Source organism: Gobio gobio (genome assembly GCF_949357685.1).
Source record: "Gobio gobio genome assembly, chromosome: 22".
NCBI classification, from domain to species: Eukaryota; Metazoa; Chordata; class Actinopteri; order Cypriniformes; family Gobionidae; genus Gobio; species Gobio gobio.
In genome coordinates, this window is record NC_137118.1 from 16,587,650 (window position 1) to 16,709,545 (window position 121,896).

Here is a 121,896-nt window from a genome sequence, read left to right on the forward strand (position 1 = left end):
GTGGGGGGCTAAAATAGACCCTGGACCAGAGATGGAGGAGATGATGGCTGAACACACCACCCTGAAGGGAGTGAAGATCCAGGGGCTCATGGACCTCTTCCTCGACCAGAACGTTCGCTGGCAGCTCCTCACCATCCTCGTCACGTTCATCACTCTGCAGCTCTGCGGCATCAATGCTGTGAGTCAAAAAAGACACGTAGCCGCCCGCACCTGCTCAATCCAAAAATGATTTTGTCAAAACGCACAGCCATATGCCACAGTCTGCTCAGGAAATTGACTTCACACAGCACAGAAAACACATTACGAGAATTTTCCACCACACTTGTTTTCATCATTCAGTTTCAAAGATGAGTAATAGAACTTAAAGATAATAATGTTCATATGGCCTGTAATTTATGTTTTTGCAGGTCTATCTCTATTCGTTTGATGTGTTTCAAGCTGCCGGTATTGCCAAGGAAAGCCTGCGCTATGCCGCCCTTGGGACAGGCCTTTGTGAAGTCTCCACCTCCATTGGCTGTGTGAGCCGCTCTTTACCACCTCAACCCAGAGCCCAAATATTTCATCTTAGCTCAAAATATGAAGTGACCTGGTTTAAAGGAACCTTCTGTTTGTTTTGTGTGTTGTTTACGGTGTTATTTTTATCCAGGTGCTGATCATTGAGAGTACAGGGAAGAGAGTGCTTCTCTTTAGGGGTTACCTGTGCATGGCGGCCTCGCTTGCCCTGCTCACAATCACACTTTACCTCCAGGTTTAGTCTCATTGTTGTTGTTTTTTGCAATGATATACATTGTGTGGTTAATTATTGAATGAGAATGCAAGTTATAGTTTGTGTGCATGGCTAATGCAGTTATTAAAGGATTAGTTCACTTTAAAATGAAAATTACCCCATGATTTACTCACCCTCAAGCCATCCTAGTTGTATATGACTTTCTTCTTTCTGATGAACACAATCAGAGTTATATTAATAAATATCCTGACGCTTCCAAGCTTTATAATGGCAGTGACAGTGCTCCACACGGCTCATGGGGGTAAATAAAGGCCTTCTGAAGCGAAACGATGCATTTAAGAAAAATATCCATATTTAAAACTTTATAGTAAAATATCTAGCATCTGCCAGACTGCATTCCGTATACAAAAGTGACAAAGTTATGAAAGTACATATAGCTGATGTACTTTTTTTCAATGTCTTAAGTCACAGGCTGAAATTTAAGGCTGTTATTCACAGATAACCACCAAATTCCGGGTTGCTCTTTTAATGTAATGAAAGTGACCGGACTGGAGCTGTCAATCTTAAAAATGACTAAAACATATTAAAGTACAGTAGTTCAGATATAACTCATGTGCTTTATTCCATGTCTTCTGTGTGAGGAACAGACACAATTGAACTCATTATTCACAGAAAACCATGTACATATATCCACATATTTTGTGTTTTTTTACGGGTTTTGAATGACAGTTTGAAGTGGTTTATTTCTTTATAGAAAAATCAGGAAAAAGAACAGATGAGGTACACATCAAAGAAAAACCAATGAATGAGCATTAAATGAACTGATTATTTATGACTAACAAGCTACCGTTTACATGAAATGAAACTATTCATGAGATTGGATATGTCTCGCTCTGTTATAGGACTTTGTATCCTGGATGCCATATTGCAGCATGATTCTTATTTTCACCTACATTTTCTTCTTCTCTAGCGGGCCAGGTACATCCACACATTTTTCTGACGTTCTGAGCGCATCTCAGACTTGTGAATGTGGCTCTATTGTCTCAAAAATATTGTGAATTCTCTCTTCCACAGCCGGGGTGACAGCACCACTTCCTGGTGAGATTTTCACACAGTCTTATAAACCTCCAGCATTCAAGGTGGCTTGCATCCTCAACTGGGTTGGACTCTTCCTAGTGGGCATGTTGTTTCCTCTTATAGTGGTGAGCTGGTCCGTCTCTAGAATTTTAATAGTTTTATGACCTATTTTTTGCTGAGAAGTTACTCATGCAGAAATTGTGCGTCATTTTAAACATGTAATCTCACATGAGATGAAGACTCTACTCATATTAGTAGTCTTATAAAAACGGTTTTATTTTACATGGAGAGGGTCTCCTTATGGAGGCTGCATGCCATTTTTAGATCACATGACCAGTTACCAATACTCCTAATTTAATTTGGTTATTCCTCCGGTCATCCACTTTCACTTAAGGAATAAATTAATTAGGGCTACGGGTGCACTAAAGATGCAGTGTTTAAATTTTTGCAGCAACTAGCTGTGAGGTTGTGTATTGCAGCCGCCCAAAGCTCACCCCTCCCTTTCGAAGCACATAGAGAAGCTACGGTGGCCGACACAGGACAAAAATATAATCGTCGGAGAGAGCACAGAGTTACTAGCGCTCTGTAGAGAAGTTTGTCCGTTTAGGGCTACTGTAGAAACATGACACAGCTAAATGGCGATTTCAATGTAAGGGGATACGCAATGTATTTAGATAGAAATGGCTCATTCTAATGCTGCGTTCACACCAAACGCGAATAGAGCGTCAAAATCAGGTCTAGTTGGACGCTTGAACATTTTGAATCCATTCGCGTGTCCAACGCGAATAAATCGAGCGTTTGAAGCGAAATAGACGCGCGTTTAAAGGGGTGGTAAAACACATTCGTTTGAAGGCTTGATTGTGTTTGTGGGGTGTACTGTAACGTGTTCATGCTTCGTTATTTTTCATATATTTGACCTTTATTCTACACTGCTCTGTCCCTCCTTGTAAAAACGGTCTGATGGTTTCCGGGTTGTATGAAGCCAGTCCCTCAAAAATACGCGATGGGCTCAGATTGGTTAGCTGGCCCAGTGTGTTGTGATTCGCTAACCGCCTAGTGCACGTTTGTCGGAAACGCCACGCCCCTTACCTGGAGGCTGTGCTTTGGTCAGTATTAAAAACAATGGCGTCAATAAAACCATATGAGCCCGAATCAGACCCAGAACATTTTAGTGAAGATGATCGAGCAGAACCTGTTCAGTCCTCAAGAGTAAAGACTGCAGATCTATAGTGATCGCTACTGAATGGCACTTTTGTATTTTTAGAACAATTATAGCCAAATATCTGTCTCAAGAACTATTAACCCAAAACGAACACTAAACACTGGCTTTACTAGTAAGTTAGCCAAATCACACACAGAACCATGTTTAGCATGCCTGTAGATAAATAATACATAAAAGCTCTAATCAAAGAATCATTTACACTAATGCCAAGTTCGCTGTTGAGATATAAACGTTAGTGTTTGTGACGGTAGGCGTTCGTCGGATAACGTTAAGTATGAATGAGCATTTAACAGACTGGTTTGCAGAACAGCGTTGTCATCTATTTACTTCCTTGCTACAACGTACAATTAACCTATTACAGGAAAACACATCGATGAAAAATAAATCAGACTTACAGGTTGTGGCCCGTAAACAGCTTCTGTTTTTAAATCCAGCTTTCAGGACAAGCCGTTGTGTGAATCCTGTGTTGAACTCGCGAAGATTGTGGAAGTTTTCCTCCGTGATATTCTCGGAGGAGGGGTTTATGTAAATATTGAGGCTGGTGATGTCACCAACCCTGGAGGAATGTCTGTAGTCGCCTACTGGCCGTTTGCTGTAGTCCTTAGAAACTGATTTCTTCAAAAGCAAATATCTCCCTTTGCTTTAAACTTTGAACGTTGTAACTTTGCAGATGTTGTTTATGCTCAAGCAGCAACATTACACGCTAGCTAAAGTTAGAATAGTGAAATCGTGGTTTACCACCCCTTTAAGGCGCTCCAGGAGAAATCATAAAACACCACTCTGCCTCTTTTCAGTTTCATTAAAAAAATATATTAAACATTAATAGCCACACAAATGTGGTCCAGGCAACGCACTACCCTACATTTTCTTCACTGCATGTATATTTAAATATCCTAAAAAATTAAGTTATGAAACTTCTCTTTGCCCTCATTAAAAACGATTTGGCAGACAACAAATTATAGATTCATGACACCAAAGATCGCCGGTTAGATCTAGACAAGACGAATTCTATCTCATGTTTAACCACTACAGAGGCATCCGAACCGGCAGCAAACGTCAGAAGGACTGGCCGAGGAAAGGCTGCTCTCGCCGGGGTTAATGAGCGCTGAGCGCCCGGTGATCGCCTGGATCTCACAACTCCAAAATCGCAAGATTCATTTTTTAAATAGGTGCTCTCTTTATAAATAAACCACAGATTTGAGTTTTAAACAACTACATTCTCACCTGAAAAAGTCTTGGAACAAAAATTTTTGTGACACAACAATAAAATTATGCAGGGTTTCTCATCAAGTCACTTTACCACATGACCGCAGCAATCAGGCTCCTGATTGGTTAACACGGTGCAAATTGATGCCAAAGTTCAGATTAAAAAAAAAAGCACCACTTGCGTGTAGCGCGCAAGACACTCCATTCGCGCGAACTGGATGCGCGAAGCAGGCGGAATCGCGCCACGCAAAACGCAGGACCTCCAGACTCGCGTCAACGCGTCTTTACGTTGACTTAAAATTGAAATCACTCGCTCCAGATGCTCTATTCACGTTAGGTGTGAACGCAGCATTAGGTAATAAAAACATAACGGTTCATTATGTAAGGTCTTTATATTCCACTGAAAACATAGTTATGTATATTATATTGCATTTCTGGCAATAGATCCTCATAAATACTACACACTGCACCTTTAATGTGAACAGTGCATTACAACAATGGAATCTGTAACTGAAAACTGTATGCTTTTACATACATCTACACCACTAGGTGTCGGTATAAGTGTAAGATGACATGATAGGGTGCACATTTGAAAACATGCCTATTTGCACCGTTAGCTTTTTTTTTTTTTTACTAATGTATTTCTCCAATTGCAGGAGCATCTGGATTATTTCTGCTTCCTCGTGTTTTTTGTGTTCTGCTTCTTCTCTGGGGTTTTTGTGTGGTTCCACGTGCCTGAGACGAAGAATAAAACTGTTCTGGAGATCGCAGAGGACTTTAAGAGAATGCACCTGAAACGCAGAAACTCACTCCAGTCTAAACTGAGCTCAATACACATCAATGACATCCAGACCAAGCTTTAGTCATGTAGTTAAATCAGAAGCTGACCAATAAAAAGTAATTTTACACCCAATATTCGTTTTGTGTTTTGATGGCTGATGACCTGTTTGGCTCTTCTGTTGGTGACATCAAGTGTGTTAAACTGTAAGCCACATCCCATTTGTAAACTCAAAATCAAATTTTAATTAGCGGTGAACTGAATGCTGAATCAATATATTTGTACTTTGTCACACAGAGGGACACCAATTCAGGTTTGGCCCGAAACCGTTGTTATGGTGCAATGAGTTTATTGACGTTGTTCCTTGGATGGTTTAGTAGAGTGATTAGTAAGGCTTGAATATCTGTTGAGTCCTCAGAGGTGTGTTGACCTCTTACTGCACCATAAAACTATCAAATTAAATACTCCACCAAAATGGCTATAATGTGACATCTCACATAAATAATCCATACTATGAGGCTTACCCAAATAGTCAGAAAATTGTTTTAATGTGTGTACAAAGTGGCTGTTTTATCCTTAAATAATATACAATTTATTTGAATGACATATTCTCTGAAAACATCACATTATTTACGTAAAGAACATTACAAATGTATTAAATTTGAAAGTGGATTAAAGGTCTAGTCACTCATAAAAAACAGAAGAAGTCATGCTTCTGTGATACACAAAATATATTTTAAAGTTATGGCTACAATCGTCTTCCATTATGGATATTAATCACTAAAAAAACATTTGAATCAACAGTTTTTTTGTTAATTGAAATAAAGCTAGAATAAACTGCATATATTAGAAAAATAAAAAAAACTTAGAAATTACAAATGTTGTCTAGTCAACTAACCAAAATAAACAAGTTATAGTAGGCTACAAGTACTAACAAACAAACTGAAATAAAAATAAAGCAAAATATTTTTTTAACTGATATTGACCATAAATAATTATGAAAATATAAAAATAAAAGCTAATTCAAAATATTCTGAGAATGGATTTTTCTCTATTATAAGACTTTATCCTGAATGTCACATTGCAGCATCCTATAGCCATAAGGAACATGGTTTGGACAAAAACCACAGGCATTTCTCAAAATTAATTTTATGTTCTACATAAGAAAAAAACGAATTGTTATTATTAATATAAATTATATGTTTGCTACATTTAAAGCACGTAAATAGTGTGTCGTTTAAGTGTAAGTAGTGAGTAGCCTATAGTTATTAAAGCCGTGTGTCAACTTGCCCCGGTGTCAGAGACTCATGAATGAAGGGAGGAACACTGCGCTAAATGAAATATTGATGCGCGGTTAATTGTAAATGCTCATGAATGTAGTCAGCTCGGTGGCGCAGTATCGATTGTCAAGTGTTTGGGCGCTGAACTGGACCTTTGCGATCTGAGGCGAGCGCGTGTGCCTGTCTGATAACACAATCTACGTGCTCGAGCTGCGCGCTAGCCTGTCGACAGTGACCGATTTCAAACTTCATAATGTTCGCGTGCACACCACATACGCCCAAATTACGTACATGAGGTTCCTGTTTACAAGCCAAACCCAAGGTAAATTCACACTGGTGATGTCAACATCATGGTACAATTTAAAGCGCAAAAAGGATATCGTGACAGTCCAGACTGCTGATAGTAGAGTGATTCGGGGAGCGCGAGCGAACAGACTCTCGCGATGGAGATGCGCAGCGCCAAAAAAGAAATACATCACAGGTAAGAACAGGTACTTTTACACAGTCATAACCAGGTGCTTAAACGATCTGAAGAAACACGGGTATCTTAGTAGGCTGTTATTTATTCATATTTTCATCTTGTTTGTCTGTTTGTATTTAAATTATGTCGTTATACCACTTCAATGCCCGTTGCAGTAGCCTAATTCTTTGCAGTTGTCTTTTTTCAATAGTTGTCTTATATCAGACTCAGTCATGGCCTCATGGGATATTTTTGGAAGAAAAGTGCATTTTATGTCATTTGATTTTACAATAAGGTGGCACTGACTGGCTTTGAGTTTCTTGCCTCTCATGGACATAGGTTTACTTAAAGCATCATATAACGTTACTCACACATAAACCTGGGCCAATGCTCCAGATAATATCTAAACAAAATGTAACCTTTTCCAAAAATAATAACACAGTCATATCACATAGGTAGGCTACATCTGAAGAAAATATAAAACAATTTCTCAATTGTTTTTGTTTTTTTGGTTACATTTCATTTTAAGGTGCCTATGTTACAATGTGTATATTCATACTTATGGGTTTGGTTTAGGTTTAGTTGCTTGTAATTATGCATAATTTACTGTTATTACTATAGTAAGTACTGGTAATGTATTACAAGGGCACTAAAATAAAGCTGTATTTATTTATACATGAAATCATTTATTCATTAATTGATGTATTCATTCATTCATTCAGTTAGTTGGTCCTGTTTACTCTTATCTATTCAAAGATAAAATACTGATTGTTTCTTTTCTCTGGTTAGTCACAGATGACAAGTCACTCTATTTTTAGATGTGTGTTTTAATCAAGACTTTGGACATACTTCAAGGGATAGTCCACCCAAAAATTAAAATTCTTTACTCCTGATGTCATTCCAAACCTGACTTTATTTCTTCTTCTGCTGAGCACAAAAGAGTGATGACAGAATTATCATTTTTGGGTGAACAATTTTCATGCGTGTCATCAAAGTTGTCTTTTAAACTAGGCCAAGAAACATTTCAAACATTATCACAACCTGTTTTACATCTTCAATTGAACCTGCAGTGTGAGTCAATGAGACATAATTACACAAACTTTTTTTCTTTTGTCAAATCAATTTAGATTCACTAATATTGTTCATAACACAATATATTGAGTTTCTGTTGATTGATGAACCAATCTCTTTCTTTGTAACTCAAATTTTTAGTTTCAGTGAACTCAAAATTAAAGCAAACATGATTATTTTTATTAGATTTTTTCACAGTTTATTGTGCTAGAAATTGTCCTGTGTATAGTGTTACTTACTAAAACTTTTTGATGATGTCAATTTGGATTTGTTCGTTTAAATACAAAATACCTCATTCAACCAATACATTCATCAAGGAAACTACAGATTTCTTTTTCAGCAAAGTTTAGATAATTGCATTAGTAGGATATGATGGTTATGATATATACACTGCCATTCAAACATTTTTGATCTGTAAGATTTTTTATGTTTTTATGCTCATCAAGGCATAGTTCAAAAGAGCAGCATTGATTTTAAATAATCTTTTGTAACATTATACATGTCTTTACTATATTTTTTGATTAATTTAATGCATCCTTGCTCAATAAATGTATTCATTTCTTTAAGTTCTTTCCCCCAAATTTAAAAAAAAAATTGACCCTAACTGACCCAAAACTTTTGAACGGTAGTACAATGTTGCAAAAGCTTTCTATTTCAGATAAATACTGTTATTTTGAACTTTCTATTAATCAAAGCATCCTAAAAAAAACATTTTACACAACTGTTTTCAACATTTATAATAATCATAAATGTTTCTTGAGCAGCAAATCATATTATAATGATTTCTGAAGTATCATGTGACACTGAAGACTGGAGTAATGATGCTGAAAATTCAGCTTTGCATCACAGAAATAAATTACATTTTCAAATATATTCAAATAGAAAACAGTTATTTTACATTCTAATATTATTTTACAATATTACTGTTTTTTGTATTTTTAATAAAATAAATGCAGCCTTGGTGATCATAAGACACTTCTCCTAAAAACATAAAAAATCTTACTGATCAAAAACTTTTGAAGGGCTATGTGTGTGTATATATATATATATATATATATATATATATATATATATATATATATATAAGCTATACTGTGCAGTGTGTAATTATTTAATTCCTGTATATTTACCTGTTAGGCCTGTTAGCATTGAAATGTTAAATATGTTGAAAAGTTTTTTTGAATTATAGCTTTGAATTTACCGTAACGTTGAAAAATCCATGTAATAGAGACTTCAGTATCAGTATTGGTATCAGTGATGATAGTGCCCTTCATTTATAGTATTTAGCCATTAAACAAATATTTAAAATATACCATCTTTATGTTGTTTCTACATGTTTTGGGATGATCTACATTCAGTGTGAAAGTATTACAATATAAAAATACATTAAAAACTTTAATGGTAGGTGTGATTACTCGTTATTAATTACAGAAAAATGTGTGATTCATTAGTTTAATAAATTGACAGCACTGTATATATGTGTGTATATATATATATATATATATAGGCGAGTATATGAAACTGTTTCATAAAACAAAAATCACCAGTTGAAAATTTGTTGAGAAAGAAATCTGTTGCAATATATATTATGCTACTTTTAAAGGACACCATATTTAAAGTAAACAATACTATATTTGTTTCTGAAAGCACAATCATCTTACAAAGCTAATATGTATATATATATATGTATATATATATATATATATATATATATATATATATATATATATATATATATATATATATATATATATACATATATATATATATATATATATATACATATATATATATATATATATATATATATATATACATATATATATATATATATATATATATATATATATATATATATATATATACATATATATATATATATATATATATATATATATATATATATATATATATATATATATATATATATATATATATATACACATATATACATATATATATATATATATATATATATATATATATATATATATATATATATATATATATATATATATATATATATATATATATATATATATATATATATATATATATATATACATATATATATATATATATATATATATATACATATATACACATATTAGCTTTGTAAGATGATTGTGCTTGAAAATGCTGGGAAATCACAGACCCTTAACATTTCAGCAGTATGGTTCAATTTGAAAATCTCTGCTAGCTGAACTTTTTTGGGGGGAATTCAATTATTTTTCATATTCAATATTAGTTGACTGTTGAGCTTGAAACATTTAAAATATCAATAGATTTAATCAAGTTGCATTGTCTTACTTTTTAGATTGCTTAGTCAATACTTTCCATCGTAAATATAAAAACGTGACTGGTTTACATTGAAAAATTGCCAAGAAGAAAGAGTGCCAGTTGGCTGTTCCTTCACGCTACGTCTTTACGTCTTTTGAACCGCAGTTACCTCACACCAGCTGGACTGATGTCATATGCCAGGGTCCTGATAAGAACAGGCCTAAACTGTGCTGACTTGATATAGGACAGTGTGATAAGCACTGCATGTTTGAATACAAACACTATGTAAATGAGCACTTTTTTGGCGGTATAATGTGTTCTTGTTGCTCAGCTGATAGAGCATGGCGTAGTCAAGCTATCATTATTTTGCGCTTTATACAATACAGATTGTTTAAAAACAGTTCACAGTAATAAATGATCAATGATGCAAACTTCCTCAAATATGAGAGAAATTCATATTCAGCTCTAAAAAAAAAGACAATGGTGCCATTATTGAGCTCAAGTCAGTTCAGTGTTGATTCAGTTCAGTACAATAACTGTGCAATGTTCATCAGTTATGCAATTCAGTCATAAGCAGCTCTACATAAGACAGTAATGTTGATTCAATTCACTTCAATAATTCAGCATTTATGTTACAATCGTCACTGTAAACTACACTGAGGTTGTGGCTTTGATTATAACTTAAAGGAGTCCTATTGTTGTTGTTTTTTACATTTTCATCTTTCTTTAGTGTGTGTAATATTGCTGTTTGTGCATTACACAAAGTGATTCCAAAGGGCTGCATACTGTTTAAATGTTTAAACTCCCTGAAATGCTTGCTTGAGTTTTCTTCCGGTAAACGAACATGTCACAATATAAATCATTCCAGCCCGTTATATGCAAAAAAAAGAAAAGAAAAGAAAAAAGAGACGAGGCCTGGTTGAGTTGCGATAGTGTGTTGAAACTCAGGGTTATGATAAGGGGCGTGACATTTCTGAAAACACGCTCGAAGCGTTTGACCAATCACAACACGCTGTTCCAGCCGACCAATCAGAGCACAGTGAGCTTTTCAGAAGGAGGGGCTTCGTAGAGACAGGAACTAAACAGAGCGTTACTGACAGACTGAGCAGAGAGGTGCTGCAACAATATCAAATACGTGAATAATTATGTTTTTTGAACAATCAAGCATGAAAACCTGTTCTAGTAGACTCTTAAAAAGGCATAATAGGACCCTTTTAATGCAGTGTAAGTGTTCTGTGGATAAAAGTATGTGGCTAATCGATAACTGTAAGAAAGGTATGACCTTCGAATCAAATAAATAACCTCCTGTCTTTCCCTTCAGGGTGTTTGTGAACCGCAGTTTGACACTTGAAAACATCAAGTGCTATGGCTTTGACATGGATTACACTCTGGCAGGTGAGTGCATTTATAGTGCCTTTGGGACAAGATGTCAGACTATGTGTAAAGTGCATCTTTCACATCAGCTCTCTTGTTTTCAACAGTGTATAAGTCTCCAGAGTATGAGAGTCTGGGCTTTGAGCTGCTCAGAGACAGGCTGGTGTCAATCGGATACCCACACGAGCTGCTGGGCTATTCATACGACTCTACCTTCCCCACACGGTAAGTGTTGCACCATTACTGGGTCTGGATTAGGCTATATTGGGCGAGTGAGCTCATGGGAAAGGCTTTTGAGGGTTTCTGTGTGTGGTGATGCAAGCAGAACATTGACTGTGTTTACATGCACATCATTACTTAATATCCGTATTGTGGTTAAGGCCACTAGAGTTACAGAACGCTATTATTATTGATTTCAATTGGAATTGTACGTCACAAGGGGGAAAATAAAAATGTATCCAACTTAAACAGTAACAGCAGTATAGAAGAGCACAGTGAATTTCAAATTATATAGGTCAGGGGAATCTTCACTGGAAAAAAGGATTTTCTTCAGTATTTTTGCCTTATTCTTTCAGTAAAAATAAGCATCCTTAAATTAACAATTACTTGAGAAGCAAAACGAAGTCAGATAACAAGTGTTGGTTTCTGAGAAATATATCAAAAATAAGTGACTAAAATTCTACCCATCTACGCTGTAAAAAACACAACTTTAAAAAAGTTGAAATGACTGATTTTGTTGTGTTGGTTCAGCAAAAAGCCACACTGTAAAAATCTCGTACAACAAAAAAAATCTTAGTACTAATTTCCCCTAGCTTTTTCTTGTTGACTCCATTTTGTACAAACTGAAAATAAGTTGTTTGTGACACAAAACATTTTTTTAGTTGAGTCAACTTGACATTATTTGTTTTCTGGAGAGGTGCAACTATTCTGTAACAAATCTTTTGTAGTTGAGCCAATTCAACATGTTATGTCTATTGGAAACAGAAGTTCTTATTAAGAATTAACAGGTTCAGATGTAAAAAAAATTATTGAAAATGTTGCGTTTCCTTCAGTTGGGCAGTTTGACTCTTGGCGTTTTATGTGAATTTGTGGTTTTTGTAACAGTGTTTAACAAAACACATAATTTGTCGCAAAGAAAGCCGTAACCAATGATCAGGTGATCTAGATAACAGCATTATAAAGGGGAGTAGTTTACTACTTCATTCCTCATCTAGAGTGATTATTTATCTATATTATATTTACCAACAAAAGTTTTATGCAGCAGATCAGTCATTCAAAATTTTGATTTTTAAATACATTGTGGGAACTTCTTTAGACACACACACAGACATCAAGAATCAGCATATGAATCTCAACAATGGTGGCATGTTTCATGCCACAATTCATGCTGGGAACCATTATTTTAATACTATGTTGGCTCCCAGCATGCATTGCGGCATGAAGCATGTCACCATTGTTGAGATGTGTGGCTTTCTACTTTTTCTAAGTACTTTTTCCCCTGTAATGTATTTTAAATTCAGAATGTCTAATCTGCTGCAACAAAGTTTTGCTGGTGAAATATATAATATTGTAAAATATTGGTCAGAAATAAGATTATTGATTTATTAGAGTTTATGAGGCTGAAAATTGGATCATCTTGGTTTCTTTCTTAGCTACAAATTATGTGTTTTGCTAAATACTGTTACAAAGGCCACAAACTCACACAAAGAGGCTAACTGCGCAACCAAAGGAAACACTCATCAAAAAAGGGTGATGTCCAAATGATTTTCAATTTTTTAAAAATCAACATCTAAACCTGTTAATTCTTAAGAACTTCTGTTTCCAATGGACAACATTTCTTTGAGTTGGCTCAACTACAAAAGATTTGTTACAGAATAGTTGCATAGCTCCAGAAAACAAATAATGTTGACTCAACTAAACATTTTTTATGTCACAGACAACTTATTTTCAGTTCATGTAACTGTTATTTACAAAATTTGAGTCAACAACAACAACAAAAAAGCTAGGGGAAATTGGTACTATGATTTTTTTTTGTACAACCTTACATTTTCTTATAGTGTACGTGTTTAAGTTTAATTTTCTTACCCCTTGACTTAATTTTGGAGAAGAATTCATAAGAATTCATAAAACAAGACTTAATATCTTAATGTGTTAATGTGTCTTGATTTAAGAATGTTTAGATGTTTGTAAAGGAATACAAGACAAAAAATACTGCGTAAGAAAATCAGATTTGCAGTTTACAATTATAGTATTTAATTTATGTTCATTTGTCGATGCAAAAGGCCATTCATAACTTCATTATGCCTATTCAAAAATAGGCATTATGAATATATGCAGGTAGTTTGAGGGGAGGTATTGATAAGAGGAATTTGTGAACTAAATTTGTTTCAGAAGTGGAGAAAGTTTTAACATTTAGATGTTTAATATGAAATAATGTGCAGTGGGGAATTGTGCAAATTAAGACAAGAGACGTGTGAAAGGAACTCTTAATGCTTCAGCATACCAAGACATTTTGGACAATTTCATGCTCCCAATTTTTGTGGGAACAGTTTGGGGATGGCCCCTTCCTGTTCCAACATGACTGTACAACAGTGCACATCAAGGTCCATTAAGACATGGATGAGCGAGTTTGGTGTGGAGGAACTTGACTGCCCAGAGCCCTGACCTCGACCCGATAGAACACCTTTGGGATGAATTAAAGTGGAGACTGCAAGCCAGGCCTTCTCGTCCAACATCAGTGTGCCTGACCTCACAAATGCGCTTCAGGAGAATGGTGAAAAATTCCCATAAACACACTCCTAAACCTTGTGGAAAGCCTTCCCAGAAGAGTTGAAGCTGTTATAGTAGCAAAGGATGGGCCAACTCCATATTAAACACTATGGATTAGGAATGGGATGTCATTAAAGTTCATGTGCATGTAAAGGCAGGCGTCCCAAAACTTTTTGCAATATAGTGTATATATAGCCTGGTTCCGCCCTCCTACGTACTTCCGCTCAATTTTCATTTTCCTTCAGTACTCCGTCTGGGATTGTGGTATATTCTCTGGTTTTCTCCTGTCAAATTTTAATCGGTCCAATCAGCAAACAGAGGGAGTGGCTGAGAACGATGGCGTTGATGTTGTGCGCTAGTTTGAGATGACATACGTCACGACCAAACGTTAGCGATTGGTTATGGCAGATCCAGAGTGGCTCTGGGCAGATCCAATAGTCAACAGAGTACCCGCCTTCATGGAAGTAAACGCTTGTCAATGGAGAGTGGCCAGACTCTCTGTACAAATGAAATGTGCGAGAGTCTGGTAGGACCAGGTTAGTGTATATACACAATACCATGCTGATTTGATGCTCAGGAAACATATTATTTTCAATGTTGGAAACAGTTGTGCTGCACAATATTTTTGTAGAAAGTGTGATCCATTTTTCTAGAACAGAAAGTTCAAAAGAACAGCATTTATTTGAAATATAAGTCTTTTGTAACATTATAGATGTCTTTACTTAAAAAAACTGACCCCAAACTTTTAACCGTAGTGTATAAGTACAGTTTGAAGTCCACTTAATTTTTACTATAAATGTTTGTAGTCACTATTATAACTATTATAAACCATTCAACCATACTAATAGAAATGTCCTGCGTTACACCAGTCTCAAGGGTCTCATAAATGCAGAAGGTTGCTTGAGGTCATTTTTAAAACATGCTGAACACCAAACGCAGACAGCAATGATACTGCTGGGGGAAAATATAAATATGAATGAACTCTTGCTTTAAATCCTAAGAGGGCCATATTTTGCTATAAATTATTCACTTGTCTGAATGCTCCCAGACTCTTGTTCATTCAAATGTTCTCTCTCTTTCTCCTTTCCTCTCCAGAGGCCTGGTGTACGATACTACGTACGGTAACCTGTTGAAAATCGACTCCAATGGAAACATCCTGGTGTGCACTCACGGCTTTGAGTACCTGAGAGGGTGAGTGAGATGATTCATTGTGGCGCGAGTCAATGGTGTATTGAGTGAGAGTTTGCTCGCAAATGCCCCCTCAACCTTTCTCTGACAACAGAAGATTCCAACAAAGTAGAATGCTGCGTGGGACAAAACAGTCAAGGGAGGCAGGTTGAAAGCCAATAAACTGAATGTAAAGGAACTACAGGGTTGAGAGCTGTTAAAAACAGATAAAGAAATACAAGGATCTGTGTAGAGAGACTAGCACAGCAGAGCAAGACAATTTTGTGCTTAACATCGAAAATAAAATACACATTAGCAGTGAAGGAGGTTCACAAAAAACAAATTACAAATGTATATAGTTAGCCTTAAAGGGTACATAACACACAGTTTCTGCCAGTCTCATGTTAATCTTGAGTACCTATAGAGTAGTATTGCATCCTTCATATCTCTGAAGAGTCTTGAGTTTTATCATATTCATAAAAGACACACACACACACAAAATACATCATGGCATTATCCCTGGATAACTGTTGATTCACTATACGTCCGTGTTGTTTACATTATTTGCACTTACGCGCCGATTGCCAACAAAACACAGACATGTGATGCAGTTTCACTCACCACCTGCGGATTCCACTCATGACCGGGAACAAACAAACACACTTGCAGAACTCCTTTGCTGCTCCGGAAAAACAAACTGCATCCACTGTTTTCTTAACGCTGGGTTATTTGAGAAGCTGGAAGGTTTTCTTCCCCTCGCAACCAAAAACTGTAAACACTTCTTTAGTGACATTGTTGATTTTTTGGTCTAAAAACAAAATGTCAGCGCTGCCGACGGCTTCTGTAACCCGAACGAAGCTCGTAGATGGACGTGCTCTTGCTCTTGCTCTGGTCGATGTGTGAACACACTCATCGGAGAGAAGTGCCCATACAAGGAATTCCACCCTTTATGCCATCATACAGAGCCATACTTGAAAAAAACTTTCCGAAACTTATTTGAATCCTTAAGAAGTGTATAAGGACCCCCCCCTTAACTTAACATCTTAATCATTCTGATTCATGAACAAATCTTTTTTTCTTGAATCATAGCAATACAATCTAACAGATGTGTTAACCAACAATTGACAAAGAAGTTATTTTGGATGTTGACTCATCTGCAAACAAAGAAGGAAACATGCATAACCTGATTTCACCAAGTACAACATGTTCCTGGATCAACATTTTTGGAACACGGTTTGGGCCTGTTCCACCTTAGTATCCAAAAATTAAAATCATACAACAGTCTCATTATTTTTTATTTTTTTTACATTAAACTCTGTTACCAAAGTTTTGAAAAAATTACCAAAGAAAAAATTATCAAACAATTTAACTATACATATATAATAAATACAAACCAATATTTGATTCCAAATTATCAAATTAGTGACAGCTTAATTTAGGCTAAATCGTTAAATATATATAATCATTATATAATTAATGTAGTTTATATCTGGCCATTCAAATGTTTGGGGTCAGATTAGTGCTTTTAATCAGCAAGTATGCATTAAATTGATCAAAAGTGACTGGAAAGACATTTATAATGTTACAAAGATTTTGATTCCAAATAAATGCTGTTCTTTTGAACTTTCTAATGTCGTTTTCAACATTGATAATAATAATCAGAATGTTTCAAAAGAATGAGAATGAGCATCGAATCATCATATTAGAAGGATTTCTGAAGGATCATGTGACACTGAAGACTGGAGTAGTGATGCTGAAAATTCAGCTTTGACATCACAGGAATAAATTACATTTTAAAATATATTCCAACAGTTAATTTATTTTGCAATAATGTAGTGTATATATAATAAAATATTAATATTAGGGTAAACGTACCTATTAAGCTCAAGTACCCATTAAGCACACTACGATCTTTGAGCTCATATTAAAAAAAAAAAAAGTTATTTATCATCCTACTTGATGTCTTAACCAATTGATTTTTTACTATATATACCTCCTGTAATTTCAAGCTAATCAGTCTATTGCACACTGAGATATGAGTATTCATGTGTTCACACACTGTCTGGTGGCCATTTTGAAAGCTGTCTGAAAACTTTCACCAGAAGAGTAGCCCCTTACAAGTGCATTTTTTAGATTTTTAAGCCTTTATTTTCGATAAGTATAACTTCTTACTGCAAAATGAAGAGCTGAATGTTTAGATTTTTGCATATTATAACCTGGAACCCGGATGTGGGAAATAATTACAGTTCGATTCGAAAAAGATAGTTTTAGCAACATAGCGCAGGTGCTACGGAACATTGTTAGCTTACTAGCTGTATAAGATTGTGTGCTACACTAATACACTCACCTAAAGGATTTTTAGGAACACCTGTTCAATTTCTCATTAATGCAATTATCTAATCAACCAATCACATGGCAGTTGCTTCAATGCATTTAGGGGTGTGGTCCTGGTCAAAACAATCTCCTGAACTCCAAACTGAATGTCAGAATGGGAAAGAAAGGTGATTTAAGCAATTTTGAGCGTGGCATGGTTGTTGGTGCCAGACGGGCCGGTCTGAGTATTTCACAATCTGCTCAGTTACTGGGATTTTCACACACAACCATTTTGGGTTTACAAAGAATGGTGTGAAAAGGGAAAAACATCCAGTATGCGGCAGTCCTGTGGGCGAAAATGCCTTGTTGATGCTAGAGGTCAGAGGAGAATGGGCCGACTGATTCAAGCTGATAGAAGACCAACTTTGACTAAAATTACCACTCGTTACAACCGAGGTATGCAGCAAAGCATTTGTGAAGCCACAACACGCACAACCTTGAGGCGGATGGGCTACAACAGCAGAAGACCCCACCGGGTACCACTCATCTCCACTACAAATAGGAAAAAGAGGCTACAATTTGCACAAGCTCACCAAAATTGGACAGTTGACGACTGGAAAAATGTGGCCTTGTCTGATGAGTCTGGATTTCTGTTGAGACATTCAGATGGTAGAGTCAGAATTTGGCGTAAACAGAATGAGAAAATGGATCCATCATGCCTTGTTACCACTGTGCAGGCTGGTGGTAGTGGTGTAATGGTGTGGGGGATGTTTTCTTTGCACACTTTAGACCCCTTAGTGCCAATTGGGCATCGTTTAAATGCCACGGCCTACCTGAGCATTGATTCTGACCATGTCCATCCCTTTATGACCACCATGTACCCATGCATCCTCTGATGGCTACTTCCAGCAGGATAATGCACCATGTCACAAAGCTCGAATCATTTCAAATTGGTTTCTTGAACATGACAATGAGTTCACTGTACTAAAATGGCCCCCACAGTCACCAGATCTCAACCCAATAGAGCATCTTTGGGATGTGGTGGAACGGGAGCTTCGTGCCCTGGATGTGCATCCCACAAATCTCCATCAAGTGCAAGATGCTATCCTATCATTATGGGCCAACATTTCTAAAGAATGCTTTCAGCACCTTGTTGAATCAATGACACGTAGAATTAAGGCAGTTCTGAAGGTGAAAGGGGGTCAAATACAGTATTAGTTTGGTGTTCCGAATAATCCTTTAGGTGAGTGTATATTACTTCACAGGCATTACTGGCTTGTACTTTTAAATCCATTATATTATAAATCTACAGTTTATTGATGTTCTGTGGTTTTACACTGCTGACTACTTTAAACTACTTCACTACTATGAAAATCACAGCTTCAGTGTGACATCAATAAGAAAAAGTATAGTTTCATAGATAATTCAATAATAGCTGTTCATATTAAAATATGTATGAACTTAATACATGACCTAGGTTATTTATTTAGCAAAATTGTCCTTTTAAATTAAATTAAATAATATTTATGTTTGCTGTTCCAATAAAGCTCATTGTGCTCCCTTTAAGCTCATCCACATTAAACGTCTATGTAAATACTTCATAAACAGACTTTAAATATTAACCCATGGTTGTCACTTCAAGTTAATCTTTATAAAATTAAAAAATGTTGTTTAAAATAAAAAAGATTTTTCCCAAAAAAACATGTGAGCTTGATGGCAACAGGGGTGTGCTTAAAGGGTACAAACATGTACCCATTAAGCACAGCCAGACTTGTTGCATTTAATGATGTTTATCTTAATTGTAATGCTTTTTTCATTTAAAATAAAATTTAATATTATTGTGTGAGAGATTAATATTTTATTTTAACATAACTTCTTGTACTCTCCATCAAGTCCTGGTGGAATGACCTGCCTATCTCAATTCGAGCAGCCGAGTCTGTAGCCATTTTCAAAAAACATCTAAAGACGCATCTCTTCCAGCAGCACCTGACCAATCAAGAATAGCACTTAACATTCTATTAATTTTTCTGTCTGTCTAATTTATTTATAAAAAAAAAAAAATCCTGTGTGTTCTGTGTTAGATTAACTGAGACTTGTTACAGCACTTGCATACTGTAGCCTCTGACTGTTGTAGTTGCTTCTATTGCTCTCATTTGTAAGTCGCTTTGGATAAAAGCGTCTGCTAAATGACTAAATGTAAATGTAAATGTACTCAAATCAATACCCTCTGCACTAAAATGTCTCAATGTAGATTTTGGTGAGCTTAATAGGTACGTTTACCCTATATGCCATATATCATAACCTTTTAGTTTCACCTCCTGATGTGAATGAGTAACATGGGTGAAGAAGTTATCAACAACAAAAAAAAGTCAACCACAATTTGGTTCTATTTTTGTGGAAAATGTCTCGTTTGAGACCCAACCACTCTAGATGAGAGACAGATGGTGTAATGAGTTCATAATAGTAGTATATTTATATCCAACACCTGGCATATAAGAGTGGTGTGTAGATTTTGTTAAGGAAGTTGTTGGTTTCCTGGTACAGGTTTCTTTAGATAGATGAAAGAGTTTAGGATAGGCGTAACTGGCCAATTTACATCCTATTTTGTACCTACATATTTCAGGATTTGAGTTCTAGTATGAAAGCCTGTCTCTCCTTTTAAAACATGCCACCAAATTTACATGTTCATCTCTGCAAAGACAAGAGAGCAGTGGCAGCATCAGGACAGAAAATCATCCTTGTTTTTATTATTCGCAAACTTGAAGAAAAACAGAGCATGTGAGTATATCCTCATGTATAAGACAGCATAATAAAGGGTGTTTCAGCAGACATGGGTATTTTGGGCATGGTTTTATTTAGCAGGGATCAGTTGTTTGAGAACAGTAGTTGCTAGCGTTCTCTCAACACTGGCTGCCCTGACAAATTACGGGCAGCTCAGGGACAAATTGTTATCGTTTCGTCAGAAGCTTTCCGATATGTGAATGTATTTCCAATGCTTTTGTAATATATGGTTTGCCAGGCAGCTTATTTTGTTTGCTAGTATTCTCATTAAGATGTGTGTCTGTTTGCAGTGAACAGGTTGATGAGTATTATCCAAACAAGTTCATCCAGAGAGACGACACTGACCGTTTTTACATCCTCAACACGCTCTTCAACCTATCAGGTACAATGACTGTTACATTTAAATGGTCGAATGAAAGGATAATTGATTCTATTAACATGATTTGTCTCTCTCATGTTCTCAGAGACATATCTTTATGCGTGCCTGGTTGACTTCTTCACCAAAAATACCAGATACAAAAAGTGAGTGAATTATTCTTAACTGCAACAGTTATGGCTCTTTTACAACTTAGTCATGATAATGATGTTTATAATTGACTGTATTTGCTGAGGCAAGCATCACTATTACTCTTGCTTACACTGTAAAAAAAATCAGGTCTCCAATTGAAATTTTTTTTAGTTGGCCAAATTGAATTTCTTTGATTAAATTAAATTGCATCAATTCACAGAAATTCAATTTGGCCTACTGAAAAATTTAGATGTGATCAGTCACTAGAAAATTTTCAATTGGAGACCTGATTTTTTTTTACAGTGTATGCTTAAGGCTAGTGATTTCAAACCATTATCATATTCAGACTGTTCACGTGGCAGACATTAAAACCCTGAACACTCTAGCGACCACTTTGAATACCTTAGCAACTGTACAGCAAAGCCATAGCAACTCAAAAAGTATTAAAATTAATATTGAAAATTATTTAAAATAAAAATGTATCTTAATAAAAAAAATTGCCATTCCGTGTTGAGTATATCCAAAAATATATGACCTTTCATGTAGAGTGTAGTATAGCTGTTTGTGAATGTAAAAGGTCTGCAAAGTTTCAAAGATTAAAGTTCAGGATAAATGGAGTTATTGTCTCCCAAAAGAAAGAACCGATTCTGAACTGCCTTAAAGTCGTCAGTAATTCCAGCCTTACTCCCTGCTCAAACCAATGTAGGTTTGTGACAAATTTGCATAATAGAAGCCTATGGTCTTCATTGGCTGCATTGGCTAGAACAATGTCTACTTTGACCCTCAAACACTGTAGTTGTAGCTGAGGCCTACACTCTAAAAAAAAGGTGCTATATAGCACTTAAAGTGGTTCTTTGGCTCGTAATAATTTAAGTGCTGTATAGCTTCAGCGGTTCTTCACCGGTTCTTTTGGGATGACTGAGGTGCTATATAGCACCGCTATTTTATACAGAACCTGTTAAGATATGGTGCTATAACACCAAAAGTGGTTCCCCTATGATTACAAGCCAAGAGCACCTTTTATTTTTTGAGTGAAGAGTTTGGTTTGTGTTGTCGACATGTTGAGAAGACACTGTTTTGCAGCGCTCCGAATGCAAATCCACTTTGCATCCACTTCCAAAGGAAGTGTTATAGTTATTTGTGTCACAAGTGCTGAGGAAGCCTCCAGAGATGAAATTCAGATTCATTTCTGACATGCGCTGGTAGACCAATCACAACAGAATGGGCCATCTGACCAATCAGAGCAGAGGAAGCTCCCGGAAAGGAGGGGTTTAGAAAGATCTTTAAAGGGATCCCATAGTGTCAAGACTTGTATGGCTTAATATAACATAAATGTTGTCTCTTACTGAAATATATAGTAGAAAACCCATGAAAGATCCACGTTGTTTAAAAAATCCATTATATATTTGGACAATGGGCGGCGCCATTTTGTTTGCGTTCTAGGTTGATGACGTAGAATGGTTGCACTCGGCAATCCACTGGCGCTACCCGTAGCTAATTTTACCACAACACAACTCGAAAAATGTGTCAGAGTTAAATAAAAAATAATTAATTGCTTTGTGATTGTATTTAAAACACACTCAAACACATGTGCACACAAACTCACACACACACACAGAACAGATCGGCGCACGCGCTAACACACACATCCACGCACTGTGCGCGCACACACACACACGCTCAAACAGCTGTAATGTTATACTTGAGGTTGACTTGCCTAGTTTGTCGCCTGGTTCTGATTCCGCAGGCCAGCACTACCTGGCTGAATCCTAAATCGCGCTATACCCTCAAATAGGGCATTATTTGAAGGGACAGACAGTGGTGTCCGACACCATACACTGTAAAACCCAACAAGTTCAGCTAACTCATTTAATTTGAGGACACCGATTACCTAAAACCATTTAAGTTTATAAAAAACAATAGTTATGAGTACTCTGCACTTATTTTAATCAAGTCCACTAAAAAAAGGATATTTCTTAATATACAAATAAACTTTACACTGCATTCAAATACTTGATATAGCTGAACCTTCCCTATATTGAGTAAAATAGCTGAAATTACAAACTTTAAATTAACTCAGAGTGCTTGCAGTTACTGCTAGCTCACAATAGCACACACAAAGTCAAATCTATTAAGTTAAGCTAACTCATTAAATTTGAGGACACCGATTACCTTAATTATTTTAATTTTAGAAAACAATAGTTATGAGTACTTTAAACTTATTTCAATTGAGTTCACTAAAATAAGACACTCATTGCAATCAAGAAATTAAGTGATTAATTAAGTGATGATTGAGCATTAGTGATTAACACCTGATGATAATGAGCATAATCACAGAAGGAAAAAGAAACACAAGAACTACAACTGACTTAAGACACAGCTTTAGATGAAATAACAGAAGATAAAATAAGACATTAAATCTCTGAAGATCTCAGCAGAGGAGGATGAAACAACTCCACAAACAGCATTACTAGCCTCACACATTACTAACCAGCCAGACAATAATAGTTTAATGTAAGTCACCATGATGGAGATGAGTGTTTGCTTTAGTTGGGCTCTTGACCCTTAAATCTTTAATATTAATTTTTTCTCTGGCTGCTTTAACTGTGTGTTTAGAAAGCACATTTGTTGGGGTAAGGAATGCCAAGAGAAAATGTGATTAGGTGATGTTTCCTATACATTGATGTTGATATAATCATCATATAGTGGCTTAAGTTCACTCTGAGTCTTATACTCCGGTTATAGTGGTATTGTGTTGTTAATTTTTGTATTATTCATAATGGTGGTTACATAATTCAACAGCACGAGATCTAGCACTGGTGTGGTAATTGAATAATAAGCAAGATTTTAAAATCATGTAGTGCTCAAAAGGTTTTAATCTATGGCATTACTTAGACACACACAGACTTCAAGAATCTGTGGATGAATCTCAACAATAGTGACAATCAATGAAAAGCTTCATGATGCAGTGCATATTGGGTACCACCAATCAAAAACTCCCTCATGGGTCCCAGCATGCATTGCGGCATGAATAAATTATGCATCTTAATTGTGACTAATTTTCTTTGATTCTTACTATTTGCTTTTACTTTTGCTGTGTTTGTTGTGATGTTTTTGTAGCTTGTTTTATGTTCAAAGTTGATCTGTTTATCTGAATTTTTTATGGTCACCATTGTTGAGATTTATACTCTGATTCTTGATGTCTGTGTGTGTCCAAGTACTGTTGTAGATGAAAACCCTTTGTGCATTAATTGTATTAATTTAAATCCTGCATATTGTCCGATTATCACAACCATCCTGGATCTTGTGCTGTAGTATCACATAGGTTCTATTATTAATAATACGAAAAAATAATAACACAAAACCTCTATAAACAGAGTATTAGACTCTGATTGAGATCAGTGATTCAATCACTACATGACTATATCATCAGCAAAAAACAACCAACACCAGCTGATCACATTTTCTCTTGGCCTTTCTTACTATAACAAATGTGCTTCTTAAACACAGTTAAAGCAGCCAGAGCAAACCATATTTGGTCAAGGGTCAAGATCCCAACAAAAGCAAACACTGAACACCATCATGGTGATTTTAAACAAAACTATTATTTTCAATATAACAGAAATGACAGAAATAAAGTTAGTCTGGTTAGTAAGGCTGAGGCTGGTAATGCTGTTTGTGGAGTTGTTTAATCCGCTGCAGAGATCTACAGAGATTTAATGTCTTCTTTTATCCTTCAGTTAATTTAATCTAAAGCTGTGGCTGAAGTCAGTTGTAGTTCTTGTGTTCCTCTTTCCTTCAGTGATTCTGCTCATTACCATCATCAGGTGTCACCACCAATACGCAATTATCACTTATTTAATCACTTAACAATACAATTATTATCCAATTATCATGCTGGGAACTAGAAATGTTCTAGAACTCATTCAGTATGAGTTCTGTTTCAGTCATTGTGTCCACACAACATTCAGTAATATTTGAGTGCAGTGAACTCATTTTTTTAGTACATACAACTGTTTGGTTTTACAGTGTAGTGGTTATTGAGTGCACTCATTCAATCTCACACTGCACCGCCATAACGAGTGTACAGCCAATGTACACACAACAGCTGTCCAAATTAACTCATTTTCATTCCCTCATCAAGTGAACTGTATTAGTGGACTAGGGAATAGTGAATTAGGGGGCAATTTCAGATTCAGCCCCTGTCGTGGAGACTGACGAGGGCAGCCCATAACACATCTCGATTGAGACAGAGCAGCCTGTCAGTGAGTGTGTGTGTGTGTGTGTGCGTGCGTGCGTGCGTGCGTGCGTGCGTGCGTGCGTGTGTGTGTGAGAGAGAGAGTTTATGCACAAACACACACATTCTACGTCATCAACCTAGAACGCAAACAAAATGGTGCCGCCCATTGTCCAAATACATAATGGATTTTTTAAATAACGTGGATCTTTCATGTGTTTTCTACAACATATTTCAGTAAGAGACAACATGTATGTTAAATTAAGCCATACAAGTCTTAACACCATGGGATTCCTTTAATCGAACCGTTTCAGACACTGTGAGAAAAGAGGTGATGCTGCAGTGTCTATTATGACAAAGTGAAATTGTTTTTAGACTAAATCTATTGTAGGAGACCTCCAAAACTAACTGACTTACTTACTTACGCCTATTACCCCTAATGGGGCATAGGCCGCCGACAAGGGTTCTCCAGGCATCCCGGTCCTGGGCCAGTCTCTCCAGCTGTCCCCAAGTGCAGCCAGTACTCTTGATATCGACGTCCAGGGTTCTGCGCCAGCTGTTTCGAGGTCTCTTTCTTCTCCCTTGGGGGTTTCATGTAAGGGCTTGCCTAGTGATGTTGGAAGCCGGTTTGCGAAGAGTGGGCCCTAACCATCTCCAGCGACGTGGGATGATCTTTTCGTCTGCTGGTTTTTGGCTTGTGCGCTGCCAGAGTTCCTGGTTGCTGATGGTATCAGGCCATCTGATCTGGAGAATGCGGCGCATTTATCATGTGTTGATAAATGTCTGTATCTTTTTGGTGGTGGTTACGGTTGTCCTCCATGTTTCATAGAGCAGAACTGACTTCACAATTGTGTTAAACACGCTGATCTTTGTTTTGATGGACAAGTCTCTTGCGCTCCAGACATTCTTTAGTTGGAGTAAAGCTGTCCTGGCCTTACCAATCCTCGCTTTCACATCGGCGTCGGTTCCACCCTTTTTATTGGCGATGCTGCCAAGGTATGTGAAGCTGTCCACCTCCTCTAGTGTTTCCCCTTCCAGCACGATGGGTGATGTGTAGGTAGTGTTGACCTTTAGGACGTTGCCCTTTCCTTTGTGGATGTTGAGGCCAAGGTGAGTAGAGTTTTCTGCCATGATGCTGGTCTTTTCCTGCATCTGCTGCAGGGAGTGGGAGAGAAGGGCCAGGTCGGCCGCAAAGTCGAGGTTGTCCAGTCGGTTCCATAGAGTCCACTGGATGCCGTTTTGCTTTTCCGCTGTGGACGTTTTCATGACCCAGTCGATGGCCAGCAGAAACAAAAACGGCGACAACAAACAGCCCGGCCGCACACCTGTTTGTACCAGGAAGGGGTCAGTGAGTTGACCGCTGTGGACCACTCTGCAAGACAGTCCCTCCGAGTTCCTGATGATGTTGGTGATTTTCTCCGGCACCCCGTAATGTCTAAGCAGCCTCCAAAGTGATGCCCTGTCCACGTTACCAAGCGCTTTCTCAAAGTCAATAAAATTGACGACAGGGATGAATTCCACTCGAGAGACTGTTCCAGGATGATGTGCAGAGTTGCAATCTGGTCTATGCATGACCTATCTTTGCGAAAGCCAGCCTGTTGGTCTCATAGCTGGGGGTTGACAACGTCCTTTATCCTTTACAGTAGAATCCTGATAAAAACCTTCCCTGGGATGGATAGTAGTGTAATCCCTCTATAGTTAGAACAGGAGCTCAAGATGCCTTTCTTTGGTATCTTAATGAGGTAACCTTCTTTCCATTCTGTGGGTACTTCTTCCCAGATCTTCTTGAAGAGGGGATGGAGCATCTTTACTGTATCTCTGTTTCAGTCTTTAATGCCTCTGCTGGAATACTGTTGGGTCCTACTGCCTTGCGCTTTTCAATTTCATTTTCCAAAACTAATGAACTTTTAAAATAGAATAATTGGGTAACTTAACTTTAAAGATTTCTAAAATCTGTTTTACTATTCCTCTCCCATTTAGTTGCCAGAAAGGGTTCAAACATGGTGACTTGTTCATGTCGCACAGAAGCATGTTTCAGGACGTGAGGGACGGCATGGATCACCTTCACGACACGGTAAACTTGACCATTTTCACTAACATTTTTGTGTAGATTATAAAGGCCCGATCACGCAGAGGATGAAAGTGAAGTGAATCACACAGAGAAATGCTATCGTTGGAATCACTTTCAGAGCGATTTTTCTCAATTGATGAACGCTAAAAACATTGACAGCCAATCAGACGACAAAGCTGCAGCATGTGCTTCTAATAAACAGAAATGTTATTGTTTGTGGATGCTAATATAGTTATCGTCATCCTTATCTTTATAGTTACTGTTAGCGGGCCTTAATTTAATGATTTTACGTATTCATCCTCGAATGAATTAAATATATAGAAACAAAAAAAGATTAGAATATAATCATTCATTACAAAAATGAGTTAAACATGTGTCCTTTGCAACGGATGATTAATGGTGATTATTCAAATGCTCCATAACATAATTCTTAGACATTGTTATTTTTGTCCTTCAGGGCACTCTGAAGGAACGAACACTGAAGAACCTGGACAAGTACGTGCTTAAAGATGTGAGTAATAATTATATTTTTTCTCAAATTGCCTAAGAGGAACATTTTGTATGCTAATCATCATTAATGCTATATGATTATAGATTATATTAGTTAGACTCATAGACATATGATTTCGTTTAGCCTCGTCTTCCCGTGTTACTGATCCGCATCAAAGAGGTCGCCAAAGTGTTCCTGGCCACCAACAGCGACTTCAATTACACTGAGGTAAGGAGAGCGCCAGCCCCCTAGAAATTATTTACGCTGCCACGGACAGGCTGCATATCATTGCATGCTATCATTAATATTCATAATTGGATTTTAATAACACTGTATTACTTTTTTTCCCTCAAATTAGGCTATTATGAAGTACTTACTGGATTCCCCAGCTGGCTCTAAGGTGAGCAGCATGACTGACTAAAAATGTTACTTAGTATCATTTACTCTGAAATATTGTGCGTCACTATTCTTGTTTGCACACATAAAGATATTACAATTCTGAAATGATTCATGTTTTCTAGAGCCCCAAGAAACCCTGGCGCTCCTACTTTGACCTGGTGGTAGTGGACACTAAGAAGCCCATGTTCTTTGCAGGAGGGACAGTATTACGACAAGTCGACACGGTGGGTTCCTGGCGCACTGCTACTATTCATATATAAATAAAATGCTTTATTAATAGTTTTTGATAGCTTTTGATGTAAAAGTTAGCTGTCGAACCCAATTATTTAATAACAATGGTTGAATCTTAAGACTGTCAAGAACATGTCTAGCTTCTATTTTACCACACATCCAGAAAAAAATTTAAACAAATACAAACATTAGACTTTGGATAAAGAAAGAAATGACACTTGTTATCAGGAACATAATAATATGTGGTAAAAGTGTCCTTGTTACATGTACTTACCATAGTAATAACAGTAAATTATGCATAATTACTAGCAACTAATCCTCAACCAAACCCTAATCTTACCCTAACCCTATAGTAAGTACATGTAGTCAATTAATATTACTCGGTACTTAAATATATAATTACACTATTACAATGACACCGTAAAATAAAATGTAACCATAAAATGTAACCTAATATTTGTCCCAGTATGGTGGGATTTACCATTATATATGCATATTTTAACAAAATTGTGTCTAAGACAAGATGATTCTCATTGTATAGTACACTTTCCAATATTGTTGTGCATGTTTGTCATAAACATATGTAATACATTATAATATTATAATCATCAATAAACTCCTTAAAAATGTATCCGTTTCCACAAAAGTATAAACATTGATAATGATAAGAATTTTTAGAAAGAGTAGAAAGATCCTTTCTGAAGGATCATGTGACACTGACGACTGGAGTAGTGATGCAGAAAATTCAGCTTTATCACAGGAATAAATTAAATTTTACAATATATTCAAAAATATATTGAAAATATATATTATAATATATATTAAATAGAAAACGGTTATTTTAAATTGTAATAATATTTCACAATATTACTGTTTTACTGTATTTTAAATTGAATAAATGGTGGAGATTTCAAAAACGCTAAAAAAATCACAAAAAAATTGAATGGCAGGATATAAATAAAATGTTACACTGTATAGTTTTATTTAACATGAAGTCCCTTTATGTTTAATGAAATATCAGGAATCGTCTTGTTTGAGCTTGGCTTGTACTAAACTTCTCATCATTCCCTGATGTAGGTCACTGGCAAGCTGCGTATTGGCACATACACTGGAGACCTCCAGCACGGGACAGTGTATTCTGGAGGTAATACCAGAGGAATATTCATCATCATCATCATCATGAGGATGATCCGTTTGCTAGGCTTGCATGAAGGCACTCCTTTTGTTTATGTCAGTTATCCTTGTTCAACCCCTTTCTTAGGATCTTCTGACATTGTCTGTGATTTGCTGGATGTTAGGGGCAAAGACATCCTCTATGTGGGGGATCACATCTTCGGGGATATTCTCAAGTCAAAGAAACGTCAGGGCTGGAAGACTTTCCTGGTGGTTCCTGAGCTTGTGAAGGAGCTGCATGTGTGGAAAGACAAAAACAGTAAATAACACCCTTTCATTTTTTCATTCATTCAATTCATCGTTGTTTGATAAAGAATGGATTTGCAAAGGTGACAGTTAGGGATACAAATAAATTCTCTTTTTATAGGTATGTTTGAAGAGTTAAGACATCTTGACATCTTCCTGGCAGAGTTATATCAGTAAGTATGCATTTTTCTCTGCCAGAATCAGTGCAATACTAGACATGATGGATAGATGGCAGTACAGTACTCCTTATACTTGCATTACTGGGGCCGTATTCACAAAACATTTTATCTTACCACTAAGAGTTCTCCTAAATGGCAGTAAAAGTTCTTAGTTACGAGTTTTCACTTAAAACCTATTCACAAAGCTGCTGAGAGCAACTTAAACTAAGGAATAGAGAGAAGTCTTAAGCTAAGAGTAAGGGCGGGGTTGACCTCGTTGCTATGGATGATGTCAACACGCTTACCTAACTATGACCACAGTGATTGGCTGATAGGGGAGGGGTCTCTATCAATGATTTAATTATAGAAATATTTTGTTGAATGAGGTTTCATGTTGCTATATTCAAATAAAATCTTTAAAATTAGAATGTTGCCATATTCAAATAAAGATTTAAGGCACTAATTAAACAAGTATGGTCAGCTAATTGTCAGCCTCTTACATTTCTGCATCTCGAGAGATTGCAGAATTCAAGCGAAAATTATGTTCTATAAACAAAGTTTGTGAGGGGCACGTTCAAATGGTCTATCTAATCAGCGCGAGAGGAAGTATACACAGCCGAGAGCCGACTCAAATAGTTACCTCCACAGTTTTCTGCATCCCTCCGCCACCCCGTTCCTCACTCACCGTCTGCAATGTGGGGCAGAACTCTGGGTTTGGGCTAAATATCAAGCTCGGAACCCTCGATCCCCTTGGATAGTGCCCCGCTTATATTTTTTACTCTATTCGATCATTTGTTAGTGTGAACTCGTAAAAACAACTGCCACAGGTAATCTGACATTATAATTTTTTTATTAAAGATACATTTATAATCACTATTGCCTCAATGTTGTATAGTGTCTTTGGGTGGATTGCGGCTACAGCCAGTAGGATTGTTTAGTGATTTGGTCTTAGTGGCTTAGGAGTCCACTAGTGTTTACTACTTCTAGTGTTTCATGGATTTAGGAGCTAGTTTTAGTGCTAAAATGCTTTGTAAAATACTCTTAGAACAAAAATGTAGGAGTCCTAAAATTAGGACTGACACGCCCATTATTTTTAAGAGTTTCTCCTAAAAAAAGGAGCTACTTTTAGCCTTAAAGGGCTATTTCAAAACTGCTTTATAAAAGTGTCTCGCCGTGGACCAAAACAAACTTGTAGCCAATCAGCAGCAAGGGGCGTGTCTACGAATGATGGTGAGAAGAGAGCGCTGCACGTCATTATTCAAAATACCCGACGGACATTAGCCGAGCGATGACAGAAAGAGAGAGATGGCAGATAAAAAACGTGGAAAATGTTTATGGAACAAAAGAAGGCAAGAAGTATAAGCTTTCCAGCGCTGGAGAGAACTCAAGGAGCGCTAAGGCCTGCAATCGGACGCCAAGGTTGCTTTATTTCTTCTCGATAGGCGAGTAACATTGGTTTTGTTTCACAGAACTAATATATGCTGGCTTTTGCTTGAATATGCTCGTGTGTCAGGTTTGCTTGTCTGCAAGTGCGATCGTATTGTCGTTCACTTCAGCGATGATAAAGACCCATTCATTTCCACATCCCATAACGTTAAACCACTGTCTGTTTCAAGCGTCAGCTCCCCAAGTGTGAGACAATAAACTCCTAATATATGTTTGTTTCCTTTGATATATAACCATAACCTCTGATCTTGTCGTATTTGTAATATGTTCGTTAGTTGGTCTGTCGTGCTCGTGCTATCGAGTTGTTCATGAGAACTGTGTTTGTGTTTTTGGGATGTAAGGGCTGACATTTTCATTGATCATTCCACCTGGATTACCATAGTAACACATTGCTTTCACCCTCGGCCGGCTGGCACAGCAGATTCCGCCATAGTCGTTGTCTGTGTTGCGTACATATGTGTGGGACGGAGCTATCAACATAGAGGCGTGTTTGTTTTGGTGATTTGAAATATCAACATCGGCTACCAGAAAGCACTCACCCCACCTTTAAGATGTTTTGTGAACACGGCACCTGTGCTCTAGTGTTGTTAATTGAACTATATTAATCATTAACTATACATTTTTAGGCTTTTATTGAATAAATCAAGCCTCTTTTTTTGTACTTGCAAGGGACACTTTTTGGGTACTTAGAGACAACAAAACCTGAAATGCACACAAACATTAATCGAGTGCTCCTCATTTAGGAGTCAAAAAGGGGCTGAACACCTCAAATGTTATTTTTTTCCGGTGAAGTCAATGTAATATATGTTTGTTCAGTAATATTTTTTTATTTTGAGAGAATTGTATGGCACCAAGTCATATTTATGCAGCAATTATCCATCTCTTTCCACATTTATTTATCCATCCATACAAATTGATTGATTTATTTTTCAATAATTGTTATGTACCCTTCAAAGGTTAGTTCACCCAACAATCAAAATTCTGTCATCATTTACTTACCTCATGTCATCCATAAACTGTAAAAAAAAAAGATGGACGACATGCCTTCACTTTCTTCCGTTGAAGTAAGTGAAGCCGTCAGTGTTCAAATATGGCGCTGACGTCTTGGGTCTCAAATCTGCACAGTGAGCGTGATGTTGAGCCGCGATATCAAGGTCCCGCCCACACTCCTGCCTAATCGACAACTTTTTGTGAAAAATAAACAGTTATGGAAATGTAGAGATTAAAGTTAAAGCTCCAATCTCCAATCTTCTCTTCGATGATCCAATTTAACCATACGCAAAAATGACTTTAGTCAAACATCACATTTGTGTTTCTTTTGTTGTTGTTGTTTTTAAGTAAGCATGATGATCTTTCTTCTCCTGAATCCTATTCTTCTGCAATCCAGAATGGCAGCACAGCTGAAAGGTTTGTTTGAGCTGCGCCCTCTACTTTACAGGCGTGAATTTGCACTTCCTTCAGCCTGGGTCTCATTTGTTTTTTCCTTTGTTATTAAAAAACAAACAAGCAAGTCCGGACCAGAGGAGAAAAAGGAACACATAAATAACGTAATGCAACATTGTACCATTCTGATGAAGAAACATTTTCGGTCAAAAGTGACCAAAGAACTCCAGAGGGTTAACACTGAACGACATTGAACTTTAAAGCTGACCTCTCTTTTCATCCCATCAGGCATTTGGACAGTGGAAGTAAAGAGAGCCCGGATATTAGTGCGATTCACAGCAGGATAAAGGTGAGTGATATTTTCTTAATGCTGTTGGTGTTTCTCAAACTTGTATATAATCTTTTTCCGATATGCATTACAGATGGTGACATACGGCATGGATCTGTGCTATGGGAAAATGGGCAGTCTTTTACGCTGTGGTTCCACAAAAACCCTTTTCGCCAGTCAGTTACTGCGCTATGCGGATATATACTCTACCAACTGCCTCAATCTCTTAAACTACCCCTTCAGCTACCTCTTCAGAGCCCCCCACGTCCTGGTACACTTTCCAATATGGTTATCAAAAGAATAATATTTCATAATGATGTTGTACAATAATTAATAAAAAAACGTTAAAAATATTTTTTTTAAAGCTGCTAAATTGCTAAAGTGCTGAACTGGTGATATTTCTGTCCAAATCAATGTCCAGTCTGTGCTGAATGAATGTTGTGTCGCTCATAACAGTTGCCACACGAGGCCGCTGTGGAGTCTCAGACGAAGGAGAATATCACAGAGCTGTCAGAGCACATGCTCAAAAGCGCAAACATCAAGGTTTGAATGGCACTCTCACTTTCAGTTTAACTTTGTATACAATTATCAATGTTTTGTATGTATTACACTCAAACATCACAACTTGCATTAATGTTTTAATTGTAACGATATTGTTTCCCCGTGTTTTTGTTCAAAAATGAAGCTTTTTCTTTGCTAAGTGAATTCACATCAATACATCTTTTGCACACAGCGACAGTGTGAGTGCGACGACGGCGACTGTGGACAAGATGAAAATTGTGCCCGAGATAGCCCAACGTCATCCACAGAGACATGAGGACTGAAGTGTTTTTTTTTCTCTTATTGCTGTAAATATGAACTTTTTATTTAGTGTGTATGTTGTACTTTCACAGTTTCCATTCTTGCCTTAAAACTGTGTATTGATACAGAATGCTTGTGTGGTTGAGTTGCAGTTTAGCTTCAGTATGATTCTGCCATGAATTGCTAAGTTTGCTTGTCATATGGTTTAAGTTAACGGCTGTTGTGTAAGCTCATTATTTGTAAAGCAAGTGTAAAATCATTATTTAACCATTTTATGTAACTTTTATAATCTGTTTATTCTGTGTTTTTAATTAAGAGCTTTGATAAAGTATTAAGTCTTTTGTATGTCAGTCATAAAAGCTTGAAAATTAAAGAACAGGGTTGCAGGATTTTGAGGTTTAATTGGTCAAATGTTTATTTATCATATACCTTATACAATAATGCAGACATTGCTAACTTAATCTAGAAAGTAAGCTTCTAGCTATAGGCTAACTGATTTAATATATCCTAGTTTATTTACTTTTGTTTAGGCTATCATATAGCTAGATCTTATACAATAACGCAGGCATTGATAACTTACTCTAGAAGTAACCCTAGCTCTGAATCTAGCCTCTATGATTGATTCATATGCATAATTGACATAATTAAAGAGCTATATAAACATATTCTGTTGTTATATTTATTTCTAATTTGATTTACCTCATAAATATTATTCAGGACAGAGACAGATACATGTGAAAGTTATGACCAGGTCTCCCTAGAATAAGAAATTGTGACATTTGAATGGGATTTTCCTGGTTTTAAAAAAAGGATACCCGTGTGGGAGCCTTTTAATCGCTGAATGAGATTTTAATAGGCCATATTGAGGTCGAGGAGATGTACTGAAACGGCAAGTTCATGAAAACAGGTGATTAAATGCAGTTAAAAATACTTTTTTAATATATGAAGAGTAAATTCATTAACACACGGACATCTCCAGGAAAATCTGTCCGTAAGATGGCGGCAAAGACTATAGTCTCTGCGCGCGACTTCAAAGGGGAACGTTGATTTAATCATAACCAGCTTCTGTAAGAGCATTATTAGAAAATTAGACCGTATGCCCTGTCTGTGTAAAAACAGCTCATGTATACCATACACCGCTACTGTGAATACATCTAGATCTCGCGCTATTATGTTTTGATTTCCGCTGCGTCGACCTGAGGCTGAGAACAACCAAATTAGCCTATGGCGAACAAGGCCTATCTCTTTTTTTCTTCAAATGACCGCAGATTAACAATATTTACTACTACAGGTAGGTCTATCGATTAAAAAAATATAAAATGATTATCATAATTATTTAGCATATAAAGGTAAGACAGGTTATTGCTGTATAACTTACTTTGCAAATCAACGGCTACTGGCCTACTTAAGATAAAGCTCAAACAATAGCGTGTTATTGGAAACGATGTATTTCTATTCACATGGATTCCTGTAGCCCGATCCCAGCCAGATTAATGCTCCTCAGGAACACAGCTTGCCTTTCCACAAACTAGTGTCCCTGTCCCATGCATGCCAATGAAGGTCATGTGACTTTTTGTCTTAGAGGCACAAATCGCGTGTTTTTGTTGTGATAATTATTTGATATATGTCTGTTAAACTATTAGCCTATTATTTAACTTGTTGAACCTGACACTGAAGTCATTAATGTAGTCTTTTACATTTTATTTTCTAAAAAAAAAAACGAATTAGCATTCAACCCTGTTACAGCATGATTTTACTTGTATTACGAAAAGAAAGTAACATTCCTTACAACGAAGAAACATTATCATGAAATCTATTCTACTCAAACATTGTAAAACCTAACAGTTGCTCTAGCTAAATAACCCTTTTAGCCATCTTTAGCTACTTAATGTCCAACTTATTGAACTCGATTGTAAAGTATCTGTACTATATATATGCTACTTATAAAACCCAAGTTGAGATTACTTGATTTAAGTAGGTTTAAGTTTTGTCAAGCAAAAGTGTTATTGAAGCTGGGCAATTCTTAATATAATTTCCACTCAGTTCCTCACTTCTGTGGTCAGTTGCCTTCACTAAATTTCCTAAGTTATCTTGAATGTTGAATTGTCAACTGAAAATTGAGAGAACATCACATATACGTTGACTTCATTCATTGATGTTGATTTCTTTGTCACCATTATGGTGATCAGTGTCCATGGACACTTGGAACTTCCTATATTACTAATTCTCTGATGCAGAAAATATTTTTGGTTCCAAAGGAAGAGAAGTAATAAAGGTTGTTTTAAAAATATGACCAAACTTCTCACTAAATCACTAGGCCTACATTCATGTTGAAGTATAGTCTGTTATAATTGTATGGCTAACACCTAAATCATAAACACCATATTGTGAAACATCAAACATTTAAGTGGGTTGATCCCCCTCTAGTTGTACAAATATCTTGCGATCAACATTGTTTGAGTCGCACATACATCAACATGCATAACACAACCATGTTACATAACCATTAAATTAATTAATTTAATGTATAAGATATATGATTTTCTGTCTTTATTGTGCTAATACTGAAACAAGAAAGCAATTAAAAATCATTCAGTTAACAAAACTTAAGTATCTATGGCTCAAAATTAGTAAGGAACACTTTTAATAGATTAGTAAATAAGACTAAAATTATACTTGATACAATTACGTTAAGCTAGTTTAAATTGAACTAATTTGTTACACTGTAAAATGAGTGGAAAGTCCATTAAGAATTGCCTCGCCTAAAAAAATCTTTTACTCTTAAACTTTTAACTGTTTGAGTAACAAAAACATGTAAATAGTACAGATATTTACAAGTAAGTTCAACAAATTGTTGGGTATTAAGTAAAGTTAACTGGACTGCATTTGTCAAGCTTCAACCATTCAAGATTACAAGAAAATGATCAAACAAATATTTTTCTTGAACTTACGGGAACACAAGTCTGTCATTACCAATACCAACACTTGGTATAGCAGACCTATAATAAAAATCTATAACAAAATCCACACAAATCAAGCTTTTAAACTGCCCCAAGTGTTTGCACCCTTAAAAATAAAGGTGCCAGGAAGAACCAAAGAGGGGTTTTCACATAGAAGAACCATTTTTGGTTCCTTGAAGAACAGTTTTGTGAAAGGTTCCTTTAAAAAAAACATTTTTTCCTAACCATTTTATAGTCTAAATAACCTTTCTGTGCTACAAATAACCTTTTGTGCAATGGAAAGGTTCTTAAAAGAACCATTTAAGAACCTTTATTTTTAAGAGTGTAATAGGGTTGCACAAATCGCTAAACCAATATAAAATGTGGTCAAAGATCATAAGGGTCTTTTTTATTTATTTATTGCGATTTATACATAATCTGAAAGTTGAACAAATAAGCAGTCCATTGGTGTATGGTTTATTAGGATAGGACAATATTTGAAAATCTGGAATCAGAGGATGCAAAAAAATCTAAATATTGAGAAAATCGCCCTTAAAGTTAAAGTCCTTAGCGACGCATATTACTACTAATAATACATTTTTGATATATTTACAGTAGGAAATGTACAAAATCTTCATGGAAGATGATCTTTACTTAACATCCAAATGATTTTTGGCATAAAAGAAAAATCGATAATTTTGACCCATACAATGTATCGTTGGCTATTGCCACAAATATGCCCGTGTGACTTATGACTGGTTTTGTGGTCCATGGTCACAAATGAAACCCTGACCTGAGACTAATGACCAACTTGATTTTTAAGAATTTCTGACACTATTTTCCAGGAAAGTGCCCGAATGAATACAATTATATCAAATATGAGGTATCAAACAGAAGACATTGAAGGCTTTGATTAGTAATAATGATGGATAAAACAGGGTTTCTCTGAATAAATCCCAATGTGTTGAGCAGGAAGTCTTGTAGTTACTATTCCTGTGCACTTTGAAGGTAATGGGATCTAATGTCACACAGAATCAATTGCAAACAGATCCATCTAACCGCATTTAAGTTTGCTATTAAGTTACTACATCATGAATAACATAGTGCCCTTAAAACACCAGACCGCCTATATGGACAGTTTCATATGCACATTCTGCAATCTCTAGAAGACGAGGCGAGTTAATTCACCGTTAATAACCCTTTTTGATTGACCTTCAAACGAAACTCGATAAGCGCAAACACTATCAATTCAAATCTATTAAAAGCAAAGAGTCAAAAATCCGTAATAAATCAAAAAGAGCAGATTTTTGTTTGTGAGAAGCGAAAGCACCCTGTGATGATGTGTCCCGTGCACCACAGACATATCATATCCCATTCCTCACATTCCACTATTTCCCAGCAACCTTTGCAAACGTGCCCCGACAAGTCGCATTCGTTACTGAAGTATTTGAGGTGCTCCGGTCGCTGAGTTTCCCAGCCCGATGGATAAACAGGGTTAGCATTTAACCTGAGGCGTTTTCCTAAAATTGTGCTGCTGCTTTGGTGTAAAAAACTTTGAGGAAGACTGTATCACTTTAGAGCTGATAGCACGTTTTATAGCCTTAACGTGTAGGGTTTCTTGTGAATGTATGATCATAGAGTAACCTACGCTTTAGTATTCTGCACTTCAAGTCAACAACAGCATTTAGTATAGATGTGGGGCATGTACAGACACCTTGTGTGCATAGGCCTGGTATGCATGATTCAGAGCCTATAGGGTTGATTCACTCAGTTATGTTAAGGACTGTCTCAGAAATGCCGAGAGACACGTTTAGCAGTCCTGGGCCCCTCTCCTGACCATCCCCCACCCCATACTCACAACTGGACTTGCCTCCCTGCATTCCACTGAAAACATTCCCTTCCCCCTGCTAACCTGCGACAAGGGAGGGTCCGACCCGTGCACCTTTATTTCGGCCCTTTAGCTCCACACTAAACCTGTCGCATTGGCGCGATGACCGAGCCAAAATGGCGTGGTTGCCAAAACAAATGACGGCTGAACTCAGTTTTAAGTTCAAAAAGAACCCTTTTTATTTATCAAAGCATGTGCGTTACACTGGTTACAGTTGCAGGGTAACGTAAGGGGACCTGAGCAACCTGAGCAATCCGGCACTTGTTTGGCAGCATTCCATGACCGTTGAGCATATCAGAGGCTAAATGCTATGACAATACTATTGCACTGCTAATAGGATGGTACAGTAGTGCAACATCGTCAGAGCAGCTGACCTCAGCACATCAGCACATGGACAGAGGACAGCCATCTTCTCCGGCCAATGACTGTTTGCCCTCCACTCATTTTAGGTTTTACTGCTAGCCTCCACCTGATCATACATGATCACATACATCAAGTCAAAATGGTATATGATCATATCATAATAGAATCATAATAATGTCCAAATTACTTACAATTTTAAAACAATTTACATATACGCATATATATATATATATATATATATATATATATATATATATATATATATATATATATATATATATATATATATATATATATATATATATATATATATATATATATATATATGAAAAAATAAAATGCAGCCACAGCCTCAAACAAAAAGAAACAGTATTACACTAATAATACAATAATAATAACATTTATAATCTTTAGAAAAATTATTCAAATGCAGCCACAAAAAACTAAAAATCAAGTAATATAATACATTTCCTAATATATTATTTGCAATTATTTACAGTTAAATTGCTTTTGATTATATATACAGTCAAACAAAAATGTGTTCAGACACCAGATATCAATTTTTACTAGTGGGTGCAGGACACTAGAGTTCATTTATGTAAGTGAGGATAGAAAAATAAAAGTAAACTGTGACATATTATACCCAAAAACTCTTCATACCAATAAAAAATTATAAATATTTGGGACCAAAATTATTCAGACACTTTGACCTGACTGAGTTTTTTCTTTAATTGCTAACTTTTACACCACAGACTGAACAAAATGAAGCATTGCTTGGTAATTATTTGACCTAAATATGATCTAATTGTGTACTTAAATTTAACAGCTGACAGCTGATTGGTTGATTGTAATCCATTACATACCTTTCTATCAAAGTTATCTGACATTATCAAGATGAATTTGTTCTGAAAGTTTAACTCGGAGTTCTTCTCATATTTTATCACCATTTTCTAAACTATAGAGAATAAACTGTGATAATGTGGGAAAATGTTGAAGGTGTCTGAATACATTTTGGTTTGACTAATATATATGTAATGATAAACTGTTTAACAAAAATAGTACTTTCATGAAACTGATTCAAAGCAAGTTTGTCAAACACTTATATAAACAAAAAATATTTTCAAATTACATTAATTTACATTCTTAATAGGCATTTTGCAATATATATGTATATGAATAAATAAATAAAATGCAGCCACAACATCTTCAAACTAAAAAAAACAATATAATACAATAATAATAATAATATGTATATGTACATTTAAAAAAAACAAAACAAGATAAATAAACTGCTGCCCAAAACTATTTAAAACAACAAGTAATATCATAACATTATATATGTGATATGTAATAAGCAGAAAGTAAGTTTGACAGACATTTAGAGTTTGGAATAAATTGGCAGAGTGCGTCAGCTTTCATGTTTTTACAGGTTTCCAGGCCTGTGTACTGACTGCAGCTCCACATGTTAAATAATGTCAAACCAAGAGAGAGGTGAGAGGTGAAGGAAATAGAGGGAGGTGGAGGTCTCTGTTCCATCAGCCAATGCCCTTTTAATATTGCACTGCTCTTCTGATTGGCCAGTAGTACAACAGAAAAAGGGCAATGGACAAAACATGGCCAATATCACCACACAATCCTTCCCTCGTCGTGTTTGATCGATTACATTGCATTCACATTTCTGTTTACTTGATTTCTATAGATTTCATGCACTTTGGTTTGAAAAATCAAAGGAAAGAGCAGTGAACTCTGAGCAGTTCGTTCCTGCTTCATCAAAGTGTTACTCATAATAACCAAAGAATGAATCTACACAACTAGGACTAAATAACAGCAACATCAGCTAAACAAATTTAAGAAGGCTGCACATTTTACAGTAACATTTTACCACTGAAAGCACATTTTTTCCACATCTGTTTCCTTTATCTCTGTGAGACTCTGCTTTACAATGAAAACAATTTTAGTGTTTTTGTTTTAATCGTACAATTAAATAAAAATATATCTTTTTGACCAGATGTCTCTTTGATCCTCCGTGAGTGTCTTGGGAATATGTCAGGACTTCTGACACTCTCAGTTTAGATATTCCTGAAACAACTGAAACGTGTTTAAAAAATGTTGGGACCTAGATGGTTGCGTAAGATTAGGTGAAATCGAAAGAAACTTTTAAAAAAGTAAACAAAAATAGAAAGAGCCAATGATGACTTTAATTCAGATTTCCCAGTGAATTTCCATAATTCTTCCATGATTTAAAAAAAAATAAATAAAAAAAAAGTGTTTTTCTGGCTTAAAATAGCTTTTTATAACTGGGCATAATTACACTTTATATTGACTACAGACTTTACCAGGCCTGAAAATCACTTTTGAAATATTTGGTTTTCCAGGACCCTGTAAGGTTTAGGAAATTATACCTTTTTTAAAACAAAAACTAATTTAAACGAATTGATTTACAGTGGTGAGAGACATAAAAGTGGGGAAACACTTTAACAGTTTACTTCATTTGCATTCACATTTTCTAAGACTTGTTGATAACCGTTAGCAAACTTTCCGAATTACCATCCAACCTTCATTAATTATACAACATTTTATATTATCGTTAGATGCATTCTGATCCAGTTAATAATACATATTAAGTCGAATTAAGCGCCGTTTGACACTCTCGTGTTTGTTTTGATTCGGATTAAATGTAAAGCATCACTACACCAACTAAACTTCAGCAGACAAACGAATTTACATTTAATAACGGTGGTGTTTACATAACCTCGCATTCATACCGTTTAAAAAAGGTAATTCGTACCTGATCACACTATCAGCGCGTGCATTTAAATAGTGTCAATTCCCTCAGCCTTCTCTGTTTTCTCAGACAGCAACCATCACGCGCATAAACGCTGCATACTACAGAAAAGCTCTCGTACCCCGGGTTTGATGGCACACGGTCCTGATGCGCATGAAAATGAGGCGAGTGGATTGGTCCCATCCATCCAAACTCTCCTTTACGCCCTACAGCTCCCGCCATTTCCGCCCAATCATCCCAAATGCATGAAGAGCACAAAGTGAACCCCAAATTCATGAATGGCAGCGAACCAAGGGAGGGACACTCCGTCAGAGAAAAAAATGAAGAGGGAGAGTGAGAGAAGAGGAAAAGTTGAGTAAAAGGTGCAAAACCTGAACGTCTTCTTCTTCTGTCCTTTTTCAAATGGTGAATGTATTAAGACTCTCCGTTTTCAAAAGCGCAAAGTTAAAATTTTATCGCGCGGTTCAGCGAAATAAATGAGCAAATGTAAAGACGCGCGGCCTCACGGCCATCCAGCGTCAGACTCCATCTTTGACTAGTTGACATTCAGATCCAGCCGGAGCAAATGCCTCATTTGCATGCGCGGCGCTGATTGGTCTGCTGCTGCGCTAGTCTCTGCCGTGCGATGAGCCATTGGCTGAATTCTCAGCTCCTCGGCGCTCTGACTCGTGATGTGATTGGACGCAAAACGGATACCGCCGCTGCATAATTTAATTGAACAACAAATGCGCGATGCACCGAGTCTCATTCACAAATTTCCCATCGCCGCCGTCCGCTTATCACGGATGACACAACTGGTGAAACACATACATTATAATAATCAATGAAGACAATCATATCTCATTTCCATTTTGTATTATCATCCTTATACAGTATATCATCCTATATAACAGTTTAAATGCAAAACAAACAAGTTTGATTGCTTAGGCCCATTTGACACAGAACTGTGAACTATAAATAAAAGTCCAGACTGTTTTGATTTCATGTGAATAGTTTTACATGGCTGGTGTAAATATTCACATGACCAGAGCTGTGTAATTTCATGTATCCCTTTGAAAGATGACGTAACATCATATGTTAGAAGACTGTGTTGGCTTCTTCTAACATATGAAGTACACAATATTTACACTGTAAAAATTATATGATCAATAAGTTGTGACAACATGTGTTTTTACATTGCTTTAACTCATCAAAATAAGTTAAGCAATTAAAAATGTATACGTGTTAAGTTATACAAAATTCAACACATTTTTTAAGTCAGTTTAATGTAAGTTGAAATTACTTAAACATCCAAGTTGATTGTACGTACAAATTTAAGGCAGCATTTAATGCTTTTATGCATTATTAAGATTACTGTTTAGTAAATCATGTCATATGTGGTCAACACAGACCCCAACTGATTCAAAATTGTAGATTTTAAAGTATTTTTTACATTAAATGAAACATAATGAAGTAAAAAAAAATTGCCTATGTTTATGCATTGGCTCGATATATTTCATATTGGCTATAACTATAATCAGGATTTTTTATTTTTTAGAAAATGAATGCTAAAAATGTACATCTTATGGTGTTTACCCCACTTTTTATTTTATTAATTACAGTTCTTTTTATGTTATTCTGAGGTTTACAGAAAAAAAATGCACAGATGTCTAAAGAGTATACATTTTAACTAATTCATTTAAATAAAAAAATAAATTTCTATTTTGAGGCAACCAAAAAACAGATTATGGAAGAAGGATCAGAGGAAGCAGGTCCATTCAGATTGTGTGGGCGGGGTCACAGTGGTGGGACGGTCCTGGGAGGGGCTTGAGTCGCCAGCGAGCTTTGATTGACATCTGGAGGAGGGTAGTGGGCTGTGAAATGTGGCATTCTTGGCCAAGGGAGCTGAAATAATGGTATTGTTTGGTGAGAAAGGGCCCATTTCCCCCCTTCCCCTCTCTCTGTCCCCCAATCTGAAGGGATCTGATTGTGCGCTTACTCTGTTTAAAGTGTTTGATGTGGGCAATGCATTCAACAGACTGCGAGGAAAATAGGGATGTTCTGCCTCTGTCTTTCAGTTGGCCATTTGAGATGATAACTAACAGATACACCTCGCCTTTGTGATTTACCACACATTATCAGTAGCTTTTCAACAGGGCACATTCATTTGACACTCTTTTAAATACATTTTATTTGCATTTATAAATAACAGCTGTATTTTAAACCATTCCTGCTGTCATGTCACATTCTGTGAATCATTTGAATTTATATACACTTGTTTTGACAGAAAATGTATGATCTGTAGGTGGATTCTCTTTAAGGTTATGAGGTTATCATGTCACGCTGTTCAAGGGTTGATGTGCAACTCAAAAAACATGCAAGTCATTATTTAAGTCATATTGATACATTTTACAAATCTACATTAATCGAAACAAATGTTCGTTTTTTTGTCATGCTGCAAAAGTTCTTCTTAAAAGTAGCCTCTTGGTTTTAATTCAGTTATTTTTATTTGCTATTTTGAATTCTAATCGCTTGTCCTTTCCTGCATGTGAATCACTGCATTGGTTTGTCTGGAAAAGTGCTATAAAATTTGATCGATTTATTAATGTTATTAAAAAGATCAGTGGAATTGTTTTTTTGTATTTGTAATTGTTTTGGAAAGCACAAAGACAGTTAAAAGAAATCATTATTCGAATTCAAAAATCAGCTTAATTTTTCCTCATATTTGTATTTGATAACATGTTTGAAAACATGATCAAATTAACAAAGTACAGGAAATAAAGTTCTTTATTAAATAAACGTATTAAATGTATACCTGTTATCTACCGTTTAACATGTAAAATATTCAGAGAATTAACAACAAAATGGTAGCTGATGTAATTCTCAAGGAATGATTTAGAAAATTTGTTTAAATGATTCAGAGATTTAATTTTTACAGTACGAAAGACAGGCTATTTTCAGTACAAATTTATAATAACTATGGTATTAATTATGTGTGAAACGAGGATAATTATAAAGTGAAGTTTGTAACACACACAAAACTGATTTACACACAAACAAATCAACAGTAAATTAAACACATTTTTATGCAACTGGCTACCGTGCTTCAAATTCAAATAATAAATACAGACATTTATAAATAAATAACATATTTTTAAAAAGATTTCCTTTGGTAGAGAAGCTATTTTTCATTTCTCTAGAGTCCAACTATAATTTTCCATTTATCATCATGTATATCTCTCTTCAAGGGTTTGATTTATTAATATAAGCTGAGATAATTAATGTACTCGTGTTTTCTATAGGCTAAAATATAATTTTTTATATTAAAGACTCAAGATATCAATTGAATTTTGAATTCTCGCTAGATCATCAAAAAGGACGAAAACATTACACAATTAAAATTTGTTTTGTAAATATCTGTGTGTATAATTCTGAGTTTAGTTGTGATAGTCCTTAAAAGTCACAAGACATTTTTTTTTGCTTTAAAAAAGAATAACTAACGTTCACAGAAACTGTTTCATTTCCATCTTTTAGTTGGTTGATCTGCAGACAGTCGTATACCTGAACGCTGAATACCAGACCTTTCAGACCTGGGAGGTAAAGTTTTGTTATTGTTCTTTCTTCTCCCCAATTCCCTTCCTCCAAAAATGTCTTCCTCTGCCCTTTAACCTTTCCCTGCCTACCCTCTTCTTCTCCATCCCTTGCCTCTCTCCCAACAGGGGAAAGCAGCGGTGATAGATAGTCATTGATAATTTCCCTGAGCCCAACAGAAGGTTAATGGATTAGCTTCTTCTATCGCCATCACAGTGGGTGGTGACATGGACGATGGGATGTGAATCCCTTTGAGATTCACCACTCTTTTTTGGAGTTGAGACCCCACCTCCAGTAGCCCGACTTTTCTCCCCCCTGTTTTGCCTTAAGAAGTGATCGCTATAGGCTACCCTTTCCACCCCGAGCTAGCGCATGCCCCGCATTCCAGCTGTGTGGGTGGCGGTCCAGAGCAGGGTGAGGAGTTTTCAAGCTGAACGTGACACCGAACATCACTGCGTTTTCTGTAGGGGGATTCCAGATGCATTCATGACAAGGAAGTTTACCTTCATTTTGCCTTCCTTCCTTTACGCACTGTCCCTCAATTCCTAAAGCCATTTAGCCAACAAGTAATTGTGGGGAAAATCAATTCAGTTATGAACTATAGAATAATTGGATGTTTGTATTTGGAATGAACATTTTGCTCATTCCTTTGATATGCTTATATTTTATTCACTGCCGTTCAAATTCTGGGGCCGATTAGGTTTGTTAATGTTTTTGAAAGAACACTGGCCAATGCTCCATTTATTTGATTAAAAATACTTTAAAAAGTGAACTATTTTTACAATTTAAAATAAGTGTTTTCTATTTGATTATATTTTAAAATATAATTTATTCTTGTGATGTAAAGCTGAATTTTCAGCAGTCTTCAGTGCTACATGATCCTTCAGAAATCATTCTAATATGATTGTGTGCTCATATGTTGAAAATGGTTTTTGTTGCCTATTATTTTTTGTGGATATTATGTTAGTTTTTCCAGGATTCTTTGATGAATAGAAAGTTCCAAAGAACCATATTTATTTAACATATAGAAATCTTTAACATTATAAATGTCTATACTGTCGTTTCTTTAATAAAATAAAAGTTTGTTTTTACATAATATATGTGTGTGTACTCTGTTAATTATTATTTATATATAAATACACACACAAGCATGTATATATTTAAGAAAAAAATATTATTTTTATATATAAAACATTTATATTTATATATATTATAGATTATATAAATGTATATACAGTATATACATGCAAATATTTTATATTTGATTTTACAATAGATATATATATATATGGGTTTTTACTATATTTACTATATATTTATTATATTATAATATGTATTTCTGACTTTTTTTTAAAACAATTTTTGAATCACTCTTTTACCTTATAACTAGTTCATTTTAATGGTTGTGCGATGTAAATATATGTGGGTTTATATTATATTATAATAACAGTAGGCTATTATTATGCGTGGAATATTGGTACTTAATATAAAATAATGATTAAACTGTATAAATAATATCATTAATATAATATAATAGTTCAAAATGTCAAAACTATTGTTCAAAAAGCTTTTTTATTCTTTTAATGCAACCATCCAAGAATGTTTATAATTGTGATTCTGTAATGGTGAGCAGTCACAGCTAAAATATACATTTCCTATAAATGCGCCCATGGCCACATTATGCATCAACTGGCCAAAATATTGGGCTTCTTACATGACTTTCAACACTGCTGTGCTCTGTGAGAGCCTGAGGTCCAAAGTACTTTCAAAGCCATGTGTTCCTCAGTAGCTCCTCCAATCCATTAACTAAACTTCAGAGGAATTCCTCACTTCATTTCACAGAATACATGCGGAATGTACACAGGGGTCAAAGGGCAACGGGCTAGAGGGAGCCGCTCCACCCCATACAGGGGCGAGCAGACCTTATTCAAACAAGCCCTGAGGGTCGAGGTGAGGAGCGTGGACGGTACTTTAAAGATAACCCATAACACCACCACGCCTTGTTTCTTATAATTTTGTGGTGCTGATTCCAAAACTAGTGTCTATTTTGCACTAGCATGTCACTCTTTCTCACAAAATATGACAACCATTTGTAAGGTGAAGAAGTCTTATGTTACTACTAGTAAAACTGACACAAAGACATGATTCCTCTCTTCCTCTGAACCAGGCTACAACTACTTGTTCAATTCTCAGATGATTTTCACATTATTTGATGCCATTTCAAGGTTAGAATTATGGCCAGTGATAAAAGAAAATGCAAACATGACCCAGATGGTTACTGCTACATCTGTGTTTTACTACATCCAAACAGCTACAGAAAATTAGGCAAATTATTGCATATCTATGATCAAATACATTATTATTAGAATTATTACTCAGTGAGTCATTTGACCATGTATTACTATCTTTAAAAGGCTTTCCAAACACATTAAATTGAACATATTTACATGATTTCATATTTTCATGCAATGCAGAATTTTTTTTGTCAGCTGAACCTCTTTGACCTAATATATTTACTTGAAATGCTGAGATTTTAAGTTAATAAGTTAGGTCAATAATAAAAATTAAGTCAATAATAATAATAATAAATAATATTAAGTTCACAGTTTTCTGATGTCCGTTAATGCGCACAGGTTAACAAGTAATTTTTTTTTTATTTAAATTTTACTGATACATAATAGTTTTTTATTAAACCCCCGAACCCCCCTTCATGAACCCCTGTTTGGGAAACTCTGATGTAATGTAATATTTAATACACTTCATGTTCACCTTCCACAAAGAATGGAATATATTTTATTTCTCTTTGTATTTTTATATAAATATGGTTCAAGATTATCGTATTCAAAACAATATGATAAACGAGTTAGGTCAAAAGTAATCTAAAAGTAATCCGATTATATTACCTTAAGTAATGGATTACATTTGGAATCAGTAACTGACTACAATTTGTAGGCTAAGTAATCTAACACTGCTGATTAGGGCTGCGCAATATATCGAAATTATCGAAATATCGCAAATGTACATATCACAATATGCATATCGCAAGGGTACGCAATATCTGAATGATTTTAATAGGCTACTTCAAGATTGTGAAAAGTGTACCTTTTAAGTTGACGCATATAGCAGAGAATAGACTGGGCACACGACTGTTACGTATGTGACTTGCTTGACGTTAAAAAGAGTTATTAAACGCAATAACTTGCAAAAAACAACTCCTTGCAGTCTGCTGTCTGACACACACACCGAAACGTGCGCAAAAGCCGTTCTTTTTTCGTGTCTTGTTTCACACTCGAACTGTCAAATACACAAACAGTGTAGTCTTGATGAGTATTCATGTAAACACAGTCGGTTATGCTTTAAGTGAAAGATATCAGTTGGGGAAAGAAATAGATTTTACAAACTTAAAGCAATATCGTATCGCATATCGAATATCGCATTATTTAACAAGGATATCGCATATCGCATTTTTCTTCAATATCGTACAGCTCTACTGCTGATACACACACATATATATATATATATATATATATAAATACATATATAAAAAAAATATATATAAATACATTTAAAAAAATCTTATTTTGTTAAATAAAAAGTATGATGTGAAAAGTTTGTATTGATATTTTTGGCATCATCAAATTAGGTAACATTATAGGCTTTTTATTTGCAAATCAGCAGAATTTTTTTTTTTCAAGATGCAGGGCTGTGTAATCAATAGAGCAGTGCAGTAACCCTACACCCATTTTATGAAGTGCGCTACTTATGTGTGTTGTAAAGCATTTACTTGTGTACCATTAGAAGCAAACAAACTGCCACAGCTACAATTCTCAGGCTCTTTATTACAGAACGCCCTCATTGTCTTTCCTTTCATTTAATATTACACTTGCTTGTTTATAAGTGAATAAGACATCTGCTCTTTCCATTCAACACACTCCCCGTCTGCCACACAACCATTTTTCCCACAGATAACATGCTACAATCCATACCGTCCCAGTGGAATCCTGCACGGCCACGGGACTTTCGAGCCTTTGGGTGCACCGGCCAATACGTGAACAGGGGAGGACACTAGAAATTCCACAGCCCCAGCGTCTCTCTAACACTTGCTTGACCTTATCGACCCCCAATAACCCCCCTCACCCACAACCCTGATGGCAAGCTGATTAACCCTACAAAGACTACTGTATCATATTTGATATATTCAACTCTAAATGATCAACACAAGCAAAACTTTGCTGAAAAACATGTACACATACTGCCTTCTGTCATCTGATTGATACTTTGTTAGTAAGTAAAAGGCATTTAAATGTCAACCTTAGGTCGTGGTTCACGTGTCTTTTTGCAGTGAAATCTTTTCATCAAGTAAACGTAAGAATAACTTTCAATATTTCTGACTGAAGCAACTTCACTTGATTACATTATTTTTTTAAAGAAACATCATGTAGTATCAAATATGATACATCAGGCTTTTGAGGAACGTTTATTTCTGTCATCATTGTATTGCATTGTTTTGCCCTCCAGAGCTTTGATCATAAAACTAAGCATTTAAATATATATATATATTTTTTATTTTATTTTTTTTGTGCGTTTGTTTGTGGTCTGTCTAAATATTGCTATGTATAACTGTATTTTTGTTTATTTGATTCTTTTGTGATGGTTGTGATGTATTTTAGGACCCCCTCGAAAACGAGATGGTGCATCTCAAGGGGTTTATCCTAATAAATAAATTTGAAATATCATATACTAAGACATATTATTGGAAGATATAAACTCAATTTTATGTCATTTTCATAGATTTTATATAAGTTGTCTGCTAAATCAATTTACATTACATGCTATAAAAAGTCTGTCTTACTTTTTAGTATAAATAACAACATTTGCATTCAATTGTGGCTTATATTTTTGGTCAGTTTTGGGCGTGTTAATAAAACTGTGTGTTAGTGTGAAACATGCAAGTGTGAGCTCATATTATTAAATATTAATGTTGCTGAATCAACCTTAATACATTAAATTATACCAACAAAACTAGTTTTATGGGTAATTAACTAACTAAGGTAATCAGCAGTTTTAAAAGTGCATGAGGTATGAAAGCCTTATGTAGCCTATAAAATAAGACACAAAACTTTTGAGTTCATATGCGTTTTTACAATGTTATTATGAAAGTGTAAGGGTAGACTAATGTGTCATTTTTGTTATGTTAAGCATGTTCTCCTTATCTTACTATGCAGAGACATATTAAGACGTTGATTCTTTTCAAAAAGTCAATCATATAAAAAAACTCAATTGAAAGGCTATTCCAAGCCTTGTTTGTTAGATTTGTGTTCAAACAAAAGCTGTGTAAAGAAACTTTAGACTAACCAGCGCTCATCTTCTTGTTAATCGTTGTACACGAACACTAGAGTGTAACAGAGAAGTCAGCAGAGGTCAGTAAGCCTCTCTTGTGTTTGCAGCAGTAGCTGATTCAGCGCTCATCATCACATGAATGAGCGGCCATTTTCCCTCAAAGCGTCTCTGCATGAGAAGAAGTGACGTCACGACCCAGCGGTCACGCGACAATAAATTGAACAGTAATAATTAACGCCAGATAGGCATTTGATTTAGAAGCATATTCGGAAAGATTTTTTCCCCCGTATCAATTTAGGAATTGTATAATCTCAACACAAACGTATAGGTTATATTTTCCACATCTAAGTTTGGTTTATCACTTGTATTATTTAATTATACTTATTCTAGCCTTATTAATCCTATTGAATAAGTGTAATCGTTAAATAACTGGCAGTTGTAACCACAGAAATTGTCCATATAATGTATCTATGGTTGTAACAGTGAAGTTGTGATGCCACCTTATGGACGCAACGTGAACTTCATAAAAGAGTGTGTGACTTGATAATATCTTAAACGGCATATTTTAATGACCTTTAAACCATAATGAGAACATTAGACAACCCTTTAAAAGTAGAAATTAACTCAAAGCTCATCTTGGACCAGGAACAAATACCAGCCGTGGCCATATTTGCATTTAACTGATTATTAGACTAGTCATCTCATTTTTTCCCTTCTTTTTAAAGTCAGTTACATACAAAGTCAGATCGGTCTAATTTAAATGGGAAAGGTATGCCTGATTGCACCATTGTTAACTGCCTTTTGTTAATCAAAATGGTTCTTAAAGGAATAGTTCACCCTAAAATTAAAATCCTGTTATTTACTCACCCGCAGGTTGTTTCAAAATTGTATGAATTGGCTTCTTCTGCTGAATACAAAATATATTTTTAAGAATATGGGGAACTAGTTGATGGACCCAGTAGGAACAAAACCGCAATGACAGTCAATAGGTCCATCAACTTTTTCGTTACTGACATTCTTCAAAATATCTTATTTTGTGTTCAGCAAAATAAACAAACTCATACAGGTTTAAAAACAACTTTAGGGTGAGTAAATGACAGAATTCTCATTTTAGGGTGAACTATTTGGCCAGCTTGGACCATCTAACAGAAAATACCTGTTTTTTCCCTATTAGGACTGCACTACAAACATTCAAATAATAAGTATTTATGTACGGGAAGAAAAAATAACTTCGTACTTAATTTCTTTAGAATACGTCAATGAAAATGATGGCCAATAACCATCCTGAAAATATTATATGGTTTCCCTTACTGGGAATTCATTAGTTGACACGTTTGTGAATTATGGGCATCTTTAAGCAGGAATAAACTCACACACGTAAATTAATGCATTTTGAATAAATGCCTCATCTGAAAATATTCAATTTGTGATATTTCCTACAATTCCGTTGAAGAGCCAAAAGCATCTAGACTACTTACCTCAGCATATTACCCAGTTATTAGCGATGAGGGAGATCAATTATGTAGGCTCACGTGACGTCCCCTCTTTCCATGCACGTCCAGAGAGGAAAAAAAAATCTATAATCATTTGAGGAATAGTTCATTTCTGAGCTCAAATGACGCGGAACTTACACCACCAATACTTAAAATTGTGTCAGGTCTGTTTAGATCCTTAACCCGCGATAAAAAGATAACATAAGCGAACGTGACGACTTAAGCACTAATAATTAAAATGTCCCGTTGCTGCACTCGGAAAGGAGACCACTTGAACATACAGTTAGAGTCATGTTTATTTACAGCATAATCCTGACTGAGAAGAAAGGGAAGGTTATGAGAGCTGAAATGTTTTCAGTACAGCTCATTTGGATCCACATTTCACTACACTTTTTAATTTATTTATTCAAATTTTTATACAGAATCCTTTTGGCTGTTAATGTTGATAGCCAAACAGAGCTTAGCGCCCTCTACAGGCAGGGAGGACGATGGAGGGGGAAAAAATATCCAGAAAGTACAAAATGAAAAACCACAGCATTAAATGGGAAAAGTTGAGAAAAATACAAACGATGGGATAAAACAAAACAAACAAAACAAAAAAAGCAATCTTTCATTAAAAAAAATTAACATTTGAGTTTATTTTCAATGCAATCACCATGATCGTCATTTATATTGTTCTCTTTTTTCTTTTCTTGTAATGTCTATAAGGGTGGCAGAGGGACAGTGAGGAGGTTTGTGGGTAACACAAAGTCCGTGATGCTCAGGTTAACTGTGTCCCAATGCCAGGCAAACTGTTCATACTGAATATTCAGGCAACGCACTGCCAATGTTTGCGCGAGGTCCACGCCAGCCGTGGGGGTCAGAGCGGTCCGGACTTGTTGCCCCTTCTCCGTTTTATGAATTATCTTGTGCGACTATTTGTCCACGACCCCATGTCTGCGTCTCAGTTTCAGAGTGTCGCGCTAGCGCGGTTGCCCTGAAAACGCAGCTTTGAAGAACGACACGCTGTACAACTGACATGCAAGGCCAGACGACTAACAGATTAAAAAACAGGTAACAACAGGTAAAAAAAAAAGAAACAAAAAGAAACAAAAGCCAGCAAAATGCATTATTTTCTACAACATCACACACACACACACACACACACACACACACACACACACACACACACGCGCGCGCGCACGCACGCACGCACGCACAATCCCACAGAACTCACTCCTCAATTCCAGTTTCATCATTACGGCGCCAATTGTGTTGAAGGAATGATTACAAACAAAACAAATTAATGCTTGAAATACTAGTGGGGACAAAAAAAAAATAATTCGGCCTTAAATAACAGAGCTTAGTACAATCCTTAAAGATTCCCTCCAGGAGCGTGATAGAGTTCATCTTCAGTGGTCCATCCAGAGCCCATGGAGGTAATGGCATACATTCATACATAAACACAGACGTAATCACAAGCACACCCTTCTCTTCAATGGCCGACTTGCACAAACGGTCCATATGCGATGTTTTATGGAAGAGGATGTGTACATCACGCAAAAAAAAGTGACATAGGCTGAGTTGTTAGACTCATTTATGGGGGGAAAAGAGAGGAAACAAAAATATTTCCCATCTGCGTGTTCCGTTTATGACTCCGTTGAGATCTAAAAAGCCCTTGCCCTTGTTCACACACGCACAACTCGACATGATAACCCCTAATTCATGTGTACACATATATACATAGAGCTGTACGCCCCCACAATTTATAATGCATCATTTCTGTATATGCCAAGAATAAAATCTTTCTAAATAAAATACATGTTTCTGCGAAGGAAGGGGTGGGTTAGAGGGGGAGATGGGCGGGCGGGGGTGGATGCGGGTGGGGTATTATCAGAAAGGGAAAGCGGAAGAGAGAAGGAAGGAAGGCAGGAAGGAAGGAAAGAAAACAACGCTGTCCTCTACTGTGTGCTGGTCCCTTATAGGGTCATCGTCATCCCAAGCTGTGGCAGAATCTACGTTCCTCGTCCACAGTTTGTTTAGAGCAGTAAATAATAAAGAAATTTCAGTCTGTAAATCCATAATGGTGCCAAACGGTACAAATGGAAACACACTTGGAGCTCAAAGGGGCTCCGGTCACGTCCAGACCGATCCGGTAAAGTGTGGCCGAGTTCAGAAGAACAGGAAAGGGATGATGGGATAGAAGAAAGAGAGAAAGAGAGAGATGGCGTGACGAACATGGAATGGAGCCAAGAAAGAAAAGAGTTAAAGAGAGAAAACAAAAAGACAGATACTAAAGTAGAATTGAGGTGTATAGAGACGTGTGGAGCGCATGAATCCATCTGGCAGTGAAGTCCGCGTACGTCTGTTCATCCGCTGGCTGGAGGATAACAACAGGAATGAGGGATGACGAGAAGACGAGTGCAGTTCCTCTCTTCCGACCTCTCTCTCTCTCTCTCTCTCTTTCCGATGGGTGGGTGGTAACCTGTGCTGGTCAGAGCAGCATCATACCTCCAGGAAGCGGGAGCTGCTGGACTTGGTGTGGAAGGGCTCGGACCACATGCGCCGCAGGTCCCCCTGTGGAGCGACAGACGGAAACAATTACCACCAATTCACACAAAGTGATGTCACATGACAAAGACAGCAACATTTTTACAAGCTTCTCTCTCGATGGTCAGTTTTTTGACTGACAAGATGATCGCGGAAGATTTGGTTTCAAAGCGAAGCGTAAAAGCATCCATTTAAATGAGTTTGTCATTTTACTGTTTTCTTGTGTTTTTCTTTAAGAATTAAGCCGCGTTTCCACCGCAGGAACTTTCCCAAGGAACTAGGAACTTTGGGGTGGTACTCGGTGTGTTTCGACCGCAGGAACCAGGGTCTAAGTAAAGTTCCGGGTAAATATTTCCCCCTCCGAAAGTCCCTGCTCGCGAGCTAGTACTTTTTCAAAGTTCAGGAACTTTCGGGGGTGGGACTTGGGCCCTGAACATGCTGATTGGTTGAGCTCACGCAGCATTTTATTTCAACCTGCATTTTTAAAAGTTCTGCGTTCAGCAAATATCAGTCTTGCTCTTTCGGTCCGATGGCGCGCGTTTGTCTGGGCCATCTCACGGTCAATGTCCGTAATAGCTGATAATAACATGCGTTGTCTTATTTTAAATCTAGCTTTACGAGCTTTCAGAATACACTTTAGTATCAGTGCTCGTCTCTTTTCCGCCGTTTTGTTAATGAGCTCTTTAGTAAACCAATACATAACCAGCAAAAGCAGCACAGCTTTAAGCTCCTCCACTTGTTATTGTTGCAGACAGTGTCGCGCAAAAATTATTACTGTCCGTCGCTGACTGGGAGTGACTGACTAATTATCAAAAAAATTATTAGGTCAATATTTTATTATAGTTGTTATATAATAGTAGTAATAATAATTGAAAAAGCAAATTGACCAACTAAACATTTGTTGACTAGGTAGATATTTATACACAGAAATGTAAATAAAACTTAATACTAAACAAAATGTTCAAGTACAAAATATAATAATAACAATCTATTAAATAATTTTGTTGAATAGGGCAAATCTTTTTATAGAGTGTTTATTTACACTAAGGGCAAATAGCCCGCCTTGTTGGCAAAGGCCATTTAAACTAACTCCGTCCACTGACGTCTGGTTGGGCCAGACAAAATTACAGAAGACGTTGGATTGTCAACTGCAGTCATAGTGTAAGGGTAAGGCGTGTGGCAGGAAACGCTTTACTCTTAATGCAGTGTGCAACAAGTGTCCTAGCAGCCGCCGAGCAAATGCACAGAGTAACGTCCTAACATCATTTTCGACACACTCAGATGTATCTAAAATGATAAACAGAGCTGCGTTACCTCATAAACATGACCGGAAAAGCGGAAATGGCATCGGCGACTGTGTCATAATAAAAGTTCCGCTGCTCGCAAGGCGTGTGTTGAGTTCATCTTATAAACAATCGCTCCAGCGGCCTTGCTCAGCTCCACAACACTTGTCCTGCTCTGCTTCATACTACAGCAACGTTAATAATCGCATCCATGAACATGATTTTTGCCCGGGCCCTATCCCAATTCTTTTCCACCGGCTGTGAGGTGAAGACCACATGTACCAAGATTCTGCGCTCAAACCTTTTTTATAGGCGACTTCTAGAGGACAGAAAAGTTACATAGTGCACCTTTAAGAACATATTTGAAAAAATGGAAATGGTGTCTAACGTGTGCTTAATAATAAAGTGTTTAGGGTTAGGTAGGTGTAGGGAGAGCTTTATTGTATCCATTTAATAATTTTAATATAATAATTTACATTTAATATTACATACCATGTAATATACAACATTGAGGTGCAAATAGTATCTGCCACTATTTATAAAGTATAAATAGCATAATTTACACACAATTGCAAAAGAAAAGAGGCTACTGCTATTTTTACAGTGTAAATAGACTATATTGCTACTTGCACTTAGGTGTAAATAACATCTATCACTAAGAAAATATGCTATGCTTTTTATACCGCCTTGTTTTTAGTGCACAAAATGTAAATACAACTAAATATAGACTTATGTAATGAAAAATGTACAAGAAAAATTATAGTGCAAGTAAAAATAGAATAAAATTCCATAATCATTTTTGTTGAAGTTAATAAGCCACAAAAATTAAGTAACATCTGATTTATCTTCCTTGAAAATATACCTATTGTATATAACACGTAGCATTTAAAAATATAATTTCCCATCTGCTGTATCTGGTCAGAAATGTGTTTGATTAGATTATAAATACATTGTTTAATTCGTCTATGTGAATGGACTCATGCAAGTGATAAAAGCATCCTTTTCACAACCAAACACAATGTCCCATTTCTGCACACATTAATTTGACCCATTATCCAAGCATTACACTAGGTGCACACCAGAGCTCACAAACATACTGCCACAAATTATTATAGTAAATGTCAGTGGGTCTGCGGTAGCATTACAGGAAGTTACAGATAATTGTGACATTTTGCTCAGTACACTTAAATGAGTCACGTTTGACAGCCTTATTGTCTTATTGTATCGTTATGTTCTGAGTTACAAGAGGCTTGTGCATACGAGTGTTTATGCTACCATCAAAATTGTTCTTCTACAAATATGCAAATTTAAACAGCACAAACCTGTGCAGATCAATTTACATGCACAATAATTACGCCCCCTTTTGTTGTTGTCGCCCATTCACTTACTTAAACGTGTGTGTGCGCTTGTTGTCAAAGAAAACATTTTTGTGTTTACTTTGCCTCACCTTTTCTACGGTGTTTGCACTAGGGATGGGGATTTCAAGCAAAAATAATATTCGATGATCGCTGGGAATTATTTGATTTTTATTCGATAAATCACAACTCCCTCCATATGTGTGTAACATTAGGCTACACACATATGAACAGAGAGAGACAGATTGAGAGCATGAATGGTCTCTCTCCCTATGATAACAAACGGTTTCATTCACTAGGGAATAGGCTATATTAACTCAAGCCATATAATTATTGTAACATGCTGAAACATATGACCCAAGTTACTGTAACCGTTATATGCCACGCAAGTCTACAGTGCGCGTGAGACAAAGGCTGTGTCCGAAACCTGGAAAATGCTGCCTCCGGAGGACACATTTCAATGCAGGAAGGCACCAAGGCACATCCGAATCTAATGTTAGCTTCACTTCCTGTCTCCTGAGATGCCTTCATCTGATTGACTTTTGAAGGCGGCATATTTGTATCCTTCGCTGCCTTTGATTTCCCACAATTCTGTGCATTCCATTCTGTGACCGTTGAGCTGGAAAAAAAAGATGGCGTCCGAAAGTTGCGTTTGCTGGTCAGTTTATGTGTAAATGTAATTTTTTTTTTACCCACATTTTCCACTTCTGATGTAATTTCTAGCGAGAAATTACTAATGTCGTAATTAAAAAATTGTTTAGTTCTCACCAAAGCTCTCTCCATTTTGATCGTTTATTTTGACTATAGATCGTTAAAATGTTACACTGCCTAAAGGCCAATTTATACTTCTGCATCGGATCTACGCCGTACCCTGACGCGCACCTCTCCAAAAATGTAACAACGCGTCAATTCTACGGGGACCGCAAGCGCTGTGATTGGTCTGCCAGAACTCCCTTAGGTCAATAAATAAATAAATACATCTGCGATAGGAGTGTGTGTGTGTCCAGAAATGGGATGATAGTTCCTTACATCTGCTATAACACAATATTTTGTAGTCCAGCGATTCTTTATGCTAGTAAATAAATACATAGATCCGCTGAGTATAGTTTATTTATTTTCTCATTAAAACCAAAGATGTTAATCAGTAATTGTATATCAAGAACAGGGACACATTAGGGTACATTTCGTGAATGAAGTCTCCGCAACAGCAATTGATTGCTCGAGCCACCACTACTGAAAACAGCGGCCACGAGCACTCTGCATGATTTCACAAACGCAGCGCCAGACACATTTCCAGCGCCAGATCGCCTTATTTAACTCTACTAATCAATTAGAGATGCTTAATTTGTATTAGATACAACAACTCAAGCTGCAAGAAAAGCCGCTCTCTCACTGCTGCTGATACTCAGACTATGAATGTACACATTCTACACAACAAGCTGCTTCTTCTTCGGCTGTTGTCTTGATTACACCATCATGCCCGAGGACACTGCCTACTAGCGTCTGCATGTGTAATTGCACATTGACGCGGACAACAGCGCAGAAGTATAAATCAAAACCAATGCGCAACTAACGGCGTAGAGGATACGGCGTAGGTCGGACGCAGAAGTATAAATTGGGCTTAAGAAGTCAGTCCGAAATTATTTTCGTGAGGTGCCTTCATGCTCAAACGCTGCCTTACAAGCCATTGTCTGATAAAGCAGCGAGGCAACGAGTCAGCTGCATAGGTTTTCGGACGCAGCCAATGTGTTCTTCTGTTGTCTTAGGGCGTTTTTACACTGGCAGTTTAGTTCGGAATGAGGCACGGTTCGCACGAAAAATTGCTCATTTGAAAGCAGTCAAACAGAGCTTGGTGCGCACGGAGGTACCGAACCCGAGAACCCACAAGCCATGATTCGTGTGAATGTGAAAGCAACATTCGGGTGCGCACTTGTTCAGGAAGAAAAGTAACCAGCGCGTGAGTTTTAGCCGATTACAATGTCATTAGTTCAATAACATGCATGTAAGTGATGATAGCGTTGATGATTTACCTTAGATACGAGCAAGAGTGAGCCTGCAGTTTATTCACACATAGTAAGTTGAACGCAAAAGCACCAGGGTTCAAGTGGAGTGTGAAACCAGACCAACACTGCAGAGAGGCAGGGAAGTATCACGCTCGGACTGCAGCAAACGTGTCCAGTATAAAACACCCTGAGAGTTGATTGACAGCTTTTAGTGCGTTATTGGCAGCGCCACCCTCTGGTGACATGAACGCGTCACCACCACATCAGCACCAAAAACATGGGGATTTTTTTAGACTATAAAAATCGCACAACCTATTCGATATTCTATAATTGAATCAATTAATCGAACATTTGAAAATCGTGACTCATCCCTAGTTTGCACAGCCATAAATATTGCTTTTATGAATCCTAAATGTTTCAATAATGTGTTAAATTGTGCAGAAGTGCTGATGAAAACAGCACAAACCTGTGTGGTTCTTACATCAATGATTATGTGCCTTTTCAATATATGAAGGTCACAACCATACACACACACACACACACACACAAAGCTCTTCACCACTAACAAAAGACCCGTTTTATCTTCATAGAGTCATATTAAACTTACACCAACCAGAATACAGGGCAACACATTGTGCTAAACACCTACGTGGAAAAACACAGCTTCCTGTTGTGAGATGGGTTTCGAATCAAATTTGTTCTAATGCTAATTTGCTCTGGCTACTTCTGTTTTTGGGCACACACTTTAAAAGATTTTAAAGCAAAATATTTTAATCTTGATGGTTATCACGCATCCAACAAGTACTACAGCATACCTTGACACACACAAAAAGTGTAGTATTTTAAACACATGAACTAAAATAATGTGCCATGCGCATGATTTAGCATGAATGGTTTGTGTTTAGCATATAATGAACGTTTGGACGATGTCATGAAGCTGGTCAAGCTCCATGTAGCTACTGTAACAGCATTTCAACTACCATTTTAAAAACGTTCCCATAATTGTTTGTTTCCATGGAAAAGTGAGGATGTTGCTATGGCGACAACACTACACAGAACTGATCAGATTATGTTGCAACACACACAGAACAAAACATCTGCCACAGTAAAAGGAAGCCGGTGTATTACAATTGATGCCTCAATAGGAGGAATGCGGAGTACCTGCAGAGACGTACATAGGTGTATGTGCTAGTGCATAAATAATGCAGCGCAGTGTTACGGATATGGCACACACCCTGCTCAAATAACCGCACAATGACAGCATGTAGATTTCTGCATTGTTTCTGAACAAGTGAGCAAGTAGACACCATTAGGACGTTCATAAAAATGAGGCATCTCGCATCCCTCAGGACTTTCTGGTGTTGGTGCAAACTGACGTACCTTCAGGTAGGCCATGGTGAGCAGAGGCAGCAGGGTGAAGGGCACCAGGTACAGGAGGGCAGGCTGGGCCGCACGGTGAATACGAGAGGCCACCGTCGCAGTCAACAGACCTGAGAGTGGAAGAGAGAGAATCATCAAACATGTGTTGAATCTACAGTGACACAGTCAATAAAATTACATACAGCGCAACCAGTGCAGTCCGATTACAGAAAGAATAACTCTTACAAGCTAGTTCTTTACAGTGAATCAGACACAAACAGCGCAACCAGAGTATTACTCTTATGAGCCATTGTTTTAGATTTAAGACCTTTTTAAGACAAATTAAAGAAAATGTAAGGACATGTAAACATCTAAGAAGCACACAATGAATCTTTCATAAATATATGAGCAAATTTGTGAGTAAAATGGACCTTTACAAAAACTCTCCTCCGGATTCACAAACCCTTCGTATACAACGGATTCAGTAGTTAAATGTGTGTATATTAATGAATTCCAAACATTCCCAAATAGGACGTGCATACACGCTCATTCATAATTAGCACAATCACCGCCCGTAAGTTACAACTAGGCAAATTACATGCCCAGAAACGCTGTGCAATCTTCTGGACTTCCTTCTCAGGTTTGGGTCCAGTGTTTTGCATAAATGCTAAAGAGTATATTCAAATTAAATATTCAATTATCGTGTGTCCACCAAAGCATTTTAGCCAGCTAAAATATGTCTGGTGCTCTTCTGAAAACGGCCAGCTGGTGGCGCTTGAAAGCACTTTGCAAGCGCAGCGTTTTTTCCAGCTGAGATGCATTGGTTGCTATAATACAGAATGCCCATGGCAGTAATGTGTTACTAGCATCTCATTTGAAGAATATTACTGAATATAAAATGCAGTAGGGCCTAACCAACAATTTCAACTAATCCATTGTTGTTCAGTCGTTGTACAAGTAGGATGAATGGTCGGTGTTGTATTTGTCCGACCCCTCCTCCACTGTGATTGGACTGCTGGGTAAAAAGTGACAGTGATAAGCGCTGCCTATTGCTACTACCCAAAGTTGAGGTTTAAAAAAAAACTAAAACTGGCAAATCTACTCGTGAAATATGGTACATTGTGCATCAAAACGCAATGTCATCAGTTTGCTTAAATTAGAACACAGAACGTTCAAATGTTTTACGCACCATTTACACGTGGTAAGGAGCAGGTGTAAATTTCTTTCTGACAACATTTTGAAAATAATTTTTCAAATAATGAGTTGAACAATAATGAACAATTTCTACAAGTGAAACTGAAATTTTATTTTGACGGGTTGTCGTAAACCTTTAAGTTTCTGTGTGTATATGATATGATGATAGTTAAACCGTAAAATGCTTATGAAGTGAGAGCAGAGTATGAGAGTAGAAGACGAAACTACGCATCTGCGCCATTTATGGACTTCAAAACAGAAACAGCCATTCACTTCCATTATAAAGCTTGGAAAAACCTGGACATGTTTTAATAGAACTCTGATTGTATTCGTCTGAAAGAAGAATGTCATATACACCTAGGATGACTTGAGGGTGAGCAAATCATGGGCTAATTTTCATTTTTGGGTGAACTATCCCTTTAAAGCTCATGCAGTTACTGACTGGTTGTTCACATGAGAATGTGTAGTTAAAGATCATGCGCTTTGTCAGTAGCATTTTATAAAAAAATAGGTAACTTTTTAGTATTATTTAATATATAGTTTAAGGCCAATAGGTTTGCCCTTATTATTTGAACAAGTTTTGTACAAAATGTATTGTTTGGCAATGGAACCATGTGAACCAATGGAACCAAATACACCATGTGACATTTTCATAATAATATGAGCTGACTGGAATGAAGAAAGTGATCAGCATAATTAATATTCAAAATGGTAAGCAAGCACTGCTTAATTTACAGTTTGTATATCTGCAGTCCTAGTTTCAGTTTCCCTTTTTGAATAACAAAAATAGACTATTGATACCTGCTGATATAGACAGATATTTACTTACACGCAGGCACAGAACGCACATGCTATTAACAGTCGCCTTTTGATATGTTCAAGCGCAGCTTTTCGACCAAGACGCAGCCGACAAGAGGCAACACAGTCAGCTTTCATTGCCGCTAGTTCTTTGACGTCGGCTTGGTGCGTTCCGGGCTGTAGGGATGTGCGATTAATCATAAAAACGCGATGTGAGCATGCACAACTTCTAAACCACAGAACGCACTTCAGGCAGCAGCCAATCGGGATAAGAAGCAGGTAGTAACGTCTTTCATGAGTGTTTAAATATGCAGATTTTTTTTTGCTTTCCTGTTGGATTAAGTGCTTAAATTATGTTATATAAATGGCTACACATTGGACGCATTAAAGTTGTTATATGTTAAATACAATTTTGATGTGCATTTCATTGTGAATTGACTGACTTTGTTTAAATGTTTATGAAAATGCTACTCTTTACTTTGGGCATTTGAAAACAAAGTGTGCATCTTTCCAACTGTAATCTGTGTATATGACATGGCTATACCGTCCGTGTGCTGAAAAAAACCAGATTAAATAAAGAGTGTTTTTTAGATTTGACATTAAAGTTGTAGACATTCACGTCAGTGTGCCATCCGAATGCCTAAATCAAGTGTAAGAACACAACAGAGCGGGCTTACGACGGGTGTTGGGAGTAACGCATTACAAAAGTAATGCATTACAGTAACGTATAACCTTTTGCTGTAACCCAGTAGTGTAAGGCATTACTAATCAATTTTCAGTCATATTTTACTCGGTACATATTCAGTAAAGCTTGCGTTACAACACTTTTAGCCCAAAAAATTGTTCCAAAAAAAAACAAAACAACAACAGCAAAAACATGCAAAAAAAATGCAAGTAAGTTATTACCCGTTCGTGGTCAGTCAATAGCCGCGTGTGGTGTCCCAAGTTTGTAAATAAAGACTAAATGACAGCTCGCGCTGGCCAGTAGAGAAGTGGCTAAAGAAGGCTTTTCAAAGAATAGCACAATGGCGAACGCGTCGAGTATAAACATCTCCGCAAACGGACAAGGCGCGCGCACAGTCAGCAAAACGAAAGTAAACCAGGCTTAATGGATGAAGATGGCAGAAGACGACTGTACATTCGCGAGATGGACGTATACGCATTACTTCGAGTTAGTCAGAGATAAGGACAAGAAGAACGTAATAGTCAAATGCATATGCAGTCAAATGCAACCTTCGTCTAAAACCGAAAGAACTATAGACGTCGGGAAATGGCACTAGCAATTTAAAAAAAACATCTTCACTTTGTGCATGGCGGTTTTGTGTTGTGAACCTCTTGAATTTAAAGAGAATAAAATAATGACAACAATAAGAAAAGAACAAATGTGCTTCTTGTCATGGCATTAGAGTTTACATCCAGTTCTGGTGTGTCTAATATGAATAGACCCAAGCTATTGCAAGATAATCACTTAAACTATCCAAATCTGTTAAAAGTATGGTAGAGGTAGTGATTTAACCTTCTTGCATTGTCTTGAGCCTTCACTTTGCCAATTATATGCCATTGTTAGTAGCCTGGATAGCCCACAGTCATTATGCTACATCATATCACCTTCTACTGGATATAAAATGCTCTGTAGTAGCCTACATTTTGTCATTTTAGAATGTTAAGTTCTAGTTATTTTGGTGAAAGTAACTCAAAAGTAATACAGGCAGGGCTCCAGACTAACTTTTTTCACTAGGAGCACAGTGGCCCCCAACTGAAAATTTTAGGGGTACAACCAGAAATTTTAGGGGCGCACGCCGTAAATCAACATGCTAACCAAATCTACTAATTTCCACTGTATTACTAATAGGGATCGGTATCGTTAAGGTTTTAATGGTATTACTACTCTTACCGATACTGCTTATCGATCCGGTACTTTAACAGTATTCTTACCGGTTCTTTTTATTATACTTTATTTATTTATTTTTATATATATAAAAAAAAACATAATTAAGAACATAATTAACATGGCTTTATAATCTGAAAATTAAAATATCTATAGCAAAAGAAACCGCAAAGTTTGAACAAAAATATAAAACATCTATTTGTAAATGGACCAGTGTGCAGGCATTTGGAAGGTCTGCTAACATTAATATTACAGTAAAGAACAAACCTACAAAGAAATCTAATCAAGTAATGAAATGTAAAATAACACTGCATAGTTTTCACTGTATAAATTGATAGATTAATGCTTATAAAAGCTAAAGTTATTAATTCAAGAGATGTGAATATTTTCTATTTGCCTTTTGTTCGATTCGAATTAATGGCTCAATCGTCAGCAGGTTTATTAGACGCTGCCCCTTTAAGACCGATCGAATGCAGAACTAATAATATCATATTCTCCTATTTCTCCAAACTATTTACGCCCATTTAAAATATAAAATGTTAAAATAACTACTCCAATCCGGTCATTTTGACACCGGCTATTTGTTGTTTATTTGATGGTTTAGACGCGCACACGAAGCCTAAAATAACCTGCAAGTCGGTCCATTTTCGCAGCACACACATAAGCCGCCTTGAAGTTGGAAACAGCGTCTCTTGCGCGGATTGTGCATTTAATAGCTCTTTATTATCAAACACATCCCGCAGTTTAGCAACAGTAGAGACTGCCGTTTACAACAATCACTGAATCTGACGTTTAGTTTAGGTTTAAGGAGAAATGACAGCGCAGCTGTGAAGGGAAGGATGTCGCGCTCGAATTCTTGGAAGCCAAAATCGAAAATAAAATTAGATTAATATCACAGCACATCCCTAAATTTTAAGCAGACTAAACTTTTGTTTAGTTCTTGGCCATCGTCACTCATTAAGCTGACTGTGGTGTTGTGTTCGCTGGAGCTCCACGTGAGAGAGCGCTCGCTTGCTCTCTCTTCTGGATTGCGAATGGCAAAAATGCATCACGGACAAATGGTTTAATATTATCTCATATAGAAACGGCTGGCAAAGATAGAATTTGCCAGACATAACGTCTATCAATTATAATTAGTAAGTGTATTTTCTTAATTTCTCCAGTACCGACAGCAGCAGGCAAATTTACTGGTCGCACATGTGCGACTGGATGTAAAATTCAGTCGCACACTCTCAAATTTTAGTCGCAAAATGCGACCATTTAGTCGCACTCTGGAGCCCTGACAGGAGTAATGTAACGCATTACAATTCTGAGACAGTAATATTGTAAGGTAACAAATTACTTTTAAATAACAGTAACAAGTAATCTATAATGTATTACAGTTTGGAAGTAACTTGCACAACACTGCTTACAACATAGAAGAAAGCACAGAAATACATATAATATGTGTGTCACTGTTCTAGTTTCTGCTATTTGAGAGACTTTTCAGTTTGGGGTTTTTTTTTTATTGTTTTGATGTTCGCCCATTAAGCCCTTTCACATTGAGCTCAACGCAATAAAGCAAAGCGCTCATGAACAGAGCTTTCACACCGAACGTAAAACAATAATGCAAGTGTGGGCAGACGTGCATTGTTTGTATCGTTTTATAATAAACTGAATGCTACAATGCATTTCTCAAGTAAGCATATCTCACTCTATTGTTATAAAAAAATACCCCGAGCCACATGAAAAACACATACAGGACATATATCGTCGCAATCATATTTATTTGGCTTCATGTTTCATCTGTAGAAATGTTTCTCTCAGCCGTTTATGTGTGAAACCATGCGGCAGGAGGAACGAGAAAATGAACACAATGTCGTCATTCGGAAGGGCAAGAGTTATGATCACTTAATATGATTGACAGCTTTAGAGCGAATGAGCTCAGTGACTCATAACACACACACACGCTCTGTACGCTGTTTCAAGCTCTTCAGAACGCATAATTCAGTGGAAAATGAATACAAATGATAATCTGTATAAAGAACATGCAGGAATAAATCTGTTCTCAGACACCAATGATAACATCCATTCTCTTTTTTCTTCTGGAATACTTTTCTTCGGTGTTCACACAGGTTTTCAAAACAGCGCCACCATTCTCACACTTTTGTGCAACAATTGTGGCTCGGGTAAGCCCAAATCTAATCAGACAGCTTATGTCATCGCGGGGTGAAAAAAAAACCCCTCCTCTTTCTCGTGCTGTGATTGATCGTGCCTGGTGTGAATAGCTCCATAGGGATGTATTGTTTCGATTCAAGAGCATCATTGTGTCATACATCCGTGCCGCTTAATCGTGCTCAGTGTGAAAGGCCATTAAACAATACTTTGATACTGATTTTTGGTCATTCTGCCCAGCACTATGATAGACCGATTGATAAACTGATGATAGACTGACAGAACGACAGATAGACTGACAGATATCTATTGATAAATTATACAGCTGTAAATTCAAGCTATTAATCACAATGCAAATTACAATGTTTTTGAGTGGGTGTGTTTGGATGATAAAGTTGTGATACGCACCAACAAAGTAACCAATGAGGGTACAGTGGAAGTAGGAAACCCGCTGCATGCGGCCGGACATGTTGGCAGTTCCAGGCACTTCTCCATTGGCCTGCTTCTTATAGTTGTCGTATCGGAGCACGAAACACAGCAGCAGCCCCGGCATGACGATATCGCCGATGCCCAGCATGGAGAAGTGGCTGCCGGTGGAGCTCGGGAACACCAGCTTGCCGGGCAGGGAGAGGCGCGGGACATCTCGTCCCATGCCAGGGCCCAGATGCAGTTTGCGTGAGAGCACGTCAAGGGGGTTGTCGGCAGGTTGCGTGGCCACCTTCACCATCACATTGCTGTTGAAGATGTAGGCGGAGAAAAAGACCTACAGGAGAGGGAAGGAGATGAGTCAGAAGGACAGACCAGCTTGCCCTGCTGTTTTAAGACACTGAGAGAGAGTGATGTCAGGCTTGTGTAAGCGTGTTTGGAGTGATTTTCCACACTGACGAAAAGGTTTGACAGTCAGCACCAGGGGGGGAATGGGGAACACGTTTCAGGATATTTCAAGATTTAATGTACTAAGGGAGAGGTGTGATCTAGTGGTTTGGTTACAATTCTGGATAGGCAACCAAAGTGTTGCAGGTGTGCACCACAATTGCACTTAACCCCAGGTGCATTTGTCTAAGTAATAAAGCATCTGTTAAACGACGACTCGCAAGTGAATAAGTAAACCGTCTTAACAGGATTCCTTGAATATTTTTGTAAATCTCATGAGCTGCAATTACAAGTTATGACATCAGCACAGTGGAATACCATGTGATGGTAGACATGTGCCAGTCTTAATGGACATGATTGCTTTACACTATTTGCACATGAGAGTGACAAAAGAAACACGGAAGAATGTGAAAATACAGAGCAGGATGTTTCCTAAACAGTCAAGACAAGGAAGAACTTGTTACTAAACAATGCATATGTAATTGTTTACAGCTGCCAATCACCACCACTTGCTGCACTAATATAGAAAGCAATAGAGGATATGATGAAGTATGTATATTTTATAATATCAATTTCAGCGTTTTGATTATTTTGTTTTGAAAACAAGTTACATAATATGAGTTTTTGCATTGAGACTAGGCTTATTTTACGAGTAATTATATTGCTTGGTTAGAATTTAAGTTAAAATAAAAGTAATCAAAGTAAATAAAATAATCCAGTAACTTAAGTTACCGTTTATCTAAAAATTCACAAATAAAATAAAAGATTATCTAAAAAAAAAATCCTGCTTTACCATATACATTTTTTCTCACAAGAATAAATGTTTTTTTGGGGGTTTTTTTTAAAGCAGACTCTTCATCCAAATATTCTGGGGCCCATTAAATATTTGTGTATCGAAAATGCAACTGAAAAAACCTTTAAGCAAAATCCTTTAGATCAACAGGTTTATATCAACATGTCTAAACCTTAGACTGGTAGTGTCTATATGGTTACTTACGGTGACATTTAATTACTTAAGGTGCGATTTAAAGACTTACACCCACACCAGTATGACTTGCTGCATTAATTGCTTACCCAGAACACATCATAGATGAGGAGGCCTGACAGCAACAGGCATGACACCTTGAGACTAGGCAGCCGCACAAATGCAATCATGGCCACACAGAGACCCATGGCAAGTGCTGCAGGAAACAACAACACAAAATTGAAAACAAAGTAATACCACTCTATACAGAAAAGGTGGTAAGAGGTAAACCAGATGACGCGTTTACATCATCTTCCTACACACACACACACACACACACACACACACAAAAACACAGTAACAGCATGCTGACGCACCGTCCATGAGCAGCCAGTGGCCTGTCAGCACCCAGATGAGAACCAGCATGACAGAGAGAGAAAAAGACAGCAGCTCCGCCAACGTGAAGCGGCCACAGCAGCCGAACGAGATCCTGGAGACAAAAGAGAGACGCTGGCTCACATGCGGAAAACACTACCAACCACACATGGCTTGGCTGGTACATGAGGCTCATTTTCACACCCTAGCATCTGATTTCGAACACTGTTGTCCAATAATACACAAGAGGATTGTTCCACCCAAAGCAAAAAGAATAGATTCTAGATTACATTGTGCAATCTAGCGAAGGCGCAAGACAAATCCGTACAAACAAACATGATGAGCATTTATTCTATCAGGTAAAAAAATATATACATATTTTAAGGTATAAATTGCATTGGGCATTAAAGGGGGTCGCACATTGGAAGAGACGCGCAGTGTCACACCATATTTAAAAGTGTGTGTACACATAGATGTAATGTACACACAGACTTCACCCTGTGCTGCAAGATACATTTAGTTTCACATTCATAGTTTTACAGCTTGAACAATGTCTAAATAGGAAAAAATATACAAAAAGTAGCCCTTTCTAAATTCTAAATTTTGCCCTGTTGTGCCATTTTTTCATGGGAAATAGGTTTATTTTATTCAACATTCATACCTTATATGAAATTAGAATTATACTAAAGTAAAAAAAAAATATTTTGTAAATTCGTATTAGCATGCATTTCTGCTTCTGACCAAACAAAATGTTTATATTTATGTGTGTATATGACACTGTTTGTATAAATTGCCCCAAATTTCCTATCTATTCCCTTTAATTCCTGTAATTCTGTTTTGGAATATTTCCAAAGTTCCCCAATTTAACTTCCCATTGAAAGTTTCCAGAAAATGTTCTGCCCCTTTGCAACCCTATCCACATAATGAGAGAAACAAATATATATAATAAAATAAAAGTTACTGGATCTTTTTTAGGAAAGGGAAAACAAAAAAAATGGAAAAACATTTTATTGTTAAAAGGTTTATCTACATTGTCATTATTTACATTATCTACATTTAAAGGGTTAGTTCATCCAAAAATTAATATTCTGTCATTAATTACTCGTGAGCAGGGCTTGATATGAACTTTTTTGCTCACAAGCCACTGTGGCTAGTGGTTTTCCAAAGTTACTAGCCACTCAGCATTTTCACTGGCCACAATTTAGACAGACAACATGGGGAAAAACTGCCATATAGATATATTTTAATATCTTTGGCATTTGGCAGCAGGTATATTAGGCTGCAGTCACTTTAAAGGTGCCCTGCCACACAAAACAGTTTTTACTTGTTAGTACTGTTAGGTCCATATGTGTGTGTGTGTTATGTTGTGAATGTGAAAATAAACTGCTACATCCTCTGTCAGCTCTAGCCACCGAAACGAAATAAGCAGAGAAAATTAGGCCATTTACAAAAGCTGGTCAGTCTGACATGGGGTTTCCTGAGCTCATTACTATTCATGAGCTTGCCCAGTTGAGACCGCACCCACAGAATTCATCTAGCTCAGTGACAGTTTTCGTATATACAACAGGGATGGCTGAACGTCATATCTATATGGCCATATACCTGGAGAAGCCATTTCTGCAGTGATACCAGGGCCCGGTTGCATAAACCGTTAAGACTAGTCTTACAAGTTAGACATACATTTTTTTCTTGAAGACTGTTCATAATTTTTTTTAATCAGCTACATAAAAACATAGACTGGCCTAATTTGATGCGAAAAGTAAGACTGAATGCCACTTGCCTAACTGCAAGTGGCTCATACAAGATCGTAAGACACTGTCTTAACATAATGGCTTAGCTTATGCAACTGGCCCCAGACGATAGTAAGCAAAGTTCCTCTACTTGTTGCGCTGGGTTCGATTATACTGATACACGTGTTTTCAATCCCATGCCAAAATTCAAGCACTAACAACAACAATATTCATCCAGAGCAAATGAAACGAGTGAGTGAAGGGAAGGTGGGTTTGTGTGTCAACTTGCTGTCGGAGAGAGAAAACGCAGCTGGTATCGTGCATCTATTCTGCAGAAATTCAGATATTTATGTATCGAAAAAGTGATATTTTTGACATTGCACACAGTTTGTCATTTGGCAAGTTGGCGGGTGTTAATGTCAAGCCCTGCTCGCGAGTAATATTAATCTCCAATGCGTGTTCACGAGAGCACCACAACTCATTTTAAACAAACGTATTAAATTAAATGTAGATGTAATAATAATAATAAATTATATCTAAATTTTTACTATTATTAATAAAAAGCTGTCATCAGCTATTCATCATTAGACTCAACGGCTTTCCTGAGTGAATGCCAATCTGAATCCCAAGACTACATGGTTTTTTGACGTGAGGTAACTGCAGTTAAAGGCAAACCACTCTGATGAAAGTACACATTTCTTACTTGTTCTGTGGGGAGCAAGGTCTGGTCAGATACTGGCACATCGGCAGCAAGAGGAATGCAAATGCGATCGTCGCTAAAACTGTTGAGGAAAAACAAACAGAAAGAATTACATAAATATTACTCAAGCTTGTTACAGCGCAGCGCATGAACTAGGTCAGTGTGTTAGAAAGGAGCGGTGGAAGGTCACCGGTGTGTTTGCATGCGACACGTACCTGCAGTGCATATGGTGAACACCACCTGAACCGAGTCGAAGAAGAAAAACATGACGAGCAGAGACACTGAGGCTCCGATGGGCAGGAACAGTGCCTGTGTGGAGTCTATGGTCTGAATACCTGTGCAAACACACATTCTTATGAGAGGACTCAGGTTCTGTTAACCTGGAGGAGCATAATAACATACTACTGCATGGTATACTGTATCCCACAATGCACTCCACCTTTCATTTCTATTGTGATTAATGAGGCAAAAGTAATTCTAGCTGTTTTTAAAATCACTTTCTTGGCTCATGACTAGTAACTAGTTCAGGACTCACTGTTGTTAGAGTTGGCATTGTTGAAGGAGCCAGGGTTGGTGGGGTTTCCATCCTTGTCTTTCTCCTGGTTCTCACAATCCATGTTTAATGACCTGTGTGGACAGACAGAGTTTACCCACAATCCCCAAAAGTGAACCAACAGTGGACAGAACCAGGACGCCTGCTTTATGCTCGATGTCGGAGGTTGACAGTCACAGATGGCATATTTAATTTGAAGAGAAATTAAAGGTTGCAGGGGTCCTACACAATTTTCATTTCAAAATTCCATACTTTTCCAGACTTCCTACAGATTTTTCCGACCATATTTAACTTGTTCTGATAAAATGTTTTCAAATTCAACTGCTAACAAGTGTTACATTCTAAAGATTTAGTATTGGGGTTTTTGCCTTTTATTAGGATAGGAAAGTAGCTAGACAGGAAGTAAGGTGGGAGAGAGAGGGGGGTGGGATTGGGGAAAGTCCATGAGGCAGGACTCGAACTCGGGTCTCCCGAAACACAACAGCACTATATGGCGACGCACTTACCCACAATGCTATTGGCGCCTACAAGTATGTTACACTCTGAGTCAAAAACTCTATGTAGGCTATCTAATATTTAGAAATCCTATATTAAAATATTGCCTTTTGTGACCTTAACGATCAAAATGCTAAATCAGTCACAATTTTTTAAAGGGTTATTAATTTAACCAAACATTTAATTTCTATCATAATTTACTTACCCTCATGTCATTCTAAACTAATAAGACTTTTGTTAATCTTGGAAATCTTGGACACATGAAGATATTTAAAGGATTAGTTCACCTCAAAATGAAAATATACTAATCATTTACTCACCCCAATGCCATCCAAAATGGCAACCAACACAGTTGGTTGCTCAAAAACTTAATGTATCTTTCACTGAAGAAAGTAAGTCATGGATATCTTGGATGGAATTAAGGTGAGTAAATGATTAGGACATTTTCATTTTGGGGTGAACAAGTCCTTTAATAAAGGGACTGAAATCTCAGATTTAAAATATTAAAAATGTTAATATAATAAAGTCTTATAGTTTTGAAAGACATGGGGGTGAATAAATTACAAATTTTCATTTTGGGTGTACTATTCCTTTAAGAACTCCACCATCGACTCTGTTTTATCCTCAAACCCAACTTGCTTTCTCAAACTACGAAGTGCTGTGTTAACCACTGTTGAACTGTGAAAAGGAAGGAACACACAGGTCTGACCTTTACTGCCATAGCTAGGCTACAAGTTTTTCATTCATTGAAAAAAACGATTGTGTATATATTTATTATTTAGAAATTCTTAATTTTATATTTAGAAAATGAAATAGGGACAATAGTCTGGAAACATAAATATTTTTCCATACTCTGATTTATTTTTTCCATACTTTTCCAGACCTGGAAATCACTCAAATCAAATTCCATACTTTTCCATACTTTTCCAAACCCCGTAGGAACCCTGAGGTTGTGAGGAACATAAGTATAGTCCTTTAGTATAGTGATGCACCAATCATGATTTTTCATGGCCAATTATGATTGCTGATTTTTTACAAGTTGGAATATTTCCAAAATTCCCCTGCTTAACCCTAACCATCATGGCTATAATGAAAACATTTTCATTAAAACACTGTTATGAAAATGAATGTTGACAAAAAGATATGTCTAGAAAAACAACCCTGCCAGATTATCAATAATGCAATGGTTACAAAAAATAAACATCTAAAATGGAATAGCTGCATGAGGTGGAGCTGAAAAATGAACGAACACCAGTAAACTGAAGCCTTTATGACACATCCTGAGATTAATCAGATACACAACATAAATGTAACAACTTGTACATGCAGAAAAAGATGCAAATGCAAGTGAACTTGAGCTAAGTACATGCTGGCCAGATAGTTTTAATGTTGTGGATGTGCTCTTCCCGTAATGACGAGTTAAAACATGGGCAACCGAAACACAAGGAATTCACAACAGACTATAGTGTTCTCATTATGTTATGTATATGGATGACTGACGCTGCACATCTTGCACTTGATCAAAGTGATCAAAGTGAATCAGGCATCACTTTTAAAGTCACAGCGATCATAGTTTTCTTGATTGTCGCTGTCACATCTGAGTACTCGTGCACATCCCTAGTTTTTAATACTGGCTGCTGTTTTTTTTTATTTGTTTAAGCAAATATATGTGTGGTTTATTTGCACTGGTCTTAAAACATATCTGTAGACATTTGAAATTAGAGACAAACATTTATATTTATCACAAGTCAAACAAAGATGCTATAAACCTGTAGCATTAGCAGTTGTTTTTAAATTAGATTGTATCATTTTAAGATTTAAAGCAAAAACAGCATGGTCTGACTACCTTCAAACCATTATGCAAATCCTCTCTCTGTCAGTAGATGGTGCTTATGGAACAGCAGCGATACAGCGTTTCCTCTGCACTTACAAACACGAAGCGGAAAATAATTTTTTCTAAAGACAGTCAGTTCTCTTCAGATATACATTCATATAAAACACCCACCGCCAATTAAATAGTTATATTTTTCTTCCAATATTTCGAGCATGGCAAACAGCGAGTTTGCTGTGCCTGGTACAGTATTTGCTCTGCTGGCTGGTCTGTGCCCTCCACTCCTCTTTGTGTCCATCTTCAGCATGCCCCGTCTCTGGCCTGTGTTAAGTCCTGTTTACAGACTTTGAAATAATTTCCCAAAATGTAATTTGTGTGGAAATATTACGATGCAGTTTGCATGTGCAAGTCCGGAACAGAGATCGGCCAAAATGCCAGCAGCCATATCACCCTGTAGCCCAAGACTGGTTTCCCACTGAAGCTAAGCAGGGCTGAGCCTGGTCAGTACCTGGATGGGAGACCTCCTGGGAAAACCAGGTTGCAGCTGGAAGAGGTGTTAGTGAGTCCAGCAGGGGGTGCTCACCCTGTGGTCTGTGTGGGTCCTAACACCCCAGTATAGTGATGGGGACACTATACTGTAACAAGCACCATCCTTCGGATGATACGTTAAACCGAGGTCCTGACTCTCTGTGGTCATTAAAAATCCCATGGCACTTCTCGTAAAGAGTAGTGGTGTAACACTGGTGTCCTGGCCAAATTCCCTCCATTGGCCCTTACCAATCATGGCCTTCTACTAATCCCCATCCATTGAATTGGCTCTATCACCCTCTCTCCTCTCCACCTATCGCTGGTGTGTGGTGAGCGCAACGGTGCTGTTGTACCGTGGCTGCCGTTGCATCATCCAAGTGGATGCTGCACACTGATGGTGGTTGAGCAGAGACCCCTGACATGAGTTTAAAGCGCTTTGGGTATACAGTAGTACATATGAAAGCGCTACATAAATGCCTCAACAAAATAAAACTGTCCGGTTGCCGATCGTGTGTTTGGAGCCGGTCGACCAGTGCATCTCTACTTTTTTAAGGTCATGCTGTTTTAACCACATCTAACTTTCAGAGTCCATAATTATGAGAGTTGTTGTCCACTGAAAATTGAAAGATATATTTTCAAGGCTTCATCAGATAAACAAATCGACACTTCTGTACATCACAGCTTCATTTTCTTTCACAACAAATTAAATGTGTCATCTAGATTAACAACTATGCCTATTGATTCATTCAATAGATGTTTAAAGGCCCAGGTTCCAAGAGTAAAGATCATCAAGTCAAGTATTTTTTCCCCCCACTTGACATGACAACATTCATTGGCTACATAACACATGCATTTTTAAAATATCTACAAGATAAGAAAAAAAAAAAAACATTGAATGTTTTTTGTTTGTTTTTACTTTCCTGAATAATGAACATTTGTGAACACAGTTTTAAAATATTTTTTAATGCTTTAGAAAGAACTCTCCTTTGCTCACCAAGGCTGCATTTATTTGATCAAAAATGCAGAAAAAAATGAAATATTACAATTTAAAATAACCATTTTCTAATATATTTTCAAATGTAATTTATTCCTGTGATGCCAAGCTGAATTTCCAGCAACATTCAGTCTTCAGTGTCACATGTAGGCCTGTCGCGGTAGTAAATAAATCGCACGATAAAAAAAAAAAAGAGCTCGATAATTTTTCCGGCCGCGATAATTTCCAGCATACGTTTTTAAATCCATTTTTGCCGAGCGTTACACTATATGATCACGCTCTTATACATGTAAATGCTTCTAAGCGCGACAAGACAAGAGAATGCGCTGTATGTCAATGTCCTGTCTGTGTGGCTGCGTCTCATGTCAGCTAATCGAAGGACATTCTGACAAACACGGGACAGCGCGTGAGATCAGCGTCATGTTCGGAAACGGCTGTTCTTAAAGTGACAGGAGCACTGATGATGCCTGTCATTAATGCCCATCAAAGAACAACAGTAATAGAGAAAATTGTAGCTTTAATGATGATTAATCTATATTTCATTTATTATTTATGCAGTTAAGAAAGGTGTTTGATAACTATTGCATTTCTGTATGTCTTACAAGGAAGGCACAGGTAAAAATAACATTTATTATAATGGGGTTATGTAGAGTTTGTTTTTTTAAGTTCACTTAAATTAAGTTTTTTTTTTTAAAGCCTAAAATGTTGAAATTGGTAGCTTTCAGTTATACTGTAATGTAACATCATTAATGTTTCATAGAGACATCAGTGATACTGACCTTCATTCATAAAAACATGACAATCCAACACATTTAAAATATGCTGTCAATAAATTGTTTCTACATTCATTTGGAGAGTAACTGAAATTATTACAATATCAAAACATTAAAAACGTATTAATAGTGATTCATTAAAGAAAAAAATTTGATTAATTAGTAAAAAAATTTAATCGATTCCCAGCACTACCTAAAACAATCATCCGTTGCAGTTTTCCCAGCTGTTTATTCAAGTGCATTTTTTTGTTAACAGACTGAGTCTGCTTTTTTTTGTTTTGTTCATTTATTGTGGATATTTAAAATGCTTTCCGTTTGCAGTGTTAAATAGTCTTTAGAAATAAAAGTTTATTGATCTTTGAAAAGGTGTACCTGCATTATTATGCCATTGTCATTATTTTAGATGAAAATGGTCTCAGAACGACAATATTATAGTTTATCGCAATAATTTCTTGGCCAATTTATCGTCCAGCAAAATGTATCATTGTGACAGGTCTAGTCACATGATCCTTTTTTTCAAGATTCTTTAAGGAATTGAAAGTTCAAACGATAGTGTATATATTATAAAATAGCTTCCATATTTAATTTATAAATATTCATTCATTTTCATTTCCATTTCCAGGGATGTGACGGTGAGGGTATTAACGGTGAGGGTTTAACCCACCAGTTAAACGATGTGTCAACACCGGTAATACCGGTATCACCGGCGGGAGCTTTTAAATTGCGGATTTAAAAGCGAAAGTAAAATGCGCACTGCCATTCATGCGCCAGTGGACACACTTTTATGAATGCCTGTGCGGATTTTACTTTCGCGGCATCATTTTTTCAAACGAAAATCTGATTCCTGCAACTCTCGTTCAGCTCACATTTTATGAAGCAGACACGTTCAGATTTTTATTGTAGTGCCTGTTCTCTAACTCAACGAAGTTATTGTATTACTCATATATATCTATACACAGTGAGGAAAATAAGTATTTGAACACCCTGCTATTTGGCAAGTTCTCCCACTTAGAAATCATGGAGGGGTCTGAAATTGTCATCGTAGGTGCATGTCCACTGTGAGAGACAATCTAAAAAATAAAAAAAAATCACAATGTATGATTTTTTTTAACTATTTATTTGTATGATACAGCTGCAAATAAGTATTTGAACACCTGTCTATCAGCTAGAATTCTGACCCTCAAAGACCTGTTAGTCTGCCTTTAAAATGTCCACCTCCACTCCATTTATTATCCTAAATTAGATGCACCTGTTTGAGGTCGTTAGCTGCATAAAGACACCTGTCCACCCCATACAATCAGTAAGAATCCAACTACTAACATGGCCAAGACCAAAGAGCTGTCCAAAGACTAGAGATGCTCCGATCAGCATTTTTGGGGCCGATCACCGATTACCGATCACAGAATGGCAGGGGAATGGCAATCTTTTATCTATAATCTTGCAGAGTTTGCACCATTTGTAGAAATGAAACTAACTCTAAATTAAATGAGTCAAGATCTTGAAGAACCACCAAGTGTTTATTTTAGAAAATGAGATAACTTAAGGCTAATGTAGGCCATCTTTCCCAAATAAATGTATATAATAAATGTATATAATTATCTCACCTAAATATTTGATCATGCAGTGCATTTTTGTTTTTAAAAACAATTTTTCATTAGTAACATTAGTATTGAGGTAAGAAATACTAAAGACATTTAATAAGAAATCAAATAAAAATTAATATTGGTCTTCCCTGAATAAATTAAATTAGATTAATCCTTAAACTTAAGGTTGCAAAAGTTAGTCATTCAAGAGCAGTGAGTGTTATAAAGGTTCATCAAACAACACAAGACAAAGAGAAACTCAGAGACAGCAGCAGTTTATTCGACAGCTGTCACTTTAAGAGCGAACACGGATACGGTTACATGCAGCTGCACAAACGTTCACTCGCGAGTCACGACGGGGTTTACGTGCATACTCGTCAAGGCGGTAATTTAGTACATACATTTGTGTGTATTTGGCCATTTCAGCGCAATTTGTACTAGCAAGCTTTTTGTGAGATGGCCTGTGTGTGTCTCTCCAGACCGTGCGCGCGAGTGCTGAGCGGTTTGAACACTGGCAAGACTTAAAAATAAATGCAAATGATAAACTTTAGTGACGATGCGACACTGCCTCGATTGTGCAAAGTGGCAAATCCTGTGTCAACTGTGCAAAGTGGCAAATCCTGTGTCAACTGTGCATCTCGATTTTAGTGCAGATGCGATGCGCTGATGTGAAGCCATTTGAGTATTTTGAAAGGGAGAGAGAGAGAGAGCGCGCGCGCGCACACGGTGATTCACGCGCGCTGTTTGTGAACTTACGTCCCACAGAAAGTTTTCAAATTACTGCGCAAGTTATTTAATATAGAAATATGAATTGTGCCTCACCTTCAGCATTATATTTATTTTACCCACGCCGGAAAGAGAATGAGACGGTGTCGCTGCATATCATGCCCTAGCTCTCACGGCAGGCACTGGTTTTATGTGTCGTCAGCTGCGATCTGTTCATGAGATCGGCCTTTTTAGAGACCGCCGATCAATCATCCCAAAGCTTTGGGTGTGGAAACACAAAGAACCGATTTGAAACTAGGCTCTGGCACCGATCTAGCTCTAGCACTGCCTTGGTGGAAAAGGGGTATAAGACGTCATGGTTTGAAATCATGCATGGCACGGAATGTTCCCCTGCTTAAACCAGCACATGTCCAGGCCTGTCTTAAGTTTGCCAATGACCATTTGGATGATCCAGGAGTCATGGGAGAAAGTCATGTGGTCAGATGAGACCAAAATAGAACTTTTTGGTCATAATTCCACTAAACGTGTTTGGAGTAAGAAGAATGATGAGTACCATCCCAAGAACACCATCCCTACTGTGAAGCATGGGGGTGGTAGCATCATGCTTTGGGGGTGTTTTTCTGCACATGGGACAGGGCGACTGCACTGTATTAAGGAGAGGATGACCGGGGCCATGTATTGCGAGATTTTGGGGAACAACCTCCTTCCCTCAGTTAGAGCATTGAAGATGGGTCGAGGCTGGGTCTTCCAACATGACAATGACCCGAAGCACACAGCCAGGATAACCAAGGAGTGGCTCTGTAAGAAGCATATCAAGGTTCTGGCGTTCCGTCTCCAGACCTAAACCCAATAGAGAATCTTTGGAGGGAGCTCAAACTCTGTGTTTCTCAGCGACAGGCCAGAAACCTGACTGATCTAGAGAAGATCTGTGTGGAGTGGGCCAAAATCCCTCCTGCAGTGTGTGCAAACCTGGTGAAAAACTACAGGAAACGTTTGACCTCTAATTGCAAACACAGGCTTCTGTACCAAATATTAACATTGATTTTCTCAGGTGTTCAAATACTTATTTGCAGCTGTATCATACAAATAAATAGTTAAAAAAAATCATACATTGTGATTTCTGGATTTTTTTTGATTTTTTGATTATGTCTCTCACAGTGGACATGCACCTACGATGAGAATTTCAGACCCCTCCATGATTTCTAAGTGGGAGAACTTGCAAAATAGTTCAAATATTTATTTTCCTCACTGTGTATATATGTATATATATATATATATATATTTTATTTTTATTTTTATCACAATGACGGTGGGAAAGTGATGTAACCGGTGTTGTGGCTGTACCACCATCAACACCAACTATTGCTGCAAGCCTAGTTTGTACATGCAAAACATGCACATGATCAACAAATATAAGATTGTGGCAACACAGCACTGGTTCAAACCTAATTGCCGAGCCCTGAGGTCTGCAGCAGAAGAGATGAGAGCTCACCTGAAGCTGCCATACACGATGAGGAGGATGGAGATGAGGAAGGTTGACACCTGGCTGGAGTCCACAAGGGAGTACGCCCTGAGGAGAGGAGAAAGGAAGTTATTGTTTTTCACAACAACAAAAGGATAAGTACCAGATATGGCATACATCGCACACTCACTACTCACTATTTCACAACATCAGCTATTGACCCAAGTGTGTGGGTGAATCGGGAATCAAAGCTCAGCCTGGTCGAGCTGTTACAGAGCAGTGTAAGAGAAATATCTCGTGTTACGGCATTCTCGCCCTCCCAGAGCCCCAACGAGAGTCTTTTGTGACCTGTGCTTGCCTTTTGTAAATAACAAGCTTTTAGAGAAAGAGGTCAGGCTGTACGCTGTGTGCTAAGCAGACTCTTAAAATATGATTACAGAGAGCAAGTGACAGTTTGTTTGCAGGATAAATAATTTGCGACTCGATTGTGTGCGCATTAATGAAGTATGTATGAATAAGGAAAATGAGAGCGAGAAAAACTAGGACGGAGCGCTGACCTTATCCTCAAACGACACGCTTTTACTATGGACAATAAATGGTTTGAAGAAAAAACACATTAGTAGTCACACACAGGCCTAACCTCGACTGTATACGTAATGATCCGGAAACACCGAATAGACGTACATCCAGACTGTAGAAAGGACAAAAAGGGAAGCGAAGAGAACGAGGGGTGTTTGTGGATGCGGGTGTGACCCTCATTCCTCACAACCTGCCTTTGAACCGAGGCTGTGTGCAGGCTCTGTGAGGGCCGTCTGGCCCCCAAAACCCTATAAAACAGCTCAACTGAGCCCTGACTGCCACAATGTTTCAGAATCACAAGTGCCCACTGGGAAAGAAAACCACACATGTAAAGCTTAAATGTGGTTACTTAGCCATTTCCGTTAAAGTTGACTTTATTATCTTGAATTCCTGAGGTTAAAAAGACTATTTACATAATTAGTGGTGTAAGGCAAGCATAGACTTGCATGGAAGAAAGGACCTGACCTGAACATTATACAGACTTGTAGAGGGGCTCTTTTGATTTAGGCTACTAAGCCACCACCTACCAACCACTAGGGCTGGGTTTCGATTCAAATTTCAAGAATCGATTCGATTCCGATTCTCAAGATCTTGAATCGATTATCATTATTCGATTCGATTCGATCCGATCCGATCTTCGAGATTTAAATAAGTGTTTTTTAAGAAAGCATTTTTTTTTCCAGCTGTTACCTGAATTACAGGACTGTAGTTATGCAACATATTGATACTATTATTATAGACATTCAACTGCAAATTAATGGAGTATTGATGGTTGCAAAGAACAATCCCCCTTCCAGAGTGTTGATACAACTGCTTTCACAAACTTGCACTGGTGTAGATGACAGAGGACGCAGAGGTATATCAGCAGCAGTAGACCAATTATTTAGACGCAAACCTGATGTATTATTAAAAATGACATTAAGAATTGACATTAAGATCGCAAAGTTAAAGGAGGCGCTAAGCGTCACCGTAAAGTTTTGCGCGATAACATCCAGGGAATCACCAAACCCGCCATCCGTCGTCTGGCTCGCAGCGGCAGTGTCAAGCGCATCTCCGGTCTGATCTACGAGGAGACCCGCGGAGTGTTGAAGGTGTTCCTGGAGAACGTGATCCGCGATGCCGTGACCTACACCGAGCACGCCAAGAGAAAGACCGTCACCGCCATGGATGTTGTGTACGCGCTGAAGCGGCAGGGACGCACCCTGTACGGCTTCGGAGGATAAACGCCTGAAATCAAGAGAAACCACAATCTGCCAGAACGCAGCTTTTAGCGTTTCTGGAGTTTTCAAAGATGCCATGTTCGTTGTTTTAATGTCCTTCCACCTCGCGTGAATTCAGTGACACGGCAAATTAAAATGTAAGCCTATTATTAAATCGATCCTCTGAGTTACGGATCGATCTTTAGAAATTAATATGAAAATCGATTCAGAATTGGTGAATCGATTTTTTCAACACAGCCCTACCAACCACCCAGAAACATCCTAGCAACTAAGAATATCACATTTTCCTGTGCAACATGCTTTTATTTTATATTCCAACACTCCTGTGTGTGTGGTGACACTCTTGAGAAGAAATACAAACAGACGAGCTCAGCAAAAAGTGTATTGTGGTCAAACTTTAGACATGAGTGCATATTCAATGTGAACATCCTCTTGGTTATTTCTGTTTTCCTGGTGTTTTATTACATACTTCATTGTTGTAGGGTACAACATGTGCTTCTATGAACGGTCATTGTAAGATTCTTTGTATTGTGTTTTGTGCACATAGTGTGGAAAGAAAAAAAATGGTACATCATGACTATTTTAACAGAACACACAGTTTTTACATGCGTTTTTGTTATTATAGTAATGGCAAATGAAAGCGTTTTACATACTGGCATAAATGTATTTACTCAATTTCATAATGTTAGGAGATTAATGTAACTTAAAGCTACACTATGTAACTTTTCCGTCCACTAGAGGTCGCCTGTTCAAAACAAAGGCGTAGTTTGATGACGCCACGTTTGAGCGCAGAATCTTGGGACATGTGGTCTTCACCTCACAGTCGGTGGAAAACAGTCAGGATAGGACTCGGGCAGAAATCATGTTCATGGATGCGATTATTAACATTACTGTAGTGAAGCAGAGCAGGACCGAGTGTTGTGGAGCTGAGCAAGGCCTCAGGAGCGATTGAAGAGCGGGACTGTTATTATGGCATAATCGCCGGCGGGACTTTTAATATTGACACGATTGCCGGTGCCACTTACTCTTTTCCAATCATGAGTTTGAGGTAACGCAACTCTGTTTATCGTATTAGATATATCTGAGTGTGTTGAAAATGAAGTTATGACGTTCGCTCGGCGGCTGCTATGACACTTGTTCACACTGCAGTAAGAGTAAAGTGTTTCACTGAATAAAACCGGAAACCGAGGGTGACGCAGATATGACGCATTCGACAGGCGACTCCCTCACACGCATAGCTCACACGTCCCGGCTCCTTGGTTAAAATTGCAATTTCTCACGATTTACAACTCAACTGAACAAAATATATAACACTGGCCTAGTGGTTTCTGGATATTTTACTGCAAAAATCCTACATAGTTCACCTTTAATACATAATATCCTACATCGTTCACCTTTAATACATAATATCCTACATATATAAACTATAAAATAAAAAAACAGGAACTCATTACAGGGTAGGGCTGCAATAATATGACAAAAACATTAATTATATTTTTACATAACCTGTTAGTGATGTCTTCATGATTTAATATATGTTTGAATAAATCTGTCATGAAAAGTTATTACAGTTTATTGTCATTTAAATGTCTATAATTTCACCAACAAACTGGAGTAGAAACAATTGTTATTAAAAAGTTGATATAAAAACAGCCTTATGTGCAATTAAAATGTTTGTACAACTCAGTTTTATCTATTTGAATGTTGATTATTAATTAATTTATTTATTTTCGGTTTCAGGCCCAGACTATTCATTTTGGTGCATCCCTAGATTTTTTATAATATTTATACAAAAACTAATACTAGCCCAAGTTTAAAAAAAAAAAAAGCTTACTGAAGACAAGTAAATAAAACAAGGACAAATAAATGAATTACAAGCATATAGAAAAACGAACTATAATAGAACAAAGGCACAAATCTAACAGACCTACCTGAAAAACTTCAAGAAGTAGAAATAAGAAATACTAGGCTACATAAATTGTATAAAGTAATCCAATTTTTTTTAAACGGCACAGTCTCCACTGTGTAAATTAAATATACAGTTATTCTAATTAAAGTTACAAAAGTGATTCAGTCAAGATCAGTGAGATTTTCTCTTCGTCTTTTGTTGTTCACATTAATGACAGACAAAATCAGGTTTATTAGGCTGTCGAATGCACAGATCAAAATAAAAGGTTACACCGTTTTTCTTCTCAAGGGTTCATGCTCACTTAAGACAGACATTTCTGTGTTTTAGGGCTTTAAATCGCGAAAGCCGCAATTACAAAACAAAAAATTCCACTTATATTATTCTGCGTGCTTAAGAGGTGTGTTTAGAGCATGTTACGTTGACTGGTCCAATGCACGTGAAACACCAGCACGGTAGCCCCCGCCATTTTTAAAAAGCCATGTAACGTTACACAGCCTATATATTAACTCCACAAACTAACTCTTGCCAACTCTTTTGCCTTTGGCTTGTTAGTTTGGGACACAAAATATTCAACTATATTCTGAAAAAGACACAATATAATGTTACAATGTTAGAATGTAATGTGATTTTAATCCCCTTTTTGCACATAATATATTGCATAGCCTACATTATATTCACTATAGTTGTTTTCATAGCCTTCAGTATCAACATTGTTTGTGGACATCATTGGACAAGAGTGAAATATATATATTTTTTAAATACAGTTTTTTTTTTATCCAAATAGAAAAACGTAGAAAATACAGATTTAATATATAAATAAAGCCTTTTAATCAAAACATACAGATATGATTTTTTCTGGCCATATTGCCCAGCTTTAGGTAAGCAATACAGACAAAATAAGATGAGAATCATATGAATTAGCTTATTGCTTTTTTTTATGGATTAGGAAATCAAGACTTAAAGCTACACTATGTATTTTTTCGCCACTAAGGGACGCAGTGAATGAGCGTGGACTCATGGAACTTGTCATCATACCGATGGATCTAATAATGTTTATGGGGAAATTATGTTTATTGATGAGTGAATGCATTCATGTTTTTTAACATGACTGTGGTATGAAGCGGTGCGTGATTACTAATAAGAGACAGATATCAGCGTCACATATGCGAGTCCAGGGAGATATTAAGAAATAAGGACATTTGATTCTTACGAACTAACCGCAACTCTGTAAGTGCTGAATTAATCATACAGGTCAGTTTATTTGATGAATTAAAATTGTGAGGAAACAATGCTGTTTCACTTGGTCTACACTATCTAAACTACATTGGAGTGTGTTGAAAGTTATACTGTTCTTCTGTGTGTTAGTTTGTTGGCTGTATGAGACTAGCAGTTAGCAGTATAAGCTACATCAACATGATGATATTCTAATATTTCATTGTGTTGAGCTACATAATATTGATTTGTTTTATGTACATTTGCTCACCTATCTAATAAAGCACATGCAAGAACAGTATCTCTCTCAAGTTGAAGTTTGTTGCGAAGCTCTCGCCATCTCGAAAACGCCTCTTGATTTCTCATTTTGTTCCAAAGTCTGCTTGCCATGGTCCATAATGTTTGAACGACACTACAACAGCGTGCCGGCTAGACGTCGATGTCTGTTGCAATGGTTTCTACAGCAGTAAAAACAGATACTGGGGTAATGCGGATATGAAGCCATTGACAGGCGACTCCCTCACACATCCCAGTTCCTTAGTTAAAATCAAAATGTTCAAGATTTACAAATAGTTGGAAACATTTGGGATATTGTAAGTGCTCAACTGAACAAAATATATAACACTGGCCTAGTGGTTTTTGGATATTTTACTGCAAAAATCTTACATATTGCACCTTTAACATTGGTTATTTTAGTAGCATGAAAAACAAAATGGTTTTTGAAACTAGGAATAAATTCTATACAGAAAGCGAAAAAAGAATGTTCCATTACTGAAGTGGAAATTGACTTATGGTACATCACAATTGGTAAGTCACAATTCAACAACTGAAATGCATTTCAATATGTAGTCTGCGAAAGTCAAGTAAATTGTAGAAGCATTGCAATGTATAGCATTAGAGTTAGGGCTGTGAATCTTTGGGTTGGCAGCGAATCGATACGATACATGATTCATAGGTTTTCGATTAGATTCAAGAACGATTTTAGCCAATTCAGAACTTTAGATTCGATTCACATTAAAATTCGATGCGATTCGATTAAGCATTTTTTAATCTGCATTCGTAGGATTATTAAAATGCTTACCCCAATGTGTCTAATGCTGCGTTCACGCCAAACGCATAGAGCGTCTAGTTGGATGCTTGAACATTTTGAATCCATTCGCGTGTCCACAGTGAAGTGGACGCGCCTATAAATCAAGCATTTGAAGCGAAATAGTGTTCAAGGCGCTCCAGGAAAAATATCAAAACACCACTCTGCCTCTTAATTTTCATTAAAAATATATATTAAACATTAATAGCATTAATAATAAAAAATAAAGTTATGAAACTTCTTTGCCCTCAGTCAAAACGATTTGGCAGACAACAAATTATAGATTCATGACACCAAAGAGCACCCGTTAGATCCACACAAGACAAACCTCTACAGGACATCAGAGGCAGCGGCTAACGTCAGAAGGACTGGCCAAGGAAAGGCTGCTCTTGCCCGGTGATCACCTGGATCTCAAAACTTTTTTTTAAATAGGCGCTCTCTTTATAAATAAACCACAGATTTGAGCTTTAAACAACTACATTCTCACCTGAAAAAGTCATAAAACTACATTTTGTGACAATAGTAGTATTTTTAAATTATGCAGGGTTTCTCACCGCGTCACTTTACCACGTGACAGCAGCAAGCAGGCTCCTGATTGCTTAACGCGGCGCGGATTGATGCCAAAGTAAAAAATTCAACGCGGGCGTCAGACACGAATTCGTTTCAAACGCGTGAATGCACAAAAAGCACCATTCGCGTGTATCGCGCAAGACGCTCAGATCGCGCGAATGAGGCAGAATCGCATCCATTGCGACGCGCGAAACGCAGGACCTCCAGACGCGCATCAACGCACCTTTCCATTGACTTAACATTGAAATCACTCGCTCCTGACGCTCTATTCGCGTTTGGTGTGAACGCAGCGCAAGTCAGGGTGTGAATTACACAGCGGCCTTCAGAGGTCAGAGAGTGGGTGGGCAAATAAAACTATATATTTTTTTTTTTCATTTTTAATGTTGGTTCTTATTACGTTGTTTTTATTATTATTATTATTATTATTATTATTATTACTACTACTACTACACACTTTATTTTATAGCCTTCAAAAACAGCATTTGTAGAAATTTACATCAAAATTTTACCAAAATTTAACCTCTTAAAGGTCCTGTTCTTCGTGATCCCATTTATCAAACTTTAGTTAGTGTGTAATGTTGCTGTTAGAGCATAAATAATACCTGTAAAATTATAAAGCTCAAAGTTCAATGCCAAGCGAGATATTTTATTTAACAGAAGTTCCCTTTCAAAGCCTACAGCGAACGGCCGGTTTGGACTACATCCTGGTATTTCCTGCTTTAATTACGTCAGTAGAGCAGTTTGTTGACTAACCTCCGCCCACAAGAATACGCGAAAAAGGGGGCGTGGTCTTGTTGCTCCCTCGTGGAGAAGAGGAAGTGTTGCGTTCGGTTCGGTTGCGTTTGTCGCCATCAGACGCTGTTATTTTCATCCCGGAGTCAAATCACCTTTGTTTGGCCTTCAGGGGCTGTAGTTTGAGTGCGTTCATCTCCCCGTTATGGTAAGAGGCGTGACCTTCTCGGGCAACGTGTGCCAAGCTGCTGTCGAATCACAACACGGAAACCGCTGGCACAATCAGAACTCGATACGTATTTCTGAAGGAGGGACTTCATAGAACGAGGAAATTCTCAGGCCGTTTTGAGGACAGTGAAAACAGCAGTATACAGATAAGTAAATTGTGTGAAAAATACTGTGTTTTTTTACACATGAAACATTAACACATGTTATATTGCACACTGTAAACACAATCAAAGCTTAAAAAAAAACACGAAAAACGGGACCTTTAACCTGCGCCCCATTTTTGAGAATTCATTGAAAACGATATACCCAAATCAAAATGTCTGCAGCTCTTAAACCCTATGGTCTATATTCATAAATCTGGTCTTATTTTAAACTAGACACTTGAAATGTTGCTACCCAAGAGTCATAATAACTCAAAGTAATATGGGAACAGAGTAATATACATGTAAGTGACTCACGTTTTTTTTTTTTTTTTTTACTTAGGGAAAAAATATTATAATTTAATGTTAAGAGCCTGAAAATAACTTAAATATAAAACTGAATGTCTAATCATGTCATGATTCAAATATGAGGATGATTCTCCCAGTAATGTAGCTTCTGTGAGCTTTTATGTCAAGAAAAGTCTAGGCGTCCTTTCAAAAAGGCCATTTATTTCAGAACATTTGCTATTGTAAATAGTTGTTTTTCATTCAAATAAATCTGCAATAAACTGCTAATTATAATGGATAAACAGTTACTGAAAAACTAAAGCAACTATTTACAGAGATTACAAAGTGTAAAAAACTCATTTATCTGATAAGAAGTGTGAGTCAGAGTCGGCGCGCTCCACTGCAGTTGCGCCATAGAGAACGCGATGACAGCGCACAAACAGTATTCACCAAAGCCTACTTACGTAAACTGCGCAAGATAATGCATTTTGATTGGTTACTAAGTCCATCAATCAAACCTTTGTTGGAAAGGCATTGGCTGGGCACCGAGTGCCTTTATCCAACGAAAACCATGGGCGCAATGATTGACAGCTCACCAAGCCTCTAAGGCGCTTCCTCTATATGATGCATCCCAGGAGAGTCTCTGATTGAAGGAGAGAGACGAGGGAGGGTTTATAATACGTGGGAGAGACTATTCTTGCAGGGGGAGTTTGCCAGGAACGGATTAGAATCGATATTTCATTGAAAATGGACATGATTGATTACGCTAACTCAAAACTCCCTTGCAAACAACGGAGGATTTTTAGTTTTTTCCCTATTTTTTCGTTGTTTTGGATTAAAAAGTGGGATGCATTTTGAAGAGTGGACTCTTACACAGAGATGTATGCGGGTGTTTATTGGATTCGTCCGATCTGATCTGAACGACAGGAGATGAAAGATGAGTATCGCTAATATTATGCTAATGTTTACATGGCCGGTCCTTTAGCGTTTCATTTAACCCTTTCCTCTCTGGTGTATTTATTGCAAAAACAAGTTCAGAACATGAATCTTGAGTGTTTTAGCTTTCAAATGATGCATAGTTTGTGATAGTTGATTGAATATTTTGTATAAAACAAAAGTAAATAAAAGTACACACACGCCCACTCACGTCAACCGCCCCGCCCACGATCCGATGCGGGTTAACAAGTTAAAAAGGCTTTAAAAGTATTGTTAGTTAATGCTTACTATTGTGTAGGATAATGTTAATGGCTACACAACCTTATTAAAGTATTCCAGGCATTAAACATGCAATGCTTCCATGGAGAGACTAGAATATCATGCACTTTTCCCAAGTATTACTAAACTAACTTTTCTTCATGGAATAGAAAGAACAGCCTTCTTTGTTCTCTTTATACGGAACATTTTCGTTATAATGATTCTGAAATAAAACGCACTGGTGTCTACTGTTGCTATAGTATCGGACGCAACTTTAATGTGCATCTGATTGATAGATAAACAGTACGCTCTTATTTCAGTGTTGTTAATGTTGTAGTTACTATAGCAATTTCCTTCGTATATTCAACATTAACGACATTAGTTAAATTTCATGCATCTTTCATCAGAACTGTACGTATGCATTTTAGACACTTACAGTGTTTGCTCCATCCATGCAATAACTGTGCATCCTTGAATAAGCAGGGTTTTACTTTAACTGCTTTGGTATGACCCATTTCCGTAAAACTTCAGTATATTATTTTATATAAAATAACGGTGAAGTTTCCACGCCATCGAAGCGTTTTATTTCAACAGTAGTGACCACGGTGACTTGGCAGTCGACAATGGCTTGAGCGGTTTGACTCAGAACTATTCCTGTCTCGATAGAGAGCTGTCATCTGCTCATGTGATCACAGTAGGAGAGCTCAAACGTGGGCTGCTCACACATGTGTCAATGGACGGAGCGCGAGAGCAATCCAGTGAAGGCGGTAGGGAGTGCAACGCGTCTGTGAAGGAGAGTTGTGAGGGTGCGGATGACGCAGCAAAAAAATCTCTATTAATTTACGCATGTACTAGATATAATATAATGTTTATTTGAAAGCACTGAATCGCTATTGAATCGCGATTCATTCGATTCTTAGAATTTTAAATCGATTACCGACCGAAATCAACGATTCACTATTTAAAAATACATGTTTCAAGATCGATGCATATGCAACGTCAGGGCTTGTAATCGATGCATTGAGTGAATCGTTACACACCTAATTAGAGTGAATGCATCATGGGATAATATGGAAAGCTGCAGGTATGACTTTTTTTATAGTTTTTTTTATATTTGTATACATTTTTATCAATTTGATGTAGTGACAAGCCTAATTTACTAATTGGTTATGTGTATCACTGCCACTGTTGAAATATACATTTAAATGACAGGGTTTAAGCGATAAGGTTTTAGCCCAGCCCTAAGAATTTTATCTGAAAAAGTTAACTGGAAGTCATAACACTTACACAAAAGACATAATACTTAATATAAAATGTGAAAGACGGGTCCAGTAGCATGTCTCGTAGAACTGCCTGAAAAACACTGGTTTATTTATTTAGACGATCATTCATTAATTTCAATGAATGAACAATTAAAAAAAAAAAAAAAAATTGTTGCAAGAAGCTGAAATGTGATCTCATGGGACAGAGAGTGATTGAGAGGAGGTGCCTGCAGAAGTCCTTTAAAGGTCCTGTTCTTCGTGATCCCATTTTTCAAACTTTAGTTAGTGTGTAATGTTGCTGTTAGAGCATTTATAATACCTGTAAAATTATAAAGCTCAAAATTCAATGCCAAGCGAGATATTTTATTTAACAGAAGTTCCCTTTCAAAGCCTACAGCGAACGACTGGTTTGGACTACATCCTGGTATTTCCTGCTTTAATTACGTCAGTAGAGCAGTTTGTCGACTAACCTCCGCCCACAAGAACGTGCGAAAAAGGGGGCGTGGTCTTGTTGCTCCCGCATGGAGAATAGGAAGTGTTGCGTTCGGTTGCGTTCGTATAGTTTGTTTGTTGCCATGTCGTCGAGACGCTGTTATTTTCATCCCGGAGTCAAGTCACCTTTGTTTGGCTTTCCCAGGGACGCTGTACTTAGAGATCATTGAGCGCATGCATCCCCGTTATGGTAAGAGGCGTGACCTTTCCGGTAACGTGCGCTCTGCGTGCCCTAAGCTGCTGTCGAATCACAACACGGGAACCGCTGGCCCAATCAGAACTCGTTACGTATTTCTGAAGGAGGGACTTCATAGAACAGGGAAATCTTTCAAGCGTTTTGAGGACAGTGAAAACAGCAGTATACAGATAAGTAAATTGTGTGAAAAATACTGTGTTTTTTTACACGCAAAACATGAACACATGTTATATTGCACACTGTAAACACAATCAAAGCTTCAAAAAAACATGAAAAACGGGACCTTTAAGGGTGTGTTCTTGTAGATTACACTTGCTGTGATTTACATGATTTTGTGTCTGAATCCTCCCAGGCTTCATTCTTGCACCAGTGACATACAAAGACCTTTTGCACACAGAAAAAGGAGGTATGCGCAACCTTTCATTTCGTGACACACTTTCAGAGTTTGACACCTGACAAACATTTCATTTGTGATTTGGGACACTGTTGCTGCTGTTCTGTTCGCTTAATCTAACAGCTGATTGCTCAGTCCCTGTAAATATACACAAGGGTGCTGGGAGGCAGAACACTGGTTTGTTGATTGCATTTTGGCTATCTATATAGTCACTGGAGGCAAAAACTGCAGAAGCTATGGGTGTTAAATGCGGTGAAATCACTAAATAAAATGCAAAATATTATGATTTATTTGATGATTTTTATATTACACACACCAGTAAAACTTCACAGTTCCTGGAACCAATTTTGGTACTATAGCAAAACTATTTTATTTTAATAGCATTATTTATTTAACCATTTGAAAATAATCTTAAATTAGGCCTAGTTAATTATTAATGCTGTTGATAATTATATAAGTAAATAATACATTAACCCCCAATTTCACTGACGAAAATGCATGTTTGAGCTGTTTTAACTTGCAATGAAATCTTAAAATATGTTAGTGCTAGGGCTGAACGATTAATTGCATTTGCGATAATATCGCGATATGCTATAACGCGATTTCCTAACCGCAAAGGCTGCGATTACAGTCTGGTCACGTGACACGCGAGAGTAAAGTCTACAGAAGAAGCATAAACTTGGCACGTTACAGATATCATATGCCTGGCCTAAAAGAAAAAAAAAACTATTTGTGTTTGATCTATCTAATATGGTGTTGTTCCTACTATAGGCTACTATCATCTCTCCAATGATTCTGGATCGATTCTGAGCTTAGATTTTAACTGCAGGTGCGCGGTGGCGCTGCGTGTGTTTTAGAAACACCCGTATTCTGATTGCTTCCATTATATCTCTCTCTCTCTCTCACACACACACAATCACGCACGAACCATAAAATAATGTCATAACGTTCTGAAAGGTTGACGGCGCGAATTGCAATGACATTCGCAGGCTTCTTTGCACAGGATAAGCGCTGTGAGAAACTGATGTCACGCTTATGTGGCGTTCACACCGGACGCGATTCGCGCGAATAATTCGCGCTAATCGCGCGAAGGTGGACGCGTGTACATTTTGAGTTTACTCGCGCGAATCGCGCGTGAAATTCGCGCGAATCGCGTGTGACATTCACTGCACAACAGATGCGAATTCGCGTCATGGGCGGGGCTTCCGCCAGCAGCTCGTCTCGTTGAGAAATGGCTGACATGGGCTGTGTTTACATGTCTTTTTTTTTGTTCATATCTACTGTTAATGTGTGACAAAACGTAGTTTTAAGACTTTTTCAGTCGATAATGTAGTTGTTTAAAGCTCAAATCTGTGGTTTATTTACATAAACAGTGCCTATTTGAACATTTTATCTGCCGTTGTCGGAGCTGTGAGCTCCAGCGGACAGCGCGCTCAGCGCACGTGAAAGCCGGCGAGGGCAACCTTTCCTCGGCCAGTCCTTCTGCCGTCTCCCGCTGGCTCTGATGTCTCTGTGGCGTGTGTCTCGAGCTATAATTCGTCTTGTAACGGCCGATCTTTGGTCTCATGGATCTATAATTTGTTCCCTGGCAAATCGTTTAGGCTGAGGGCAAAGATAAGTTTCATTACTTTATATTTTTAGGCTATAACTGTACGTTGCAGTTGTAACGTTAGCCTACTAGCACTGACTTTGAATGTTTGACTGCATTGTTGCTTTGTTTCATGTATAGCTTGTTATACATTACTGATACTTTTGTATTATTGATCATACATAAACTTGCATTTAACAAAAAGAGACTGGGTTGTGTTTCATGTAATTTAATGTTATCACAGTGATAATCATATTGTCTGAACCAGATATCAATATACAGATTTTCTCTTCATTGTTGTCACTACTAGAGCAAGCTCCTGATTGGTTAACGCGGCGCGAAATATCCGCCAAAGTTCAGATTTTTCAACTTGAGCGTTTCGCGCGATTCACGCGATTCGCGCGAATCGCGCGTTCAAAACGCTCAAGTCGCGTCCTTCTCGCCGCCTCAATCGCGCGAATCGCGCGAATCTCGCCGCCTCATTCGCGCGAATCGCGCCGCAGAATGCCATTTTGCGTCTCTGCATTGACTTAACATGTAAATCACTCGCGCGAATCGCGCGAATCGCGTCCGGTGTGAACGCACCATGACAGTGTGTTCTCGCCCGCCGGTATTTTCCTTACAAACGCTCAACGAAGGCTTCATTCATGTCGTTAGAAACTCACTGACAGAAGGCTTTCCATTTCAAATGCTCACGCGGCGCATTGTGAAGAGTGCTCGCGAGCACGTGTCTGTGCGCGTCTCAAAATGCTTTTATGACGCAAAATTAATGTAAACACCATCAGTAATGTCTAATGAATTAAACAGACAGGGCAAAAACATCTTATATTTCAAAAGAGATCTGTGCATTAGTGTGAATGCAGGTCTCCCGCTGTCTATGATGATGTCATGATTAATAATCAAACAACAGTAAAGCTGAGAAAGAGAAAAATCACTCAGTTCAGACACTCTTAAATACTGAAAGCACTCTTTGTTCATTGCTTGTAATATGTTTTTTTGTTTCTCTTTATGATTTACTACTTTATGTTTTGCAGCTATATTAGTTTATATATTTAAAATTATTAACATGCAATTGTTTAAATTAAAATGTTATAATGTGTAGTTATTTTAAAAAGCTTATAATTACATATATCATAATAAAAAACATTTTAAGTTTTTAATAAATTAATAAGATTAATTAATAAGGAAAAAGTTCAAGAATTGTTTTGGAATCGGATCGTGACTCCCAGAATCGGAATCGGATTGTGAGGTACCAATTAAAGATTTCCACCATTACTATACAATGATGTATTGTTGAATAATACAGAAGATAAAGAGTTTAAAAAAGAATCGCATATTAAAATCGCAATCGCAATATTGGTTTAAAAAAAAAAAAAAAAAAAAAAAAAAAAAAAAAAAAAAAAAAAAAAAAAATCGCAATTAGATTTTTTTCCAAAATCGTTCAGCCCTAGTCAGTGCCATTGTTTTGTCTCAAGATTCACACCAGTAATGTTGTTTTCTAAGCTACTTAAATGTCCTAATTGAACTGAGGCCTTAATCTAAGCCCTGTCTGCTAAAAAACAGGCCTTAAACATTAGCAAGTATTTTAGCACAGATCTAATCTACAAATCAGATACAATTCCTCATTTTAATATGGTTGTCACTCCTAAAGCAGTGTGTATTTAGCAGCAGCAGCAGCAGCAGAAAAAAAAAAAACCTTTGTTAACCTTTAATATTATAGTAATGTGCAAGTTAAGGGCTCTCTATTTAGTTTACAGCATTAGCAGAGTTTTATTTTTTTTTATCCTTAAAGGGTTAGTTCACCCAAAAATGAAAATTCTGTCATTAATTACTTACCCTCATGTCGTTCGACACCCGTAAGACCTCCGTTCATCTTCAGAACACAAATGAAGATATTTCATTTGCACGTTTCATTTGCATATTTCATATTCATATTTGCACGCTGTGTTGCTTCAAGCGCATCATTCTGCACCTGGGATGCATATAAGCGGTTTGTGCAGCTCTGTTTTGAAGCGTTTCATATCATCATGGTTTTGTGCACGGAAAGATTATTAAAAGTCTATGTTGTTCTGTCGAATCTAACATATTTTGTTGCTCCATTAAAAAGCTGCACAATAAATTTGCAAAAAGTATTGTATATTATCTGTGTAGGCCTATAATAAAAAAATTATAAATTTTTTACACACATACATATGTATATGTATGAAAACAAATAGTAATTTGTACCTTTTTATCAAAATGTTTAGATTTTATAAAACGTGTACAAAATTTTCTCAAGAATTACTTTTTGCTGCTGAATAATACACTCACTAGTTTAATTTATTTTTTTGTCATAGCTTATGATTATCTATTTGTATTAATTTGTTGTTTTCTTTAAAATTAAGTAGTGTGTACCTAGTGGATTCTGGATTGTGTTTAACAAATAAAAGAGTGACCATTAGTTTCACAAACACATATCCTATAAATATTCTATAGAGATGTAGGAATACATGAATGATACTGAGCTGAATAAATACTTAAATATTTAAAAAGGTGTTAACTGTAATCTTACACTGCAAAATGAAAACTTACAAAAGATTAAATTCACCACAATTATGTAATGAAAGCACAGAAGAAGAAAAAAATATGACAAAGCCCTAAAACTGACAATTAATCTGCGTAATCACAGGGCGCGGGTCGGCCAGGCCAAGCAGGATTTTACCACTTCCAACATATTTTGAGCCAGGAAAAACCCTGGCATGTCTTGTTCTGTTCCGTTGCTTCATTTAAAAATCTGTGCCCCTGTTTATCAGTTTTTTGACATTACACATTTAGCACAGAAGCCTAAAACTTTCTTGACTGTTGACATGTCATAAGATTACTGTGAATATTTTATTTGTGGATGTCCCAATCAGGGTGCCGGATGTGAAATTTTGCAATAAATGTGTGTTATATATTTTGGTTGCAGTTGTGAGTTTATAAAAAATGTAACTGGTTGTGCAACATAGGCACATAATATGGAAATATTGATTGATATACTTCTGAATCTAATCTAGGGCTGCCACTAACAACTATTTTTATATTGATTAATCTATCAACTAATTTATCGATTAATCTATCGACTAATTTAACACAATTTTCAACAATTTTACTTAAAAACATTTAATTTAACTTGCAATGTTGGCCTTCAGTAGTGTACTATAAAAAAAGTATAAATGTAAACAAGCCCTTGACAAAATGTAAAACTAAAAGAGTAAAAATTTGTAAACCAACATAAAAAAAAGAGAATATCAGCAAATACTTTTTATATAGAATAATGTTGTCACGATACCAAAGTTATGACGATACAATACCAGACTAAAATACCTCAATACCGTTACTGAATTGATACCATGGCTAAATAAACCAAGCGCTTAATAAACATAACTTCAGGCGTCTCGTGGAAGAACATTGCAGCCGGAGCTACTTCTCTCTGTTTATGTCTATGGCGAGTCACACAGGGACTGTGCTCCTCCGCAGCGCTGCGACCCGAACTGGAATTGAATAGTCAGAATAAAAACACTTATTATATGTGTACCGCAGTGATTCAGGGTGAGATAAAAACACGCTTTGGAAAATGGATTCATGATGTATTCATTTGCATCTAGTCATTTTTAAACACAATAAATGTTATGGACTGCAGCTGATAAAGATTAAATCAAGAACTCATACAGGAGCGTTTTTAAAATAATTTTTTATTAAATCATTTTTGGTGGCATTTTTTTTGCCCCAAGCCCCTGTTAATTTCCGACCTTGTTTATGATAATCCAAATGTGGTATTTCTAGTTAATTTTGGCTGCAAAGAAACATCAACGCGAGGCGTCTGGTAAGTGCATGGCCGCGTCACACCGTTTCACCCATAAACCGTGGTTTAAATCTGTGAAGTGTTAGTTCGTCGCACACGTTTTTTGCACATGCTCTGCTGACAGAAGGCATGAAAAGCAGTTGATTGCAGCACGAAACGTAACAGTTGCTCAGTCAGTCAATGTTTGTAGGTTTTATTCCGATTGTATTATATATCTATTCATGAGAATCGATCGGGTCACTCTCACCAGTGCACCTAAATATTTTTCCACAGTCGCACGCAGTAATTTTCATGCGCAAATGCGCCCAAAATGGTCGCTATGTAGAGCCATGTATGTATGTATGTATGTATGTTATGTATTGTATGTATTGTATGTATTGTATGTATTGTATGTATTGTATGTATTGTATGTATTGTATGTATGTATGTATTGTATGTATGTATGTATTGTATGTATGTATGTATGTATGTATGTATGTATGTATGTATGCATGTATGTATGTATGTATGCATGTATGTATGTATGTATGCATGTATGTATGTATGCATGCATGCATGCATGCATGCATGCATGCATGCATGCATGTATGTATATAATTTTTTTAATCTACTTCACTTCACATCAGTTCTCAGCTCGTCTCAGTTCAGTGAACTGTTGTAGTTACTAGCATATACTTCAGGTTATTAGTGTATTTCTAGTCGGAGGGGCTGTCACTCATGTCAGAAAGTTAGTAACTTTAGTAAATCAGCGCTGACTGGAGACGCGAACCGTTTAGAACGATTCAGTCGGATTTGGTGAACTGATTCGGTTCACTTAAAAAGAACCAGTTCAAAAGAATGATTTGTTCACGAACCGGACATCACTAATGTACCAGAGACGGAGCGATTGCTAACAAAGTTATTTATAGTAACTACTGAGTTATGAGAGCGCTGTCAGTGTTTGTATCTGAGAGTTCTGAATAAACACGAGTCCCAGTCACACCGAGTCCGTCTTAAACCTTATTACCAACTTTGTAACACACGCAATATACCATTGCAGCTGTCGAGATGAACGAGTTACAAGTAAGTGTTGATTATAGCATTATTTTTAGATATGTTCCTATCATATGAAAAGTGTCGAGTACACAGCGCAAACAAAGACACAACAGCAGTAATCGAATGTAATCCAGTTTATTGTGGGGCTAGGCTGGCTAGCCCGGATATGCGCACGCTATCCCCCCGTCTGCTTAATCTTGCGCCGCGTATGGCGCCTCCGCTGTGGGCCAGATGCAGTACTGGGGATCGGTGATGTTGAAGGCCGACCGGCCAGTGCAGCCCGAGCTTCGGCGTGTGTGAGGTTTATCTCTAAAGATGTTACTCTGCTGATGTTGAGCAGAAACGACTGTATGCACATTGTAGAACAGATAGACGCGACGAGGACGTACAAAAACACTGACTCACAAGATAGAAAACACCGTTCTGTCGGGAGAGAGAGAAGCCGCTGCGTGTGCACGAATAATAAATAATTAGCTACACATAAGAAATCACTGATCACAGATCAGAAGGAACTGAAAAAAAGACTTCTGTTTTCATTTGTACATCCAAACACTGAGCAACTGGCATACCTCGCTCATTTAAAAGCCATGATCTCTCGAGGACAAACAAATATAGCGCTCGCTTGGGCGTGCCAAATTCTCTGGGCAGAGGAAAGGGAGGTAACCTTTCCTGTTTTGACTTCATAACAGGAGACTTCAGGATTGGCTAGTCTGGCCTGTCATTTTCTCAAGGGCAGAGAGAGACAGCCAGAACTCGGTTTACACCGATCAACATTTCTATCCACTTGGGGAGAATATTCAGGTTAGGGGAACGGGGAACTCATATTAATGTTGAAAAACCCCATGAAATGAAAATTTCATGCCATGGGACCTTTAAAAACCGAGGTATGTACCGAACGTCAGTTGTGTGTACCATTACACCCCTAGTGTTTATACTCTGTTGGTTATAATGAAATGATTCTGGTAATCAAATGGATACATAAAACATTACATTTAATTTATCTTGATTAAACAAACATTTTTGTCAAACAAAGCGCTGCACAACTGAGCTTTACTGTTAAAATTAAAACATGGAAGAAAATGTATTACTTAAAAAAAAATAAAAGGTGATAATTTATTATTATTACATTAAGACTAGGGCTGGGTATTGACACAAATTTCACAATTCGATTTGATTTCGATTCACAAGCTTTCGATTCGATTCGATTCGATTCGATTCAATTGAATTCAATATCGATTACTTTAGATATATTTCAGGTACAATACATGGCCAATTTTCTCAAGGAAAACAAATCTCTGAACTATGTTGTAAACTATGGGAGTCAGTTGTACTACATTAGCCCACTAATATTGAAGGTAAATAAAGGAACTGATTTGTATACAAACACTTAAATTACACTAAATTATGTTTTTTTGTAAAATAATAATAATAAAGTTATAATATTAACTTTACAATTACATAATCATATTTATACTCCAATTAGTTTTTTGAAATAAACATTTGGCTGTCATAAAAACTTGCCAGATTTATAAGCTACATACATGCATTAAATTGAAGAACATTAAAAGTGACAATGAATATGTAATGTGGTGCATATAATTATCAAAATGCTCCTCTCTAGAGTAATTTTTTCTAGCTGATTAAAGCTTACTAATGAGTTTATGGACACTGGATATGGTTTTTCTGGGGTAAATGTGACGTTACATGACATTGTTTACTTATTAGCCATTTTACTTACGTCTTTCTGCGGTTGAAACTTGAGCTATTCCATGTGACATGATACGGATTTCAGTAAGTTATCCTGTATCTTTTAACACACTTCTAGATGCTTATTCATGTTTACTTCGCGCTGTAACTGGTATTAAGGCGGAAGAGAAGATCCGTTCATGTGCGCTCAGTGCTGCCAGTTCTCTTGAGCTGAGCTGCGGCAGAGCGATCTCGCGCCCCAGCGGTATTTATGCTTTTGAATTCCGTAAAAAAATAACGTAATTTGAAGTCTGAGACTTTGTTTTATATCAATAGTAATAAAGCACAAAGATTATAGCGATTTATTGGATGGGAGGTGCGCTACAATGTTTATTTCATTCATTAACTGAAAACAGGATGACTAATCGATTCTTGGGATTTAAGAATCGATATTGTTTTGTAAAAGTGAGAATCGATTAAAATCGAGAAATCAATATTTTTTACCCAGCCCTAATTAAGACGTATCGAAATTCTACTGTACAACAGTAATATATTTGTCAAATTAAATAAAAAAATTGACGGCTTCCCGTGAAGACCTTTGAGTTTTTGTGTGTTTGATATGACAGTAGTTTCTCTCAAACAAAACAGTAAAATGCTCATGAAGTAAAGTGCACTGATTAATGTCCTCGTATGATAGGGGTGTAACGGTACACGTATTCGTACCGAAACAGTTAACGGTAGTAGGGCTGAACGATTTTGGAAAAAAAATCTAATTGCGATTTTTTTAACCAATATTGCGATTGCGATTTAATATGCGATTATTTTTTAAACTCTTTATCTTCTGTATTATTCAACAATACATCATTGTATAGTAATGGTGGAAAACTTTAATTGGTACCTCACGATCCGATTCCGATTCTGGGAGTCACGATCCGATTCCAAAATAATTCTTAACTTTTTCCTTATTAATTAATCTTATTAATTTATTAAAAACTTAAAATGTTTTTTATTATGATATGTAATTATAAGCTTTTTAAAATAACTAGGACATTATAACATTTTAATTAAAACAATTGCATGTTAATAATTTTAAATATATAAACTAATATAGCTGCAAAACATAAGCTAGTAAATCATAAAGAGGAACAAAAAAACATATTACAAGCAATGAACAAAGAGTGCTTTCAGTATTTAAGAGTGTCTGAACTGAGTGATTTTTCTCTTTCTCAGCTTTACTGTTGTTTGATTATTAATCATGACATCATCATAGACAGCGGGAGACCTGCATTCACACTAATGCACAGATCTCTTTTGAAATATAAGATGTTTTTGCCCTGTCTGTTTAATTCATTAAGATATTACTGACTGTGTTTACATTAATTTTGCGTCATAAAAGCATTTTGAGACTCACACAGACGCGTGCTCGCGAGCACTCTTCACAAAGCGTCGCGTGAGCATTTGAAATGGAAAACTGTCAGTGAGTTACTTATTTTTTAATATACAAGCACACTGCATTCCTAACGACATGAATGAAGCCTTCGTTGAGCATTTGTAAGGAAAATACCGGCAGGCGAGAACACACTGTAAGCGTGACATCAAGCAAAGTTTCTCACAGCGCATATCCTATGCAAAGAAGCCTGCGAATGTCATTGCGATTCGCGCCGTCAACCGTTCCGGACGTTATGAAATATTATTTTATGGTTCGTGACGTGTGTGTGTGTGTGTGTGTGTGTGTGTGTGTGTGTGTGTGTGTGAGAGAGAGATAATGGAAGCAATCAGAATACGGGTGTTTCTAAAACACACGCAGCGCCACTGCGCACCTGCAGTTAAAATCTAAGCTCAGAATCGATCCAGAATCATTGGAGAGAGAATCTTTTCTCCCACCTCTATTGTAGCCTATAGTATGAACAACACAATATTAGATAGATCAAACACAAACAGTTTTTTTCCCCTTTTAGGCCAGGCATATATGTGTAACGTGCCAAGTTGCTTCTTCTGCAGACTTTACTCTCGCGTGTCACGTGACCGGACTGTAATTGCAGCCTTTGCGGTTAGGAAATCGTGTTTTATCATATCGCGATATTATCGCAAATGCAATTAATCGTTCAGCCCTAAACGGTAGGCTTGGTCTTAGTACACGATGTAACTATACACATCACAACATGTAAATAGGAAAATGTTACTGTTATTTTGTCACTTATTGAGCAGTAGGCTAGCTGGAGCCATTTACCTCCAGTCTTTGTGCTAAGCTAGGCTAGCGGTGGGTGTGTCAGACAGAGTTATGGCACGCACGGAGATGAGAATGGTATGTATGGACTTATCTTACTCTGGAGGATATGGTGAATAAGCTAAAGTCCCAAAAAGTTGGCATGTTCCTTTAATGTGAATCGGTACTCTGTAATACCGACATAACTCGATCGGTGCCCTTAAAAGTACAGAGTTCGGTACCCAACCCTAGTAAACAGGAACCTTTGATGCATTTTAAGAGTGCTCACATGGTGGGAGCATTTGAAAGCAGCTGTCTATCAGCCAGGACTGGATTGACCCGGTACTCAATACTGCAAAGGCTAGTATCGCTACATTTTTAAAATGCAAGTATCAACTTGGTACCCAAATACAGGTACTTTTGACAGCAATAGTCTTGTTAATCATTGTTTTTAATTGATACAATTAACTGACTGTACTCTATAACATAGAACACTACTTAGGCCAAGCAAGAAAAAGAGTAAATAAAAAATAATTTCAAGCAGAAACAAAAGGCATTTCTCACTACAATTTAAGTCATTTATTTTAAAAGATATATTTACGGCATAATCAACATCTGGGTCCAATTCATTCAGCTCCGAGTCAGATTGCTCACTTAGCGCATACATGTCTGAATGAATTAACAGCCTATTGCCAGTAGATTGGCAGAAGTGGCACCATGCCACAGCTTTCAAGAGCTGGCATTTCCCTCTCTAGATCTCACTACCTCATTTAACTTTCACAGCGACACATGACCGCTGCGCTGATACCTTAATATTTACGCAAATTTGAATACCGTATCATGTAAAAGTTAGGGACAAACAGCTCTAAAGCCTAGCACACCCTTCAAGACAAAGTTTCCCTTAAGGCACGTTTAGCAAATTCATGAAAATGGGGTCATTCATGCTGACAAAAACCAGTAGGACCAATAATCCAATAGGCCATAACAAAAGTGTGGTGGTACAAACTGATCTCTATTCAATGACATGGACTTCCTCAATAGGAAAATGTCCTCGGGCAAACACTGCAATATGATCATTTATAACACGGCTGTTTGCTGTAATAAGTATATAAAACCTGACATCCCGGAGATCAAGTTGTTTTTTAGAGGTATATACATTTTTCTTAAAAGGGATAGTTCCCCCTGAAATGAAAATGCATCATATTTTACTCACCCTGCTGTTGTTCCAATGCCCTACATCCTTCTATCTTTTTTAGACCACAAAAGGAGTGGCTGCTGACTGACAGCTCACACGCACCCTCAGGAACGTGCACAGAGTAACGGCCGAGCTCAACCTTATTCAGTTAGAATACTTCTTTCTCGCAAAACCTTATAGTATGCCTCCTGAACACTTTCCATATATGGCTCGCGTCTCACTGCATCATTAGGTGATACTTTTGTATCCTTTTTGTAAAATTTTCGCCTGGTTACCATTCACTTCCATTATATTCATAGTTTTCATATTCATAGGTCACACACTTATAGGAACGCCCTGGAGGAACCAACAAGGCTTTCCTCCATTGCCCGCCAGTCGTTTTTACCAGGTTTGTATCCAGTATCAATACAGTATGACATTGATATTAAAATACCAAATTCAATATACACCTTACTAGGGATGGGCATTTCAAGCAAAAATAATATTCAACTATTATACCCCCGCATGCACAGGCTACACACACATAAACAGAGAGAGAGATGGAGAGAGACCATTCACGCTTTCAATCTGTATGATAACAAACTTGTTTTATTCATTAGGGAATAGCCTATATTAACTCAAGCCATATAATTATTGTAACGTGTTGAAACATATGACTGTTATTTGACATCGCCCCCAAGTTACTGTAACCGTTATATGCCACGCAAGTCTACAGCGTGTGAGACAATGTGTTCTTCTGTTGTCCCAGGGCGTTTTTACACTGGCAGTTTAGTTTGAAATGGGGCACGGTTCACATGACAAATAGCTAATGTGAAAGCTGTCATACAGAGCTTGGTGCGCACTAGGGCTGGGTAAAAATATCGATTCATCAATGCATTGCAATTATTTGTTTCTCAATTCAATATCGATTCAGCTCACCGGCCAGTGGCGGCGCTGTGTGTAACACTCTAGTGAGAGCGTTCAGCGCGGTTCAGCGTTGTACAAGACGCGCTTTACAAAAACAGCAAGATGGCAGACAGCAGCTGCGCTCCGTTCAAGCCTGCACCGCCAACGTTAAAAGCCGACGTTTGGGCTCATTTTGGATTCCACAGTAACGGCCGTTTCACACCGCAAGCGTGAGCAGCGCATATTTTTTTCGGCGCCCATGTTAATCAATTAGGATATTCCCACCGGGAGCAGGAGCAGCGCGTGAGCAGCAGTGAAGCGGGGTTTTCGGCGCAGAGCCTATTTTTGCTGCGCTGCTGACGCTCAATTAAAATGAAAGCACACTTTTTATTGGACAAAATAAATATGATTTCACACAAAAGGTGCTCAAAATGCACACAAGAAGCAAATGCAGTGTGTTTTAACAAAAAATTAAGAGTGTCAGAAAATAAAATTAAAAATAAATAAATAAAAAGATATTTGTAGAAGATTTACCCATTAAACCGTTTTAATTAATTAGCTTGGGTGAAAGTGTATGTGTGTGTATATGTATATGTATATGAGTATATATGTATATGTATATGTGTATATATCAGAGTTTCCGCTAGAAAAAAATGGTGCCGGTCAAAGTGACCGGCAGAGGTTTCGTTTTCCGGACATTTTGATGATATGCCGGTCAAATATCGCCTCTTAATTATTCAAGTTGAGGAAAACTGAAAGCAGTTTATGTAACTTAAAAAAATGACATAATCAGGCCGTATATGCAACATGTTTATTAGCCTAACTTTCAAATAGACGGGAAAAAAAACATGAACGTCCGATTGGCGTCAATCAACCAATTTTTTTTACTATGGTTTCACATTTCATAGTTTAACAAACCAACCCCCCTTCCCCACATAAAATATCCGAATATAGCATTGTTTTTACTCAAGCAAATTTAATTATAAACTCAGTATGTCTCATTTAGTTGGTAACATTTAAATTGGCCACCGTGTAAATGACTCCTTGTCAAATGAACTTGAACAAACAAATGACTAGGCCTATAACATTGTCTCGCGTCATTTTTGGCTACTTTTTACGCTTTTTTGCAGTGCTGAATTGTGCAGCTGCCGACTTAAAATCAAAAGTTCCCAGTGTCTCTCCACAACTTGCAATGCGCATAAGCCGCGTAACCCAGGGCTCCAGACTAACTTTTTTCACTAGGAGCACAGTGGCCCCCAACTGAAAATTTTAGGGGCACAACCAGAAATTTTAGGGGCGCACACTGTAAATCAACATGCTAACCAAATCTACTAATGTCCACTGTATTAGGGATCGGTATCGTTAAGGTTTTAATGGTATTACTACTCTTACCGATACTGCTTATCGATCCGGTACTTTAACAGTATTCTTACCGGTTCTTTTTATTATACTTTATATATTTTTTTTTATAAAAATAAAAAAAACATAATTAAGAACATAATTAACATGGCTTTATAATCTGAAAAGTAAAATATCTATAGCAAAAGAAACCGCAAAGTTTGAACAAAAATATAAAACATCTATTTGTAAATGGACCAGTGTGCAGGCATTCGGAAGGTCTGCTAACATTAATATTACTTAGAAAGATCAAACCTACAAAGAAATCTAATAAAGCAATGAAATGTAAAATAACACTGCATAGTTTTCACTGTATAAATTGATAGATTAATGCTTATAAAAGCTAAAGTTATTAATTCAAGAGATGTGAATATTTTCTATTTGCCTTTTGTTCGATTCGAATTAATGGCTCAATCGTCAGCAGGTTTATTAGACGCTGCCCCTTTAAGACCGATCGAATGTAGAACTAATAATATCATATTCTCCTATTTCTCCAAACTATTTACGCCCATTTAAGATATAAACTGTTAAAATAACTACTCTCCAATCCGGTCATTTTGACACCGGCTATTTGTTGTTTATTTGATGGTTTAGACGCGCACACGAAGCCTACAATAATGTGCAAATCGGTCAATTTCGCAGCACACACACATAAGCCGCCTTGAAGTTGGAAACAGCGTCTCTTGCGCGGATTATTGTGCATTTAATAGCTCTTTATGATCAAACACATCCCGCAGTTTAGCAATAGTAGAGACTGCAGTTTACAACAATCACTGAATCTGACGTTTAGTTTAGGTTTAAGGAGAAATGACAGCGCAGCTGAGAAGGGAAGGATGAGCTCGACGGAACACGGCTATAGGAATAGTTTTACCTCATATCATCTTTTTATAATTCTTGAAAGCCAAAATCGAAAATAAAATTAGATTAATATCACAGCACATCCCTAAAGTTTAAGAAGACTAAACTTTTGTGTAGTTCTCTTGGCCATCGCATCCTCACTCATTAAAGCTGACGGTGGTGTTGTGTTCGCTGGAGCTTCACGTGACAGAGCTCGCTCGCTCTCTCTCTTCTGGATTGCGAATGGCAAAAATGCATCACGGACAAATGGTTTAATATTATCTCATAAAGAAACGGCTGGCAAAGATAGAATTTGCCAAACATAACGTCTATCAATTATAATTAGTAAGTGTATTTTCTTAATTTCTCCAGTACCGACAGCAGGCAAATTTACTGGTCGCACATGTGCGACTGGATGTAAAATTCAGTCGCACTCTCTCAAATTTTAGTCGCAAAATGCGACCATTTAGTCGCACTCTGGAGCCCTGTAACCTTGTTCTCCGCAAGGCGATCGCTGCTTCGTCTTGATCCGATTCTGCTGTGAGAACCCCCTCTCTGCAGGAACACTCGAGACAGGGATTACACAGGCTATCTTGGCGAGCTTGGTCCACTCTGGATACATTTCGCTGAAATCACATATGAGGACTTCGCAGGCTGTGGAGAAATGCAATCCTCCATAGCCACGGAGCGCTGTCATGACAGCGAGGGCATCACGTCGCAGGCTTACGGTATCGATAAGAGGAGCGGTGTCCGCAGAAGGCTTGTAAAATGGCAAACAATCCTTCTGATCGCTGGTTCTGCATATTCTTGGCGAGCTATTTGTCAGATTTGGAGAGCTATTTGTCAGATTTTAATCTGAAATTTTAATCTGACAATTTGACCGAAAAGATTTAATTTTTTCGGACATTTAATTTTTTTCCCGGCCAATGTCCGGTAATTACCGGACAACGGAAACCCTGGTATATATATATATATGTATATGTATATGTATGAATGAAACCACATGATCGCAGTTTTCTTGGTTGTGTTTGTCGTTTACCATTTACATGCAAATGTTGCAGCCTACACCTCCCCATGTTAAAGTTTCAAGACTATCAAGTTTATAAATGACCACCTTCTAAAAACAAATATAGGCTAGTTGTCTTTATAAAGAAATTCTCACATATGATATAAGTGAGCATTATATGTAGTATTGGAGCCGCTGCTGTGACGCTGTAAAAACGCTTCCAGTGTGAATACTCTTGCGCGTCTGCAGCTGCAGTCACGGTGTGGTTACGCTGACGTGACGCTCACGCACTGCTCACGCTTGCAGTGTGAAACGGCCGTAAGCCGGGAACAAATGAAGAGGTGGATAAAACCAAAGTGGTCTGTAAGCATTGCCACACCGTTCTTAAACTTTAGAGGTGTTAATAAAGCACCTGTTTGTTACAGTTGTGGTTTGTATTCAACACATGTACAATATTGTACGGTTTGTTCTGCTAAATAAACCATGACAGGAAACATACTGGGGTCAATTTGTTCTTAAACATTGGTAATACTGCAAACATTATTTAAAAATATACTCAGGTACTTCATGTGTATTTACTTATTATTGAATCGATATCGAAGCTAATAAAGCAATATCGAATCGAAATCGAATCGAAGCCTCAAGAATCGAAATCGAATCGAATTGTCAAATTCCTAACAATACCCAGCCCTAGTGCGCACTGAGGTCCCGAATCCGAGAACCCAGAACCTGAGTTCGGTTGCACTCGAACAGTGCCGAGATTCGTGTGAATGTGAAAGCAACACTAGGGTTTGCACTTGTTCAGGAAGAAAAGTAACCAGCACATGAGTTTTAGCCGATTACAATGTCATTAGTTCAATAACATACATGTAAGGGATGATAGCGTTGATGATTTATCTTAGATACGAGAGAGAGTGAGCCTGCAGTGCATTCACACATAGCGAGAGCAATCAGGGCAGCAAATGAATGGCAATTCAAAACAAAACAATATATTGACCCGCGTTCTGTTTTCTTCATTGCCTGTGCACGTTTGTGATGACGTAAGATGAACGCAAAAGCACCAGGGTTCAAATTGAGTGTGAAACCAGACCAATTCTGCGGAGGCGCAGGGAAGTATCATGCTCTGAGTAGAAAACACAGAGTTGATCGACAGCTTTTAGTGCGTTATTGTAGGGCTGTGCGATTAATCGAAAAATAACCGAAACTGACATTCAGAACCTCTAACCGACGTATTTTTCCCATGTCGGTTATTTCGGTTTTCACGTGACTCCGCCCCGTCAGTCACATCAAGTGCACTTTGCAGGCACACAGAGATGCAGGAGCAGTTTTCTGTGTTTATAGATGCCCAGAATCACTATAGTAGCTGCATGTTTTACACAGTTTATACAGGTCAGTTAATTGCTGTTCTTATAGCCTACGCGCTCACACACACACACACACACACACACACACACACACAGACGGCGCACGCAAGCCACAAAGCCGCTTTCACTTTCGTGCTCAAAGTTTGTCAAGTAAATGCGTTTAAAGGATTTTAAACATATAAAGCGATTGTGAACTATTCAACAACAACAATACGGAAAACTTCTCCGTTCAGTGCTCAGCTTTTTTCAGTGACACAGAGCCGAGCCGAGTCGCGTCTCTGAAAACGCGCGCGCCCTGAAGGCAGACCTGTCACCTGCGTCCTCACAAAGCTTGTCATTTGTAGGTGGTTTAAGCCCTGCCAGTTTGAACATTAAAGCGAGTTTCGACCATCAGATGTGTATTATGTTGAACTAATGCCTGATATATTTTGACAAACGAACACTCAGACAGAAGCTGTGACTAAAGTAAAGTCACTAAAGTAGCTTAGAAACTCAACCGTTATAGGCATACATTTTAATACCTTTGAAGTAAGTACAAACCACAGCTTTATAATGAATAGAGACAGAGAGTAATTCACACACAAAATCACTCTCTCATTAATGCATTCTAATAAATGTAATGTAGGCCTACAGTGTTAATTTATCTGTATCTGATGTACAACAAACAGAAATCTGCTCCATAGACAATAACTGCTGAAAGTCAACCGTTTTTTAAATCACATCGCACTTTTTTCATTAGAAAAAAAAATTCCACCTTTAATAGTAGAAAATATTTACAGTACAAACCTTATCAGTGAACTTACTCAAAAACCTTATGAGGGCAAAAAAAAAAAAAAAAGAGCAAAATAATCGTTCATTAATCGTAATCGAGGTCAAATGTTCAATTAAACGAGGTTTTTATTTTTGGTCAAATCGTTACAGCCCTACGTTATTGGCAGCGCCACCCTCTGCTTACATGAGCGTGTCACCACCACATCAGCACTGAAAACATGGGGATTTTTTTAGACTATACTCACACAACCTATTCGATATTCTATAATTAAATCAACTAATGGAATATTCGAAAATCGTGACTCATCCCTACTCCTTCTTGATGTTGCATACTTTGTACAGGAAAGCAGATGAACACAGAATTTTCAAAACCCATTATAAAGAAAACGCGCAGTGTTCATATTCTCGTCTGTGTATAGTATGCATCATCAAAAAGGTGTAAAATGATCTTTTTATATCGCTTTTTTCGTACATTATGGCACTTTAAGGGTGGGTTGCACAAATAAGGATTCTTTAACCTGTTCGCCTGTGCTGCTTGATCAGCTCTATAATTCTAACGGTTTTACTGCGCAATTAATCTGCGTTTCAAATTTAGAGGTGCAACAACTCTATTTAAAATAAAACCCATATAAACAAATACTAGATTAGCATTAAACTTTGCTTGAGAGAATCCTTATTGGTGCAACTCACCCTATAGTGTTTTTCACATTAAGCATTTTAAAAAAGTTCCACTGTTTTTAGTGCTAGAAATACTGCAGTAGGAGTTGTATATGGATCATAAGTGCACAAAATGTGCATCTTGTTCACAAATTTTGTTTTAAGGTGGAAATTTGACAGGCTTGTGCTCAGTTCCATGGAGTTCTATGGTGGTTTTGCCCTCCAAGGCTCTGCGACAGTCACGTGACTGAAAACTATGAATGGAGGAGCGCATGCAGGTTGTTTCTAAAAAAAAAAAATTCTCCTTTTGCGGTCTGAAAAAAAAATTTGAAGGACATAGGGCATTAGAAGAACAGCGTGGTGAGTAAAAGATTACTTTATTTTAATTTCAGGGTGAACTATCCCTTTAAACTTTTAACTGTATAACACGAAGTTCATGTAGGCACCGCATTCATTACTTTGTACTTTTGTATCTGAATTACAGTACACCAACAGCAACTCCAGTCACCCTGGACTAATCTAGGGTTAAGCGCTATGCTTGCGGCTTAAACCACTCAGCTGTCAGTCCACATCTTACACCATTAGATTACAACTAGTTAAAGTCCCATTATGACTTTTTTCAGTTTGGCATATAAACATTTGAGGAAAGTATAACTGCGTTTCTATCTGAACTTTCACATTACAGGGTTTTTCCTACATTGAAAATTTTTTGGCGGCCGCCAAAAGAAATTTGTCCCGCCAAAGCCTTATTTGATCAGTTATTGTGATTTATGAGTGATGTAGAACAGATGACTGCTGCACTTGAGTTAACTGAGTGACAGAGAGAACGATCAGAGAGCTCCTACCCCGCTTGCACGCTCTCTGTCTTCAAAATAAGCATTCTTAGCTTTCTAATGTATCAGACGTCTTCCTTTAATTACCGCTGGGTGTGAAATGCGCTCAAAAAACATTGACTGATTCTCTGACCAGCTGACATAAAGCATACTTTAAATAAACAGGAAACAAATCATATCCGGTTATGAAGTGTTTTCTGTGTGTTGACAAATCTTTCGCGACGTTCTAAAGACGGGATTCACACACAACGCGTCTGCTAATGTCCGATTCGCGACCTAATGACTCCTTTGAACCGAATCATTTTAACGACTGGTTAGAACTGATCTGTCCAACACTGAACTCACAAATTAGTTTAATCATTTACTCAGAACAACACCTGAAATGAGAACACAAGTGTGCTTACCCAATTTAGCAAGAGTGGATATTAAGAATTATTTTTAATTATCAACAGTCTTTCAGCTTATTTATGTGGACAATGTGTAGTAAAATAAATAGCCTCATTTAGTTTAGACTAGAGTGAGGTGAACCCAGAACAAATTTGTTGTTAGCTAGCTGATTGTATATGGCAGAAAATTGTATATGGCAGAAAATTAGGCTATTTGTTCATTTTTTTAATACTATTTTTTAATATTGATATGATTACCAAAACAATTATCAGTAAATAGTGTAAAAATGAGGAACAAAAACAAACATCAAGGTATCAAAATAATTTAAGCAAAAGTTACAAACTTTCTTTTAATTTATTTCAAATTTATTTTCAGTATTGCGCTTGCAGATCAAGTGGGTAGAGTTTTTTTTTTTACCGTGCGTGTGTGTGTATGGATGACCATGTCTGTCAGCCACCACCGAAGACCATTTTTGACCCAGGAAAAACCCTGACATTACATTGAATACAAGGCTACTGTCATAGTACCGAATTGCTTAAAATGATCTTTATTTATACTGAACACATTCTGTCTACATATTAGGCCAACACAAATGCAGTACTGCTTTATTACTATCAGTAAACAAGCATTTACAAACAATTTTACTTCCATAATGTATTTGAGCAACAACAACAACAACAACAACAAAAAAGCGTTCAACAAATATATAAACACACACACACTTTAGTGTAGTGTTGTCACGATACCAAAATTATGACTGATACGACACCAGACTAAAACACAGATACCAATACTGAATCGATACCACGGCAAAAAACAGTAAAAGTAATTGAATATGACAAACTTACCATTCATTGTTTTATTAATGTTTTATTAAAAAACTCAACTCACTTGGCCAGCATGTTCCTGCTCTGTTTTTTTACCATTCCCTCCTCTTTATTTCAAAATAATAATAATTACATGCCAGTGTGAACATCCTTATGGTGCGTTTACACCGGACACGATTCGCGCGAGTGATTTACATGTTAAGTCAATGCATAGACGCGAAATGGCATTCTGCGGCGCAATTCGCGCAAATGAGGCGCCGCAAATGGCGCGAATTGAGCGTTTTGAACGCGCGAATCGCTCAAGTTGAAAAATCTGAACTTTGGCGGATATTCGCGCCGCGTTAACCAATCAGGAGCTTGCTCTAGTAGTGACAACAATGAGGAGAAAATCTGTATATTAATATCTGGCTCAGACAATATGATTATCACGGTGATAACATTAAATGACATGAAACACAATCCAGTCTCTTTTTGTTAAATGCAAGTTTATGTATGATCAATAATACAAAAGTATAAGTAAAAGGTATAATAAGCTATAGCCTACATGAAATAAAGCAAACAATTCAGTCAAACATTCAAAGTCAGTGCTAGTCGGGTACAATTGTAACGTACAGTTATAGCCTAAAAATAAAAAAGTAATGGAACTTCACTTTGCCCTCAGCCTAAACGATTTGCCAAGGAAAAAATTATAGATCCATGAGACCAAAGATCGCCCGTTACAAGACGAATCATAGCTTGAGACACACCACAGAGACATCAGAGCCAGCGGCAGACGGCAGAAGCGCCGGCATTGACGAGCGCTGACCGCCGCTGATCCGCTGGAGCTCACAACTCCGATAACATGTTCAAATAGGCACTCTTTATGTAAATAAACCACAGATTTGAGCTTTAAACAACTACATTATCGACTGAAAAAGTCTTAAAACTAAGTTGTCACACATTAACAGTAGATTTTAACAAAAAAAAAACGTGTAACAGCCCATGTCAGCCATTTCTCAACAAGACGAGCCTCTGGCAGAAGCCCCTCCCATGACGCGAATTCACGTCTGTTGTGCAGTGAATGTCACACACAATTTGTGCGAATGAAGCGAGTAAACTCAATGTTCAAGCATCCACCTTCGCGCGATTAGCGCAATTTATTCGCGTCAATCACGTCCGGTGTGAACGCACCATTAGAGATGTTTGCAACAATCACATTATCAATCATGTTAAAGGTCCCATGGCATGAAATTTTCATTTTATGAGGTATTTCAACATTAATATGAGTTCCCTTAGCCTGAATATTGTCCCCAAGTGGATAGAAATGTTGATCGGTGTAAAACCGAGTTCTGGCTGTCTTTCTCTGCCTTTGAGAAAATGACAGGCCAGACTAGCCAATCCTGAAGTCTCCTGGTTTGACGTCCAAGCAGGAACGGTTACCTCCCTTTCCTCCGCCCAGAGAATCTGGCACGCCCATGCAAACGCTCGAGAGATCATTGCTTGTGAACGAGTGAATGCTGGCAGTTTCTCAGTGTTTGGATGTACAAATGAAAACAGAAGTCTTTTTTCAGTTCCTCCTGATCTGTGATCAGTGATTTCTTATGTGTAGCTAATTATTTATTATTCGTGCACACACTGCGGCTTCTCTCTCTCCCGACAGAACGGTGTTTTCTATCTTGTGAGTCAGTGTTTTTGTACGTCCTCGTCGCGTCTATCTGTTCTTAAATGTGCATACAGTCGGGAGTTTCTGCTCAACATCGGCAGAGCCACATCTTTAGAGATAAACCTCACGCACGCCGAAGCTCGGCTTTCAACATCCCCGACCCCCAGTACTGCATCTGGCCCACAGCGGAGGCACCAAACGTGGCGTTAGATTAAGCAGAAGGGGGGTAAGCGTGAGGGTATCCGGCTAGGCTAGCCAGCTTTCCACACAATAAACTGGATTACATTCGATTACTGCTGTTGTGTCTTTGTTTGCGCTGTGTAAGTTACTCAATGCGCGTCACTGACGCTTTTCATATGATTGGAACATATCTAGAAATAATGCTTTAATCAAACTTACTAACTCGTTCATCTCGCTGTAATGGTACATTGCATGTGTTACAAAGTTGGTAGAATAATGATGAAGACGGACTCGGTGTGACTGGGACTCGTGTTTATTCAGAACTCTCAGATACAAACACAATAAACTCGCGCTGACAGACAGCGCTCACAACTCAGTAGTTACTATAAAAAACTTTGTTAGCAATCGCTCCGTCTCCGTGATGTCCGGTTCGCGAACGAATCATTCTTTTGAATCGGTTCTTTTTAGTGAACCGAACCAGTTCACCAAATCGGACTGAATCGTTCTAAACGGTTCGCGTCTCGAGTCAGCGCTGATCCATAATTTACTAAAGTTACTAACTTTCTGACATGAGTGACAGCCCCTCCGACTAGAAATAAACTTATAACCTGAAGTATTTTCTAGTAACTACAACAGTTCACCCTGAACTGAGACATGCTGAGAGAACTGATGAGAAGTGAACTCAGGTCCATCCGTCTCTCTGGCAGCAGCTCGTGCGTCGTAGACCTCGTTAAACCACACCCCCTCTGCTCATTTAAAATGCAAAGATGTCAGCCAATCACAACAGTGGGCGTTTTAAACTGAAGTCTCACAGCAGACACGCCTCTTGAAACAGGGCAGTCAGCCACAGGGCAAACAGCAGTATAGACAAAATGCCTTTTATTTCTAAATTATGACATTTTATGATGTAAAAATCATACTAACAATATAAGTACACCTCAGGAAACACTATAAAATAATAGAAAAATGCCATGCCATGGGACCTTTAACACTAACCTTTCACTATTCTGAACAGGTTGGGATGACCAAAATCTTTTCATGATACAAGTAATTTTATATATTTTTTTTAATGTAAATTTATAATTACAATATAGCTATTTATTTTTATTTTATCTTTGTTGTTGAAAAAAGCTTATTTTCAGCTACAGTTGATTATTTAATTTCTTTCTTGAATGCTACTGTTAAATCGACCTAATGTAAAAAATTCAGTCCATTTGATCAAGAAACGATAAAGAAACAATAAATGCCGTTTTGACGTTCTATGTGGAGTGACTGATCACTGATCACAGTTCAAGCGGACGTGCGCGCGTGAACGCGATCGATCATCTCTTCCTAAAGAATAAACATGAATGAACATCTGAAGGTATGTTGAGGATAGGCTACATTACAACTTACTGTCACGTATCATATGTGGTGTAATTGCTCAATCAGTGTTTCAACAGCGGAAATACCTCAATAAAACAGCTTGTAAACAAAACAATGTCATGTAGCATCACATTTACCTCAGGCAGTCATTCAGTGTCCACAGAATTTTATTCACTAGAGAAATCAACTCTTTCTCTAAATATATGCACTATATTAGTCTATATATTCATTATATTCTACTTAACCTGTTAGTGATGTCTTGATTATTTCATGTGTTTTAATAAATATTTCACTGTGTATAAATGATTATATTTCAACAACGAATTGGAGAAAAAATTTATAATTAGATTTAGAAGTTATTGCAAAAACTGCCTAATGTGAAGTTTACATTTTTGCGTACTGTTATTTGAGTGTTATTATTATACGTAAAAATAAATATCAACTGAATTTAGGCTAATAGTTTGGGCTCTGTTGTTAACCTTTAATATTATAATGTGTAAGGAAGGGCTCCCTATAAAGTTTACAGCAATATCTTCAATAAAAATTTAGTTATAATTGAATTCATTTAAGGACAGACAGACAGACGGTGGAACGGTGGAAGCAGAGCTCTGCACACGTCCTGACTCCTGCTATCACACATTGATGCACATTAAGAAATACTGCTCTTATTAGCTCTAGTGCTGTCCTTCTTAAAGTACCGGTACTAATAAAATGTCATATCGTACCTTTTTTTACACCAGGGTATCGCGATACTTTTCTAGTACCGATATATCGTTCAACACTACTTTAGTGTTGTCAAAAGTACTGACTTCTGTACTGCCATTTTAAAAAATTGACTATACCAGCATTTCCCTCTAGCATTTTCAACGCTGTTGAAGGGTTTCTGTGAGACGAGTGAATCACAGCGCGCGCTCTCTTTCCCCCCTCAAAATGCGCAAATGGCTTTACATCACCACATCGCGTCTGTACTATAAGCAAGCTGCATGCTGTACGATTGACACAGGGGTTGTCACTTGCACAATCGAGGCAGTGTCGCATCGTCACTAAAGTTTATAATTTGCATTTCTTTTTAAGTCTTGCCAGTGTTTATACCACTCAGCACTCCGTCTCTAGGAGAGCGTGCGAGTGCTGAGTGGTATAAACACTGGCAAGACTTAAAGAAATGCAAATTATAAACTTTAGGTGACGATGCGACACTGCCTCGATTGTGCAAGTGACAATCCCTGTGTCAATCGTACAGCATGCAGCTTGTTTATAGTTTCCTGTGTCAATCGTCACCTGGGGGGGGGGGTCCACCCATTTTCATAAAATTTTTACTTTTTATACATGATAAGAAGGCTTCAAATAGATCGGTATCAGAGATTGTATCTGCTTCCAGTGATCGATGATCAGCTCCAAAAATACCGATCAAAGCACCCTTAGTCGTGCGGAGTCTAGCTACAATTTGCCTCAACTCACCTGCCTGGAAGTTTCTAGTATGCCTAGTAAGACCTTGCTTAGCTGGTTCAGCTGTGTTTAATTGGAGTTGGAGCTGAACTCTGCAGGGCAGTGGCCCTCCAGAAGCAGGATTGGACACCCCTGGTTTAAAGCATTAGTTGCGAGATTTTTATTATCTTGAAAAAAAATGACATGTACTATACCTGATATCTACCTAAATTAATCTATATCGAATTGAATTGTGAAATTTGTGGCAATACCCATCCACAACTGTCTATCAATATTTTTTAACATGACCCATTTTATCACACTATAAGCTAACAATAAAGGCATTACAAAATATGTTGGGTGAATGTCATCATGGCTTAGCCAATAATTTCACTTAGTATAATTGTCAAATCTGGTCCTTGTTGTGCAATGCTGTGGTGGGTAAATGTACTCATCTGCCAGCCACTGTTTTAGGTGACCTGTAAAACATCTCAGATTGACATTTTATAAGAAACCAGATGCGTAGAAGCAAAAATGCATGCATGAAGAAACATTTGATTATATCTTGAAGACAGATGACTAAAGGCATCAACTTGCAAAATGAGAACACACGGATGTGAGAAGTTCTTACACTTAGCAGCCTTAAGATATATATTTACCAGCTTTAAAAAAAACACTAATCACAACTAGAAAAAGTGCAAAAAAAAGCCTGCACTTATTCCACTTTTCAATAGATCAATTCATACTGCACTGCAATTTCCTTCAAAAAAAGCACTTTAAGACCTTGGATGTCTATGTCAAACTAACCAGACAAGTTTTAAATCTCATTTAGAGGCCAAACAGGCTACTATAGTTAAATGGCCTACTACTGCACTGATGTCACTTTTTGTTGTTGTAGTTATAAATGAATTGGACAGTCGAAGACATTTGTTAAGCTACGGATTATAGACGTATACCACTCTAAAAAAAAAAAAGGTTCTATATTGCACCAAAAATGGTTCTTGGCTCGTAATCATAGGGGAACCTTTTTTAGTGCTATATAGGACCAATTTTGGTGCTTCAGTGGTTCTTCAGCGGTTCTTCACCGGTTCTTTGACTAAGGTGCTATATAGCACCTCTGAAGAACCGCTGAAGAACCACTGAAGCACCAAAATTGGTGCTATATAGCACTAAAAAAGGTTCCCCTATAATTACGAGCCTTTTTTTTAGAGTGTAGGCAGATTGGTAATGCAGGAAAAACAGGATTAAAAGAACTAACATATTTTAAAGATCAACCAAATTAAATGTAAAGTGCACTTTCACATGCTAAACTAATGCTTTTTGAATGTTAATGTTTCAAGTATACATGCAGTATTTCATCAGAATGAAGACCATAGCCTATTAAAGACAAAAGACCTTGCTTAGTTGCCATTAATCTTTCATAAGGATTAGCGCACTTGTTCACATGCAAACTAAACTACTATTTTGAGAATGGTAGTTGAGTGAGAATAGATATTGAGAATTGTAGTTGTGTGGCATGCGGTCAGTCACTGAATAAATATTGTATTGCGTTGTGTTGTGTACTAAATTAACTGCAGCAGCAGGTACAAGTCAGTGTGACAGATCACTGCACTGATAATGTCAAGTGAGCATTTACTTCAACTACTTCATTAAAGAGCTGCTAAAGGCACAATTATAGGCAAATCATAACGGTTTGCTGTCCGACAACTTCAACTGAACAATACCACGACTGTTCAGGCAAACAAAAGTCATTCAATGCCGCCCAGCCAAGGCATTAGAGATGCAGACGGTTATGAACACCTACACGCCAGTCAAACTTCCTGGAAAGTCCTTTTCATCAACCAGGCCTAGGATAACTAGATGAGTGAAATTGATCTGATAAAAAAAATAACAAAAATACTCTTCTATCAGTATCAGCCACCGATATAGAGACTCCATCTCCATTTGCCTTATCAATTCAAAGAATTCAATGATAAACTTTTAAACATGAGATTTCACCTATTCACTTAGAGTACAGCCATAAACAAATTGTAAATATATTTTAATGGGCATGTAATCTAATAGCCTATACTGTATGTATGCATGTATGTATGTATGTATGCATGCATTTATGTATATATATGAATGATCTTATGTTCTCAATATCACACATAATATGCATATAAGGGTGCATAATATGCACATTTTTGCAAAATACTTTTGGAAAAAAAAAATCTCAATATAGGACCAAAACTCATCGACATGGTGCTCCAAAACATGTCATATGGATCACCAAATTTGCTATCTCCAGCGATATCAATGCCTGGCCTGAAAGAGTCAAAGAATGAGGCACATGCTGTCATTCATATAACCCATAGAAGATACGTTATGTGTGAGCTGAAGAGAGTTCAAATGAAGAAATCACAGCTCACAATGAGTTGAATATCTTGTTTACACACCACGGCCATGTTTCAAAACCCAGTGTGCTGCCTACCTAGAGAGCATTTTAGGCCATCATATCCGCATTACATTTGGAACGTTTCACGTGCGTCTATGACGCCCGAACCGGCTGTCCAAGTAGTCAACTCAATAGGTTTTTGAAACACAGCCTATGCCTCACATATACACAGTTCTCTTCCTTAAAGACAGGATTAGAGCAGTTAATGAGCTAAAGCACTGCCACCACGACCCCATATACGATTACCGGCTACTGTTTCAGATGAGAAACGGTGAAATAATGATAAAATCAATGAAATTATATTGACTTAATAATGTTTCAGGTTGCATCGGTCGTGTTAGCACGTTAGCGCACTGCATTTCCCTTTGTGCCACTACTGAATCAACCGTATTACAAATAAACACACATACACACGACGGGAAATACGTTATATTAACAGCACAACGATTTTAAATAATTTGTGAGGTAAAATAGATTAAATTAATTCTGGTCTAACGGCGGTTGATATTAAAACACTAAATCCGTATATAAGAGAGCTAATGTGCTACATTAGACCCAAAATATGCCTAGAACCTTTACCGGAGCGTAATGCAGCCGTGCTAACGGTTAAAACTAAGGTAAAATCACACCTTTCAGGCGCTGACAGTGGATATATGCGTGTGTTAAAGCGGGTTAAATGTCAGTGTTTTGTGTCTGAATGATTCTATTTGCTGGCACTCACCAGGAGTAGCTCTGCTCCGCCATGTCAGTCAGTCAGTCAGTCAGTCAGCGGCTGAGGACTGAGTTTCGGCTCAAAAGACGAGATTATCTCCTCCACACGCTCACGGTTTCGCCTTCTTCACTGAGCCCCCTCCGATAACAACATGGCGATGTGTTTCCTTCGGCAGCTCGCAGCAGAAATGACAATGATTGTGGCTGTGCTGCTAGCCGTGGCTAAGAAACAAAAGCAGTCCGGGGAAAAAAACGAAACGTTTCGCTGACTTCAGTTGGCTGTCTGTCCTCACAACAGGCCCCGCTTTCAAAGGCCCTCAGATGAGCTGCAAACCCATCTTGAGTGTTCATGCAGAGAGAGAGCTGTGTGCTGGGTTTGCCCCAATAGCTGTAATGGAAGCGCACGGATAGCTTTGTTTTCTATGGCGAGCGCGCGACTGTCGCCCCAACTAGAGAAGTGCGCGTGCACGGCTTTGCCCACACATATGAGATTGAAGGGACAGGCTCTACCACTAGGTGACATGCAGTATTGCAGTTTCGAGTCGACATGCTTCTCAAAATTGGCTTAGCTGAATAAATATAGTAGGCCTACATTATTTGAAACGGGAAGTATTAAAAAGGGCATGGAGCTGCTGCATATAATCAGCTTTTTGATGGAGTCCATGATAAAAAGAGAGTGTATCTCTTTATTTCATTTTCTATAAATGTTTTTAAATGTCTGCATGTAAATAATACCACTCTATAAAATGCCTCATATACTGTCATTCTACTAGGTCATCATCTAACTTGCTGTTTTTCTAGCAAAGACCGGGGTTAGTTTTTTAATTTCTCAAGTTAAGTTTCTTTTTGAAAGTCAGTTTCTGTAACCATACACACCTTAACGTCTTGCCTACAATGCGATTACATATTTCCGACATTATAATAAAAATATACAGTGGACTAAGCATGTGTTGACGCCAATAGCGGGCCATGTTGTCACAATGGAACCCGCCATTGAACAGTCTAGCTTTTTAGCAACATTTAAAGGCTGGGTTGGTGATTTGGACATTTTTTTGTTATGCTGGTTGAAAGTCTCTTCACATCCTGATAGCAATTGCTAAGTTAAGTGATCTACATGTATTTATATGTATATATAACATCTGTGGAAGGCGTAGGACCATAAAATGTTCGTCCAATCATTGCATTCAGTCCGAATGCAATGATATGGTGTCCTTCCTTCAGCGTATACATTTCTATACCTCCACGCACCCTGCTCGCGCAGACATCACACGTCATCAGCGTGTTTCATGCAATCCAGAGTTAGACAGACGTCAGTCACCGAGCACCGAAACAGCAGCCACCTTTTACAGTTCCTCCTGAACCAAAACAACGAGCTTGTGGCCCTGTTTACACATGGTGTTAAGATGCGTTTTGGTCGATCAGATCATAAGTAGAAGAGGGAGACACATTCCCGTTTACACCTGTTTTTTTAATCAGTCTCTTTTGTTCTCTTTCAACCACTCCTAATTTCTTTGAGGGGAGGGTCTATGGCAGGTTTTTTCACATCTTTCGATCTAATGGACAAAATAAGCTTGAGCAATTTACATATGAATGCGCCCGGAGACAACAGAAAAACATATGGAGAGCCGAGC

The 121,896-nt window shown here is 37.4% G+C and overlaps 3 protein-coding genes across 4 annotated transcripts in view; 2 read left to right on the plus strand and 1 right to left on the minus strand.

Annotated features, from left to right (window-relative positions):
• Positions 1-5,095, plus strand: part of LOC307119164 (solute carrier family 2, facilitated glucose transporter member 11-like) — a gene marked incomplete at both ends in the record, with an annotated part of 10,637 nt that extends 5,542 nt beyond the window's left edge. Inside the window, 6 exons of the mRNA XM_079805243.1 lie at positions 1-178; positions 408-518; positions 647-748; positions 1,630-1,705; positions 1,802-1,929; positions 4,889-5,095. The exon at positions 1-178 is cut by the window's left edge and continues 13 nt beyond it. Coding sequence (XP_079661369.1) covers positions 1-178; positions 408-518; positions 647-748; positions 1,630-1,705; positions 1,802-1,929; positions 4,889-5,095 — 802 coding nt within the window. The remainder of the gene's footprint in view (positions 179-407; positions 519-646; positions 749-1,629; positions 1,706-1,801; positions 1,930-4,888) is intronic.
• Positions 5,096-6,620: 1,525 nt separating this feature from the next.
• nt5c2l1 (5'-nucleotidase, cytosolic II, like 1) lies at positions 6,621-34,641 on the plus strand. Of its 2 annotated transcripts, XM_079803930.1 has the most exons (19): positions 6,621-6,771; positions 11,423-11,496; positions 11,583-11,700; positions 15,340-15,435; positions 20,796-20,887; positions 20,970-21,027; positions 27,231-27,324; positions 27,779-27,832; positions 27,956-28,039; positions 28,170-28,211; positions 28,333-28,434; positions 29,519-29,585; positions 29,703-29,873; positions 29,982-30,033; positions 32,803-32,871; positions 33,136-33,196; positions 33,270-33,446; positions 33,632-33,718; positions 33,909-34,641. In XM_079803930.1, the coding sequence occupies exons 1-19, from the start codon at positions 6,734-6,736 to the stop codon at positions 33,990-33,992; spliced, it is 1,620 nt and encodes a 539-aa protein (XP_079660056.1). In that variant the 5' UTR covers positions 6,621-6,733; the 3' UTR covers positions 33,993-34,641. The 2 variants fall into 2 exon arrangements, with proteins under 2 accessions (XP_079660056.1, XP_079660057.1); XM_079803931.1 differs by lacking the exon at positions 32,803-32,871.
• A 17,991-nt stretch (positions 34,642-52,632) lies between these two features.
• sppl3 (signal peptide peptidase 3) lies at positions 52,633-120,716 on the minus strand. Its single transcript, XM_079804912.1, has 10 exons — positions 120,276-120,716; positions 80,535-80,612; positions 72,095-72,186; positions 71,775-71,894; positions 71,563-71,641; positions 69,132-69,244; positions 68,865-68,971; positions 67,326-67,680; positions 60,905-61,014; positions 52,633-54,910 (listed from the first exon to the last, which is right to left on the minus strand). Exons 1-10 carry the CDS (start codon positions 120,296-120,298, stop codon positions 54,839-54,841), a joined length of 1,149 nt encoding a protein of 382 aa, XP_079661038.1. The 5' UTR covers positions 120,299-120,716; the 3' UTR covers positions 52,633-54,838.
• Between the last annotated feature and the right edge of the window lie 1,180 nt (positions 120,717-121,896).

Coding starts and splice junctions, on each gene's coding strand:
- nt5c2l1 (XM_079803930.1), top strand. CDS start 6,734: ATGGAGATGCGCAGCGCCAAAAAAGAAATACATCACAG. Junction 27,325..27,778: donor TGGATCACCTTCACGACACG/GTAAACTTGACC, acceptor TTTGTCCTTCAG/GGCACTCTGAAGGAACGAAC. Junction 33,447..33,631: donor TCAGAGCCCCCCACGTCCTG/GTACACTTTCCA, acceptor CGCTCATAACAG/TTGCCACACGAGGCCGCTGT.
- sppl3 (XM_079804912.1), bottom strand. CDS start 120,298: ATGGCGGAGCAGAGCTACTCCTG. Junction 72,187..80,534: donor ATCGTGTATGGCAGCTTCAG/GTGAGCTCTCAT, acceptor CTGTCCACACAG/GTCATTAAACATGGATTGTG. Junction 54,911..60,904: donor TCACCATGGCCTACCTGAAG/GTACGTCAGTTT, acceptor GTCGCTCCACAG/GGGGACCTGCGGCGCATGTG.